Source organism: Leucoraja erinacea, chromosome 13 (assembly GCF_028641065.1).
Source record: "Leucoraja erinacea ecotype New England chromosome 13, Leri_hhj_1, whole genome shotgun sequence".
In the NCBI taxonomy this organism is placed as follows: domain Eukaryota; kingdom Metazoa; phylum Chordata; class Chondrichthyes; order Rajiformes; family Rajidae; genus Leucoraja; species Leucoraja erinaceus.
In genome coordinates, this window is record NC_073389.1 from 37,996,339 (window position 1) to 38,118,234 (window position 121,896).

The 121,896-nt window shown below is 43.4% G+C and overlaps 1 protein-coding gene across 1 annotated transcript; it reads right to left on the reverse strand.

Annotated features, from left to right (window-relative positions):
* Window positions 1-56,931: 56,931 nt before the first annotated feature.
* grpr (gastrin-releasing peptide receptor) lies at window positions 56,932-121,543 on the reverse strand. Its single transcript, XM_055644943.1, has 3 exons — window positions 120,708-121,543; window positions 94,028-94,379; window positions 56,932-60,063 (listed from the first exon to the last, which is right to left on the reverse strand). The coding sequence occupies exons 1-3, from the start codon at window positions 121,100-121,102 to the stop codon at window positions 59,665-59,667; spliced, it is 1,146 nt and encodes a 381-aa protein (XP_055500918.1). The 5' UTR covers window positions 121,103-121,543; the 3' UTR covers window positions 56,932-59,664.
* Between the last annotated feature and the right edge of the window lie 353 nt (window positions 121,544-121,896).

Consider the following 121,896-nt stretch of genomic DNA (forward strand, 5'->3'; position numbering starts at 1 on the left):
ACAGTTGTGAAAGAAGGTTCAATAATAGTTAAAAGGAAATTGAATAAATATTTAATGAGTCGAGTGAGTTTGATGGGCCAAACAGTCTTAAGCTGTATAATTCTATGAATCAATTATTCTCTTAAACACAGGAACATGTTGTCTTGTGAATCTTATCTGGCAGCTGAAGCTAGACCTTCAGACCAGAGACATTAGATTAGACGAACTAGGTACCAATATCTGACTATGGGAGTGTGTAGGGGGTCACCTGAAATGAACAGAATTGGGAGTCTGCCGGATACCACCCGCTGCGTGTAGACCTGGGGGACCCTCCAAGGGGCCAAAAAATGGGTGCTAAATAGATGAGTGATGTACCACTTAAATCCACTACCATGGCGTGCTCACTGCCATGCCTATATCAACAACACAAACGCCAGAAATTGTTCCTGCTGCAAAAGGCCTACCAGACCCCCCACAAAGGGCCTATAAAATGGGCTTGCATATAGACGAACAAGGTACTACTCAAAAATAATGCCAAATGAACAAGTTGAGCTCATAGAGTACAAAATGGGTTACGCCAGACAAATAATCCGCTGCACTACAGGTACCAGACACCCCAAAAACGGACACCCTAGACACTGCTGTCCAAATAGGTAAGCCAAGATATTGTGGGTACCAGTTGTAACCAAGTTTAAATGATCTACCACACCTTGGGGAATATAAAATGACCTATGACAGAACAATTATCTGCTGCCTTGGGTCTACCAGACCCCTTAAATGGGCCCTTGGGCCCATCCAGGTTACCCCAGCACTTTTTGTCCTTTTGTTCTAACTAGCATGTGCAGTTCCTTGTTTTTACTTCCTGATACTGGCATTTATCCAGCCTGTGACTCCAAGAGAACCTGAGCAGAGAAGGCTCTGTATCAATGGTGGAGTCTGACTCGTGAAGGTATCCTTAAAGGTGGAACTCTGGCAGCTCTGTTTTGGGCCCCAATCCTGATAACTTCACAGACTGCGGCACCTCTTCCCCTCTCCTCACTGCTGGTGATTCTTGGCCAATTCTTTCCCCTAGTCGCAATCCTACTGATTCTGCTGACGTGATCCCAAGGACCAGTATGGAAAAGAAGACCTGCCTCGTGGTGTATGACCACTTGAGCATTGCTTGCTATGGAGATTCCCTTAAATATCCTTCAAACAAAAGATTTTAACTGGTCCACTGCAAACCAATGGACCAGTGAAAAGTAATGGAACACAAAAGTAATGGAACACACAAAACACATTTTAACATAAACATCCATTACAGCGACTCCTCCACATTCCTCACTGTGATGGAAGGCGATAAAAAGTTCCATCTCTTCCCTTTGCTCACTCGCTGTCGAGGGCCATGAGCCCTCCGTTGACGGGATGATCTTGACTCCCGTAGCCAGCGGCAGGCCCGCCGCATCGAGGTGATCGGTTCCTACATCGGGAGGATGTCAGCTCCCCCGTGCCGGCGATTGGACCACGCGTCGGGGCTGGTCGAACCTTGCGCGATGTTGGAGCGCCCGACATCCACGGCCTCTGCCGGGACTGCGATCTCCCAATGTAAAGTCCGCAGGCTGCAGTTGGAGCGATCCCAGGCAAGGGGTTGACACCGATGTAAGTCCACGTCCCACGGTGGGGCCCAAGGTCAGTCCGAGGAGGCCTCCAGCTCCCGCGATAGTAGCCCGTAGAGCGACCGGAGAATGCGATCCGAAAATTAATCGCATATCTGGCAAGGTAAGAAATTGAAAAAAAAGTTTCCCCTGACCTCTCCCCCTCCCCCCACATAAAACAAACCAGAGAACATTTACACAAACTTTTAACACACACTAAAAATGATTTAAAAAAAGATGAAAAAACAGACTGTTGGCGGGGCTGCCAATTGTGCTGCGCCCTTGGTGGTCTTAATCTCTGAAAGATTAAAGTCTTGAGTCTGAAGAAGGGTCTCAACCTGTAACATTTCCGACCCATGTTGTCCAGAGATGCTGCCTGACAAGCCTGAGTTACTTAGCACTTTGTGTCCTTTTCTGGATAATTAAAATTTGTGGGGAACAGTTTCTTGTTCATCTCTACCTGATGACATTGTGGGGATTACCGAGACATGGCTGCAGGAGGATCGGGTCTGGAAACTTAATATTCTGGATTATACATCCTATAGAAAGGACAGGCAGGAGGGCAGGGGGGGGGGGGGGGTATCTCTTTTGGTGAGGAATGGTGAGGCCAACATGCCATTAGCTTTCTTCACTGCCTGCTGTACCTGCATGTTTACTTTCAGTGACTGGTGTACAAGGACACCTAGGTCTTGTTGCACTTCCTTTTTTCCTAATCTGACACAATTGAGATAATAATCTGCCTCCTTGTTCTTGCTGACAAAGTGGATAACATCACTTTTATCTACATTATACAGCATCTGCACACTCACTCAACCTGTCCAAGTCACCCTGCAACCTCATAGCATCCTCTTTGCAGTTCACACTGACACCCAGCTTTGTGTCATCGGCAAATTTGCTAATGTTACTTTTAATTCCATCATCTAAATCATTAATATATATTGTAAATAGTTGCGGGCCCAGCACCGAGCCATGCAGCATTCCACTTGCCGCTGTCTGCCATTCTGACAGGAAGTAATTTATTCATACTCTTCGTTTTCTGTCTGCCAACCAATTCTCTATCCATGTCAACACCCTACCCCCAATACCATTTGCTCTAATTTTGCCTACTAATCTCCTGTGTGGGACCTTTATTAAAGGCTTTCTGAAAGTCCAGATACACTACATCCACTGGCTCTCCTTCATCCCTTTTACTCTTCACACCCTCAAACAATTCACGAAGATTAATCCAGGATTTCCCCTTCATAAATCCATGCTGACTTGGACCAATTATTTTACTGCTATCCAAATGCGTTGTTATTATTTCTTTAATGATTGCCTCCAACATCTCCCCACCGCTGATGTCAGGCTACTGCTTGGTTAACATCGAGGGATAATTAATATCTGCCATATAAAATTAGGCTATTTGAATCAAATGGGGAAAATGATAATATCTACAGTACTAAGATGATCTATATTTCTTATGCCTCACTCCTTGATAAAGCACTCGCACCTCTTGCTAGGTTTCAATTAAAGCTAATATTTTGTGTAATTAGCATTCAACACAGAACAGCATTAAATATTCTGTTTCTGAAGCAGTCTTACACATGGAATACAAATGTCATCATTAATAATTGGTGTGGATAATGCAAATCAAAATAAATTGTATTCAGCAAGATCAAAATCTTGTCTTCATTGTTAACTAAGACAAGACAATATAAGATAAGTAAAATTCAAACACAGTAGGTCAGGCAGCATCTGTGGCAGGAATGGACAGGCAACATTTCTGGTCAGGTCGTTTCTTCAAACTGATAGGCTTTGCCGGGAGAAAGCTGGAAAAGAGAGGTGAAGGTGGCAAAGCCTAGCAAGTGATATGTAGAACGTACACAAAAATGCTGGAGAAACTCAGCGGGTGATATGTAGATGCAGGTTAGTGGAGTTTGACAGGCAGATGAGTGGAAGAAATGACAGATTAGAGGTGAAAAGGAGACAAAAGGGTGTCAGATAAGGAGAGGAGAGGAGGAGTGAAATGTAAAGCTGGAGAGAGGTGTTTGGGTGGGAGGGGACGGGGAAAGGGGTAAGGGGGAGGTTGAAAGGAAAATGGGGTCTTGGGGATGGGAGATGAGTGTACAAAAGCAGGAAAGGAGCAGGATGATGGGATGGAGTTTGAAAGACTGTGGGAGAAATGGGAGTGACCAGGGTGGGGATGGGGTCATGGGAAGGAAAATGGGGATGGGGGGTGTTACCTGAAGTTAGAGAATTCAACCTTCATACCACTGGGTTGCAATGTATCAAGCAGACAATTAGATGCCGTTCCTCCTGTTTGCATGTGGCCTCACTCTGACAATGGATACACTGAGTAAACCGACATAAGTTGAATAGGGCAAGTTTAAATATCATGCTGGGAAGGGTGAAATAAAGGCACAGGTGTTCAATTCCATGAAGATGGCATGAAAGTTGAGAAGCAAATTAATACTATTTTATCCTTAACTTGTGAACTGCGGGTGGAGCGGTGGAGGAGCGCTGCTGCTGCTGCTGCTGCGGCCCGACCGGAGAGTCGGAGGCTCCAACGGCAGGTCTGTGGACGGCGGCACCGGGAGCCCGCGGGTCCCTGGAGGGAGACCGCTTTTCAGGGCTCTCGCAACGGCGACTTCCCCCGCCCGAGTTGCGGGGTTGAAGAGCTCCTGGAGCGGGGCCTACATCACTGCCCCGCGCGGCTTGGAATGGCCGCGGGACTCTGCGAGCGCACGCCGGGGGCTCTAACAACGCGACCTAAACCACCCGGCGTGGAATTAATGGCCGCGGGAAATATCGCCATCGCCAGCCGGGGGCTTTGACTTTGGCTCTGACATGGGGGGGGGGGGGGGGGGAGTGCAGTGGAGAGATAAGTTCATTTGGCCTTCCATCACAGCAATGTGATGGATGTTTATGTAAATTATGTTGTGTCTTGGGTCTATTTGTTTGTAATGTATGGCTGCAGAAACGGCATTTCGTTTGGACCTCAAGGGGTCCAAATGACAATTAAATGTATCTTGTATCTTGTATCTTGAAGCATGGAGCACAAAGCAAGGAAATTATGATGAACCGTTATTGGTTTGTTTTTAACCAAACCGTTACAAGAGATACAGGGCTCTGGGTTACGTGGAATTCAGTGAAGCTGGAGTTGTTTCACCAGTGCAGAATACATTAAACATGTAGAGATTAGGAAAATGGTGACAGATTTTGATAAGGTATGGGAACAGAATGACCAATAGTTGGAAGATGCAGGTCCAAAGAGTAACATGCAGAGATTTATTTGAAAGTAGGGATTAGTTGTGAACTGGATTGCACCTGGAAGGAGGGAGGGTGTTTCCGTAATGTGCTTCAAAGGAGAAGAATTTACTGAGCAATGAGGAAAGGACAGGTGGAAAGATTATTTGGATACCTTGTCTGGCACAGGTGCAATGGGTCAGATGATCCCCTTCTATCTGGCTCATTCTAAAATCTTACCACAGTGAAGGAGGGGGGGAGGGAGGGGGGGGGGGGGGGGGGGGGGGGGGGGGGGAGTTTCTGGGAAATACCTGGAGGAAAGCAGGAAACCTGATTAAACAGCAGACTCCATGGGGAATTGCTTCTCAAAGTGGTAATGTTGGCGCTGGAGGAAACATTTAACACGGGGAGAAGGATGGCAGGCAGATTGAAGAAACCTGGGTGATAAACTTCTGCGACCTAACATCCATGTTCTCATTAATAGGTTTAGCATCAGGATAAATGGTTTGTTTGGGATTAGAAGCAAGTGTCATCCATGACCCATTTGGTAGCCTTGAGTGAACCTCAGCTTCAAGCTATCTCCGGCGACCTGAGCACTAACTCTACCTAGAGATTCAGTATTGAAACAGTTCCTTTGGCCCACCGGGTCCACGTCAACCATCAATCACCTGTATACTAGTTCTATGTTATGCCACTTTCCCATCCTACACATTGGGGAGAATTTACAGAAGGTAATTAACCTAGAAATGTAAACTTTTATGGAATGTGGGAGGAAACTTGAGCTCCCGGAGAAAAAAACCCCACTGGTCACAGGGAGAACGTACAAACTCTGCACAGACAGAACCTGTAGTCAGGATCTAACCTGGCTCTACCACTGCATCACTGTGCCACCCAACTGCATGGTTAAATGCACAATCTTTGGAATGAACTATTTAACTGAGAATCTGCCTGATCTTTCAGGAGGCTGTCAAAGCTCCTACAATGGGAATAGTTATCTTTCTGCCAATGTATTTAAATGAAGGAAGAGACCATAAGATCCTTGTTTCTTGGAGCTTTTTAATATGCACAATAGTGGCTTTTTTTCCCAGCACTACAGCAATTCTCCAAAACACTTTGATACTGGAAAACACTTTGTGATATTGTGCAAGATAAAGGCAGGTCTTCGCATCTGAACATAAGAACACAAGTGGGAACAGGAGTAGGCCATTCAGCCCCTCATGTCTACTAGACCATTCATTGTGATCATTTACCTGTGTGCTATTCTTGAGCAAGGTCTCGTGGTTGTGGGCACCTCAGTGAGGCTCCATGTCCAAGTATTCGAGCCCCATTAAAGGTTTGGAAGTTACAGTGAGATCTCATTGTCCTGTCATTCTCTTAAACTCAAAGAAGGGAGACCAGTCTAGATAATCTACCCTCAAGCATGCCATTGCCATTATCCCTCTGTCCTTCCTGAGATAGAGAGATCAGACCTGCACACAATATTCCAGTCTCACCAGAACCTCACATAATTGGAACAAGATCTAACTGTTCTTGCACTCACATCATATCATACTACGTGCTTTCATAATTGGTTGTTGAACAGGCTCATTAACCTTCAGTGACTGGTGTTCAGGGGCAAACTGGTCCCTCTGGAAGAGAACGTTTCAATCTCTCACCATTTAAAAAACACAATGCTTTGATATGTTTCTACCAAAGTGGATGACCTGTCATTATTCCTCTATATCTCAGTGGGCGATACAAAGATACACTTGTGACATGGTGATTTAATTTTTAGTTTTAGAGTTACAGCATGGAAATGAGTTATGTAGTCCATCGAGACCACACTGACCATCAATCACCCATCTACACAAGTTCTATGTTATCCCACATTCTCATCCACTCCATGCGCATTAGGGGCAATGATACAGAGTCCAATTAGTGCACAAACCTGCACAACGTTGAAATATGGGAGGAAATGAAAGGACCCAGAGGAAACCCATGTGGTCACAGGGAGAGCGTACAAACTCCATACAAACAGCACTTGAGGTCAGGATTGTACTCCGGTCTCTGTCGCTGGAAGGCAAGAGGATGGGGTTGAGAGGGAAAGATCGATCAACCATGATTGAATGGCAGTGTTGACTCAATGGCCTAACAGGTTTGTAGGTTAATTGGCTTCTGTAAATTGTAAATCTCCCTTTCTCATCAGAGGTCCCAAGGTTCAGCACTGGCATAGACCAGAGCCAGTTGCATGATTCTCTGCAATGCCACCTGCATTGTGTGTGGCAGTGGTAAGTTCCTCAGCTGGCGGACTAGGAAGTCCTACTACGGGATTGGACCTACAGATGTACAGTCGTGGTCCCAGAAAGAAATCCGCTGCAGAGATAGACAGGTTGCGCACTTTTGTATCCCTATCAAGAAAAAAAAAATGTTGTTCTTTTTAACATTTCTACTTTTAATATATCTCAAATGATTCAGAATGTTAATGAATTTCAAAGCTATTTGCGAATGTTACATAACAGTGATTATTTTAGCAATCAGTAAACATGGGAGCTCGGCCTCACTAATCGGTAAAGCCATTCTCTGGGTGCAGATACTGCCTGAGCAGAAACAGCCCCTAGGTGGCTCACAGCCAAACTCCCATTGGAAGACTGTGATCAGGGCTATCTACAAAGACAGGGACAAGCTGCCAGCACTTGCAGGGCAACAGATGATCTGCCTAAAAAAGTCACTGTCCCATCATTTCACAATACAGCAACTTTTTTCAGAACATAAGGTAAACTTTATCCCAAAATTTGCGATGTTCATAAAGAAAGACATTGTTTTTATGTGAATATGGTTGCTTGGATTTAAGAAGGGTCTCGACCCAAAATGTCACCCACTCCTTCTATCCAGAGATACTGCCTGTCTTGCTGAGTTACTCCGGAATTTTGTGTCTATCTTTAGAGAACATTCAATCTGATTTCAGTTTTGAGGAATGCCAGAATTTACAGTGTATATTTTGGATGGAAATGTGCTTTTGTGGAAATTTATGTTACAGCGTTATTACATTTCTTCAGTTTTCAAATATACATATTTTCTCCAGCGTACAAAAGATTGTCAGACATTCTTTTAATCTTTGGGAAATGTAATGGCAAGACATTATTTCTTTTTTTCTTCTCAAAATGAAAACGAACTTTCAGCTCAGTTGATTTGTTCTTGAACAAGATTATTTCATGAATCTCAGAGATATAGTAACTGATGCAAAGCATTGTTATCTACAAGTTTCTTTTAACATCGATTTGGCTCTATTTTTTCTTCTTTTTTTTTGTCTACATCATAATTTTATTGCTGCTTTAACATGGTCAAGCTGTTTTTCTTATGAGGTAAATTGGTAAAATTAGGTATTATGAATTCTGAGGTAAATCCAACATAAGAACTGGTCATGGAATCCCGCTGACTGGAACCAATATTTTTGAATCAATCTAAAGGGCCCTGACCCGAAGCATCCGTCCATTCCCTCCACATATGCTGGCTGATGTACTGAGTTCTTTCAGTACTTTGTGTTTAGCTCAGGATCCTAGCATCTGCATGGTCTCATATCACTATTTTGGAATCTCCTCCTCTGTAGAGGAAATATGTGTCTCCTGCAACACTTCCTCATATGGCATTCGATCTAAAACATCTAAAACTTAGATCATGCCTTTCCCCCCCTGACGTGCTGAGATCATCCAGCAGATCGCGTCCTGCTCGAGAATCCAGCTTATGCAATCACTTGTGCCTTCATATTGTAATGAATTTGACTTAAATTTGAAGTTCACCATAAGGTGCAGTGAAATGTAATTTACCATGCAGTGTTACAATTAAAAAAGGACACAAGAAGGAAGGTCTGGGCCCGCGATGTTAAAAGTCCCCCCTGCACCGCTGCTGAAGCTCTGGGCCCATGATGTTAAAGTCCCCGCTGCACCGCCGCTGAAGCTCTGGGCCCGACTCCGGGAAAGGCCGCACCAAACCAGTTGTAAGGCCGCGAGGAGGGGGGGGCGAAGAAGCGACAAGGAAGAAAGTCGCATCTCCATTAAGGTAGGTGCCTGAAAGCGGTTTCCCCCTATTCCCCCATCCACCACCCCCCACACAAGACATACAGAGAAACACTAAAACATACTTTTAGACAGACCAAAAAAAAACAAAAAAGTCGAAACAACGAACCCGCTGCATTTGAGGCAGCCGACTCGCAGCGCCACCGGAACAAGATGTTCTAAGAAAGAAGTTGGTTTACAAATAAATCCATGATTAACGCTAGAATGTATATTGACTGTGGAGAAACGTGCTTCCACTTACGAAATAGTTTTAAGCATAATTATGGAGCAAAAAAGCACCAAAAGCCCCTCATATACCTCACTATTTAAACATCACAGAGAACTCACAGTTTGGTTCCTCTAATTTTGTGGTTAACTTGTGCCCCTTTTAATGAATCTGCAAACCGTTTCAACAATAGCTCTATCATGCATTAAATAACCGGATTATTTTTATCAGCTATTGTTTTGTTTCTTCAGAAATATTGTATCAAAGGCATTGCAGTTATCAGGGGTAATTGTTCAAACTCTGAACATTCGGCAAGCTGTGTATTATGTTTGAAGAATGATTGAGTGGGATGAGTCAGCTATTTCATCAAGGCCTTTATTTGGAGGCACTTGATTCATGCTCATGTCACCATGTATTTCATCTTAACAGAACTGCAGTGATAAGTATTTACAGTATATGTAAATATTGTGCTAGCTCCTCTGTACTTTGCATTTTCGTGACCTATACCAACAACATGTTTAGTTTACACAAAAAAGCTGGAGAAACTCAGCGGGTACAGCAGCATCTATGGAGCGAAGGAAATAGGCAACGTTTCGGGCCGAAACCCTTCTGGTTTCCCCGAAACGTTGCCTATTTCCTTCGCTCCATAGAAGCTGCTGCACCCGCTGAGTTTCTCCAGCTTTTTTGTGTAACCTTCGATTCTCCAGCATCTGCAGTTCCTTCTTAAACACATGTTTAGTTTAGTTGAGAGATACAGCGCAGAATCAGGCCCTTCGGCCGACCAGGTCTGCGCCGACCAGCAATCATCCCGCACACTAACATGATTCTTCACACACTAGCAACAATTTACAAATTTACAGAAGCCAATTAGCGTACAAACCTGTATGTCTTTTGGAGAGTAGGAGGAAACCCATGCAGGTCATAGGGAGAACATACAAACTCCGTACAGACTGCATCCGAGGTCAGGATCGAACACGAGTCTCTGGCGCTGTAAGGCAGCAACTCCACCACTGCGCCACCATGCTGTCCCGAATGTGTGTAAGTATGACTAACATTGATGAAAGCTGATCAGTAACTTCAAGAATGCTGATAAAGAATTGTAGAATCATAGATTAGAAGCAAGAGTAGGCCACTTAGCTTTTCAAACTGGCTCCACTGATGATTAGCCAAATTGAATACCTTATTCAGGTTTTCTTGCATTATCCCGTGTTCCTTCAGCTTAGTATCTAATTTCTTCTTGAATACATTTAATAATTCTGTAATTCTATTCTAAAGCCTTTAACATGTTGAACAATACAATAAGAACAATAGAATACTACCTTGTAACATAGCATAGATGGATGGGCCTCGATAGAGTGGATGTGGTAAGGTTGTTTTCAGTACAGGACCAGAGGGCACAGCCACAGAATAAAAGAATGTTCCTTTTGAATGGAGATGAGGAGGAATTTCTTTAGCAAGAGGGTGGTGAGTCTTTGGAATCCATTACCATAGATGGTTGTTGAGGCCAAGTCACTGGGTATTTTTAAAGCAGAGATCGATAGGTCCTTATTTAACGAGGGCCTCAAAGGTTATGTGGAGAAGGCAGGAAACTGGGGTTGAAAGGGGAAAAATAGATGAGCTATGATCGAATGGCAGATCAGACTCACTGGGCCAATGTCTGGTATCTTTTCATGTGAATATTCAACTATATTTTTAAAATGTGGTAATGTTGTCTGTTGCATTGCCCTTCCAAGGAGTGAGTTCCATACCATAGCATCCATTGAGTAAAAATAAAATCTCCACAAAATCTTTATCAATTATGAAAAACCTAGTCCTTTGGCTATTGACATCTTGTTCCTATCCAGACACTTCATCATGTTGTACATTTCATTAAATCAGCATTCGACTTCACTTCTTTAACGGAAAACTAAAATTCACCTTAACCTACCCTCAATTCTCTCTTGTGAAATAATGTGGTTGCTGTGATATGGGGCAAGGACTGCACTCTGTATCCCAACAGGGGCCCTGTTGTGTTTTCTATAACCTTCCTACTCTGATAATTTATACCTCACTAATAAATGAATGCATACTTTGAGGCTCATTAAATGCATCGGCTTCCTGCTTATTTGTGAACAGGCTGACTAAGGGCTTTCCATTCCCATTTCTCAATATCCCACCATTTGTTTGTCAACCTTTCTCCTTCCAGGTTCATTCTTAGTTCTCTAGGTTCACTTCCTCTTGCCTTTTTCTGCTTATTCCTTCGATCCCTTCAGAGGTCAGGTCAAGAGCTTCAAATTCCTGGCCGTGCTCATCTCTGAAGATCTTTCCTGGTCCGAAAACACTGATGCAATTATAAAAAAAGCACATCAGCGCTTATACTTCCTTTAGAAGATTACGGAGAGTCGGTATGTCAAGGAGGACTCTCTCTAACTTCTACAGGTGCACAGTAGAGAGCATGCTGACCGGTTGCATCTTGGCTTGGTTTGGCAACTTGAGCGCCCATGAGCGGAAAAGACTACAAAAAGTAGTAAACACTGCCCAGTCCATCATCGGCTCTGACCTCCCTTCCCTCGAGGAGATTTATCGCAGTCGCCGCGTCAAAAAGGCTGGCTGGATCATCAAGGACCCACACCATTCTGGCCACTCACTCATCTCCCCGCTTCCTTCAGGTGGAAGGTACAGGAGCCTGAAGACTGCAACGACCAGGTTCAGGAATAGCTACTTCCCCACAGCCATCAGGCTATTAAACTCGGCTCGGACAAAACTCTGAACATTAATAGCCCATTATCTGTTTATTTGCACTTTATCAGTTTATTTATTCATGTGTGTATATATTTATATAATGGTATATGGACACACTGATCTGTTCTGTATTCATGCCTACTATGTTCTGTTGTGCTGAAGCAAAGCAAGAATTTCATTGTCCTATCAGGGACACATGACAATAAACTCTCTTGACTCTTGACGTGACGACTTGACTTGAGCTTCGTGAAGTGCAAAACCTTTTCTCAAAACCTTATGCAAGACCATAAGACATAGGAACAGAATTAGCCCATTCGGCTCATCGAGTCTGCTCCGCCATTCGATCATGGCTGATCTAGTTTTTCCCCTTTCAACCCCATACTCCTGCCTTCTCACCGTAACTTTAGACAACCTTAATAATCAAGAACCTGTCAATCTTCACCTTAAAAATACCCAATGAGCAAAAAGAAGACTCTTAATTTTACTATCTATAAATTTCTTATTCATGGGTCTGGTATTTAAGTCTCAATCATTTATGGCTTTTGCAGCAAAAAAACAGAGTACTGAGGCCAGTCCAACCCCAGCCTGGAAACAGCCTTGCAGTCACATCACCATTTGCTTTTCCCACCCACTCAATATTGGATCTATTTTTATAACGCATGGGATCCTTCCAGTGTAACATACATGTTATCGTCTTCCAAGCCATCTGGACTGTCTTCACATTATATGGGGCTAATGGGAGAAGGTAGGAGAATGGGGTTAAAAGGGAAAGATACATCGATAATGATTGAATAGTGGAGTTGACTGGATGGGCTGAATGGCCGAATTCTGCTCATGTAGCTCATGAAATTATGAACTTATTCCCTCACTAGCTATTGTCAGCATAGAAGGGATTTAGTCAGTGAGATTTAGTGGCTCATTGATTGTTCTGCACAGAGAGACCCATTTTTTACCCCATTCCTCAAGATGCTGAAAAATGTTCCCATTCAATTACTTATCCAATGCCCCATGACTGAGTACAGTTCATTAAAGATTGTAGAAATCTAAAAACACTAAAAGCATAAATAATAAAATCTCCCCTTCATTTCAGTAAATTATCTTAAACCTGCAGCTTCTGGTAGGCCTCCTTAAGTGGAGGTGGAAATTATTTATCCTAGTCTATTTTTCACCTCAAGAGGATGAATCAGATCTTAAAACTCCTTTAACCTTTCTATACACCAGTGGAACAATACTAGTTCTGAAGAAAAATTCTTCAAAGCACAAATTAGTTACAAGTGTTGAAAGTACTCTGTGAGAAAATCGAGAAACCCAACACTTCAGTGGCTGTTTTAACTTTCCCTGCTCAGTGGAAACTGGAATAATGAGAAGTCAGTGCAGTCTATTCACTCTGCTGCTCCTTAACCATACTACCCGATGGTAATTTTAATTGGAGTTGTTTGAGTCATTAGCACATGTTTGCCTGGTCCCGTCTGTCACAGAGTATCCCAAGGCTATACGAGCAACCTACTTTCTGGGTTATGTGTCCGAGTCGCTCCAAACATCAAAACCAACAATCATCTCACATTGGGTCCCAAAAGGTTAAGCAAAAAGCTTTTATCTGCAAGGTCTGAGCAATCAAAATGGCTGGGCCTTATTCTTTGATGGAACAGTTTTTCCTTTGACCAACTGAATAACCTTTCAATACACAATAGGGTGGCGCAGTGGCACTGGTGTGGTGAAGCTGTTGCAGTTCTGCTGCAGTAGCTGGGTTCAAGTCAAAGATGGAATAGAGATGGGTAAAGCTTTTGATTGTCAATGGGCCATATGTTAAACGTACAAAATGTTGAGTATACCGCACCTGGAGTATTACGTGTCATTTTGTTGCCACTTTAACAGGAAGTATGTGATTAAACGAGAGGGTGCAGATAAGTTTCACAAGCGGGTTGTCTGTACAGGAGGGCTTGAGTTATAAATAGAGATTAGATATGCTGGGTGGTAGGTACACAAAATTGCTGGAGAAACTCAGCGGGTGCAGCAGCATCTATGGAGCGAAGGAAATAGGTGACGTTTCGGGCCGAAACCCTTCTTCAGACTGATGGGGGGTGGGGGGGAGAAGGAAGGAAAAAGGGAGGAGGAGGAGCCCGAGGGAGGGGGGATGGGAGGAGACAGCTCGAGGGTTAGGGAAGGGGAGGAGACAGCAAGGGCTAGCAAAATTGGGAGAATTCAACGTTCATGCCATCAGGACGCAAGCTGCCCAGGCGGTATGTGAGGTGCTGTTCCTCCAATTTTCGGTGTTGCTCACTCTGGCAATGGAGGAGACCCAGGACAGAGGGGTCGGATTGAGAATGGGAGGGGGAGTTGAAGTGCTGAGCCACCGGGAGTTCAGGTATGTTATTGCAGACTGAGCGGAGGTGTTCGGCGAAACGATCGCCCAACCTCCGCATAGTCTCCCCGATGTAAATCAGCTGACATCTAGAGCAGCGGATGCAGTAAATGAGGTTGGAGGAGATACAGGTGAACCTTTGTCGCACCTGGAACGACTGCTTGGGACCTTGAACGGAGTCGAGAGGGGAGGTGAAGGGACAGGTGTTGCATTTCTTGCGGTTGCAACGGAAAGTGCCCGGGGAGGGGGTGGTACGGGAGGGAAAATGCTGGGATTGTTTTCCCTTGAGTGAAGGAGGTTGATGGGTGACCATATGATACAATATGATAGAATGTTATTCATCCCAGGAGGGAAATTGGTATGCCAACAATCATAAAACTCAAGACACATGAAACATGAAATTAAAGTAACGAGTGGAAAGGATTGAGGTTGTGTAAAGTTTGGGGAAGTAGTGGGGGTGGGGAAGGGGAGTTAGTCAACCCCACAACAGAAGGGGGAGGAGTTGTATAGTTTAATAGAGGTTGTAGACCTTATATAGACCTAATTAGAGGTTTATAAATTATGAGGAACATCGATAGAACATCGCAGTCTTTTTCCCAGGATTTCCTAGGCAAGTCTAAATCTAGAGGGCATAGGATTAAGGTGAGCACAGAGAGATTTGTGGATCTGAAGAGTAAGATTTTCACAGATATGTGTACAGCTAGGAATAGGAAGATTTAGAGAGATAGGGGCCAAACACGGGCCAATTGGATTAGCTCAGATGGATACTTGATCAGCCTGGACAAGGTGGGTAGAAGGGCTTGTTTCTGTGTTCTTTCACTATATGATTCCATGAAGTGACAAGGAACAGTATAAATCTATGAAGCTACAAGAAACATTATGGAAATACTTAGCAGGTCGGACAGCATCCATGGAAAGAAAAAGAGAATGAATGTTAAAGATCCAAGACCCTTTAACAGAAAAGAAGAAATATGGTCCTAAAGCCATGCAGCAGGGAAACAGGTCCTTAGACCCATCGTGCTTACATTGGGCACTCCTTATAACACGAGTCTTAAACCGACATAATAGACAATAGACAATAGATGCAGGAGTAGGCCATTCGGTCCTTCGAGCCAGCACCGCCATTCAATGTGATCATGGCTGATCATCCCCAATCAGTACCTGTCTTCTCGCCATATCCCCTGACTCCGCTATCTTTAAGAGCCCTATCTAGCTCTCTCTTGAAAGCATCCAGAGAACCTGCCTCCACCACCCTCTGAGGTAGAGAATTCCACAGACTCACACGTCTCTGTGAGAAAAAGTGATTCCTCATCTCCGTTCTAAATGGCTTACCCCTTATTCTCACACTGTGGCCCCTGGTTCTGGACTCCCCCAACATCGGGAACATGTTTCCTGCCTCTAGCGTTTCCAAACCCTTAACAATCTTATATGTTTCAATAAGATCATTGTATTGTATCACATTGTATTGGCTTCATATTCCCATCAACTCCCTTCAGTTTCCATCAGGCACCTACACACTGCGGGAAATTTACAGTGGCTAATTAACGTCCCAACCTGTACAACTTTGCGGATATAAGAGGAAACATACAAAATCCACACAGACAATACTGTAAGTCTGGATTGAATCTGGGTCTGTGAGGCAGTGGTTCTACTGGCTACGCTGCAGTGCTGCCTTAACATTAGTTTTGCTTCTCTTGCCAAGATGCTGCCTGACCTGGGTGTTTCCTGCATTATTTGATTCTATTTCAAATTTCTGGCATCTGTGCATGGGCTGGTTCATAGATAATCGGGTAGTTTTCTAATGGCTTTCTGGTAACCATGGATGGGTTATTTCACGGCATTCTCAAAGCATCCTGTACACTTGAATGATGTCCTGGCCATGGAAAGCTATAGAGATGAACTCTTTTGGAATCTGGAAGAAGTAGTTAGGAGAATGGAAAAGGCAGACACAAGTTGATAGAGAAGCGTGTGAACCTTCTTGATGAATGAAGTACAGTACGCAGGACATCATGTGGACTATAAAGCATTGCTGCCAGTTAACGTGACGAGGACAATCATTGCCAGTCAACGTGTCCAACTCATGTAACTGAACTGAAACCACAGTTGGGATTGTTAATGAATTTAGTTCCACTTCTAGCTCCATTGCACTAAATTATGTGAAAAAATGTGGTGCAGAAGTATAAGAAAGGCCTTTTGTTCACTCCAAAGAACTGCTATCATCTGCTGACATGTTGGTCGACTACACGATAGGTGTATTGTACAGTGTTGAATCTGTTTTTTCCCATTGAGTGGAGGATGATTCTGTGCTGTTCAGAACACTGATTGTTGCAGAGGAAAGGCGCTCTCAGCTGGATAAAGAATGTGTAGCTGTCATATTTGGAGTGCAGTGGTTCCAAAAGTACATTTATGAACATTTCACAGATTGCTAACATCTGAGTTCGCTGTTCCATCTGATTAAGCTCGTGCCTTAAGTGGTTTCCCCATGAGTTCAAGGATGGGTTCTGACCTTGAGAGCAAATGAGTTTACTGTTGTTTACAAAGCTGGGAATTATATTGGAAAGGCTCACAAAGTTACTGATGCTGGAGATGACTACACTTGAAGGTATATAGACCTAGGTGCAGTCAATCGAACATCTAAAAGTACAAATCAGACAGTGGAATGTAAAAGTTCCATGAGGATCAGGTGTAATATGATTATGTTTACATGTCAGACACACCAGGAAGAAAAGATCTCCAGCATATTAGAAAAAATTATATTATATAATGTTGAATAAAGCTTGGCAGGAAGGGAAGAAATATCACAATATATGTAAAGCTGAATGTATTTGGTTGTCAGTTGTTCTCCAAAACAGTAGGTCATTTTGGGGGCTTATTGTGTGTCTATTTTGTTCTTCAATAGAGAACAAAATATTTGGTTAGGCTTTGCAAGGACTGCTTCATCATAATCATAATAATCATCAGAATCAGAATCAGATTTTATTCGCCAAGTATGTTTTACAACATACGAGGAATTTCAGTCGTACAATTAAAAGCAACAGATCACTCAAAACACATTTTAACATGAACTTCCAACACACTGACTCCTCACTGTGATGGAAGGCAAAATAAAGTTAAAGTCCTTTCCCTTAGTTCTACCTCGGTCGTGCGCCTCGAGCCCCCGTTGACGGGACGGTCTTGACTCCCGTAGCCGGCATCGAGGGGATGTCAGCTTCCCCGTGCCGGCTGATCGAACCTCGCGTCGGGGCTGGACGAACCTTCTGCGGCATTGGAGCTCCCGATTAGCCTCACCCGAGACTGCGAGCCCTTGGCGTTGATTCCGCAGTGGTCGCGGTGTGAGCGATCCCAGGCAAGGGATCAGCTCCGATGGTAAGTCCATGCTCTGTGGTGGGGCTCATGTCAGTCCGAGGAGGCCTCCAGCTCCATCGATCGAAGGCCGCAGAGCCCGGAGAATGTGATCTGATAAATTATCACACCTCCGGGAAGGTAAGAACCAGAAAAAAAGTTTCCCCCTATCCCCTCTCCCCTCCCCCCACACAAAACAAACCGAGCAACATTAAAACACACTTTCAACAATGAAAGATGAAAAAACGAACATTGCCGGCAGGGTGGCCATCTCCCCCGGCAGTAATCATAATCATAATCATAATTTATTAGTCAAGTATGTTTTGCAACATACAAGGAATTTGGTTTGCCATACAACCATACCAAAAAAGCAACAAGACACAAACTACATAAAAACTTGACATAAACATCCACCACAGTGACTGTAATGGAAGGCAATACAGTCTTCTTTCCTCCATTCCTCCTGTGGTCAGGGGAGTCGAACCATCCACAGCAGGTGATCGAGCTCGCACATCGGGGTGCTCTAAGCTCTTGCATTGGGATGGTCGAAACTCCTGCAGCTTGGAGTACCCAAAATCGGTACAGAACCAGGAACCATTAGCTTCACGATGTTAAAGTCCACAGATCCTGCAGGTTGGAGCACCAAAGGCCGACCCCTGGCAAAGGGATCACCTGCTCCAAGATGGTTAAGTCCGCAGGCTCCCGCGGTTGTAACTCTAGAAGTCCCAGCAAGAGACCGTCAACTCCACGATGTTGAGGAAGGACATTCTTGCCATAGAGGGAGTACATAGAAGGTTCACCAGACTGATTCCTGGGATGTCAGGACTTTCATATGAAGAAAGACTGGATAGACTCGGTTTGTACTCGTTAGAATTTAGAAGATTGAGGGGGGATCTTATAGAAACTTACAAAATTCTTAAGGGGTTGGACAGGCTAGATGCAGGAAGATTGTTCCCGATGTTGGGGAAGTCCAGAACAAGGGGTCACAGTTTAAGGATATGGGGGAAATCTTTTAAGACCGAGATGAGGAAAACATTTTTCACACAGAGAGTGGTGAATCTCTGGAATTCTCTGCCACAGAAGGTAGTTGAGGCCAGTTCATTGGCTATATTTAAGAGGGAGTTAGATGTGGCCCTTGCGGCTAAAGGGATCAGGGGGTATGGAGAGAGCATTCATAGCAAAAGGATTTGAGTTAAGGAGCAGGGAGGTTCTACTGCAGTTGTACAGGGCCTTGGTGAGACCACACCTGGAATATTGCATACAGTTTTGGTCTCCTAATCTGAGGAAAGACATTCTTGCCATAGAGGGAGTACAGAGAAGGTTCACCAGACTGATTCCTGGGATGGCAGGACTTTCATATGAAGAAAGACTGGATAGACTCGGCTTGTACTCGCTAGAATTTAGAAGATTGAGGGGGGATCTTATAAAAACTTACAAAAATCTTAAGGGGTTGGACAGGCTAGATGCAGGAAGATTGTTCCCGATATTGGGGAAGCCCAGAACAAAGGGTCACAGTTTAAGGATAAGGGAGAAGTCTTTTAGCACCGAGATGAGAAAAAAAAAATCACACAGAGAGTGGTGAACCTGTGAAATTCTGTGCCACAGAAAGTAGTTGAGGCCAGTTCATTGGCTATATTTAAGAGGGAGTTAGATATAGCCCTTGCGGCTAAAGGGATCAAGGGTAGGTAAGGAGAGAAGGCAGGTACAGGATACTGAGTTGGATGATCAGTCATGATCATATTGATTGGCGGTGCAGGCTCAAAGGGCCGAATGGCCTACTCCTGCACCTATTTTCTATGTTTCTATGTTTCTATGTTTCTACGTTAGGCCGCAGTGCGGACAGAGATACGACATGGAAAAAGTTGCATCTCCGTCGAGGAAAGAGATAAAAAAAGTTTCCCCCACCCGCCCACCACCCCCTACAAATACATGTATTCAAAAAGCTGAAGAAAATAAATAACCTAGCTCAAGGACAGACTCAGTCTCTGCTGTTTTTTATGTTAAAGATATCCAAAACACTAAGAAACTAAGCTGGATAATATATGATAATTGTTTCGAGAATAATAAATGGAATAAAATATAAACATGTTAAAAAATAGAAACTCTTCTCCTGGGAAAATCAATCTTCAGAAGGTACAATTTTCAGCTCAGAATATAATTTTTTAATATTAAACAGTCTTTTTTTCTATTTGTACAGCTTGGCACAACTAGTAGAGCCGCTGCCTCATAGCTCCAGTGGCTCAGGTCCAATCCTGACCTCAGGTATTGGTTGTGTGGAGATGGCACGTTCTCCCTGTGATGGTGTTGGTTCCATTGAGGTACTCTGGCTTCCTCCCACAATGTGAAGATGTGCGGATTGGTAGGTTAATTGGCCACTTAAATGACTTCTAACTAGAAGGTGAGTGGTAGAATCTGCGGGGAGTCAATGGAAGTGTGGGAAGAATAAAACAGGATTTGTGCAGGATTAATGTGGACTGGTGCTCTATGGTGACTTTAATGAAGACTCAGTCACAGAAGGGATTGTTTCCATGCTGTATTACTCTAAGACTCTTTAGAAGAAATTGTCATCTATTTGGAGAAATCAAGAGACATCAAGGGATTGAGAAACTATATCAAGGTTAATACTAAATAATTATCTACAGTTGCAAATGAATAGAATGCTGCAGTCTGAATGGAATATATTTGGGGTTTATAGGGAGTGGACTCATGAGTGTGATTCAATGTACAATAGACATAGACAATAGGTGCAGGAGTAGGCCATTCGGCCCTTCGAGCCAGCACCACCATTCAATGTGATCATGGCTGATCATCCCCAATCAGTACCCCATTCCTGCCTTAACTCCATATCCCTTGACTCTGCTATTTTTAAGAGCCCTATCTAGCTCTCTCTTGAAAGCATCCAGAGAACCTGCCTCCACTGCTCTTCGTTAAGATCATAGCTGTTTTTTAGTACCAATTTCCCTAAAGCTCCTTAATCCTTTAAACAATTGGGTCCATGACCAGATACACCATCAGGTCCAGGTGCTTTCCGAGTGTTCACCATCCTGAAGGATCTTCTGACATTGGCCTTTGTGACTGAGATTGCAACACCATCTATAGTGGCCCAAGAAGGCACATCAGTGTCCCTCTTATTGAAGCGTGCATAAATACATTGAGCTTATTTGGGAGTGATGGTTCGCTGTCGTTTGATTTTGCCTTGTAGGAAGTGATGGCATGCAAGCCATTCTACAGCTGCCTGCCGTCTGTCTCTTCCTCCAGTTTAGAGCAGAAGTCCCTTTTAGCATTGTGATGGCCTTATTGAGGTTGTATCTGGACTTCTTATATGACTCTGCATCACCAGACCGGAATGCGCGAGATCTGGTTCTCAGAACATTACGGGCCTCCTGGTTCATCCAAGGTTTCTGGTTGGGGACAACTTAAAACACTCCCTCCTTTCTTAAATGTCGAGTTATGCTTGTAATAAGGCTCGTACCACGACGTAAACAGAGTATACCTTTAATCTGTACAATAACAGCAGCAACTGCAACAGCCTCGTGTAAGCCCAGGCCTCTCTCTCCAACTGCCCACACCCTGGGTTCCAGACACAACCGGTTACTGGAGCCTGGCTTCTGGCAGGGTCCTAGTGCCCCTCTGCTCAGCCTTACTCTATTATTGCATAATACCACATCTCCCTTTCTTTGAGAACAAAGGGTGGACTACCTTTGTCTCTGCAGGTCTTAAGGGGTTTATTCTGCCCTTTTGCTGGAAGACCTGTCCCTGATCTAAGCATGCAAAATAGAAATAAAATAACTTATACGTTACCATACTGTGAACTATTCTTTCAGGTTTCAGGTAAATGTAACAGGTTTACAGAACATTTTCACATCACAATTCACTCTCTCTCTTTCTTTATTGTAGAAAACAGATCAATCAATCACAAATCAAGTCTCTTCGGCTTTCTAACCTCTCTCCCACACCTTGTCCGCACAGTCTCTGTGGTGGGGCCCTCTCCGCTGGGTGATGCTGTCACTGGTGGAGCTGGGTCTGGTGGAGCTGGCTCTGGTGGAGCTGGCTCTTCTCCCACCGGTGGCTCATCCGCGTCGACTACCTCACTGTTGGTCTGCAGCGGCACCAAGTGCTGCCGGTTCCTCCTCAGTGTGCCCTGAGGCACCTGGACAATATAAGAGCGAGGTGCATTGTGTGTAGATAGCACTTTGCCCTGGACTCGTGCATCGGTGATCCACACATCCTCCCCAGGTATTAGTGGCTCCAGATTTCTCGCTCCGTGCCTCTTGTCAAAGGATCTTGCGTCGTTCCACCTCTTCTCCCTTTCTTTGGCCTCCAGCGCGTTGTAGTCAGGCAAAACTGGATTCAGCAGGGTTGGAAGGGCAGGAACTGTAGTGCGGAGGCGGCGCCCCATCAACAGCTCGGCCGGGCTATAGCCATTCCGTAGAGGGGTTGCTCTGTAGGCCAGCAATGCAAGATATGGGTCTGACGCCTTTGTTAGCAGGTTTTTCACGGTTTGTACAGCGCGTTCCGCCTCCCCATTGCTCTGAGGAAACCTGGGGCTGCTCGTGATGTGCATAAAGCCATACTCTGCTGCAAAGGATTTAAAGTGGCTACCTGAGAACTGGGGCCCATTGTCACTTTTAAGAAATTCACAAATTCCATGACGAGCAAATATGGATTTCAGGTGCACCACCACATCTGTGGACCTTGTGGGTGATAGTAGCGCAACTTCCACATATCTTGAGAAATAATCTACGACTAATAGATAAGTCTTGTTTTTCAGCGTGAATAGGTCAGCTCCCAAGGTTTGCCAAGGCCTGTCTGGCAGCTCCGTGGGCATCAGCGGCTCTTTGACGTTCCTTCGCTCTTGGATGCAGGTTCTACATTTCAGCACCATGTCATTCAGCTGGCTGCTGAGTCCTGGCCACCATACCGTCTGTTTGGCCCGGCCCCTGCACTTTGTCACCCCCAGGTGTCCTTCGTGTAGTCTCTGCAGCACATCACCTTGTAAGGCTGATGGGATGACGAGCCTCGTGCCCCGCAGCAGCAGCCCATCGTGCACAGTCAGCACTGCTCTATCAGCCCAGTAATGTCTCAGCACTCCCTGCAGTTGGCTTTTGTCGGGCCAGCCGTCGGTGCAGTACTCCATCAGTGCAGAGCATGTGCTGTCTGCCTGTAGGTGCTCCCGTAGGCTGCTCAGATAATCTCCACTGACAGAAATGTTGCTGATGACACAGTCTACATAGATGTTGGTGTCCTCTGATCCCAAGGTGATGCCGTCAACCCTGCACACAAGCTGAAGCCTTTCTATGGCAGGTCTTCCCAACAGTGCAGTGTGCAGGTCTTTGACTACATAAATGTTCTCTATGGCTGTCTTGTTGCCTCTGCGCAGTGTTTCTCTGGCTACGCCCAGGACAGAGAGTGCATTGCCCCCTGGCCCAAACAATGGGCGTGTCGACACTGCCAGGCACTTCACATCATGCCCCCCTGTAATGTCATGGTACACCTCCGCTGGCATGGCGGTCACATCAGCACCAGTATCTATTTTAAAGCACACCTTTTTTTGTCTCACTTGTAGCTGCACCGTCCACGGGTCTTTTCCAGCATCCACGGATCCCAGGAAAAAGCTCTCTTCTTCCTCTGTAGTGACAGCATTGAGAGATTTTGCACTGTTTCTGCACACTTTGCCATAATGTCCCTTTTTGCCACAGTTGTGACACGCAGCATCTTTAGCAGGGCATTCCAATTTTCCATGCGAGGGCATTTTTCCACATCTATAGCAGGCCTTTGAACCTGGCTGTGGCTGTGTATTAAATTTATTTTTGCCTGGTGTTTGTGCTTGTGGCTGAGGCTTTGAGGGAAATTTGGGTTTTCTGTAGCTTTTAGCATGCACAGCATCAACATTTGAGCACTTGCTAGCACCGCTATTTTCTCCTCTTAAGTCAAACCGCTGTCGTCTAACTTCTTCAGACTGCCTTGTCTTTGTTATAGCAGTTTCAATGGTTAGGTCTCTGTCTAGCTGTAGCTTTTCGGACAATGAGACGTTTCTCAGCCCAACCACTAACCTGTCGCGGATCAGCTCATTCTGTAACTGTCCATAGTTGCAGTGTTCGGCTAATCCGTATAGAGCAGTGATGAAGGAATCCACCATTTCTCCTGGCAGTTGCACACGCTGATTGAACTTGGCTCTTTCATAGATAACATTCTTTTTAGGCACAAAAAATGCATCAAAGCCTGCCTTGACATCCGTGTACACCCTCCTCTCATCTGCAGTTAGCGTTAGCCCCTTTAGCACATCTTCTGCTTCATCGCCCATGCAATACACTAACGTGTTCACCTGGTTTTCTGCCGACGTCGCGTTTAAATTGCTTGCAAGCCTGAAGCGGTCGAATCTCCTGATCCAACGCTCCCATTCTTGAGGCTTGGTAAAATCGAATGGCTCTGGAGGTTGTATTGTGAACGTAGCAGTTGGTGTGGGTTGCGCCATATCTGCCAGCTCGTCTCCTATTTCCCGCCAAAACGATACACCGTCCTCTTCTTCTTTATTTATTTTCTTGCTTACAAGTCTCCCAGTTCTGGCACCATGTCGAGTTATGCTTGTAATAAGGCTCGTACCACGACGTAAACAGAGTATACCTTTAATCTGTACAATAACAGCAGCAACTGCAACAGCCTCGTGTAAGCCCAGGCCTCTCTCTCCAACTGCCCACACCCTGCTTTCCAGACACAACCGGTTACTGGAGCCTGGCTTCTGGCAGGGTCCTAGTGCCCCTCTGCTCAGCCTTACTCTATTATTGCATAATACCACATTAAACTATGCAGTTATGTTTCGGAACTTCTAGTCTGTAGGAACAGCTCTAGAATTTTTGGAGTTTGGCAAGATGTTAACCAGCCATTCCTAATCTCCATAACCATATGTTTTAAAAACTCTAGGGTGCTCCTCATCCACTCCTTGGAACATCACTTTATTGGTTCAAAAACCTTGTAATTAATGTTAATTTCTATGAGCTCTTCAATAACTCCGTTACTTGCAATTCTTGACCATTTTTGAGAAGTCTTCTTTTGTAAAGGCGGACAACTAATAACTGTTCAATTTCTCCGTCCTGTCTTATTCCCCAATATCATTTCTGTTGTCTCAGTCTGTAAGCGTCTTGTGTTAATCTTTTCCCTTTTGCATATCTGTAGAAGTGACTTCCAATCTTTATAATATGTCTTTCTAGCCAACTCTTGTATTCTCCTCTCCCTTTGCCAATCAATGCTTTGGTCCTTTGCTGAACTCAGAAATGTCTCCAATCTTTGAATTGTTGCTTTGTTTGTATTTTTCTTTGATCTAACACCACCTTTAAATGATCTTGATAGCAAAGGCCATTCGGCTTGTAGGGCCGAATGGCCTATTCCTGTACCTATTGTTTATTGGCTTGATCTGTATTCCTGATCAATATGTAAACAATGCAATAATTCTTTACAAGTCAGCCACTAAATGTCAAAACTTTTAATGTATTTTCACAATCTACCATCAGCTCACAGCACATTTTGCTTTATTCAGTTTAAAAAATTCAGGTTTGGGATTAAATGTTCTGTGATTTTGGATATACATTTGAATAGTCTATTCAGTCAGAAGTAAATATTTGTAGCCATTCCTAGAAATGTATTTCGTAGTTGTTATGACAACCAGATAAGATTCAATTAAGTGTATTGAATGAGCAAGCTTCTCCTTCATCCCCGTTAAGAACCTAATGTACAGTTTCTATCTCCTTTATTAATTAATATGTGATATCTTATGATCAAGGGATTAAGCTTTGGCTGGATAAACGTTAGGATGTAGAATTACTTCTCAACATTATCAAATGTGGATTTGGTATGAAACTAAAAGTAATTTATAAAAGGAATGGAGCAACAGACTTAAATTAATTCAAAATGATAATAACAAGAATGATCGAACCACTACGCTGAAGAAAATAACAAAGTCCACACGGTAAAATAAAACCACACCACAGAGGAAAGCGTAAGCAATTAGTTTTTGCTAAAATAAAAGATAAACTATGAACAAAAAAATAACTTGCTCCGTAATACATGTATGAGATCCTTTGCATCTTTTTAAGAAGGCAGCTGAATTTTGTTTTGACATTTGATTCCGAAGAGGCACACCTAGCAGAGGAGCATGTCCTCTCATTGTGCCAATGTATCAACTTAAATTACTTTCTGAGTCCATGTAGGGTTCTAAATCCATGTGCTTTGTGACTCAAAGATGGGTGAGCTACATATGGAGACCCAGCTGACAGCTCAGCATTGTACTGATTACTTTTATTAACACAGGAGGAATATTATAGCTTAGAAATTGAATTGTGGAAAGAGAAAACAAAGTGAATGTTTCAGATCAAAGACTCTTCATTCAAACTTTTCTTGGTAACCTGGTCAATATTTGTCCATCAATTACCATCCCTCTGGATCAGGTGGTAGAAACAAAGAACTATAGATGCTGGTTAATACACAAACGGACACAAGGTGCTTGAGTAACTCAGTAGGTCAGGTTTCATCTCTCAAGAACAAGATAGGTGAGGTTTTGGGTCGACACTCTTCTTTAAACTGTAGAAGGACCACGATCCCAAACGTCACCATGTTCTCCAGAGATACTGCCTGACCTATTGAGTTGCTCCTGCAGTACCTGGATGGGACGTCGAAGGATGAGAAGCCAAAGCCAAGATACCAAAAGTACGTCACGCCGAAAAGCCAAGACACCAAAAGTACATCACGCCGAAAGGATATGAACCCAAAAGGACACCACACCGAAAGGACAAGACGCAGAACGGACTTGACGTCAAAAAGCCACTGAAAGGACATGAAGTCTCCGGGGACGGGATTGGTCCGAAACCTTGTCAGTCATCGACAAAGGTCAGTGATTGGTCCAGGCCCCCTGCGTTCATCACACCACTGGCCCGGGGGGGAGACGGGAAGGTGAAAGGGGGGGGGGGGGGGGGGGGGGGGGGGGGGTCCGAGGGAGGGGGCTTGAATTTGCATTTGTAAAATGGTGGCAGTGACCCCAAGCTGCTGCGATTGCCACAGAGGCTTTTCGACATCATGTTCGGTCCACGTCAGATTTTAAGCCGAAAAACTGAACGCACATGAAGCCGAAATGATAAATAGATATGAAATATTGAAACACTTTAAAAAATCTATATTTTCTGCAAGAATTGTTGTAACTTGTTACATTTTTAAATAGTTAAATTGTACCTTGTACGTCTCCAGGGGCGGGATTGGTCCGACACCTTGTCAGTCATCGACAAAGGTCAGCGATTGGACCAGACCCCCGCGGCGTACATCACATCACCGCCTCTGTGGCAATCGCAGCAGTTTGGAGTCACTGCCACCATTTTACAAATGCAAATTCAAGCTCCCCCACCCATCTCCCCCCCGGCCAGTGATGTGATGGTCGCGGGGTTCTGGACCAATCTCGGTCTCGGACAATTCCCGTCCCCGGAGATGTCATGTCCGTTTTGCGGCTTTTCGACGTCATGTCCGTTCTGTGTTTTGTCTTTGCGGCATGGTGTCCATTCGAGTTCGTATCCTTTCGACGTTGTGTGCGTTCGCTATCCTGGCTTCCACTTCTTGGATTCGGCTTCTTGCCCTTCGACCTCCATCCGCACACGTCTCCTGCACTTTGTGTCCCTGGACCAGGTTACAGTTTACTATCTCCCTAGGAGCTTGCTCTCTAATGAAAGGCAATGTTTAATTGCAAATCCTTCGTGCAAAAACTCCTCATGTAACGTTTAAAGTTTAGTTCAAATAATCTGTTAGATGGTCAAATTATTAACAATATAATGCAGTAAAACAGATTTTGTAAAATGATGTGCAAGAGGATTGTGATAATATTCAATTCCAAAAACATTGTTCAAGTAAAAGTGAAGCAAGTGATAGAATATATTTTCAGCGATAAAGCTTATTTTTCCACGCCAGCCTCACCTCCTCAGCATGTACAGCCCTCCACTCACTCTGCAGCAAACCTGACATCATAATCAAACCTGCTGACAAGGGAGGTGCCCTGGTAGTCTGCCGCGCTGATCTCTACCGGACTGAGGCCAGGTAACAACTCTCAGACACCTCCTCCTACTACTTATCCTTGGACCATGATTCCACAGATGAGCACCAGGCCTTAATCTCAAACACCATTACTGATTTCATCACTTCTGGTTGTCTGTCTTCCACAGCCTCCAACCTTATCGTTTCCCAGCCCTGCACAGCCATTTTTACCTTCTCCCCAAAATCCTCAAACACAACTGCCCTGACAGACCCATTGTTTCTGCCTGCTCCTGTCCCAAGGAAATGATCTCCTCATATCGACTCCATCTTATCCCTCCTGGTCCACTCTCTCCCGACCAATGTCACATGCCCTTCGTCAATGTCACATGTCAAAGTCACAAGCCCTTTGTCTCTTTAATGACCGGCTTTCCGAGCCCTCACTCCCTCATCTTTACTATGGACGTTCAGTCACATAACACCTCCATCCCCCACCAGGAAGGCCTTAAAGACCTCTGTTTTTTCCTCGACCGCAGAACCTAATTTTCCTCTACTAACACTTTCGCCTAACGGAGGTGGTCCTCACCCTCAACAACTTCTCCTTTGACTCCTCCAACTTCCTCCAAACCCAAGATGTAGCTATGGGCACCCGCATGGGCCCCAGCATGCCTGCCTCTTGTAGGGTACATTGAACAATCCCTGTTGCAGGCGTAGACTGGCCCCATCTCTGAACTCTATCTCCGTTACATTGATGACTGTATCGGCGCTCCCTCCGATACAGAACTCATGGACTTCATCAACTTCACCACCAATTTTCATCCTGCATTCAAATTTACTTGGACCATCTCCGATACCTCCCTCTCCTATCTTGATCTCACACTGGAAAAAGACTATTGACTGACGTCTATCACAAACCTACTGACTCCCACAACTAACTCAACTACACTTCCCACCCTGCTTCCTGCAAAGTCTGAAGAAGGGTTTTGAACAGAAACGTCACCCATTCCTTCCCTCCAGAGATGCTGCCCATCCCGCTGAGTTACTCTAGCCTTTTTTGCCTATCTCCTGCAAAGACTCTATTCCCTACTCCCTATTCCTCTGTCTATGCAGCATCTGCGCCCAAGATGAGTTGTTCCATGCTAGAACACCCGCGATGTCCTCGTTCTTTAGGGAACGAGGGTTCCCCTCTCCCATCATAGATGAAGCCCTCACTCATGTCTCATCAGTACCCTGCAGCTCCGCCCTTGCTCCCCCTCCCCCTAGTCGCAACAGAGACAGAGTCTCCCTAATCCTTACCTTTCACCTCATCAGCCGTCGCCTACAACACATAATCCTCTGAAATTTTTGCCGCTCCCGACGGAATTTAGGGAAATTTAGTTGCTATTGCGACTTCATACTGACATATTAAACCCCTCTAAGCACAGATAATAGATCAGAAGGAGATTGAAATCTCTGCTTTATATATATGAGGTGTGACCTCGTGGCATCACCAATTGATGGTTGAAATCCAATTTATTCATGAAGGTACTTTAAAGAAAGAAACTCATCTAAGCATGACTTTTGTGCGACACCAATTCTATTGACTTTAATCTGTGTTCTGAAATGGATATAGGGGATTGAATAGGAAATCCTAACCTCCCCACTGTTCCTTGATCTTAATTCAGCCACTATAATTTCTTCATAATGGCCATCTGCATTTGCCTCAGGCTAAACCACTTTTAAAAGACTATAGGGAAAAGCTAAGATTTAAATGTGTTTTTTTAAATTTAAAAGCATTAGTTTTTGCAGTTGGTACACAAAATTGCTGGAGAAACTCCGCGGGTGCAGCAGCATCTATGGAGCGAAGGAAATAGGTGACGTTTCGGGCCGAAACCCTTCTTCTTAAAATTGGTTTTCGGCCCGAAACGTCGCCTATTTCCTTAGCTCCATAGATGCTGCTGCACCCGCTGAGTTTCTCCAGCAATTTTGTGTACCTTCGATCTTCCAACATCTGCAGTTCCCTCTTGAACAGTTTCTGCAGTTGAGTGGCAGAGGGGTGCCTTATAAATGCGTTAACATGTTTTTGCTATTAGCATTATCTCTTAATTCCATAAATTGTTAGACGTAGATTATCCGTAACAGGTTGATTGACATGTGAAATGTTTGGTTCTCTCTCTTCGGCATAACAGCAAGCTAACACTTTTGTCATGCGGATGTTAACTTACCATTACCTCTTCTGAGGTAGACAAAAATGCTGGAGAAACTTAGCGGGTGAGCAAGCATCTATGGAGCAAAGGAAATAAGCGACATTTCAGATTGAGACCCTTCTTCAGACTCTTCTGAGGCAACTTCAAAGTAAATGTTGCAGAAATAGTGAAATCAGCACAGCGGGTGGCACAGTGGTAGAGTTGCTGCGTAAATTGCCAGAGACCCGGGTTCGAGCCCGACTCCAGGTGCTGTCTGCATGGAGTTTGTACGTTCGTCCTGTGACTGCGTGGGTTTTTTCCAGGTGCTACAGTTGCCTCTAACACTCCAAAGATGTACAGGTTTGTAGGTTAATTGGCTTTGGTAAAGATTGTAAATTGTCCCTGGTGTATTAGTGTACAGGGATCGCTGGTCGGTGCGGACTCTGTGGGCTGAAGGCCCTGTTTACGTGCTGTATCTCTATAGTCTAAAGTCATCTTCATTCTACTCCTGTGTTCCCATAGGGTTTGGGAAGGGATGGACATGAGTGTTATCTTATCCAATTGGTGCTTTTATTGTTGCACTTACACTGTCCTGCTTATAAAACAATGGTGACTGCATGTTAAAGGAACTCATTGGCTGTGAAGCATTTGTTTAGAGTTTATTTTACAGATACAGCATTGAAAGAGGTGCTTCAAGCCCATCAAGTCCGTGGCGACCATCAATCACCCATTCACACTAGTTCTATGTTATTCCACCCGCATGTCTTTCTGACGTGGGTGGAAATCGAAGGAAACCCATGCAGTCACAGAAAAGACGTGCAAACTCCACACTGATGCACTCAAGGTCAGGATTAAACCTGGGTCTCTGGCACTGTGAGGCAGCAGCTCAACTAGCTGTGCCACTGTGCCACCATATGGAGACATCTTGAAACAAATAAATCAATTGAATTGATCTATCAAAGCAAAGGACTATTGGTAGCCAACATACTCACATGTATTTAGTGTTAGCTAGCAAAGGTGAATTTCTCCTCACTAGTTTTCGTGCCTTTCCAAATACTTCAGGGTCAGCATTAAGAATCAACCTCATAACTCCTGTGTTGTCATTGGATTTATGCAGGGCAGGATGTTGCAGTTTGTTCCCTGACTAGACCTTCATACTGGGTTACTTTTCACCTCTCTCTTGTGTCAGTCTTAATCATGTCTCTCACCACCCCGTGTACCTTCCTGAAGTTCCTTTGCATTTCCTGAGACTCGGCAGGGACACGGATCTAACTTTGATCGATGGTGCAAAGCAGGCAAATTTGCTCGGCAACCCTTTGAACAGTTTGTATGGTATTCACCACTTATGAAGTCCTTTGAAATGGGTAATGAGTAATCAAACTGATATAATATCTTCCAAAATGAAGATGTTTCTCTGAGGTTTCCTCCAACCAAATTCGTAATCACTTTATTGTTGATATAATTACATTTTCTTTCTTATGTGCTATACTAAATATCAAACAAAGGGTGTAGATTGCAGTAGCCCAGTCAGCCTGTGGTGAGATGAGTGTGAAATGCAATGCCAACCTCTGTGGTCAATATTGCTATCTCCAGCAGTGTTGGTAATGTTGATGGTACTGTACTCTTACTCAATACTTGATCAATTATTTTTCACGCTGGGCTCAAGACTGAACAGTGATTCAATTTCCCACCTTCCTAACTTTTAGTCTCTACTGCTTGCTTGCTCCCTCCAAGGATATCAATAAACTAACCACTACCAAAATCAGAATTAAAGCTGTGAAAACTACTTTCAGTTGCATCCAAACTCAACCATCTTGTGAAGCAAAAAGGTGGATTGAAATTTCCAAAATCCTCTTTGTGCTACGAACATCACCCACTGGGACAAAATGTCAGAAGTTCAGATGGAAATCTTTAAGCTCTATTAGCGATACGAATCCATGCATGAAAAGCAATCTTCAATTGTAGATTAATGACTTCTACTTGTTGGTGCAACTCTTTTAATTAATTGAAGGTCAATGAGCTCAAGACTGGTCACGACGCAAACCGTCACCTATCCATGTTCTCCAGAGATGCTGCCTGGCCCACTGAATTACTCCAGCTCGTTGTGTCATTTAATGAACTGAAGCTTTAGATTTCCACTCTTTTGTGGTTTGGTTTCACACCTTGAGTATTTGCCATTTTAAAGAAACTGATCGATTGGCCAGGTGAGTGGAGGAATAGTTGACAGAATTTAATGCAGAGAAGTGTGAGGTATTGCATTTTGGGATGTCAAACAAGGGCAGGACCTACACAGTAAATGGTAGGTCTCTGGGTGGTATCGTAGAGCAGAGGGATCGAGGAGTACAGGTGTATGGTTCTTTGAAGGTCGAGTCGCAGGTAGATAAGGTGGTCAAAAAGGCTTTTGGCACTTTGGCCTTCATCAGTCAGAGTATTGAGTATAGAAGTCGGGAGGTCATGTTGCAGTTGTACAGTATAAGACGTTGGTGAGACCGCATTTAGAATATTGTGTTCAGTTCTGGGCAGCATGTTATTGGAAAGATTTACAAGGATGTAACTTTTAACACAAAGAGTGGTGGGTGTATGGAACAAGCTGCCAGAGGAGGTAGTTGAAGCTGGGACTATCCCATCGTATAAGAAACAGTTAGACAGATACATGGATAGGACAGGTTTGGAGCGATATGAACCAAGCATAGGCAAGTGGGACTAGTGTAACTGGGACATTGTCGGCCTTTGTGGGCGAGTTGGGGCAAAAGGCATGTTTCCACACTGTATCACTCTATGACTATGACTCTATGAGTGGACGAATGAATAAAAATGCTGACAAATCATTTAAAACTAAATTACAGGAAATGTAAACTGTGCAGAATCAGAAACACTTTACATTTCCCTCTTTTATTACTAATGTGATTACCTGTTATTCCTATGGCTCAACAGTTGATTTAAATATGTTTTTAGATATATTGTGGCATTCAAAGGCCACCTTGTTTACATAATATTTAAAACAATATAGTTTCCTTAAGTATCATAATTTTCTGGCTTTATCTCATGGAATGGCATATTTTTATTATAATTTTGCTTTTAAATCAAAATGTCCTGCTGCTAACAGATTAGATCGCAATAAAACCAAACCTGCTGTTACTCCTCAGGGCCAAATAGACAGCAGTGGCAATGGTATCTCTACAGGGACCTTCACAGTGTGTGAATCCAATAAACGCCCACAGTGAAATACTTTTTCTGCTTGAAAATATCTTGAGACCATGGTTATTGTGTCAGTCAGGATTAGCACCATAGAGCAATGAATGATATTGAGCTAAGTTTACTTATAAACAGGAGCAGGCCAGAAGAAAGTTATTTAGCGAGAGCGGTAATTGGAGACGTGATGGTACAGCTTGAAAACATGAAAGAGTCTGTTCACTGATCAACTGCATACATAGCCAGCAGAGAAAAAAATATCAACGACCAATAACCAAATACATCAATAAAATAAAATCAATAACAATAAAATTCAAAGACTGGGAGGGCATAATTGGAAGGTGAGGGGCAAAGTTGGAAGGAGCAAGATTTGACAGAGGGTGGTGGGTACTTGGAACATGCTGCCAGATGTGGTGGAAGCAGGTATGATAGAGGCTTTTAGAAACGCACATATGTAGGGAATAGGGGGATATGGATCATGCATGCAAGTGTGATTATTTTATCTTGGCTTCATGTTCAGCACAGATACTGTTTGCTGAAGGGCCTATGTCGTTCTATATGCTATGTAACCCATGTATGCTTTTGCCTCACTTTTTGAGCATTTGTGATTTTTGCTTATTTTGGGGCTTACTACCTGAAGTATGTTTTTTGAGTGCATTGTATTGAAATTCTTAAAGTGTAACTTGGACATGAAGGCTTAGGCCTTCTTCTCTGGGATCAGGGAAAGGATGTATTTTGGTTGCCTTTCCACATCTGCACTTCTGAGGTTGGTAGTGGTCATTACCTATGCACAACAGGCTCAATGACATTAAGACAAATCCCACCCACGCAGGGAAAGAAATGCTGGAGTCACACTGATAACTAGTGGGCAAACTTGACTGCTCTGAAGACTGGAATGAGGCCCCCACGTCCTCAAATGAAGCCAAGGTCTAAGTCTGGGCCATCCACATAAGAATGAGCTTGATATAGTAGGTGTGGCAGGAAGGTTATCCAGGAGGCTGCCTTTTCCCCTTCCGAGGCATGAAGGATTGTGTAGCTGTGGTCAGGTGCAGGGTAATGGCGAGGGAAACCTTGGTCATAGTGATGAGACAACAATAAGCTTACTTCACAAACTATCTGCAAATCGCCACACTTCCTTCCCTGATACATAATAGGTTTGAAGAAGGTTACTCTCCACAACATGTTTTAATTAAACAAAGTAATTGATATATTGGTATTAGGTTTTATTAAATTGAGCTTTGTAACTGTTTATAGCTACTACACTCTAAGGCTCACATGCGGTCTCACACTGCCCCTGCTTAATCTTGGCAGTCGTTTGTGATTGAGAATACATACAACCTTCATAAAAGGAGAAAGAGAAATCTCCACCATGCAATGGAATGTGAGGCCATTGATCACCAGAGGACTGGCAATGATATTAGGCTCAACACAAAGTTCTGGAGTAACTCAGCGGGTAAGGCAGCATCCCTGTAGAAAAGGGATCGGTAACGTTTCGGGTCAGGGTTATTCTTCAGACATATTGGGTTCAAAATGTGTTTGTGCAAAAATAACAGGATTATAAAATGGAAAATTGTGTTAAGTAGAAACGCTGTCATTTTGTTTCCAGGTGTGATCATTTGCTCATTGAAGAAGGAATCTCCAGGAATTATCAGAAAATATGAGAGATGTGTAGTATCTTGAAGACAAGAGCCTTACATACTGGAAAAGGATGAAGGGAAATTGGGCTAATTTAGAAAAGGTATCTTAAAGGTCACATTAGAAAAATCCAGTGCAGTAATCAGAGAAGAAAAAATGCTTAGTCTGCAAGGCAGAGTTAATTAAAACAAAGATACCTATGCATGGGTGTTAAAATGAAGAGCTATTTACAGCATAAGCAAGATAGGATAAGGGCAGGGAAGAAAACCCACAATTTCTTCTGTCACAGATGGTCAGAGGAGGGGTCGTTGTTCCCTCAAGAGGCATGGGGAACTGTTGTCAAGCAAGTCCTGCGTTAATCAATAATTAATGATCACGCCTAATTAACAACAGGATCGTGATGATTTATGGTGAAATGGTGGAAGTTGCATGTTCAAGTTCAAGTTCAAGTGAGTTTATAAAAGCCGCAACTTGCAGGTAAGAGTTTACTGCGTTCTTTTTTGTTTCCATTTCCAACTACAGGTGGGAACATGGACAAAACAAAGAAGACAAGGGCTGCGACAAAGCTGGTGAGGGAGGACCGCGGAGCAGCGGGCAGCCAGTAGCAGCCAGCGGCACTTGGATCACCGATAGTGGGATCAGCTGTGCCCGATGTCGCCTCCGCACCTGCCAGACCCACGCGGCCGGGCGGTAAGGCTAGACAAAAAACGAACAAAGTCATGGACTCAGAGGAGTCCGACTTTGAACAACCGCGGGCGGCCAGCGACCGTGAGCGCTGCAGCCGGATGGAGCGGTGTGTGGAGCATTTGCTCCAACGTGACAGACTCCGGGAGATGGAGTCGGGTCACAGTGGGCCCTATGATAAACCCACAGCAGTACCTCTTGAAGGGCTGCACAGTGCTTCTACCTCATCAGAGGGGAGCACTGCGGGTCAGTTCTGGGCTGACCTGGAAGAGGGGTCCGCAGAAGGAAAGGCAAGTGTGCAAGGGGTGCAGGAACGAGAGAACATACTGGACATGGTGTCCAATTTCATACAGCCCGACCAGACTGGTCAAAATCTGGAGCCAAAGCTAGCTGCCAGTATAGACTACATGTCTCTAAACCAGTTACAAGAACAGGCTGTACTGGACACCACATCAAGACACCTGGCACCGGGCAACTGCATATCCCCGAATGTTCCAATAGTAAACACCTGTATATGGAAACACATTGGAATAGGAGTCAGAAGTATGGACGTCAAATTACAAACAGTATTGAAACTCCTAACAGCAGGGATAACAGCATTTGCCCGCGCAGTGGATGACAAGGACATGTCCCAGGAACAACAAGATGCACTGGCACTACTCTGCAACACTCAACATGAGATAAACAACATCAGGAAGAGTGCCATTCAACCCACACTAAACCCAAAATTTGCGGGACTGTGCAAACCTGGGACCATAAAACCACCAATACAGGTGCACAACCTTTTATCCGAAAGCCTTGGGACCGGACACTTTTCGTAATTGAGAATTTTTCGGCTTTCGGAATGGAAGATTTTTAGCGTAGATTTTAACGGCTGGCGGAGTGGCAGAGTGCTCGGCTCATATCCGCAAGGTCGCGAGTTTGCGCCTCGATCCCGGCAGTTACTCGATCGCGAGTTTGAGTCTTCAATGTAGTTTTTTCTTGCAGAATAGGAGAGAATAGGGAGGGTTAGGCTGGGATCATTCTCTGCGAGATGATCTTAGTGCGGGAGACAAGTGTAGGAGAGGTGTGCTGACTGTGTGGGCAGAACTTTGGCAGTGATTGCCCACCATTCTCAAAAGCCGCTGTGTCTCCCTGTCCCTCCAACTCCAGAGGAAGCCGCTCCCCGATGGGCCGCTACGGCGACAAGTGGCAGTTCGCCCCCAGCCCGAGCTGCGCCCCCTCATCCGCAACCCGAGTTGGAGCGGGGCTGGGCTAGAGTTGTTGCTGGCTGTGAGTCTCTGGGATCTCCGTGCTTGCAGTGGGCCTGGGGGTCGGTGTCCCGATGAGGGGGCGCAGCTCGGGCTGTGGGCGAACTGCCACTTGTCGCTGTAGCGGCGCATCGGGGAGCGGCTTCGGGTGGTCCTGACGTCTCTCAGCTCCTGTCCAGGGGGATGGCCGGAGACGTCAGGACCAACAAGAACCCGCTCCCCGATGCGCCGCTACAGCGACAAGTGGTAGTTCGCCCACAGCCCGAGCTGCGCCCCCTCATCCGCAACCCGGGTTCCTCTGGAGTTGGAACGGGGCTGGGCTAGAGTTGCTGCTGGCTGTGAGTCTCCGTGCTTGCAATTGGTGTCCCGGTGTCCCGACGTTTCCGGCCACCCCCCTATAATGGAGCTGAGACTGGGAACTGTACCGCCCTTGCCCCCTCCCTCTGCAACTGCAAACAATCCCACAGTTCCCAGTCTCAGCTCCTGTACAGGGGGGTGGCCGGAGACGTCACAGCCCGAGCTGCGCCCCCTCATCCGCAACCTCAAGACCAAGACGTAGTTTGCACACCATCAGCTTCTGTCCCTACGGGGAGCATGTTCCTCTGGAAATGGAACGGGGCTGGGCTGCTGCTGGCTGTGGGTCTCTGGGATCTCCGTGTTTGCAGTGGGCCTGGGGGTCGGTGTCCCGTTGGTCCTGACGTCTCCGGTGACTGGCACTGGCTCCGACGTGAAGGCAGTGCAAAGCCCCCGCGCCGGTGCAATGGGCGGGGAGCTGGAGAGGGGAGGGAAGGGGTCACACATATGGCCGGGAAGCAGAGGGGTGTAGGTGGGGTGAAACTGAAGGGAGTGACAATTTGCTGCTGCCTGCCCGCTGAGTTAAAAAATTCCCACGCAAGACTCACGATACACTGTGTATCGTGAGTCTACCGTGGGAACTTTTTAACCCAGCGGGCAGGCAGCAGCAGATTGTAAAAGCTTATTAACCCTCCCGCGCAATATACCCTCACCTTCTCTTTTATGAATGGGGATTTAGTTCCCCTACTTTCTTCGAGGACCGACCGGAGGTTACGCTGTCACCTCTGCGGGCCGCCCTCGGTGAACGTCTTCAAGGACCTTTCTTCAAGGACCGAAAAAATGTCCGCTATTCGGAGCTTTTCGTTATTTGGATCGTCGGATAAAAGGTTGTGCACCTGTACTATTATTTGGAGGCAACCTATCGAAGCAAGTCAAGGAGCTCGATGAGGAAGCAAAAACACTGGGACTAATAAAAGGGACTCCATCAAAAACCCACTACAGCTAAAGACAGCACCCCTACGCACCCACCAGCAGAACAAGAATGACTGGTGAAAGCTCGAAGGCCCGGTACTCAAAACATGAGTCGTTCTTAGGCCATGGCCCAGGCCGGCCTTCTTGGAAGATGCGCGGACCTCCAACGCCAACCAAACCACAAATCCAGACACCAGCGCAACAACAGCAGTGAAGAACCTACAAAAAAAAGTAAACCTGCCACTGGTAACTATGGAGGTAGGTGGGTCTGGTTCCCTACAAAATACAGAGAGCATGGAGGTTGTTGGGAGATTACACTCTTTTCTGAATGCATGGAGTATGTTAACAACCGATACTTACATCTTAAGCAGTATCCAGGGATATACAATAGAGTTTATACACAAGTACAGCCCTCCAGTTCAACATATACCGAACCGAATGTTCGTGCTTTCTGATAAAGAAAAATTAGAAGCGCAAGCTGAACTGGAGCAGCTTTACGTAAAAGGTGTAATTGAGAAAACTCAACACAAACCATTAGAATTTGTGTCCAATATATTTACCAAAAACAAAAAAGATGGTGGTTGTCGCACCAAACAGTGAACATGATCTCGGCGGCCCAAAGACAGTCAACCAAAAAACAGTATCTGGTCTACATCAGGAAGTGGGAGATGCATTGTCACAAAAACAACATCACCCACAGAGACATGAACATCCCGTCTGTTCTGGAATATCTGGCAGGCCTCCACTATGATGAGGGGCTCAGTTACAGTGCCATCAACTGCGCCAGAAGTGCCCTATTGACTTACCTATGGCAGGGGACAGAGCGTTACTCTGTTGGGACTCACCCACTGGTAACAAAACTTATGAGGGGAATTTTTAATACTAATCCCCCAAGAACCAGGTACTCCCAAATATGGGATGTAAGTATTGTCCTGAAGATGCTCAGGAATTGGTCTCCAGCAACAGCTCTGTCCCTACACAGACTGACATTAAAAACAGTCATGCTAATGGCATTGGTCACGGCACAGAGGGTACAGTCACTGCATAAACTAAAACTGGACAACATGACTTCCTCAACTGAAAATATTACGTTTCATATCTATGAATTAGTAAAGCAGAACAGACAGTGATCAGCAGACCTCAATATACAATTTAGGTCATACCCAACAGATGACCGTCTCTGTATAGTAAGACATTTGTCGTTATACATGGAGAAAACGAAAATCATAAGAGGCAATGAGAAGGCACTTTTGGTCAGCCACAAGCAACCACACAAAAGAGTGACGGTCCAGACCATCTCAAGATGGCTGAAACAGGTGCTAACACAGGCTGGGGTGGATACTAATATTTTTAAATCTCATTCCACCAGGGCTGCAGCTACATCGGCAGCGATACAGTTGGATGTGCCAATGGACCAAACTCTCAAGGCAGCAGGATGGTCAGGGGAAAAAACATTCCAACTATTTTACAACAAACCAGTAATGAAACCTGGAACGTTTGCAGAAACAATTTTAAGTTCTGTAAATTAATTTAAACCCATAAAAAGGGGTTATAATTTTGTGTTAATAAATTTTATGATTTCAATGTCGAATTCATGTCCAAATTATGTTAACACAATTCCTCCTACAGTCATCAAGGCAGACGTGATGCATGGACTCGTTTCCACGGCATGAAATCACAAAGCTTTAAAATCTTCACATAGTCGCTCACGTGACTCCGAAGTAAAATAGTAAGATCAAACTTCAAACTGGTAAGTTCTCATTTAATCTTACTATTTTGTTCTCCAGTTTTCACACCATACACTTCCTTATCTATACACTTTCTTATCTATGCACCATCCACTCTCTTACTATGTTTAGAGTCATTACAGTTATCTGTGATTTCACACCGCTGCTTTGAAGAATGACACGCATGCGTCCTGGCGGGCTTCTTCACGTAATCCCTCATCGTAACTCCTCATAAAATACAGATCAAACTTCAAACTGGTAAGTTCTCATTTAATCTTACTATTTTGTTCTCCAGTTTTCACACCATACACTTCCAACACTCATTTTTGGCTGAGAACTTTGTACACTTTCTTATCTATGCACCATCCACTCTCCTGACATCAGTCATGGGGGATCATGACAGAAGGCTTCCCGTGGTGATCCCTGGAATAATGGTGCAGGACAGTTGCCCGGTTGTTTGGTGATTGGCCGAAGTGTGAAGCCCTGGCTGAATTGTTTGTACTGCCAGGGTAAATGTTGCATTATTCAGTTAGCTGACTTCCTTCCCGAAGCTTCTGGAGAAACATTGTATTGGGACTCTTTGTAATTGGGTTGGGGGACTGTCAATAATACTTTAATGTAATCAATATGTGTGATTGGCTTGTGAGGGGAGCCACCCCTATATAGTTCGGCCCCTCATGGTTCGTTGACCTATAAAAGGTAGCCCCCACTTGGATCATAGTCGATCTTCTGGAAGGGCGCTTGGGACTGCGTGTCCTTTTGGTAGTGTCTGCTTGCACAAGGCTGAAGGGCTTGGCCAGGCAGAGACAAGGATTGAACCCGTGGTGGTTTAGGTTTCATATAGGGGAATTTGTTTTTTGTTCAAAAATAAAATTTAGTTGGTCCAGTGCTTGACTCAGTCTTTTTACTGAACTAGACTAAGGACGGTAAGCTTTAGGAGCATATTTACACTTTGATCAACCTAGTGAGTTCATTATATTTTTTTAACATTATTGATTCTATCAGTGACCTCTGTGTAACCAGTAGCAACCCTTTGATAGTCTCAATGCCTCACTTGAACAGAGAATCTATCTCCCACAGGTGAAGTATTCAACTAACCATTCCAGGACTCTTTTGCTGAATCTGGGCCATGCCCTTAAGAATCACTGGTGCAGTCATCTACAAATAAGCTTCAGTCTCCAGTGGCTGCGAGAGTGCTAAATATGATGTAACTTTGAACCTTTAAGAGCTGACTGATCAGGTGGCAGCGGTGTGGCTAAGTACTAAGAAAGATTGAACTGGGGATTTGTATGAAATTCCATGTTTTGTAAAAAAACTGTAAATGGTATGTGATGAAGCAAAGCAGTTCTTTAAGTGTTACAATTATCTATCACAATGTCTTTTTTAAAGTTTTACAACCTTGGGCGGCACGGTGTCCCAGCGGTAGAGTTGCTGCCTTACAGTACCTGCAGCACCAGAGACCTGGGTTCAATCCTGATTATAGGAGCTGTTTGTACAGAGTTTGTACGTTCTCACTGAGACCTGCGTGGGATTTCTTCGAGATCTTTGGTTTCCTCCCACACTACAAAGACGTACAGGTGTGTAGGTTAATTGGCTTGGTATAAATGTAAAAATTATCCCTAGTGTGTCTAGGATTGTGTTAAGGGCCTATCCCACTGTACGAGGTAATTCAAGAGTTCTCCCGAGTTCTCCTCTGATTCGAGCTTGTGTAATGTACGTAGCGAGTACGTAGGAGCTCGTGGATGTCACATAGCGGCTCGTACGAGTAACGGTAGGTTCTTGGGAAATCCGGTAAACTCGTGATGTTTTTTCAACACTGCGAAAAATTTCCACGAGTAAAAAAATACTTATGATGAAAAAAATTGTTACCTTTTACTCGTACGAGCCCCTCCATACCCGTTACATACATTACACAAGCTCGAATCAGGAGAGATCTCGGGAGAACTCTTAAATTATCTCATACAGTGGGACAGGCCCTTTAGGTGTGCGGGGATCGCTGGTCGGCAGGGACCTGGTGGGCCGAAGGGCCTGTTTCTGCACTGTAAAGGGGCTGTCCCACTGCGGCGACCTAATCCGCAAATTCAGAAAAGTGTCTTCGATCTTCAAGCTCGAGGGCACTCGCCGGGAAAGCCTCGAGCTGGATCGACCGTCAGCGATGAAACCGACCACACATATGCAAACACATCGCAAAGGCGAGGGCCAGGGAAAGTGGGGGAGCGCTGTCTGAAATTCACACCCGCGATGAAGAGGAAGGAAAAGGTAAAAGAGAGCTGCACACGTAACAGTAAGTTCTTTAGAGAGCACGGAGGGGGGGGGGGGGGGGGGGGGGGGGGGGGGGGGGGGGGGGGGGGGGGGGGGGGGGGGGGGGGGGAGGGGGGGGAGAAGGAGGAGACACTTTTAAGAGGCCAGGAGATACTTTTAAGAAGTATAATAACGTTTAGCGGGCATTTTACCTACCGGTCGGTTTTCCTTGGTCCTGAAAACTCCAATGATCCAATTAAAATGCCCGGTCAGTGAAGGAGATTGCCTACGGCTGCCCTCGACTGCCTGTAACTAAATAGCGACCCCTCTCCACTGCGAGTTAAAAACAACCATGCTGACCAATTTTTACTCGCGGAAAATTTTTCTACATGCTGAAAAATCTTCCGCGACCTAGATGAGGCCGCGAGTATGCGTGAACTTCCCTTGAGCATGAAGGAGAGTTCCAGTGAACTCATTGGACCTCCTAGGACCACATGTCAACCATGCTGCGAGTTTGAGTCAAGAGCAAACTCTTCTAAACTTGCAGATTAGGTCGCCGCAGTGGGACAGCCCCTTATCAAAATGAAACAAAACCATTTTATGGTGATTCGCAACATTTTCACACCAGGTAAATGGGAAGCAAAATGGTGTAGCTGGATCTGCTGCCTCACAGTCCTAGTGATCCTTGAGTATCTTGGGTGGAGTTTGCGTGTCCTCCCTGTAACCATGTGTATTTCCTCCAGATTCTACATTTTCCACCTGCATCCCAAAGACATGCAGGTTGATGGGGCAATTGGCCAGTGTAAATTTCCCCTTGTGTGTAGCTGAATAATAGAGTCCAAGTGCAGTTGATGGGTATGCAACGAGAATAAATGAGGTTAGTGTAAATTGATTTAGTTTAGTTTAGCTTAGTTTAGAAATACAGTGCAGAAACAAGCCCTTTGACCCACCAAATCCGCGCCGACTAACGATCCCCATACACTAGCACTATCCTACACACTAGGGACAATTTATAATCTTTACTGAAGTCAATTAGCCTACAAACCTGTACATCTTTGGAGCGTGGGGGGAAACCGGAGCATCCGGGGAAAATCTACACGGTCACTGGAACAATGTACAAACTCTGTTCAGATAGCACACAGTCAGGATCAAACCCGGGTCTCTGGCACTGTGATGCAGCAACTCGACCGTTGTGCCACCATGCCGCACCGAATCCTTCATGGCCAGTACAGACTCAGTGGGTCGAAGTGTCTATTTCTGTGTTATATGACTTTATGGCTCCAAATGGCACATAGAAATTTCTAAGCCATTATGTTCTACTTGTCAGCCCTATTTTCCACACAAGTATTCAGCAGCCTTCTGTCACTTTCTGACAAATAACATTTCTTTACCATATCGTACATTTGATAAATAGAATTGTTCCCAATATTCTACTAAACTTCTACAATTAATGTCCATAAAGTAGGCAATGGGAGTGGAAAATCTAACAATGCAAAGGAAAATGTATATATTGTCATCTCCTGTAGCTTTGTCCTTTTAGTTTGCAATTTAAATCATTAATGCTTGATGCTGGATCATCACCATTGTGCTCAGCTTTACTCCTACATTCAGTGTTGGAGTGCTTGTGCAGTGGAGATCAACAAGAAGCATAACTAAACAGCTCATTTGTCTATTTACTGGGAACAAATAGTTATTCAATGTAGTAAAATGCAAGCTAGATTGAGAGAGTGAAGGACAAATGATTGAGGTTTTCAAGATTACAAGTACTTTGGATTTAGTAAATTTGCATTTAGAAATGCAAAAGCAATTATTGTAAAGGACTGAATGTCACATCTGTGATGAATAGGAAGTTTAAATGCATTCAAGAATATTCAAAAGTCGACAATTTTTCATAGGCCATTTATCAGATCAGAGCAACCCGCTTAAATTTATCCTACATTAAGCAACAGTATAGCAGAATTACATAATAAGTTCCTGGCTTTCTTAAATGATATTGCAAAGACAAACTTAATAAGAGGGGATTGGATGTAACTTAGATTAATTACCACTTAAAATAAATGTGATACAATTAAATTCATTCTGCTTATAACATCAGAAGATGTCAGCAAGCACCTTCAGTGGGTTAAATTCTGGTTCAGTTGAAATACTAGAAGCAAATGGGAAACATTTGTGATTGATTCTCTTTGTTCTTGGAATAGGTGGAATTCTGCATCTCAGCTGAAGAAAGAAACTGCAAGCATGCATTCATATACAACCTTAGTCTGAAAGTACTTCACTGTTGACACAGTTATTTTGAAGTTCCTTGCAGCTGAGACTCCGATGAAGAGATCGTGGACATGAAACAATATGCTTCCCTTTTTTTTAATCTCAGATGCTGCCTGACATGATGAGCGTTTCCAGCATTTCTCGTTTTCATTACATGAACAGCCGTGTCTTCACCTAAGCCAATATCACTGACAGATGTAATGATCACAAGGATCAATATTGTCAGTCGAAGATAAGTTTAATGCTGCCTGTTCGAACGAGTCTATTGATCACAAGCTGATTAAACTGAATACTACAAAGGCACATCGAAGACATAGTGAAAAATCAGATACTGTTCTCACAAGCTGAGAAGAACAGGCCACCTATCACCCGATACCAAAGGTTGAAAGCATGCACCACCGTACTCAGTAACAGATTCTTTCCCTCTTATATCAGGCTTCTGAACGGTCCTTCCATACGCAAGGGTACTGACTGATTTACCTCTACCCCATTGAGGACATTGGATTTTATCTTTGGAACTGGTGTGCTATGATGCTGAGAACTATATTTTACATACAGTGTCTTTGCTCTATCTATTTCACTTGAATTTGTTTGATTATATCTATGTATGTTATTATCTGATCCGATAGGATTGCATGCAAAACAAAACTTTTCACTGTACCTCAGTACACCTAACAATAATAAACATAAACCCAATCTTAACCTAAACCAATGGCAGCAGAAACCTTCATCTGGCAGGAACCTGCTTCAAAGAGAAACCATGTACCCTTGGACCTGGAGCTAATGGTTCTCAGGGCCCTTTCTTTGTTTACTTTCTTCACAATGGTAGCAGTGAGATAAGACCGTGACTAGGACGATGTGCATCTTTGATGATATTAGCTGCCTACTTGCTCTAGATCCCTAAAGTGGACTGGGAGATATGTATCACTTTCTGCAATGGGTGGGGAATCTTTGGAATTCTCTACCTTTGTGGACACTAGTTTACTGGAGGGTTTTAAAGAGATGGGAGTAATTGTTTGAAAGATCGGGGAATTAATGGTTACTTGGAACTGGCACAGAAGAAAGCTGAAGCATGGGGCAGATCAAACACAATCATATTTAATGGCAGGGCAGGCTTGCAGCCTCAGCTTCCCTCATGTGTAAAGGCTGTATGGTCTACTTCTGAACCTATTTCTTATCTTTATATTGAGGAGGGGAATATTTTTAGCATTAGTAAGCAGTCATGATCCACAGAGAAAGAATGTATTGCCTTTCCGCTACTGGTTAGCACATAACAGAAGCTTGTCACTGTACCTCGGCACACTTAACAACAAACTAAACTCAAACTCAAAGACAGCAAGTCATAAAGGAACAGGAAAGTGAAAAAAAAACTATCATCGTGAAGAAGGAAAAGAGATCAACAAGCCTGACGTACTGAAAAAGACTGAGAGCATCCTGATGACCTCATAAATATCAGTGTCTGGACACTGAGCAAGACAAATAAAAATACTGAGAAATTATTTGGATTTAAGAAGGGAAAAGGAAGGACAGTAGATTCTTGAATGCAGTATATGTAACTGAGGCAAAAAATTATCATGAGGGGAATAAGGATAGATGGTCGAAGGGAATGAAAGAGTGGATACTTTAGAGTACAGAAGAAATTCTAGCAGAAGTTCCCCCAAAATGGGAAATGTTCACATTTTTGGAAGTGCCCGGGACTTGCAGAGATTCAAGAGTTGACGAGGCAATAAAATATCTGGTACTTCAGAGGACATTTGCCAAGGCCATCTTCTCTACTAAAGGTGAAGGTTGTGAAACAGTGAAGTCAAAGCTACCAACTGGTTAATTTCCTGGCTGTTTGAAAGGAACAAAACAACTGGAACTAATGGGACAAAGTGCACGTGTCAAGAAGGGAGACTTTTATTGCTCATTGGGTTCTCGACAAGAATAAAATTTCATTAGAATGCAAGAAATGCCACCAGTTACTCCATTCGTGCTCCATCATTCAATTAAATCACATCCAATCTTATGCCTTGGCACAACTTTCCTTCTCTCACTCCATTCCTTCATTCCCTCATTATCTCTTGGTCTCTATCTTGAACATACTCATGGGCTGAGACTAAACTGCCCTCTTGGATAGAGTATTCCAAAGATTGTTTACCCTTTGAGTGAAGAAATGTCTTCCTATTTCTGTCCTTATTTTTAAGTCTGTAATACCTGGTTTTACACACCCATATCCTTGTTTTCCTATCCCTGTATCAAGGAAACCATCATTCTGTATCTGTCCTAGCAAACCCATAAGAATATTGTCCATTCCAATGTATCAGCTTTCATTCTATTCAACTCGAGAAAGAGCAGGTCATAGAGTCACACAGCACAGAGACAGACTCTTCGGTCTAACCCATTCATGCTGACAAAGATGCCCCGTCCAATCTAGTCTCATTTGCCTGCACTTTGCAAATATCCCTTTGAAACTTTGCTACCCCTGGTACTGTCCTCCACTGTTAGGCTTGCACTTGTACAACAAACCTTCCATCCCAATATCAATTTGGTGATCCTTTGCTGCACTTATTCTATTGCTATTATATTCTTCATTAAGCAGAGATACCAGTTATGTGCACATTTTTATAAGTAAGGTCACGCAAAGGTCTGAGATTGGTCCCCTGGACCAAATGTCTCTATAACACTGAATCCATGCCAACCATGGTGGTAAAAAAAAACACACATTTTTACTTATACCAATCCCATTTTATTTCCTAACGTTAAATAAACTTCCCTCAGATTCTATCACTCACCTGTTTACTCGGGGCAATTTATTGAAGCCAATTCACCTATCAATCTTCATGTCTGTGGGATGTGGGAGAAAGCAAAGCACTGGGCAGACAGTCACACAGTCAAAGGGACAAGGTGCACACACAAACAGCACCCAAAGTCAGAACTGAATCTGCATCACTAAAGCTGTGGGAGAACAGGTCTTCTAGCAGTGCAGCTCTGCCACCCATTGCAGTTAAACTCATGCGCTCTTGTAATAATGGCCAACTTACTTCCTAATTGTTTGCAGTATTTGAATATTATTTTTAAATAATTCTTGTATAAGGATACCCAGGTCCAAAACCTTGTAAACTCACCAAAAGGCTTAATGTTTAAGAAAGAACTGCAGATGCTGGTAAAATCAAAGGTAGACTAAAATGCTGGAGAAACTCAGTGGGTGAGGCAGCATCTATGGAGAGAAGGAAATGGCAATGTTTCGGGTCGAGACCCTTCTTCAGAAAGGCCCTGCCTTTCTGGCTATTATGTTGCAGCAGATAATCTCAACATTGTCTTGTGGGAAGATTATGAGTCTGTAGCAAAGGTAATGAGATGAGAAATTAATCCCAATGTCTTCAGACTGTTAGAGATAACAGATGAAGGACTGGAAAATAATCTCTAGAAATGAATCAAAGTATACTAAGCTTGTCATTACATCACAGTGCATTTGATGAACTTTTCCTTTTAATCATCAGAGCTAGGCTGAAAACTGAGGTATTGTTGAAAAGTTGGGTTGGAGTTTCTGAATTGTAGGAATGTTCAATTTTTGCTGCAGGTTATGTTAGTTTATCACTCATTTTCCACTGACTGCCCAAACTAACCCGCATTATGGTGCTGAAAGAACTATTCAATTTCACACATCCATTTTCATTCAGTTTGATAAGATTTGATGTACTCCTGAGAATATTGACTACACCTTATCATTACTGTTAGATGCTGCTTTAAACAATATTGAACCAGAACTGTCTGCCTGCAGGTATCTAAACAATTTGCACATCAGTCAGACTTGGAAAATCGTTGTGAGTCCATCATCATTGCTGGGTCTAAATCCTGGAACTCTCAACCCATCAGCATCGTGAGAGTATTTCAAAGTCATAGAGTCATAGCGTCATAGAGCATGGGAAAAGGCCATTCAACCCACCACTTTCACCCAAGTAATGGGGACCCATCCGTTATTAACTCCATCTTCCAGCATTGCCCCATAGCCTTCTACAGTATGTTTCAAGTGTTCATCTACACATTTCTTAAATGCTCGCTTAGTTTAGTTTAGTTTAGATACAGTGTGGAAACAGGCCTTTCGGCCCACCGAATCAGCGGCAACCATCAATCAGTCCGTCAGTAACTCTGCTTCTACCACCACTCTCTGGATAAAAAAGATCCTCCTCATGTTACCACTAAATCTGCTGCCAATTATTCTGAATATCTATTTCCTCCAGTTTTATTCTCACCAGGACTGTACCAGTTCAAGACGATGACCCACCATCATCTTCTCAAGCGTAATTAGGATGCCAGCAATGACATGCTCCAGAGAAACAAATTTTAAACAATTGAAAACGTGAGATTAATTTAATCTCCAAGTATGGGTGAAAAGATTAAATGTTTTGATTTTTTTGATCGGTGCAAACTACTTTCAACACTCCCACCTCTTGGTTAAATTTGCATGTTAGCAAGAAATCCTGTAGCCATTGAACTACTGTAGGCAGACAATCAAGTACAAACTGGTTATTTAACACCCTCAAATGACATTGTTGAGACTTTTGTGTTTTAATTTTAGTTGCATTCCAGTTTAACTTTTATCAGAGTCTCTCAGTTTAACTTTGTCTGGTCACAAAACTGACAAAGAATTAGAAGCAAGTGTTCAGATGGATATGTAAGCATCACTGTATCCTCTCAGAAATAGCTCAGGTACTTGAAATAATACCCTAAACGTTTGTCAGTAAGCTCATATGTGTGCACACAGATTTCTATCAACATCAGGAGAGAATAAATGATGGGAGCAATTTAAATTGCAGAATGCTTTTATAATTGGTACTAATATTCACTTTTCCCAAGCCAGTTAAATCACTAAACCATTTCTCTGTAGGAATCCAAGTACTGAACACTATCTTCCTACTTCTTTTCCACTTTCTCCCCTTCCAATAATCAAGCCCCCTTGCCAAGGTCAGCTCCTTTCCTGCAACCCTTGCTGGGGAAAGCAACCTAACTGCATGAACAGTCTTTAAACAATTCCCCCACACCACCAAATGGTCGTCAATGATAGTTGTGAAATATCTCCTATTTCTATTTGCCAGTCATTCCACAGCTGCCACTATGCCATCACACCTCCGTCTACAGCTCAGAGATGTGAAACACAAAGGCCAAAATTAATTGTTGCAATTGAACAAATTATAAAACTGCTCATTTAACATCTGAGCTGTACGTACACAATTCTATCCTTCCCACACATAAGCTGCCTTAATCTTAATACTTGTCAAGGTAGCGAGTGCATCAACAAAGCAAACAGTGCACTCACAGGGACTGGCAGGAATAATCCAAGGTAGCTCGAATCGTACAGACATTCAGAGCAATGGGTTAACTTGGTGACAACCCCTCCTCCAACCTGGACGTTTAGAAGTTCATCTATCATCCAAATCTTGGCCTTAAAAAGTAAAATGGTCCGATTTTCCTGTGATTTTACACTGGGTCCAATAAGGGATAATGCAATCATGTAAAACTCTCTACCTCCACCCACCCCAATCTTTATTAATCTACAGCAAAGTCATTCTTATTGAATGTACTTCCCCCATCTATTGAATGCCAGCTTCATCAGTTACTGACTGCCAAGCTGACAAGCCAATAGTTAAGAGTGTTTTATTGTCATATGTTCCAGATATGAAACAATGAAATTCTTACTTGCAGCAGCACAACAAAATATGTACACCAAATGCACTCTCCACAATAGTGTAGAGAATGGTGGAGAGTTGAGGCCAGTTGTGTGCCCTTAGGGGCAACCTGCTGGCAGATGCTGGACATGTCCCCAAAGACCCTTGGATGGATCCAGAGGCAAGAGGGTTAAGGGACCTTGGTCAGCAGGAAGAGCAAGGAGTCGCCATCTGATCTGATGTGATCTGAGGGCCTATTTATAAACCCAGCTCTACATTTGGATTTGCTTTCAGAATGAAAGTGGTGCATTTTAAAATTAGAACCAATGTGCCTAACAGTAAAGGTAAGTTTAATTTTATTTCAGAGTGCTTAGCTGTCAGCAGAGTAGGAGGACTTCAGATAGAAGATAAGTAAACTGAAATTGTTTTCATTGGATCAGACTTGGTGAAGAAGGGAAAGTTTTAAAACTGTGTATCGCCCAATACAGGAAGAATATGAAGGCTTTGGAAAGGGTGCAGAGGATGTTTACCAGTGTGATTCCTGGATTCGAGAGTATTAACTACAGGGAGAGAATGGTCACACAAATTGCTTTTCCTGGGATGCCAGAGGTTGCAGGGTGACCTGATAGAACCATGTAAAATGATGAGAGTCATTAATAGGGTAGACAGTCAAAACATTTTTCCCGGGGTGGATATATCAAATATTAGAGGGCATAGCTTTAAGGGGAGAGGGGCGACATTTAAAGGAGATGTGCAGGGCAAATGTTTTACACAGCGGGCGGTGAATACAGATTGAAGGCTGATTTTCCGGCATCCTCGGTTCCAGAGCCTTTCTCGATGATCTGTTTTTTCAGCCCAACAGAGGTCACATGATAATGAAATAATAATACACCCTGGCCCGCTAATGGCACCCTTCCCATGTCTCTAAAGCACCATGGAGTGCCAGAAACGTAAATATATATATATATATGTACAAAATAGATAGACACAAAATGCTGGTGTAACTCAGTGGGGCAGGCAGCGTCTATGGAGAGAAGGAATGGGTGACATTTCGGGTTGAGACCATTCTTCCGGCTCGACCCGAAAAGTTACCCATTCCTTTTCTCCAGAGATGCTGCCTGTTCCACTGAGTTACTCCAGCTTTTTGCGCCTAGATTCGGTTTAAATCAGCCTCTGCAGTTCCTTCCTACAAATATAAAATGTAAACTGAATGTGAGTGGAATGACCTGCTGAGCCATCCCCATCTCCCCAGCTGTTTAGAGCTCCGACTTCCGATCCCACCCCCAAATCGCAAGGTGCGCCAGCGAGCCCCTCTCACCTGCTGCTGTTTTCTGGTGTCTGCGGTGGCTTTATCCGCTCCGCACTTCACCATCGCCACCTGCATCTCCCGTCGCACGGTCCAGTTGGTATCTCCCTCCCGCCCTTTCCCCCCTCCCCCTCTCCATCCCCACACCCACCCCCCCTAATATCCACCCAATAACGGACACCACTATGGTCCATTCGTGAACCTTCGTTATAACGGACCATAGCGGAGCGAGTGGTGTCCGTTGACTGCAGATGATGGACAAAAGTATCATGCAGGCTTCAGGACTTCCTTGAGTTGGCTTTAACAGAGGAGATAGGGAGAAACTATTCATATTGTCAGAGGGCAACATAATCAGGTGACGCTGCTTTACAATAATTGGTAGAAGAACTAGAAGATGAGGAATTATTTTAGACAGCGAATTATTAAATGAAATGAATTCTCTGAAAGATTGATACAAGCAAATTTGCAAGAATATGTATTTGTGGGACAATGAAGGGAGTGGGACAGTGGGGCCCATTTTTAAGTCCCTTTAATGAACTGGCATGCTCTCTTCATATTAACAAGAGTAAGATTAGACATTTTGCAATGGGATAAGAAACCATGGATAGACACAAAATGCTGGAGTAACTCAAGAGTGACAAGCACAATCCCTGGAGAGAAGGAGTGGGTGATGTTTCGGGTCACCTATTCCTTCTATCCAGAGATGCCGCCTGTCCCACTGAGTTACTCCAGCATTTTGTGTCAATCTTAGGTTTAAACCTGCCAAGAGGATAACAGAGAATCAATGTCAGCTTGGACAATGTCAGAGGGCCATGATTATGTAATATGTGCTCCCATTGGTGAATTCAGAAGAATGACTCACCGTCGCCGTCGCGGGGCTGGCCGAGTCCGGAGCGGGTGGAGCGGTGGTGGAGGAGCGCTGCTGCTGCTGCTGCTGCGGCCCGACCGGAGAGTCGGAGGCTTCAACGGCAGGTCTGTGGACGGCGGCACCGGGAGCCCGCGGGTCCCTGGAGGGAGATCGCTTTTCAGGGCTCTCGCAACGGCGACTTCTCCCGCCCGAGTTGCGGGGTCGAAGAGCTCCTGGAGCGGGGCCTACAGCACCGCCCCGCGCGGCTTGGAATGGCCGCGGGACTCGGCGAGCGCACGCCGGGGGCTCTAACACCAAGACCCGGTGTGCGACCTCGCACCACCCGGCGTGGCTTTAATGGCCGCGGGACAATCGCCATCGCCAGCCGGGGGCTTTGACTATGACTCTGACATCGGGGAGGGGGGGGGGAGAGTGCAGTGGAGAGATAAGTTTATTTGGCCTTCCATCACAGCAATGTGATGGATGTTTATGTTAATTATGTTGTGTCTTGTGTCTATTTGTTTGTAATGTATGGCTGCAGAAACGGCATTTTGTTTGGACCTCAAGGGGTCCAAATGACAATTAAATGTATCTTGTATCTTATCTTGTATCTTGTAGAATGTATAATGAGAAGAAAAGCCTAGAAACACAGTAGGATTATTGTACTGGCATTTTCTGTATTGGGGAAGGAACCAAGTTTCAACAGAAAAGATAAGAACAGTAGGAGAGGACGGAAATGACTCACAAGTGCTATTTCACGTCACTTTTGTTTTATTGTAAAAGCTGAGCAGCAGGCACAATATAAACAAGAAAGCACACAAAGCATTCTGCATTTGTTCAGTGCAAACACTTCTAAAATAATAAGCGCACATCAAATGCAGTGCCTCTGATTCATTGTTGTGTGCGACAATAATCACCTTTCTTCTTACAAGACGTACATGAAAGTACAAAACAATTAAAGCTTCTGTCATTATTTTCCCAATAATAAAATTGGTTGATACTAATCGCTCTCTCTCTCTCTCTCTTTCTCTCTCTCTCTCTCTCTCAATATATTTTGGAAAAAAATATATCTCTAGCATTTTACAAGCTCAATTCATTGGAAGGAAAATGCATGAAAAGGACATGGCTAGTGATTGTAGCTTTTGCTTTCCAAAGCTACTGCACTTGACAATTGGACAGCCACAGATTCTTACGTATTGATCTCTGTGTTAAACCACAAAGAAGAAGAGGTAAAGCAGACACAAAAGCAGGTCATAAATCACAGACGATGAGTCTCTTTGTGTTGCATGTATACAGACAGGTCAGGAGCAATGCCTCACCACAAGCTTGATTTCCACATTTAATGTTGCTTTAATTTACCACTTTAAATCCTGATGGCCTTGTTACAAAATACAACCCAATTATTTGGCCATGATTTTCAATCTTTTTCAGTGGTATGATAGACAAAAGGTGGTTTGTGTTACACAAAAAAGCTGGAGAAACTCAGCGGGTGCAGCAGCATATCTATGGAGCGAAGGAAATAGGCAACGTTTCGGGCCGAAACCCTTCTTCACAAAAATGCTGGAGAAATTCAGCACGTGAGGCAGCATCCATGGAGCGAAGGAAATAGGCAACGTTTCTGGTCAAAACCCTTCTTCAGACTGACGTGTGAGGGTGTGTGTGTGTAGGCAACGTTTCTGGGGGGGGGGGGGGGGGGGGGGGGGGGGGGGGGGGGGAGGTGGAAAGGAAGAGGGGGGGTCTGAGGGCTGAGGGAGAGCTGAGAAGGGGAGGAGAAAGTAAGGACTACCTGAAATTAGAGGTCAATGTTCATACAGCTGGGGTGCAAACTGCCCAAGCGAAATATGAGGTGCTGCTCCTCCAATTTACGGTGGTCTCTGGCCATGGAGGAGGTGCTGGACAGAAAGTTCGGATTCGGAATGGGAAGGGGAGTTGAAGTGCTGAGCCACAGGTAGATCAGATTAGTTATTGCGAACCAAGTGGAGGTGTTCGGCGAAGCGATCGCCAAGCCTGCGCTTGGTCCCACCGATGTAGAGCAACTGACATCTAGAGCAGTGGATCCGCTGCTCTAGATGTCAGTTGCTCTACATCGGTGATTTTTGAGTACCTTTTGGAGAACGTGGGTAGGTAATGTTTCCTGAAACATCACCCATCCATGTTCTCCAGAGATGCTGCCTGATCCGGTGAGTTACTCCAGCATTGTGCCTATCTTTGGTTTAAACCAGAATCAGCAGTTCCTTGTTATTACTAATAAAGCTTAGGATAGGTTTGCAAGCAGAGGATTTGAGAATGCCTGATTCAACAGAAATATGCGGATGTTAAATCAAGAGTCCTGTGGTGACACTGTTGGCCGGCAAGTCGGATGGAATTGGAAAATGCCTGGAGGACAAATGAATGTAACAGCTGGGCGGAGCCACCAGGGACTAATATTGACAAGCCATTTCATTAAAGACCCATGGAAATAAAAGGAACATTTCATCTCAGTATACAGAGAGAGGACTGCACAATATTTTGTGTCATCAAAAACCTCCTGCTTTAATTCTGAAAAAAGATTTGCCCAGTTTGCATTTTCTACATCATGAAATGTGCAGATTATGCACATCAGACCTATGGAGAATGATGGGGGTCACTGTTACCTTCACTATTGCACCTTCCTATCATGACAGCATTTGTTTTTGGTTGCTAGCGGTTGCTAGGTCCAACAAAACCAAACGTACAAACATTGACATCACAATCTCCTTGAATGCATCATTTCCTAAACGTATTTCAGTCAAGTGCACACACAATTTATTTACAGTTACCACATTAGTCAGATGCAACAAACATATAGATTGTCATTACTTCAAGAAGCATATTGTTGAGAACTGAATGTGCTAATCATTGTTCTTGCACACAGCTGAGCGTTTCATACAGGGAATCATACACTTAATCAGGCTCAGATTTGAAAATTAAAATTAAAATGATATCATATTGTATTCTATCAATAACAAAGTATTGTCAAAACACAAAGTGTCAGAATAATCAATAATTAATTTGCTCAATACTGAAATCATGTACTAACCAATATTGGACTTTTTTTGCCAATGCAGTATCATCCAAACATTAAATTGGAGGAATAGAGGAATAATGGCCTAAATGTAAGTAAATGGAGAAAAATGTAAAAGATCTTTGAATTGCCTCTATTACCCATTTTCAGATGATAATCCATTGTTGAGCCTTCAAGTGTTATTGAACCACTAGCCCAATAACAAGGCTGAATGCCTTGAAAATGCTGGGGTCAGCACTAGAATGGAATCTACATGTTTGGTTCTCATGTTATCACTCAAGCATAGCATGCTTGCATTGTGCATTTATAACACCAAGGTATTAAAAAACAGACATGGTGCGCCGTGTGTTTGGCAGGCTTGGTTTTGGAGCTTATAAATTTATGACAATGTAAAGTTTACAAGGAGTGACGCAATGACTATATTTATATCTTCCAAACCTTCCAGCGATAAACCCTTGGGAAAAATCTTTCATTTCTGATATCTGTAGTGATTTCAATAACTGCCTGGTTCTATTCTACTTTGGGTTATGTATCTGGCATCTGTCAGAGTTACCTGCACTCCTTACCAAGAAGAAAAGCTTTGAATGTGCCTTTGAATTCCAGATCTATCGATATCTAAGAAGGGAGCTTACAATTGGTTTGACATACACAGATGTGCTTTCAGTTAGGTTTATCTTGGCTTTTTAAAAGGACATAGGATGCTCAGTAATATTGGGAAAAATCCAACAAATGCCAGAGAATGGGGACAACTTCCTCAGTGTAAATCTACTAATTTGATGGGGAGAAAAAACATGTCTATATTGACAACTTGATAACTTGTAAACGTAATCAATTAACAAATTAACAAATTAAATGTGACGATAGACACAAAATGCTGGAATAACTCAACGGGACACAAAGCAAAGAATGGGTGACATTTCGGGTTTAGACCCTTCTTCAGTCTGAAGAAGGATCTCGACCCGAACTGTCACCCGTTCCTTCTCTTATGAGATGCTGCTTGTCCCGTTGAGTTACTCCAGCATTTTGTGTCTATCTTCGGTGTAAACCAGCAGTTTCCTCCTACACAAATTAATTGTGAAGTTAATTCTGGGTTATATTAATTTATGCTGATAATATTACCATCTATTTATTTTAAGTCTAGTTTACTTAATTCAGATTACTGGTTATACAAACATTAAATTCAGATCATTTCAATTGAACCGTGGGAAAATCAAATATTTGCAAGTAACGTTAAAATAAGTGAACAAAAGGACACAAGGTGCTGGAGTAACTCAGCAGGTCAGGCAGCATCCCTGGAGAACATGGATAAGTGACATTTTGGGTTTAAAAAAAAGAGCAATATGAAGAACAGTTTACTAGTCCATCTCATAGTTACAGCAAGTCAGCTGTGGGAAAGTAATGTGTAGGAAGGAACTGCCATTGCTCGTTTAAACCAACGATAGACACAAAAAGCTAGAGTAACGTTTAAGAAAGAACTGCAGATGCTGGAAAAATCGAAGGTAGACAAAAATGCTGGAGTAACTCAACGGGTCAGACAGCATCTCTGGAGAAAAGAAATAGATGACGTTTCGGTCGAGACTGTTCTTCAGACTAATGAAGGAACACAGATGCAATTTCTTCTTCCTTGCAATTTTGTGGAGCCATTATTTGTTTAACGTAAGTGGAGATAACCTCTAGGTTGAAGACTTAATATTTCATTGACTATATCGAACAGCATAACCTAAGAGATAGAATTTCCTGAAAATAACATAGATTACACTGAAATGAATGGTTGATCTCTACAAGTCAAACCAAACTCTGGCATTATCCAATGGCAGTGAGAATCCAAACAGGTTCTTGCTTTTAATACCATGAGTTTTTGTTGACACTAACAGCATCTTCCGTAATAAAACATGGTTGTGTTTGTATCCAGGCGGATGGAGCAGGTTAAATTTGGATTTTGGATCTGGAAATGTCTTGCAGTTATCATCCACCGGGTGAAATGGCAGAAACAGCATTGTCTTTTGCTAAACTAACAAAGATATTCAATTAATAGCATTTCATCAAGAGGTATCTTTGAAATGGTATCCTCATTATATATATATATATGTGTGTGTGCGTGCGTGCGTGCGTGCGTGTGTGTGTGTGTGTGTGTGTACGTGCGTGCGTGCTTGTGTGTGTGTGTGTATATATATATCTTTTATTAAATTAGTGATTTAGTGATTTCATAGCCCCACTATGCCGAATATTTCTATCTTGTCACAGTCTGCCCTCTCCGCATTCTCATCCACTTCACCTCCCAGTACTTTTCCACCGATCCCTCCTTCTCCTCACCTGCCTGCCACTCCCCTCTCATCAGCCCAACTCTCCTCACCTGTTGCACTCAGTTGCCTCTGATCACCTATTAACCCGGTATATAGACTCTCCTCACCGTTCACACAGTGCCAGATTGTTCTCAGCATTCATGCAAGACTCTCCAGCGATTTCCCGACTGCCTACACGGATTCGAACCTGCCTGCCCCTGACCATTCCGTCCTGTCATCTTCCCGGATATCACCTCAGCCTTCTGTCCCCGACCACGGCCTTCGTCCCGTACCTCCTGGTTTCTGTCTGCCTCTCTCCTGGGCTGTTTGGTGTATACCTGCAACGGCTCCTCGACTTCCTGCCTGGTTTCGACTCTCCTTTCGTCTGTCCCTCGCTGGTTTGTTTGCATCGTGTGTTGGATCTCCTGGTTACCAGACCTTCCGCTACCCCGTCCATGTCTCCTGCCTGCCCCTCTTCGGAACCCTCGCTCAATCCTGAGCCTCTGTGTGAGTATGGTGTACCCATTCCTGTTACTACTCTGTGTTACAGTATCGTAATAAAGTTAATTACCAATTATACCTGCCTGATTATGTGCTGCTATTGGGTCCAAGCTATACCCGTTACATATCTGCCATCAGAAACTGTGTATTAACATTGATTAAATATTTGAATTATGTTTTCATATTGCAAGTGAAAAATACTTGTGGCGATAACTATTTACATTTTCTATTGACTGCCAGTAGTAAAGTTCAGCTGCTTTTCTTAAAATGTATGCTGCTAGCCTTCACAATCTAATGTGCCTTCTTATTCAAAAAACAATTCCTACTTGAATACCAAAACCATACCTGCTCATTCCTGGGAAGCAGTATCACAATTAAAATCCAGTTCACCTTCAATGCATCTTTGCCATTTTTGTTGTCACTCTGGAGATCCATTGCACAGACCACGTCCAAGTCCTTGACCCTCAGCACCAGACAGCTCCATAATTTACCACACCATTCAAGTAAAATAAAACAGCTTCCTGAATGACCATGACCCGTTCTACTACCTTCCAGTTTTATAACTGCTTCTCTCTTCAAATCGGAAAATGTTGTTTAATATTGTTGCATGTCTGCTCCCAAGTGATACCCTGACTGCTGCCCATCCTTCACAGGTGAACATAACTCTAGGACTCAGTGTGGACCTGACTCTGGGGCCCTCATGGTTGAGCCCTTTTCACATTGATTGATGGAAAGATACAGCATGGAAACAAGTCCACCAAGTCCACTCTGACCATCGATCAGCCATTCACACTTGTTCTATATTACCTCACTTTTTGAATCCACTCCCTACACACTCGGGGCAATTCTACAGAGGCCAATTACCCAACAAACCCACACGTCTTTGGGATGTAGGCGGAAAGGACAGGTTTGGAGGGTTATGGGCTAATCGCAGGCAAGTGGGACTAGGGTAGATGGGACATTGTTGGCCAGCATGGGCGAGTTGGGCCGAGAGGCCTGTTTCCACACTGTATTACTCCATGACTCTAAACCGGAGCACCCAGAGGTTTGCACGGTCACAAGGAGAATGTGCAAGCTCCACACAGACAGCACCCAAGGTCAGGTCGAACCCAGGCCTCTGGTGCTGTGAGGCACTTTCACAAATGTAAGTTGGTGGATGATGATCAGGTGTTGCAGCCATGTATTATAAAATGGTTCCTATTTAATCTGAGCACACAAAATCTCACTTGATGATGTTATTTTCACTTTTCTCTTCCACTTATCTTGGAAAAACAGCACTACAGTTCACCACGAACATAGCATGGGCTATGCCATGGGCTATAGCATGGGCTGGTCTGCCTTTCTCTAGTTTTTTTGGTGCAACATTTATGGATGGAGATCTGTCAGTAGTAACGGTATGTGCACCAAGAGCATGATATAAATCCATGAGTTAAATGTCATTCTACTGATGTGGATGGAACTGAATTTCTAGAAACAGAATATAAATACATAATCTACTACAATGCACATTCAATGAGATAAATTGGACCTGACTGCTACACAGTTCAGATAAGGAAGTCTGTGTGGGTGGCATCTCATCACTCAATGATGAGTGCCATTGTACCTTCCAATATAATACACGTGACTGATATACCACAGCATTACACATCATGTATCCATCTTTCATATTGACAAATACCGCACCTAGTCCTTGCTTTAACAGAGTACCAAAATAGTATTTCTGTAACAACGTAACAATGTTGCTTATTGCCTCCCACAACTTGCAGAGACCTGAGAGAGGGTCTGGCAAATGCCTACTTTTGTGGCATATCTTTGGTACACCATTAGCTTCCTGATTGCTTCCCTGCTTATAGGGAGGACCTGCCATATATCAAAACTACTCCCAACATTTCAAAATAAATTGTTTTAATCGGAATTATATCCTTTGATTTGGCAAAAACTCGACTGAAACCTATTGTACCAAGTCCTCACATTCTCCACCTGACCCGAAGATTCGTTAAACATTCACTTCACCGAGACTGGCAATCCCTGGGCATGACAATGATTGAAAGTACAGCACATACATCGTCTCTTGGTGCTGCCTCGCAGCCCTACACATAACCTTCTTGGTGAACAAAGTTCCCATTGATTAGACTGAAGCTTCCCACCGAGTGGTTGGTGCTCTTGAGGGAGGTCATCCGCGAAGCTGTGGTGCTCTTGCCCATGCTGGTTGATCGTATGAGCAGGTGGCTCCTGCAGCAAAACAAGTTGTTGTTGAACTGCTTTCGGAAGGTCTTGCTCAGCAGGTAGAGGGCAAAGGGGTTGACGCAGGAGTTGCTGAACGCCAAAATTCTGGCACAAATGCTGCCGATCAGGTGCGCCATGGAGGTGTCCACCTGTTTGTAGTGGTAGGAGCGGTGCAGGTAGATGATGTGACTGGGGAGCCAGCTTACAGCAAAGAAGCCCACAAATACCAGCACCGTCTTTGCAAGTCTTTTCCTGGATTCCATCTGTGAATAAAATGAAATGGAAAGATATTTCAGTTGAGTTTATTGTCACGTACAACGAGGTACAGTGGAAAACCTATTGTTGTGTGCTAACCAGTCAGTGGAAAGACAATACATGATTACAATCAAGCCATTCACAGTGTCTAGATACATGATAAGGGCAATGTAAAGCCTGATCAAAGATAGACTGAAAGTTTAAAGAAGTTTACCATATAACCATATAACAATTACAGCACGGAAACAGGCCATCTCGACCCTTCTAGTCCATGCCGAACACATAATCTCCCCTAGTCCCATATACCTGCGCTCAGACCATAACCCTCCATTCCCTTCCCATCCATATAACTATCCAATTTATTTTTAAATGATAAAAACGAACCTGCCTCCACCACCTTCACTGGAAGCTCATTCCACACAGCTACCACTCTCTGAGTAAAGAAGTTCCCCCTCATGTTACCCCTAAACTTCAGTCCCTTAATTCTCATGTCATGTCCCCTTGTTTGAATCTTCCCTACTCTCAGTGGGAAAAGCTTTTCCACGTCAACTCTGTCTATCCCTCTCATCATTTTAAAAACCTCTATCAAGTCCCCCCTTAACCTTCTGCGCTCCAAAGAATAAAGCCCTAACTTGTTCAACCTTTCTCTGTAACTAAAGTTTAAAGAAAGACTAAAAGTTTCTAAAGAATTAGCAATTTGTGCAAACCATAAGACTATAGGGAACATTCAACATGATTCTATCAATTAAAGTTGCAGAAGAAGACTACATAAGGAACAACAGTGCAGGGAGGAAACTAAAGAAATAAAACTGGATAGAGTGGATGTGGAGAGGATGTTTCCCTCTCGTGGGAGAGTCTAGGACCAGAGGCCCAAGCCTCAGAATAAAAGTATGTACCTCCAGAAAGGAGATGAGGAGGAATTTCTTTAGTCAGTGGGTGGTGAAACTGTGGAATTCATTGCCACAGGAGGCCAAATCAATTGCTATTTTGAAGGTGGAGATTGATAGATTCTTGATTAGTGCTGGTGCCCAGGATTACGGGTAGATTAATTGGCTGGTAAATTTTGCAGGTGACTGACCAAAGCTGACGGCAACTAATGCGAACATGGGGAGAGTAGAACAGAATTTGTGAAGGATCAGTGGGTGCTTAATGGTCAGCGTGTGCTGAAGGTCCTCTTTCTGTGCTGATGATTCCATGATTTGCCTATGAGCAGGGCACAGAACAGGGAGATGAAGTATCCGCTTTTGATTGCACACATTGACATTTAAAATGGCCCAACCTTTCCAACATAAGTTTGCTTTGAAAGATTATACAGTAAACCCTTGTTATTACGGACCTCTTAATAATGGAATTTGGTTATAGCGGAAAGATCTACCAACCTTCAGCATCAGTCTGTGCTGCCGACGCTACCCACAGCCCGCACCGCCTCCCTGGCCTCTTCCAGGCCAGACCTACTGTCGCCACCACCAGCCCACGCACCTTAATCGGTTGCTTCCCGCCCATGCCCACCATTGTGCCATCACTGACTCTTTACATGTACTCCGGCCGCCCATGTGCCACCACCAATAACTCCACCAATCCTCGCTCCTCCCCCAGCTGCCAGCAGGCCAGGGCCTTCAACTCACCTGGATTCCTGGCCCAGTTCCAGACCGAGAGTCTGAAGAAGGACCTCGACCCAAAATGTCACCTGTCCATGTAGGTATGTTACAAAACCTACCTGAATCGTGGCTGAGAATCTGTCCCAGCCCCATGTGCGCGATTTTGGCGCTGTTTAGAGGGGGCGGGTTTAAAACGCGATTTTTTACTAGGCTGTTGCAATCGAAAATGTTCAGCCTAGTAAATCATTAACGGAAAATCGCTGAAAGACCCCGTCGCAAAAGGTATTATTAGTTTTTATGGCCTTGTATAATAATTATAGTAGTTTAAAAATCACTCTCTAAACCTGCGACCTCTCGCAGCCCCAGGGTTTTATAAAGCAAACAATTAAAGGTATGTACCTTATTTTTACATTAAAAGGGGCTTCTTAAGAACTCTGTATATAAAATTTTCTATAGCGAATAGTTCATTTTGGGCTCTTTATATCCCGCAGTATTTTTCTGGGCATTTGGGGGCACAAATCCACTGCAATGTGAACGTTCTAAACCAGCGCGTTCACAGGAACCCACTAGAAAGCCGATTTAAATTGACTTTAATTTACAGCAATTGAACACTAAATTCCTTCCATTTGGCCTATAAATTGATGTAAATGAGATTTAAAAATCATGTTTTATTGTGAATTATTTGGACACTTAGGCTATTTAAAAATGTTAATCATTTATTAAGAAATGGATAGATGTTTAGATCTAGTAATTGAAGTTTGAAATTAGCTACAATTGCGTAACTAACTAATTATATGCTTTAATTTCAGGTCATCCAAGTAAGATTATTTTATATTTGTTTCAGAATGGTTCAATCTATGATAACTGAAAATTTCATTCAGTTCTCTTAATTTTTAAGAAGGTTATGGGCTTTTGACTGTTCTCGATCACAGCTTTTTTGTTATGTCCATAGAAAATCAATAGGGAACAAGATGCTAATTTCCGAGTATGAAAATGGCCATACCTTTTGTATTACTTGAGATATGAAAGTGAATTAGGTGTCAAATTAAACTTATTTTTATGCTTTATCTGATGGGATAAATTGCAGACTTGATTTTTTAAATCTCAAAATGTTGTAACATTGCTAGTCCATGTTCTCCAGAGATGCTGCCTGACCTGCTGAGTTACTCCACCACTTTGACTAGCATCTGCAATTCTTTGTTTATGCTACGCATACAATTTTACTCTGTTATTCGGTAATCTCTTTCTCGGTTATAGAGGACAATCGTCAATAATGGACACCATCCCCTCCCCTCATGATCTGTTATTAACAAGGGTTTACTGTATACTACTCGTTCCTCATCTCTGCTGGAACTATGTTCCCAATTTGAAAAACACATTTGAGACAAACTCTCTTTTAAATCCAGACCTTCAGGAATTGGTTCGGCAGGGAAAGAAATAAATTGGGTGGCTATACAACAATTTCCAGTGCAACAGACTATGGGCGGGTTACTATTATAGAGAGGTGAAGGTCAGTGGGAACCGAGGTGAGCTCTGAGGAGCCAAAATTCTGCTCACATTGTTTAAACTGAATTTTTAAACAGAGCCAAATAATAGAGTAAAGATGTGAATAAAAGAAAAAATGTGCAATTAAAACAACATTGGGAAGTTGCAAGACAAGCTGGGGGAAGGAGTATGGTTACACAGATGGAAATGAGAAGCTGGGGTTGATATACACTGCACAGGGAATGCATGGTAAGATTGGAATGAAATTAGATGAAGTAAAGAAAAGCTGCCTTCAGTGGCTGAAGTAGTTGATACACACTGGTGACTGGCAAAATGAAACAGATGCAAAGACAAGTAATTTTAGGATCTGTCTTTTAAGATTTGGAATGCACTACTTCATAGTATGGAGCGTACAGGATCCAATAAGAGCCTATAACGAGACGGATGAATGGTTGGCGAATAAAGCTTGGGAGAAGATGTGGGGAGATGAGGCGGATGGGAATAACTGGTTTGCTTTTTGATAAAAACCAGTGCAACCTCATTAAAGAGAATGGTCTCTGTTGTGCTGCAGTATCACATTAAATATAAAATAAATGCAAAATAGAACTCACTATATTCTGAAATGGATGTTCTAATCCCCACAAGTTTTTACATCTAATTAAGGCTAACTATGGAACACACAGTAATACGATCAGGGGTCTAACTGGTACTTTATAATCCATTGGGAATTTACATTTTGTCTCAAAGTGCTCAGCTTTAATTCATTTTAATTCACGGAGATAACTGCAGCATATAATTCAATGCTGTAATAACCTTTTTCTTTCTGAACACGTTTTCACTAGGAACATGAGATTTTCACAGCTTACAACTCCAAAGGGTAATGTCAGGTGCACCACAGCTAACCAGACAATTTATTTGCAATAAGTTTATACTTATGAAATGAATGGAGAATCTGTTCTTCAGAGTTAAATATGAATCAAACATCAAGGAGAATGTCACTGTAAATGTAACGATAACGCAAAGTAGCTACAAGCAATATGGCAAGAGTTTTATTTTTAGCTGCCGCATGTTAGTGATGGGCGTAGTAGAGTGCTTGTGACCAATTTGGGAAAGTGTTCCGTGAGGTATTGGTATTGGTTTATTAATCTCACGTATTCCGAGATACAATGACGAGCTTTGCATGCTATCCAGTAAAATCATAATCTACATGAGTACAATCAAACCATGCCCAGCACAACAGAGAGAGCAGAGATACAAATACCAAAGCTACAGATGTATGGCATTACAGTTACAGAGACAAAGTGAAAGGTCTGCAATGATGTAGGTTAGGGTCTACACCTAAGCGTGTGGAGGACCATTCAGTCATGTGATAACAGCAGGGAAGAAGCTGTCCTTGAATTTGGTGATATGTACTTTCAAGCTGTTGCATTTTCTGCCCAAAAAGAGAGGGAAAAATATAACCATATAACCATATAACAATTACAGCACGGAAACAGGCCATCTCGACCCTTCTAGTCCTTGCCGAACACGTATTCTCCCCTAGTCCCATATACCTGCGCTCAGACCATAACCCTCCATTCCTTTCCCGTCCATATAACTATCCAATTTATTTTTAAATTATAAAAACTAACCTGCCTCCACCACCTTCACTGGAAGCTCATTCCACACCAGGGTGAAAATGGCCCTTGATTATGTTGGCTGCTTTCCTAACGGTTTTAAGATCATAAGGAATAGTAGTAGAATTAGGCCATTCGCCCATCAAGTCTACTGCGCCATTCAATCATGGCTGATCTCTTACTCGCTCCTAACCCCGTTCTCTTGCATTCTCCCCATAACCTCTGACACGTGTACGAAACAAGAACCTATCTATCTCTGCCTTTAAAATATCCACTGACTTGGCCTCCACAGCCTTCTGTGGCAAAGAAATCCACAGATTCACCACCCTCTCACTAAAGACATTTCTCCTCATCTCCTTCCTAAAAGAACATCCTTTAATTCTGAGGCTATGACCTCTAGTCATAGACTCTCCCACTAGTGGAAACATCCTCTCCTTATCCACTCTATCCAAGCCATTCACTATTCTGGACTACTCACTCTTCTGACTACTTATAGCATGTTTTGACTAGTTTTGCATTTCTGGTTCAGCTGGTTAAGAAAAGGGCATGACTTTTTCTGTTGTTTGTGGAGACGGTTTATTGAGGTCTCTTGATATTAAGTTGGTGGAAGATCTGTCACCATGTAGGGCTCATCGGCAAATGAAGCGGGCGCATGTGCGGGGCTTTTCCAGAGTGGGCGCATGTGCGGAGTATTTTGGGCGGGAAAGGCCTGTGGAATCAGCCATGTGCGCCAGATGTTTCTGAGTTTATGTATTAAAGAAATAAGTTGCTTAAAGCTTAAATAAAGTTATGTAAATTACGAGTAGTGTAAAGATTCATTTGCCTCAAAAAAATTTAAGCAACTTATTCTTAGAAGTCAAGCAATGCGACATCGAGATGGAGAAACTATTGAGACCACAGCGCTAGGATCTGGATCCCAACTCACCTGCTGCTGCAAAGGATTGGAAGCACTGGCTCCGTATACTAAATAACTTATTTGGTGAGTGTGGCAATGATGCACCAGATAGACTCAAGACATTAATAAGCTCCATCTCTTCTGATGTATATGATTACATAGAGGAATGTACAACTTATGATTCTGCTATTGATGTACCAAGCAGACTCTTCGTTAAGACACCCAATGTGATATTTGCTCGACACCTCCTTGCTACTCGGAAACAAAAACCTGGTGAGTCACTTGATGATTTTTTACAAGAACTTCAAAGACTTAGTAAAGACTGTGCCTTCAAAGCAGTTACGGCTGATCAATGTCAACAGGAACTTATTCAAGACTCTTTTATCAATGGTTTGGCATCGCCTTTAATGAGGCAGAGACTATTAGAAAACAAAACCTTGGATTTACAGTCGGCTTACAATCAAGCTTACTCATTAGACTTGGCTCATAAAAATTCAGATGCTTATGGCTCATCTAATGTGTATTCTGCTGCAACTACTACAAAAGAATTTCACCCAGGTACCAATATGGGCCAAGCTGAAACAATTTCTACTGATAAAGGTGCCCTTTCTGCAGCATATAATTATTCAAAAAGGAAGTGTTACTTTTGCGGGGGTAATATTCATAAGAGAGAGAGATGCCCTGCTCAAGAGGCAACTTGTAATAGTTGTGGCAAGAAGGGACATTATTCTAGAATATGCAAGTCCAAAATAACTAGTAAAATTGTGACTGCTGCCATGTACACTCCTTCTTTACGTGCAATTCCAGCTGCATTTCCTCAGAGCTTGTCTCATGCAGCTACAACGGTATCCATCAATGGTCATACACTTGATTCTGGCAGTTCAGAAAGTTTTATAAGTGAACAAGTTGTGTCTCGACTAACTCAAACTATAATTTCTTCAAATAAAGAAATCTCGATGGCTCTGACAATTCTCAATACTCAAATTATTGGATCTTATTTTGTAGAATTTATTCTGAACAAAACTAGCTTTAAATCTGTATGTCTTGGTATTTTGAAAAATGTGTGTAGCGATATAATTCTAGGTCAGGATTTTCAGAAACTGCACAGAACACTTCAAATAATGTATGAAGGAACTATGCCTGATCTTGTATTGTCAAAACCACCAGTATTGTGTGATTTTTCTGCTGCATCTGTTGAATGTCCTTAATTATTCATTATTTGTTCCTCTAAGTGCAAGCCAATTGTTACAAAATCAAGACGTTTTAGTAAAGATAATAGGAACTCGTATGTCAGGCTGTTATTCATTGATTACAGCTCGGCATTGAATATAATCATCCTCTCCAAGCTGGTTACCAAACTCGCAGAACTGGGTCTCAACGCATCCCTCTGCAATTGGATCCTCGACTTCCTCATTCACAGACCACAGTCAGTTCTTATTGGTGGAAATGTTTCCGCCTCAATTACAATCAGCACGGGAGCACATCAAGGCTGCGTGCTAAGCCCCCTGATGTACTCGCTCTTTACTCATGACTGCGTAGCGATCATAGTGCGAACTCCATCATCAAGTTCGCTGACGATACCACTGTTGTGGGACGTATCACTGATGGGGACGAGTCAGAGTACAGAAGAGAGATCGACCGACTGACCAAATGGTGCCAGCACAATAACCTCGCCCTCAACACCAGCAAAACCAAGGAACTGATTGTGGACTTTGGAAGGGGGAGGATGGGGACCCACAGTCCCGTTTATATCAACGGGTCGATGGTGGAAAGGGTCAAGAGCTTCAAATTTCTGGGTGTGCACATCTCTGAAAATCTCTCCTGGTCCGAGAACACTGATGCAATCATAAAGAAAGCTCATCAGCGCTTCTACTTCCTAAGAAGATTATGGAGAGCTGGTATGTCAAGGAGGACTCTCTCTAACTTCTACAGGTGCACAGTAGAGAGCATGCTAACTGGTTGCATCGTGGCTTGGTTCGAAAACTTGAGCGCCCTGGAGCAGAAAAGACTACAAAAAGTGGTAAACACTGCCCAGTCCATCATTGGCTCTGACCTCCCATTCATCGAGGGGATCTATCACAGTCGCTGCCTCAAAAAGGCTGGCAGCATCATCAAGGACCCACCACCTCCAGTTTAAATTCGATTTGGAATATTTTGGAGGACCAAGAAACCAAAAACCAAGAACCATCCGGGCCATACACTCATCTCCCCACTACCTTCAGGTAGAAGGTACAGGGGCCTGAAGACTGCAATGACCAGGTTCAGGAATAGATCTTCCCCACAGCCATCAGGCTATTAAACTCGGCTCGGACAAAACTCTAAACATTAATAGCCAATAATCTGTTTATTTGAACTTTATCAGTTTGATTATTCATGCAATAGTATATGGACACAATGATCTGTTCAGTGTTCGTGCCTACTATGTTCTATTGTGCTGAAACAAAGCAAGAATTTCATTGTCCTTTAAGGGACGCATGACAATAAAACTCTCTCTTGAACTCTCTTTTAACTTGAACTCTCTAACTTTATCAACACAGAAGTAACTCATCTTTTACAAGAAGGTATCATAGAACCTAGCTCTTCCCCTTGGAGGGCACATTGTCATGGTTAAGGACCCCTTGGAGAGACATGGAAAGAGACTCTGCATTGATTACTCTCAAACTATAAACCAGTTCACGGAGCTTGATGCGTATCCATTACCTCGTATAGAAGAGATTATCAATACATTAGCTAAGTATAAGATCTTCTCTACTTTTGACTTTAAAAAGTGCTTACTACCAAATTCCTTTGAAGGAATCAGAGAAGAAATACACTGCGTTTGAAGCAAATGGGAAATTATACCACTACTGCAGAGTTCCTTTTGGTGTAACTAATGGTGTGGCTTTCTTTCAGAGAGAGAGATGGACAAACTTGTTGAACAGGAAAACCTTAAAGACACTTTCCCTTATCTTGATAATATAACTATTGCAGGAAAAGACCAAGCTGAACATGATGAAAATGTACAACGGTTTTTAGATGTTGTACATTCTAAAAATCTATCATTAAATGAGGCTGTCAGTAACATCAGTGTCACCAATTAATTGGTTATTGGGTTGGAAATGATATAATCAAGCCTGATCCAGAAAGATTCGGCCACTCTAAGAGATAACTGTTCCAGCTATATTAAACTCCCTACGAATGGTTCTTGGGATGTTTGCATGTTATGCTAAATGGATACCAAATTTTTCTGTCAAATTTCAACCTTTGACTAGAGCAAAATCTTTCCCCCTTGACTACAGCAATTGATGCCTTTACTTCTTTAAAGAAACAATTGGAATCTGCAACATTACACGCCATTGATGAGGATCTCCCCTTTGTTGTTGAATGTAATGCCTCTGATTTAGCAGTATCAGCAACATTAAATCAAGGAGGACGACCAGTGGCTTTCATGTCTCGTACTCTCCAAGTTAGTAAATTGCACTATCCACCCGTCGAAAAGGAAGCTAGAGCAATTATCAACGTAGTGAGAAAATTGAGTCATTTCCTTGCTCGCCAGCACTTCACTTTGATTACAGATCAGCGTTCAGTAGGTTTTATGCTGGATAATCGGAAATGAACGGATTAAAAACAGTAAAATTCATGAATGAAGGATTGAATTATCTGCATATAGTTATTCAACTGAGTACCGCCCTGGTAAGGATAATGTTGCATTAACACAAACATTTTATGCCTCTGTTCATTCTTCTGCACTCACTGATCTCCACAATGGGCTGTGTCATCCTGGAGTCACTCGTTTGTTACATTATGTTTCTTCCAAAAACGTACCTTTCTCTACAGAAGACGTGAAAATGACGTGTGCTTCATGTAGAATCTATGCTGAATTCAAACCAAGGTTCTTCCGTCCTGAAGAAGGAAGATTGATCAAGGCTACTGAACCTATGGAACGTTTGAGTATTGACTTCAAAGGGCCTTTACCAACTGCCTCGAAATGTTTATATACTTAACTTAGTTGATGAATATTCGAGGTTTCCATTTGCCTTTCATTATCCAAATATGTCATGCTACAGTTATCAAATGCTTAGATCAACTGTTTTCATTGTGGATTTCCAAGTTACATACATTCTGATAGGGGCACCTCATACATGTCAAAAGATTGAACAGACTATCTTTCTAATAGAGGAATTGCAACAAGTAAAACAACACCATATCATCCTATTGGAAATGGTCAGGTTGAGAGGAATAACGGAATCATTGGGAAAGCAGTGAAACTGGCTTTAAAGTCAAATGACATACCAGATCAGCAGTGGGAATGTGTTCTACCAGATGCATTACACTCCATCAGATCTATACTGTCAACAGCAACCAATACTACTCCACATGAGCGGTTCTTTAACTTCAAATGGCGTTCTTCTAGTGGTACTTCTCTGCCATCATGGTTGACTACCTCTGGGCCTGTGTTGCTTCATCATTATATCCGATCAAATAAGAATGAGCCTTTTGTTGATGAAGTGTAACTGACTGATGTCAACTCTTCTTATGCAACTATCAAGTTTCAGGATGGACTTCAGTCAACAGTCTCACTTCGTGACCTTGCACCTTGTCCGTCAGCTCCGTCACTTCTTGATAACATTAATCGAGAACTTCCTCCAACATTTCCATCACCCCCTATGGAAACTTCTATGAGAAATTCTAAAATTGTAAATCTAAATAACAATATGAGTGAATTTGATGACCAAGCAATATATGTACCACCAGCTATTGAAACACTATTATCTCCTGAAACTCCAGTGCTGCGACGGTCATCAAGATGTAATAAACCTCCTGACCGTCTCAACTTATAAATAGGAGGGGAGAATGAAGTGGACGCATGTGCGGGGCTCTTCTATTTCGGGCGGGAAAGGCCTGCGGAATCAGCCATGTTTGCTAGATGTTTCTCAGTTTACGTATTGAAGATATAATTGCTTAAAGCTTAAATAACGTTAAGTAAATTACGAGTAAAGTTTAATTTGCCTCACAACAGCAAGGATCCTGATTATTCCCTCGAGCAAGTTTCTGCACAAGATTGTAGGAACTTTTTTAGCATGTCAGTGGTAAGTGTAGACAGGGGAAGGAAGAGACTGCAAATGTTGGAAACCGCAGCAAAAAAGCAAACTGCTGGAAAAACTCAGCAGGTTGAGCATCACTTGTGGAGGCAAAGGAATGGTCAACATTTTGGGTTGAGATTTGGGGTGGCACGATGGCGCGGCGATAGAGCTACTGCCTCGCAGCGCTAGACACCCAGGTCCCATCCTGACTTCGGGTGCTGTCTGTATGTTACATTCTCCCCGTGACCGCATGGGTTTTCCTCGGGTACTCCGGTATCCTCCCACACTCCAAAGATCAACAGGTTTGTAGGTTAAATGGCTTTAGATAAAAACTGTAAATTGTCACGTGTGTAGGATAGTGCTAGTGTATGGGGATCACTGGTCAGTGCAGACTCAGGTGGGCTGAGGGGTCTGTTACTGCACTGCATCTCTAAACTAAAGTAAACTAAAGGACTGATTCAGGGACTGATTCAGGGACTTGATCCGAAACGATGATGTCTTTGCCTCCGCAGATGCTGCTTGTCCGGCTGAGTTTCTCCTGTCGTTTTTTTTTTTAATGGTGAGTGCTGCCGGTTAGTCACTGACACTGGCCAGGGGCTGAGAACTGCAGTTCAGCAGATGACTTTCAGCTTAAAGAAAATTCTCATAGTGAGTAATGAATTTTGTTTTGTTCATTGACAACTGGTTTATGCCATCTATCACTCCCAGCATGCGGAATGTTGGCAACTGGTGGCAGGACCAAAACATTGTCACAGTGAAATCCCATTACTTGTAATTTCTTGATTAATCGTATAATTAAGTTGCACTCCATTTTAATGAATAAATCTAAGTGACTTATACTGAACATTTAGCACAGGGTTTGATTTTCAGTGGAGAGCAAGAGACAGCAGCTTGCTGCTCTGGGCTGGCCCGTTGTCTTCTGATTAATACGATACATTTAATGGGAGATGGACCTGTCATCCCAGCCAGTGTTCCCAGCTGTTATGATATGGATTAGCGTTTGTAGAAAGTAATTTCAAAGTGAAAAGGAAAGTTTCCTTGCTGATACAATAGAGTGGTATCAATTTCCATGCATATAAGGCTGCACAGTGGTGCAGCGGTAGAATTGCCGCCTTAGAGTGCCAGAGACCCAGGTTAATTCCTGATTACGGTTGCTGTCCATACGGAGTTTGTACATTTTCCCTGTGACTGTGTTCTCCAGGTGCTCCCGTTACTTTGCACACTCCAAAGTTATACAGGTTTGTAGGTTAATTGGCTTTGGTAAAAATTGTAAATTGTCCCTTGTGTGTAGGATAGTGCAAGCATACAGGGATCGCTGGTCGACATGGACTCGGTGGACCGAAGGGCCTGTTTCTGCGCTGTATCTCTAAACTAAACTAAACTAATCCACAGATTGCCCGTAAAGTTCTTTACAAAATAAACACATTTTAAAAGTACTGCACTGGCTCCAAGTCAGTTTTGACATCCTGAGGACATGGTTAAAGTTCCATAAATCTAAGTCATTCTTTTGTAGAGCACAAAATGCTGGAATAGTGCATCAGACTGCATCTCTGGAGGACATGGTTAGGCGTCATTTCAGGTTGGGACCCTTCCACATAGTGACTGTAGTAGGGGGTGAAAGCTGGGAGCAGGACTCCTCTTTTTGAGGCTTTGCCAGGCTTCATCCTGTATTTACATCTTTTCCAGCTATCTACCACTCAACAATCAATATGAAGAACCGTTCCCTGACCCGAAATGTCACCTATCCATGTCCCCCACTGATGTTTCACACGCCAAGTTACTCCAGCACTTTGTGCTCTACACCAGATTCCAGAATTTGCATTTCCTTATGTCTTCATTCTTTCTTTTTATCTTTATTTACAATCTGGGACCTGTGTTAACATTCCCTGCTCGCTTCCAATCACCCACTGCCTCAATGCTCTGTCTTCATTTCTATTCTAATCTCAAATTAAATCATTCAAGTACAGTTTCCAGTATCAGAAAAAGCATCACGATCTCCCCCCCCCCCCCCCCCCCCCCCCCCCCCCCCCCCCCCCCCCCCCCCCCCCCCCCCCCCCCCCCCCCCACCTGTCACAGCTTCAATCCCCACATCACAGGTAATGTCACAATTCCCATTCCCACATTCCTGGGACCATATCACTGTTTTCCTGCCCACATCCTGGGCCTAGGACACAACTCCCATTCCTACAACCTGTAGGAACATATCAGTTTCCATTTCCACATCCACATTCTGATTGAGTGATCTTGTTCACGTTCCAGCATCTTGACTGGGTGTCAGAATTCCCATTCCGTGTTACATTTCAAATGCTCAAATCCCTTACAGTACTGTGGGATCTGTTTGTTCTGTAATGTACTAGCTGATAATAAATCACTAGAAAAATAAAATTGATTTGAATTTATGCTTCAATTTACTAGTCTATTGAAATTGTGTTTTTTATGCACTTGCCTGAACCATTGTTTTAATTGTGTTCTCACATGACATGAAACTATTGAACATTGGTGTTAGAAATCTAGTCATAATGTCACACAGCACAGAAACAGGCACTTCCGCCCAATTCATCCACGTTGACTAAGATTCCCCGTCTATGACGGTCTCATTAACTCACAATTGGCCCATATCCCACCAAACCTTTCTAACCCATGCACCTATCCAAGTGTCTTTTAAATGCTATTATAGTACCTGCCTTAGCTACTTCTTCTGGCAGCTTGTGCCATGCACCCACCACCCTCTGAGTAAACCATGCACCCACACCCTCTGAATAAGGATATACGCTTTTCCCCAGCTCAACACCTCTCTGGGAATATTTTGACAATAGCAGCTTCAATTCATCTTCAAAAGCAGAAGGAAGATACCCCTCGGATTCCTGTTAACTATTTTCCCCTTCACCTTAAACCTATGTCGTCTGGTCCTCGATTCCCATACTCTCGGCAAGAGACTTTGTGCATTTACCCAATCTATTTGTCATTATTTTGTACACCTCTGTAAGATCACCCCTCATCCTCCTGCGCTCCAAGTTCCATCCTACACATACTAATCACAGTGCACATCCTGTTCTCATTAAAAATGAATCGATAAAAAATAAAGTTGCACGTGAATTAGATATACTGATCTCTTTATTCAAATCCCCAAAAGATGCTGGTGTCATACAGAAATCTGTGACGGGAATACTAATTCTTAAAAATTGCAACCAAGACAAGGTTTACTCATAGCTCTTAACAGTGCAGCTGTGCACCTTTATCTCACATCAGTCAATTTTAGATTAGAGTGGATCCAAAATGACATCTGTGTTGCGAAGTAATGAACTCTAGAGAGCTTTGACAAATTAATTTTCTGGCTTTTGTTGGTGAACATATGGCCCAGAAGTGTAAGCCAGGGCAAAATGCCTACAAAGCATTCATCATAAGCTTCACCTTGACCGTACTTTGCCCACTTCATCTGCAGAGTATAAACTCTGAGGCGAAGATTGTTAATCCACAGGTCTGCGAGTCAGGCATGCGACCCAGCTTCAGTACAGATTAAAGGTGAAGTGTATTGTACTTTCTAACATGAGCTAACCTGAATTGGTGAACTAGAGCACAAGGCTGTCAGAGGGAAGGCTGCACTAATGGGAATTCAGGAAGAGGGGCTTTGGGGAGGGAGAGTGGTGGTGTTTTGTAAGCCAGGGTAAAATGCAGCCCAGAACAGAATGTTGAATGTTTCACTCTGTTGTGTGCTCCGTGAGTTAACCATAAGCAATCAGGGCACTACTCAGTGTGAACAGGACTTAAAAATTCTTACAATTTCATACTAATTTCTCCAATTCGTCTAATTGATTTGGGAACAGCTGTTTTCGGAAATGAAAATATGACCTAATGGAGCAGGTTCTTAACTCAGGATCAAGGACTGGCAGAGCAGGGCAGGAACAGCTTTACGCTGAATTTAACCCATTGAGTCAACGATGCCATTGCCAACATTTTTGGTCAACATAAATTCTTACTGTTTCAGACTGAAAGAGCTGGTTATGTAGATTATTTGATGTATCGCACATTCCAAGATGCTCTGCAGCAATAATTATCAATCATTATAAAGGTGTCTCTGTTCAGAGCATACTGTACACCACTTTATACTGCACACCTGTGGTCAAACTACGTCAAAGTAAGCTCACAGAGACTTAATGATGCCATGAGAAACTTATAATAATGCCTTGAGAATATTACTTAAGATACCTAGATGGTGCAGTGCAAGTGAAATGTTTGTGGCTGCAGGAATCAATACTTTACAAACTGTCTTAAGAAATCTTAAGTATAAATGTATTTGTCGGATTAATGACTGAAAATGAAATCATCTTGGTCTTATCAAACATAAGGTTTAGCATTACACGCTACCAATCCCAGCTGTGGAGACATTGGTTTAGTTGTCTCGTGGTGGGATACTAATTTTATTTCGAAGTCACGTGAGTAACTACGTGAAGAGCCCGCCAGCCGCATGCGCGTCAATACGTTGACGCTTTGCGCACGAGTCGGAGCAGTTCGAAACTGCTCTGGCAGGTAAGTTAATTTGTTTTCAGCGGGCTGCTGTGGTACAGCGGGCCCGGAGTAGCAGGGGCGGCCGGATTTAGGCTGCCATGAAGGCTCCCGCTCTTGCCTCTAAATTTGCTGTTCCCTCGGGGATGGGCAAGCCACTACAAGAGGAGTTGGCCAGCGACATCAGTGAGCTAACATCACACCAGCTGAAGGAGATGTGGTCAGACAGGGTCTGCAAATGGAACTTCGCTGAAGCTCCAACAAGCAGATCGACCCGGGTTCAGAGACGCTGGCAGGTAAGGTCTCTTTATTTACCGCCGTAAAATTCCAAAATAGAGCAGTCTGTTGGCCCAGGTTTGGGTTTACTGGAAGCATGGGCTGATTAGTATATTTTCACTGTCTCTGGGAAAGATTAGGTTGATGCAGAGACATTGGCAGGGTGCCTTGCATAGTAACCTCTGTAAGTTCAAAAGTAGGAACAGCTTGGTTACCCTGGTTCAGGGTACACCATCATGGAACTGACTGGCCATATGGGGCATATTGACCAGTGAAGCATTGCCTCAACATCTGTGATTGAGGTTATCAGGCTGCTCAGTAGAATGAAGTAGTTGAAATCTCCCTCAGCACATGTTTAAATTTCTGCTCAGTTAGTGGAGTTGCCAGTTCATTGGAAACATCATTGCAATCCTCTCTGGGATAGGTAGCTACCAGCAGGAAGCTGGTCTGGCATATAATATTTTTATCCGACCTGCAGGTTCATGGTGTGAATCAATAATGTATTTATAATATCCATAGGCTCTCAAAGCCAGTATTCCTGATTGAGTGGCTGGTCGAAGAGATTGTGTTGCGCACTCTGCCGACTCAGCCAAGTGGTTTCAGTCAGACAGTTTCAGACTGCGAAGCATTATGCTAAATTCCACTGAGGAAGAACGCTGAGAATTCGTGGTGACTCTTATAGTAAAGAGTTGACGGGGAACTCGTATTCCCACATCAAGGGGAGACTGTGTATTCAGCTCTAGTCGTAAGGTTCTGATTATATGTTATCAGCAAAATGTATGAATAACTAGATAATGCATCTTCCATGGCAAGAGAAGCCAAAATAAATTCCGTCCATATGGTCAATAGAGGAACGGTGGTTCCCAATGGAATCAGTGACATCTCACGGCGGCTGAGTGATCTGCCCAAGAACAAGAAGGGTATATTTCTGATGCTTCTCAAGATTACAGAAACATGGAGCATGCCGAATCAGGTTAGGATTTGGCTAATCTGATCATGTGTTTAGTTACCCAGTTTTAGATGGATGATTGGCTTTCAGCAATTTAACCGATTCAGAGAATCGATCTTGAAGATGAATACTTTGCCATTTCTATACACATAAGGCACCGATTATCTGGTGTTTTTGATAACAAAGCCAGTGGTGGAAGCTAATGCTGCCCTACTCAGATCAAAGGGCATTGTGTCATTGAGTTTTAGATAATATGCAAAATTTGCAGCTGATAAAACTTAGGGTTTATCAGTAAGATACCTTTTGCGATATTAAGAATGAGGCAACATGAAATTTAATAGTGCCAATGTTGCCTATTCATTCAGGCCATGGTAAGGCGGCTGAACCAACTCCTATTTCAGATTCAGATTCAACTTTAATTGTCATTGTCAGTGTACAGTACAGAGACAACGAAATGCAGTTAGCATCTCCCTGGAAGAGTGACATAGAATATGATTTCAATAAATAAATCTATTTACATGCATACAGTCATAGTGTTTTTCCTGTGGGAGTAGTGTCCGGGGGGGGCGGGGGGGTGGTGATTGGCAGTCACCGAGGTACAGTGTTGAGAGGTGTGACAGCTGCAGGGAAGAAGCTGTTCCTGGACCTGCTGGTCTGGCAACGGAGAGACCTGTAGCTCCTCCCGGATGGTAGGAGGGTAAACAGTCCATGGTTGGGGTGACAGCAGTCTTTGGCGATGCTGAGTGCCCTTCGCAGACAACACTTGCTTTGGACAGACTAAATGGAGGGGAGTGAGGAACCGGTGATGCATTGGCTCGGCCACAAGTGATGGCTGGGGCAGCCTGTCTTCTCGGGCAGCTAGCTCTGCATGGTTGTATGGGAAGTTTGTGAACGAAATATGTGTTACTTTTAAATGGAAGTAACAGAGATTTGTGTGGCTTTCAGTTTGAGCCTAGAGAAGCATTTATGTGATAGCACAATCACCACTGCTTGTGCTGCTTTGTCATACTCTATAGTACCATAAGGTGGACAATAAATGATTGGCTATTCACCTGCTGTTCACTAACGTTATGCAGGGTGTCTTTTATATGACCACTCTAAAAACCTACACTCATTGTAGTGTGCGATGTATATCAGTAAGTTATTATGCTAATATTCTTCTACTGTATTCCTAATGGGAGCAGTATTTTTAAGATGATTATGCTTTCAGCAACTGATCTCAGCACAAAGACCACAGTCTTTACTCAATCTCCGGCTCGGTCTCTGGGTCATAACTGACATTAGGGTAGCTTGTTATGGGAATGATCTCATAAGCAAAATGGGCATGATTGCGTACATTTGAAGTTGACAGCATACCCACCAGAGCAGAGATTGTCAAAAGTGCTGATCAGGGAATCTGCCCTTTCAATATTTTGTCAGATACCGCCCTTTGTTGATTCAATATTGGATGTTCCTGACAAATATCATTTGGGACTGCCAGAGCTTCCCTCTGTAAATGTCTGCAGTCTCAAGACTTCTGTGCACAAAATTAGGAGTCATGAATACTGTATTCTGGAAGATATTAATCTTCCAGTATTCCCTTGATCTATATCCCCCAATGGCAGACTCCCAGCTTCCTGCAATTCCTCACCAGTCACGCTGGGGAAACTGCTCAGTGAACCCATGCAACAGATTAAGCAACTCCACTCAAATCAATGGAAACATAGCTGCTCGGGGGAAGGATAACTCCCTGCATAATTAACAATTTATTGAATGAGTTGAGTCAACATTGATTTAAAATCATTTGAAGTGTTTTAATTTTTAAGGAAGTTTAATTGTTTTATTAATTTGATTAATTCTTAACAGGTTTTAATGTTTTTGAATCAATGACTTTCAGAAACAAGCAAAGCAGTTTGTTGTGCCTTCACGACACTTTACAGCTTTGACGCGGAAACAAGGAAGTGCAGATGCTGGCTTACACAAAAGGACACAAAGTGGTGAAGTAACTCGGAGGGTTGGACAGCATCTCTGGAGAATATGGAAAGATTATGTTTTGGACCGGTTCAGGTCTAAAGAAGAGTCCCGGCCCAAAACGTCGCCTATCTAAGTTTTCCAGAGATGCTGACTGACCTGCTGAGTTACTCCAGCACTTGATGTTTTTTCACTTCTGATGGCTGATTTAGCCAGTTTGTCAAAGCATTTATTTGGGCTTAACCTAGCTCCTCCATGTGATGGCATCTATACCTGGAAGGCTGTGTGCTGTGTAGAGTAGGCTGAAGCCATCTTCACTGAGGGAGCTGCAGTTTAAAGTCCTGCATGTTGAGTGCATAACAAGAGCGACTAAAGGTCAGAGCTGTCCCTTCCACACCTCATTATGCACACACCAAAGATGGGTAAAAATACCAGATTTAAACCAATTCAGACAGGACATTTTTTATCAATTAAACTTTCTCAAGTTGCTTCGGCTGTTTATTAACTGATAACATTTTATCATCAGTAGCTTTTGCTTTCAATTCTTTTAATTGATAATTTTTTATCATCCTGGCAGCACCAGAGACCCGGGTTCGATCCTGACCTCGGTGCAGAGTTTGAGCTTTGTCTTTCATTCAGAGGTTCGCGGGCGGTCTGGGGTGACTGTAAATAACGTTAATGTTCAATTTACCTAATCTTTTTGTTAGAAGTTTACCAACGTTTTGTTGAGAGATAAATGAAGGGAATAAAACAATCTTACTAGACACAAAAAGCTGGAGTAACTCGGCCAAGCCGGCAGCATCTCTGGACAGAAGCGTTTTTTCAGTCTGAAGAAGGGACTCGACCAGAAACTTCACCCATTCCTTCTCTCCAGAAATGCTGCATGTCCCGCTGAGTTACTCCAGCATTTTGGGTCTATCTTCGGTGTAAACCAGAATCTGCAGTTCCTCCCGACACAAAACAGCCTATGCATTTCAATGATTGATGCCAGACCTTGAACAAATGCAGTTCAAATGAACTTTTGAATGCAATTTTGGAAGGATTGTTTCTTGAACCAAACTGCTCTAAAAGTTTGAAGGAAGGAATTGCAGATACTAGTTTAAACCAAAGATAGACACAAAATGATGGACAAACTCAGCTGGTCAGGCAGCATCTCTGGAGAATAGAAATAGGTGATGTTTTGGGTCGAGATCGTTCTTCAGGCTGGGTCTTTTTATAGTTTAAAAAAAAAACTGAATTACATCTTTTTTACCATGTGATGATTTTTCCACATGTCGTTGTTGGCTCAAGAGTAACTTGGGAGAGGAACCTGGTACATCGCAGAAATGAGAAGTAAACGGCAAACTTAGACATACACGTGTGAACTAGTTTAAACACGTGAACATAAACTTGGAATCTCATAGACAACCACGAGTTTGATTTTTTCTTTCACTCGGGATCACTCGTGGGTTGACTCGCACCGTGAGACAGGGCCATTAGGTCTCTCACTACTCAAAGTGATTATTTTCTTATCCAAAGTGAATGGGTTCATAATTTTCCATATTTTACTCCATCTACCCACTCAATCTTTTCTTACTTTAGACTTTGGAGATAAAGCGCGGAAACAGGCCCTTCAGCCCACCTGGTCCGCACTGATCAGTACACAAACCCTATCCTGCACACGAGGGACAATTTACATTTTTTTCCCGAAGCCAATTAACCTACAAACCTGTATGTCTTTGAAGTGTGGGAGGAATAGAGCACCCGGAGAAAACGCATACGGTCACAGGGAGAACATCCAAATTCCATACAGACAGCAGCCATAGTCAGGATCGAACCAGGGTCTCTGGCGCTGTAAGGCAGCAGCTCTTCCACTGCGCCCATGTGCCGCCCCATTCTATAGTCCTTGAAACTTATTAATCCAACATTGCACCACTCAACTCATTTCTTTGTGCAGATTTCATAATCATAATCATAATTGTAATTTATTAGCCAAGTATGTTTTGCAACATACGAGGAATTTGGTTTGCCACACAGTCATAACAAAAAAAAAGCAACAAGACATACATCAACATAAAAATTGACAAAAACACCCACCACTGTGGCTCCTCCACATACCTCACTGTGATGGAAGGCAATAGAGTCTTACTGTATCTTATTTCCTCCTTTCCGAAGCCAATTAACCTACAAACCTATTTGGACATGGAACTCATCCATACACAACTTTTTTTTTTTAAGTGAAGGCACAAATGCAGGTACATGAGGAACATCACCCATCACACCCTGCCTTGCGGAGAAAGTTTCATTCAATGCTTCACTTGCTCCTCCTTCTTGGAAACCTATATTCCCTCATTACAAGGATACATTCAACTCAAGGCAATACAACTGAGCTGTGGGGCTGAACACAATGCACCATTGCTACTGTCGAGTGTAGTCCTTGCTACTGACTGGGCATAGGAGTCTCAGTTGTTAACAACTCTCTGATTCTCTTGGCACACTTAAAATTGATGAACAGGGTCCGTGGTGATAATGTGCTGATTTAAATCATAACTTGGCATTGGGGCAGCAAAGTAGGCTTAACTCAAGCAACTTTATATTATCCAAGACAAAACAATCCACGAATGCTATTTCAAGCAGCACCTAAAACATTCACTCCTTCCAATACCAGAATACCACTATAGTCGAGAGTGTTTTATCAATGTACGCCCTGAAATGGAACAATTAAATTCTTACTTGCTGTGGCAGCGCAGTAGGTTTGTAAATGCAGCACTCAATCGATAACACAACAGGTAAACAATAAAAGATGCTTAATAAATTAAAAAATACAATATAGTGCAAAAACAAAAGAAAGCCCAAAGTCCTTGGTGCTAATGCAGTTCGTAGTTTGGAGTTTAGTTGGAGTTTGTAGTGTATTGTATTGTAAGTGTATTGTATGGTACAGGATACTGAGTTGGATGATCAGCCATGATCATATTGAATGGCGGTGCAGGCTAGAAGGGCCGAATGGCCTACTCGTGCACCTATTTTCTATATTTCCCTGTTTCTATGTAAGACGTGTACAAAATTCACTGGAGTAATTTATTTGACAACACATGAGAAACCTGTAAAGCGTCTACCCAGAGAAATAAGTTGTGTTCCAAACACTGCATTAGTCTGACTTGGAAATATACCTCTGTTCTTCACTAGCACTAGGTTCTTAGTGTTTGTGGCATCCTCAACCTTCATTGGTTATCTCTAATTACCACTGAGAGGGTGTAGGTATTTTCCTTTTTGAAACAATGCACTGTTTAGAGCTATAGTCATACAGTGTGAAACGGGCCCTTCGGTTCAACTTGCCCCTACTGACCAACATGTCCTATCTACACTAGTCCTACCTGCCTGCGTTTGGTCCATATCCCTCTAAACCTGTCCTATCCATGTACCTGTCCAAATGTTTGTTAAACATTGCAAAACTACCTACCTCAACTAGCTCCTCCAGCAGTTGGTTCCATACACCCCCCCAGCCGTCTCTATGTATTATTAGGTACTGAGTTCCAGCAGACCATTTTAAGCAGCTTCAGCCATTTTTACAAAGAAAATAATGAAACAACATGTAGTAACTTCACACCAGGCCAAAAGCCTAGAACTGCAGTAATTGTCTGCAGTGTTTCAAGAAGGTAGCTCACCACCACCTTCTCAAAGTCAATTGGAGATGGGCAATAAATGTTGACGATGCTATCAATGCTCAGATGCCACAAGAAAAAGAAAACAAATCTTGCAGAGACTTCTGAAGCTGAGACTTCTCACCCTGGCACTCAACAATAAACCTTCCTAGTGGGACAGATGAAATGTGTAGGAAGGAACTGCAGATGCTGGTTTAAACAGAAGATACAAACAAATTTTTCACCCAGAGAGTCGTGAATCTGTGGAATTCTTTGCCACAGAAGACAGTGGAGGCCGATTCACTCAGATGTTTCCAAGAGAGAGTTAAATATAGCTCTTAGAGTTAACGGAATCAAGGGATAAGGGGAACAAAGAGGTCCTTCTGCAGTTGTATAAGACCCTAGGGAGACCACACCTGGAGTATTGTGTGCAGTTTTGGTCCCCTAATTTGAGGAAGGACGGCTTGCTATTGAGGGAGTGCAGCGTAGGTTTACAAGGTTGATTCCCGGGATGGCGAGACTGTCATATGCTGAGATAATGGATCGGCTGGGCTTGTATACTCTGGAATTTAGAAGGATGAGAGGGGTCTTATTGAAACATATAAGATTATTAAGGGTTTGGACACGCTAGAGGCAGGAAACATGTTCCCGATGTTGGGGGAGTCCAAAACCAGGGGCCACAGTTTAAGAATAAAGAGTAAGCCATTTAGAACGGAGACGAGGAATCACTTTTTCTCATAGAGAGTTGTGAGTCTGTGGAATTCTCTGCCTCAGAGGGCGGTGGAGGCCGGTTCTCTGGATACTTTCAAGAGAGAGTTAGATACGACTCTTAAAGATAGCGGATTCAGGGGATATGGGGAATAAGCAGGAACGGGGTACTGATTGGGGATGATCAACCATGATCACATTGAATGGTGGTGCTGGCTCGAAGGGCCGAATGGCCTACTCCCGCACCTATTGTCTATTGAACAGGGTACTGATTTTGGATGATCAGCCAAGATCATATTGAATAGCAGTGCTGGATCAAATGGCCTACTCCTGCACCCATTTTCTATGTTTCTAAAATGCTGGAGTAACTCATTTTCTGTATTCACAGCTATACTGACTCAGAAAATTTACATGAGCATGTCACAATGAGGGCTAAATCCAAAGGCTCTGCATAATAGGCTATGACAGCTATGGCTAAGATAATCATACACACAGCATATCATTCTGCACAGCTCCAATCATTTTTGTTATACTATGAAAGATTGTGAAGTTACTTAGCACATTTCATGACCAAGAACATCCCAAAAGCTGCAGTCCATGAAATGTTATTTAAATGTTAGATACGGTTGTACTGAAGGAAGCACAGCGGTCTATCTGCAGACTACGACAAGCCGCAAGAGATAACTCCTTGATAATCTTGTTCTTTTAACGTTGTTTGTTATTGCTTTTGTTTTTGTTCCTTTTCATGTGACCCCTGACCGTCTTGTGTGTTTTTTGAAACTTTATTGTCAGTGGCAGAGCTTCTCCAATCTCTACATATAGAGAAAGTTATGCCTCCATGATAACTTCCCAATGAATATCTAACTACATTCTCCTCAGGCACAGCATCCTGCTCAAAGTCTGGTGCCCAGTGGGGGCCTTGCCTCTGAGTTGTGGATTTGTACTGTCAGCTCCTTGTTTTGAATTACGATCCCCTCTTGAGAAAGCCAAAGCTCTGTAGACTTATTTCAGCTGTACTATCATCTGTTAAAATTTGTACATTTCTTTTCTGCAACCCTCAGATCTAACACTCTGTCCCATTACTGTGTCTCACCATCACCCCACCAAACAACAGTGGCAAAGGTTGGAAGAACCCAACAGGCCGGACGACCACTGTGAAGGGGGAAGCAAAGTTTCCATCCCAGGTTAATTCCAAGGATGGTGCGGACTGACATATGATGAAGAATGGATCGACTGGGCTTGTATTCACTGGAAGTTTAAAAGGATAAGAGGGGATCCAGAACCAGGAATCACAGTTTAAGAATAAGAGGCAATTTAACAGTCAAGAGTGTTTTATTGTCATGTCCCGCGTGGGAAAATTAAATTCTTACTTGCTGCAGCAGAACTGAGATGAGGAAAAACTTCTCAGCCAGAGTTGTGAATCTGTGAAATTCTCTGCCACAGAGGCAGTGGAGGCCAAAGGGATAATGGGAGAAAGCATCACGGGGTACTGATTTAGTATGATCACTCAGCCATGATCATATTGAATGACGGTGCTGGTTTGAAGAGCCGAATGGCCTATTCCTGCACTTATTTTCTATGTTTTCACATTTCTATGCTGTTTCATGCCAATGAACTTTCATCAGGATTAGAAATGTGAGAAGTCAAACATGCTTGATGAAGTTCCTTCACCTAAAACATTGACTCTGTTTCTCACCACACGGGTGCCCGATGACCTTCTTTTGGATTTCCAACACCTGGATTTTTTGATGCAATTAATAAAATAGTGCATTTGGTTCGTAATAGTTGTGCATGCTGTTCTCACAAAATCTTATCACAGCTGACTCATCTACAATAACTGCAATGAGCCATGTGAAGGAAAGAAAAGTCAATGGAGGGATAAATCAAAAGCAGCACAATCTGATGTACTTCCCAGTGTCCTTATTAAAAACTTTTCTCTTATTTTAATTTCTCCTATTTATACCGTGGGCATGAATTCCCTTGAAGGCCATGGTCCCTCATAGGTCATAGGTCGGCGAAAATTTTCAACATGTTAAAAATTCAGCGGCGACCAGAAAGACACTATGACTAGGAGACCTCTCACGGCCATACAGGTGACCCCTGGGGACATGTCGCGGGAGTCGCGGGGTGTTACCAGGTGGCATGTTGCCAGGGGGTCACCTGTATGGTCGTGAGAGGTCTCTTAGTCACCCAAAGAGTCGTAGCATCTTTCTGGTCGCCGCTGAATTTTCAACATGTTGAAAATTTTAGGCGACCTATGATGGGTGCCTGCAGTCGCCGAAACGGTCGTGTTAGTGGGACAGGCCCTTAACTCTGATTCTCTCTCTCTCTCCACACATGCTACCCGAACTGCTGTGTATTTCCAGCATTTTTTGTTATTTCAGATTTCCAGCATCTGCAGTATTTGGCTTTTCAAGATCTGTGAGCTGTCATTAAAGCGATGAATATTGTTAACGTTTTTAAGATTTCCTACATGGTAGATATTCCCAGCGAGCACCCTGACTGGGATATTCTTCCTGATTCCCACTCCCAATTATCTGTGGATGTTTTCCCTGGTTCTCAGCTCCCCAGCAGTGCATTCGAGTTGTGCTGATATTTTTTGGAATCACTTATCAACCTATTGGAGGACCTGGGCTCTTATTAAAACTTGCATCACTTTTAGCATCACTTGGGTGTAGAACTTGATTTATGGATTGATAATCTCTCCACCAGTTTTCAATTTCATTGATGTCATTAATTTTTATTCTTAGAACTGAAGTCACCCAATAGTCCTTCTTCTTTGTTCCCGAACTTTAGGTTCTTTCAATGAAATAGTTTAGAGATACAGAACAGAAACAGGCCCTTTGACCTACTGAGTCCGCACCGACCAGTGATCCCCACACATTAACATTATCCTACATACACTAGGGGCAATTTTACATTGATACAAAGCCAATTTACGTACAAACCTGTACGTCTTTGGAGTGTGGGAGGAAACAGAAGGTCTCAGAGGAAACACACACTGTCACGGGGAGAATGTAAAACATCCATACAGACAGCACCCGTGGTCGGGATCGAACCTGGATCGAACCTGTAAGCGCTGCAAGGCAGCAACTCTACCACTGTTCTACCATGCCGCCCAATTGCTTAAATGGTTCTTTATTGTCATGTATGCACTGTACATAAAAATTGTACACAAGTCACCATATTTTGGCAGCATTTATAATGGTCCAAGGTCCAGTCCACATGCTTGATGTACTGGAGAGGCTCCCAATCCAGGTGAGCCCCAGGCTGCTCTTCCATCACCCCCTAGAGGAGTCCCTACAGTGGACTGGGGCTTACCTGGATCAGGAGTTGCTCCAGTACATTGAGGACATGGACAGGACCTTGGACCTTTGTAAATGCCGCCAAAATATGACAACTTGTGCATTTGTGAGCTATGCTCAAAGATTAAAAACAGCTCAGTTCCTTTGGGCTATATTGTAGCCCATTCATGAATGCTCCACAATATTATTTTCTGTAAGTAGTTCATTTGCCCAGTAACATCATTAACTCGCTGTTAGATCAGTTGGAATCGATATTTCCTCGCTCAATTAACTAATATTCTTCTTAAGATATAATTAACTGATGGTTTGTTTCCTTTGTTGGAATATGTTGGTCCAGTTGATGTAGGCTCGGCCATTTTTATTTAACCTGCATTTACAGTTAAATTCAGAGCATTTTTTAAAATGTCTGGATTAGATGACAAACTGGCAAAGATAGGATTTATTGCCCAGGCTGGGTAGATTATGAGAAGATGCTACTCTATGTGTGGTTGGTGAGGCATTCTCACTGCATTGTTTGTCAAGGATCCCTGCGTTATTAATCCTATCATAATGAAGACACCGGGATACAGGTGAATGATAGAATCTGGGGGGGAGTTGATGGGAATGTGGGGAGAATAAATTGGGATCAATGTATTGCTGGAGCTGAGGTCAGCCATAGTGGTGGCAGGCACGGTCTTTCAAAAGGCCTCGGGATCACGAGGCAAGGAGTGGGAGAGAACTTTGGAACTTTTTCTACTTCAAATTGTCCTGCGTGTTTCAATGTAATGAATGCTCGTTGATTAGTATATACTCACTGGGCTGAAGGGCCTGCTTCCATGCAGTATTTTGAAATGATTCTCCGAGACTCAGTGACGTATGTCTAAATTAAAACGTGTCTGGTTTTGGTTTTATGAGTTTAAAAGCCAAAGCAAAGCCTTTTTCTTGTTCTAAAGTTGAATGCATGTGCGTAAGGATGGACGTCCAAGTTTGAATATGGTCTCTTACATGGTATTAGCTTAATTGTGAACATTTTAAGTCCCTAAGTCTGTAAATTGTGGAATTAAGTCTGACTCCGCAGTCTTGAGGACAATGGTGCAATGATGAGTGAATGTTATAGTTAAAAGAGAAAATGCCACAGACACTCAGCAGGTCATGCAGCATCTGTGGAGGGATTATGTTAATGTTTCAGGTAAGTGGCCTTTTGCCAGAACCGAAAAAGCGTAGGAACAAGCATAGTTTTAATTATTAATTTTCCTGGGTCTTCAAACCGAAATGTTAATTCGGTTTCACCTTCCACAGATGTTGTCTGACCTGCTGTGTTCCAGTGTTTTTTTGGTTTTTCAAATTTCAGGCATGTGCAGTTTTTTGCTTTTCAGTGACTGCGTGGAAGGCCATGTAGGCCATGTGCTCACATAAAGTAAATCCACTACATCATGTTACATCTGAAGGGTGAATATATTATCAGCAGCTGGCCCTGACTATTGCAGAATGGTAGAAATAGCTTGAAAAGGAGATGTTGTGAACACGCAGAAAATTTTATTTGTTTTCCATCTCTTTTTCTGACCATCTCTGGCATAGGCTGCTATGAAAACATGCTGCTTTTCAAATCATGTTCTTGAATTATAATTCTGGACGTTGGACTTTTATAACTCAATAAATCTGACAGATCTGGTGTAAATAATCAAAGCACCACAATGATTCACAAACTGCAGCCTCTTGGCATAAAATAACATAATCTGACCGTACACTTGGCAGAATTAAAAGGGAGCAGTTAGAACGTTGTAACAAGATAGTCTATTAAGTTCCTTAGGGTAAATAGTCTATTATGTTCCTTTGGGCAAATCCAAGGCATTTAAATCCAGCCGTTTGATGGAACATTAAAGAAAGGCCATAACTATTCTCTCAAGCAGATGTTAAAGAAGTTTCAGAATTATTTTAAAGAAGTCCAATATGTTTCTCTCAAGCTATGTCATTAAACAAGAAGTGATTATCTGGTCACATTTGCATTGCTTTTTGTGAGTGCCCGCTGCATTAAAATTAACTTTTATGTTTCCGGCGTTAGTGAGCAGCTACATTTTTTCAAAATGTTAAATTGGCTGTAGGCTCTGTGTTCATGAAAGGAACCGTGGAAATGAAAGCCTTGCTTTTAACATGGCACAGGGAAAATAGGGAAAGTGGGTAAATAATTATGAAGCTCTAATTTCTGAATGGATAAATTACACGCACTGAGATATCCATCTATATAAAGCAATGCATTCCTTGTCAGCTGAGTTCAGCCATAGTGGTAGCAGGGTCTTGCAAAAGGCCTCAGGATCACGAGGCAAGGAAACTTAGGAACTTTTTCTACTTCATATTGTCTTGCAGCGTTGTAGACGCGTAACAGAAGACATTTTCATACTTTATTCGGTAGAATTGTCATTTCAGCACAAACATGTACTACTGTGCAGATTGTGGGGGTATGGGGAACTGGATAATTGGCTAAAGAATGCTGAATTGGTGTAGTGCTGATTAGATGAACTTGGCCAGAGCTTCAAATATAGGCATCTGCAACTTTAGCATTCAAACTAGGATTCAACACAGTCTCTGTGTTTCACACATTCCCTTCACTGAAGGTGTAGAGTGTACTGGTTGCAGTGCTCATGGATCAAGTGAGAAAACATGGCATTGAGATTCTGTTGGATGAAGTGCAATAAAGAAGAGAAGATGTCTGAAGAAGAGTCTCAACCTGAAATGTCACATATTCCATCTCTCCAGAGATGCTGCCTGACCCGCTAAGTTACTCCAGCTTTATGTGTCTATCTTCAAAAAGAGAAGGAACCTATCTTGCTCTCCTGTCCTGCTATCGTGCTGCTGTGGTTCTGTCTGACTTTATTTGCTTCTCTGCTTCATTTCCTCCTCCCAATTCTTATCCAGTCTAAAGTGATTTACCTAGGAGGATGTCACTTGCTATGAAACATCCTTTCTCCTGGTGACTCCTATAATGAGTCCAGTATTATTTATTTCTATAGTCAGGCCCACGAGGCATATTTCACAACCTTTCCATTAATAATACGTTACACAGACACAGAAGCTTAATCCGACTTCAACTGCTTAATTACCTGGAGAAAACCCACACAGGTCACAGGGAGACTGTACAAACTCTTTACAGACAACACCCTTAAACAGGATCGAACCCACGCCTCTGTTGCTGTAAGACAGCAACTCTACCGCTGCACCAATGTGCTGTCTTGATGAGCCGAATGGTCTAATTTGCTCCTATGATTTATGATCTTATGGTCTTATATTGTGGTACTTTGGATCACTGTTAAAAACAGTGGGGATGGACTATGAAATCCCGGATGCCTGGACGTGAGTCAGTCACTCTGGAAGATCACGAGGGAGAGTCCACAACTGTGATTCTAAGCTGTGAATCAACTGAACTGTGAGTCTGCAATGTACTTGCAATAAATGATTTGTTAGCCCTTAATAACAATGCAATGAGTTGTTTGGCAATTTGGTGGCCTGCACTCTGCTTGAAATGCTGGGAAATAGAGTTTGGAGCCCTGAGTGACTGATCTGCCAGCCCACCAGCCCTGAGTGACTGATCTGCCAGCCCACCAGGCCTGAGTGACTGAGCTGCCAGCCCACCAGGCCTGAGTGACTGAGCTGCCAGCCCAAGAATCCATTCAGCCCACAATGTCCATACTAACCATCTGGAAACCAGTCCCTTCAGCCCACAACACCCATACTAGTGCTCCAGAAAGCCCCTCCCCACCCCCACTGGCCACCAATATTGGAATTGGTGGAGAGATAGAATATTGCGTTGGTCCCACTTAGCCTAGTACCATATTTCAAAAAGGTCAGTTTTACAGTTTAATAACCTTTTTTCTTTGCATTGCCTTTTGCAGTCATCTCGGAAAAACGAAGTGCTCCATCTATTTGTTCACTGCATGCCCCAGACTTTATTTAATTATCCGCTATTGGTTTAAGCTTAGGTAGTTAATGACTCTTCTAATCTTGAAATTCCTCCTTCTAAACTTGCTCCTATTACTGGGCTATTGGGGTGGTGGTTGAGATTGGGGAGCAGATCTCTGTGCATTAGATCGTTGCTCTGTGAACTCTGGCTTGGGGATTATTGTATTTCTCACTGCACAGAGCTTTCTCGCACAGCAAATATGCTCATTAAACTGAGGTATTCAGCCTAAACAGTATGCTGATCATGTGATACAATAATGTCAGAATTTTTTTAACAGCCATTATAATTCTTCGTGTTGAAAATGAGGGTAATTGCTGCTTTATGACATTTTAGTATATAGCTCAAGTATTATATTCTCAACTCAGAGCAGAGATGTAAGAATATTTGGTTTGTTTTATTGCAAACAAGTTTTATTTATAAACAAGTCTTCCTGTCACCATTAGCTGCATTAAGTACTGTCATACTACCCCAGCTTAATCCATATGGTTGTACATAACTCCTGTCAGTTCTAGCGAGCTGGGCATGAAGGTTGTGGCATCATAATAAGAATCCTCTTAAAGTTGAATGCTGAACTCTTTACTTTCAATTAGTCTGAAGAAGGGTTTCGGCCCGAAACGTTGCCTATTTCCTTCGCTCCATAGATGCTGCTGCACCCGCTGAGTTTCTCCAGCTTTTTTGTGTACCATATATCTCAGATACAGGCTTGAAACAAGAAATACTCTGAAAGTATTTCAGCTTTTTTTTCAGTATGATTTATACAGAAGAAGAAAGATTAATTGAAACCTGGCTACATTTTAATATCATGTCTCGTAAGTGTTTTTGTTAAAGAAATTAGTGCATGAGAGTACATTGGGTGTTACTCAGAAAATATTAAAAAGCCTGCAGAAATTTTTTTGTGGGCTATTTTAACAGCACATGGTCCTACTTGTTATAAATAAAGCAAAGCTTTATCTACTACAACAACAAGTAAAAGACTTCCATATAAACACATTAAAGCGTCCGCATTTAACAACTTGGTTCCTACACCACATTGGTTATCTTTGGGATTTAGTTTAAACTTGACTGTTTATTTTGTGTTATGGTAACAAGCTAATAAATATTTCTACGTCAGTGAGCTTAGTACTCATCAATGCCAGGCGATTGCAGCAGTCTCCGTTTCAGAAATTCAGTTATTGAATTAACATCGTCTTTCCCACCTATGCAGAAGGGTGGAGGAACCAGGTGTGAGAGATGCCTATGGTTGGTGATACATGGACTGATAGTCAGAGATCACAAGGGGAGGGCAGCAGGGCACAATGGCGAGTATAATCTGTTCTGTCTCTGACTACATTTTATCTTTGTACCGCCCACATCCCTGATATAAGTCTGATGAAGAGTCATGACCCGAAACGTCACCCATTCCTTCTCTCCAGAGATGCTGCCTGTCCCGCTGAGTTACTCCAGCAGTTTGTGTCTACAATGGCGAGAATGATCATCAGGCCAGGATCGATAGCAGAGTCATTGGAACTGATGTCAGAAGAGATTTGATAAAGGGGTTGAATTTTGGAGACAGTTGGAGTCAGCTAGTTTGATAGGGAAGTTAGTTGGGGATAGCAAGTGGGAGTGGAAGGATATTGGGTGATTGGTTGTCAGTCGGCTCGCTGAGAACAAGGTGGTGAATGAGGAGGCTGGTGATTATGCAGAGATGTTGCAAGTGGAGACGATCCTTTGGGAGAGCCAGGTAGTTAGATCACTTTCAGAGGAACACCCAAGGAGTGGGGTCTCAGAGCCAGGCATTTTGACTAGCTGCCCTATGCAACGGGTCTCATAAATGACATGAAGATCTGCTTCTGCAGGAATGTTCCCATGACCATTGCAGCAGTCTCTGTTTCATACATATTTCTTCACTCAGTCTCGTTGCTTTGTCAGTTGACCAGGATGCTCCATGCATTAACATATCCCATGCATGGAGGAACTGGAAGGAAAGCCATGGACAGTGCAACTTGCAATAGGTTCTCAATTGCCTTTGCGACTGAGTTTACATAGTTAAAAATAACAATCAACATTGCTAACATTTAGCTCAGCTCTCCATTTAAAACAACCTCTTTGTGCAAGGTGTTTCCTTGCTGTAACATCCTGGTCCTATACTGAACTCCAGGACCGGAATTTATAACTCAAGTTCAAGTGAGTATATTGTCATGTGTCCCTGTATAGGACAATGAAATTCTTGCTTTGCTTAAGCACACAGAAAATAGTAGGCATTTACTACAAAACAGATAAATGTGTCCATATACCATGATATAAATATATACACACATAACTTCCTCAGTTACATCAGGTGCACAAGAAACAATACCCAATATTTATCTGCAAACTATGATAACTACAGCAAAGGTTTACCCGATTGAATCTAGTGGGTGTATTACAAGATGAGCTTGAGCAGACTAGGCCTGTACTCTTCTGAAGTTGGAAGGTAAGAAGTGATTTAATTGCCTTATTCGTATAGGGCTCAAAAGGATAAAGGAAGATTTCTGTGGCTGAGACATCCAAAAACAGAAGATCTAGTGTCAAAATTAGAGGCTGGCTTTTCAGGAATGAGATGAAAAGACATTTCTTCAGTCAGAAAGTAGTGAATGGTTGAAATTCCTCCTCCTTGAAGATAGTGGAGGCTCAGTTGCTGCTTGTATTCAACACAGAGCTTGATGGATTTTTAGATACAAAGTGAATATGGGGTTAGTGCAGGACAGTGATGCTGAAGTAAAAGATCAATCATGATCACACAGGATCAAATGGCCTACTCCCACTTCTGCTTCTTGTGTCAAATCAAGGCTATTACTACCTAGTTGAACAAAACCAGTTTCAAAAGCTTGCAGACCAGTTGGATTAAGGTACCTGATGAGCAAATCCATTGTCAAAAGCCTTCACAGACTCACTTCAATTATAAGAGATCTTGCCTATTACCCCCACCTATTAGACAACAATCACTTGTTTGCTGTTAAACAAGAGATGATGTGAGCTTTTCCAGGTTTACGTAGAGTGCAAGGAACTCCCCAGGAACTCTTGAGCACATGTGCCATTTTTCATGCGCACGTTTACAAGAATGATCCCAGAAATGCATGGGTTAGCTGATGATGAGCATTTGATGGCACAGAGCCTGTACTCGCTGGAGTTTTGAAGAATGAGGGGGGACCTCATTGAAATGTACCGAATAGTGAATGGCTTGGATAGAGTGGATGTGGAGAGGATGTTGCCATTAGTGGGAGGGCTAGGACTAGAGGTTATAGCCTCTGAATTAAAGGACTTCCTTTACGAAGGAGATGAGAAATAATTTATTTAGTCAGAGGGTGGTGAATCTGTGGAATTCTTTGCCAAGAAAGCTGTGGTGGCCAAGTCAATGGATATTTTTAAAGCAGAGATTGATAGATTATTGTTTAGTCCAGGTGTCGGGGGTTATGGGGAGAAGGCAGGAGAATGGGGTTTGCAGGGAGGGATAGATCAGCCATGATTGAATAGCACAGTAGACTTGATGGGCTGAATGGCCTAATTCTGCTCCTATCACTTACGACCTGAAATGAAATGAAATGATTCAATTTATTGTCATTGTCAGTGTACAGTACAGAGACAACGAAATGCATTTTTAGCATCTCCCTTGAAAGGGAGACACAGGGCGTCGCGGTGTGCCCGCGCCTGCCGCCGTAATTACGACCTTATGATTACTAGACCTCTCCGACAGCTGTGTGCAGTGGAGTTCTGCTATCAGGCGTCAGTGAGATAAGATGCTGACGATCATATCATGCTGCATCATACTGAATGAATATCAGGTAATATTAGACAAGAGTACCAGGAGAAGAAGAGCTTTTAAAGGTCACGCAAATAATCAAGGCCCACAAGTACAGGCCAAAATGTTAATTGTATGCAGGCTTTGTACTTACTGCGATCTTTAGAGTGAATGGAAACTGATTTCTCCAAGTAAACTGATTGATTTCAAGCAGATTTCTGTGCTGTCAGTCTCGACTGAAAATGGCCTTCATTTTGTACTGATGCAGTGGCATCACCTCTGAAGCTGAGCAGCCTGAAATCTGTGGGCTTACCTGTCTCAATATGTGCTGATTGCCCTCTGCTGGAATGTTGTAAGCACTCCTGATCAAGTTCTTGGCAATGTGGAAATAATACACGGAGATAATGAAGAGTGGGATGACGTAGAGGATCAGGAAGGATGCCGTGGAGTGGATTTTAGGATGCAACTCATTGCCGTGCGGGTATGGGGCACAAGCCTTAAAAGTTTTATTGATATGTGGGTCATCGAAAGGATGCAGGTCGGAATACACAGCATCGGGAACAGCCAGCAGCATTGAAAACACCCAGATGAGAGCCGCCTTCACACAAATCTTCATCAGAGCATTGGTGGTTTGGATATCCATCGGTCTGACTATAGCTTTGTACCTGTAAAAGGAATAAATGGACAGTATGTAACTATTCTAAATGGTGCCATTTAGATCAAATGATTACAAAGAAATAGATTACAATGCACTCATTGCGGGGCTCAAAGAAGAGGGAACCTATCCAGCTTCTCAGCACTTGGGTAATAATTAGATCATGTACCCACATTCCTAATATGAATTAAACATAGATACATAGAAAATAGGCAGGAGTAGGCCATTCGGCCCTTCGAGCCAGCATCACCATTCAATTTGATTATGGCTGCTCATCCAAAATCAGTACCCCTTTCCCACTTTTTTCACATGTCCCTTGATTCCGTTAGCCCTAAGAGATATATCTAACTCTTTCTTGAAAACATCCAGTGAATTGACCTCCACTGCCTTCTGTGGCAGAGAATTAAAAGCTACTTATGTGTAGGAAGCAAATGCTGCTATAAACCAAAGATAGATGCAAAAAGCCTGGAGTAACTCAGCCGGTCAAACAGCATCTCTGGAGAAAAGGAATAGGTGATGTTTCAGGCCGAGACCCTTCTTCAGACTGAGAGTCAGGGAAAGGGGAAACAAGAGATATAGACGGTGATTATAGAGAGATACTAGACTAAGTTGGGTCCCAGCATCGCAATGATGGCTGCTCCCCAATGCAATATTCCACCTCTCCACCAATTCCAATATTGGTGGCCAGTGGGGGGTTGGGATTGGGGGGGGGGTTGTGGTGGGGGTTGGGGGGGGGGGGGGGGGGGCTTTCTGGAGCGCTAGTATGGGTGTTGTGGGCTGAAAGGACTGGTTTCCAGAGGGCTCGTATGAACATTGTGGGCCGAATGGATTCTTGGTCTGGCGGCTAAGTCACTCAAGCCTGTTGTGTTGGCAGCTCACTCACTCACGGCTGGTGGGCTGGCAGTTGACCCACGGCTATTCCTTGAAATTCCATTTCAAGCAGGGTGCAAGGCCACCAAATTCAAGTGCAGTTTCTTACCACTTCAAGCAGGGTGCAAGGCCACCAAATTCAATTGCAGTTTCATACCATTTCAAGAGGGTGCAAGGACATGAAAGACAGTGAGTCATGACTTCTCCCTCCTCCATTTTGCAAAGACTGAGCTACGCCCACAGTTCTGGGTTTTATAGTCCATCCCCCTCCCACCAGAAGGGGCGTGGCCTTCATGGCGTGATTGGCAGGAGAGCGAATCTCAACATTTTTTAAACACTAATAACTCTTATTTTTCATCGATGGGAAAAATCTTCGGCACTTGATGAGTGGAGGGGGTCTCTGTGTAAGATGGCCAAAAATCGCAGCCGTACGTGATAGCGTTTTTTCCTAAAATCAATATAAAGCACAAACAGGGAGTGGTCAAGATTAGACTTTTAATTATATAGAAGGCAAGGCAAACTTAGGCAAGGCAACTTTAATTAGGCAAGGCAACTTTAATTAGGCAAGGCAACTTTAATTAGGCATTTCAACTTTAAAGGCAACACAGCTTTAGCATTTCCAAACCAAAGGCAACACAGCTTTAGCTTTTCCAAACCAAAGGCAACACAGCTTTAGCATTCCCAAACCAAAGGCAACACAGCTTTAGCATTTCCAAACCAAAGGCAACACAGTAGCATTTCCAAACTATATTTTCAAACCACATTAAAGGCATTGACAGGTCAGTAAAACCACTCACAGTTTAGTAGACATGTGTTCAGTGTTATTCACAGCTAAGACTGAGAAAAGTGACCCTCTCGCTTCCCACATCCTGCAGAGATTGACTGAGGCACTCAACACTTCCGGGTTTTATAGTCCCTCCGGAAGGGGCGTGGCCTTCAGGAAAGAGAATCTCAACATTTATAAAACACTAATAACTGTTTTATTTTTCATCGATGGGAAAAATCCTCTTGTCCTGCGCAGCGGAGGGGGACTCTGAGTAAGATGGCCAAAAATCACAGCCGTAAGTGGCAGCGTTTTTTCTAAAATCAATATACAGAACAACAGGAAGTGGTCAAGATCAGACTTTTAGTAACATAGATAAAACAAATGAATGAAAGACATGCAAAAAAGTAACGATGATGAAGGAAATGGTTCATTGTTAGTTGCGGGCTGGATAAAAACGAGTTATGCAGACAATGAAACTCACCAGAACGACAGTGAAGCTAGCTACTTATAATGCATATTATTCTTGGGAAAAACCATGGAAAGATTCCGAAGTGATCGATTTACCTAACACCAATGCGATTTCTCCCAAATGTTTTTAGTACCTACAATGTTCTGCTGTCATTCCTTCAGCTGCCCCTTTAAATTATGAATATAACAATGTTACAAAATGTCAATAAAGAAGTGGGTGGTGGGTGCAATTCTCTGAAACAACATCATAAGCAGAAAAGTACACTCTCCACTGACCTGAAATGTACCCTTTAATGCTTAGCAAATCTAGCCACAAGATTATCTATGACTGTTATCTATGATTCACGATCCTACAACTCATATTTACGTAGTTAGGGTGAATCAAAAATTTGCAGCTTCACATTTTCTGCAACCTTCGAAGACAGCCTTATAAAAGGGCCTGCAGGGCTTTGGTATTGATGCGCTGCAATACCATTGTGATAAGCTGTTCTTTGCAGCATTATTAATGCTCTGGTGTTACAATTGAAAGATCAGTTAAATAACATTATCAGAACAATGTGATATTTGCACACAAAGTTTGCGTTAATGCAGAGTGGTTTTATCACACTTTTGCAAGAACATAATCTTTTAATCGCTGGAAGACTGATTAACCTATTGAAACATGGCGATAATTGGACTGACCCACTTGCAAATTGTTAACTAATTGGAATGAACAAGAATGGTGGTTAAATCTGGCTGCTCTGGAGCACAAAATGTTTGTTTCACAGCAGAGTTGCTGCAGGTAGTTTTAGCACAAACCACCAACTTGGGTAATGCTGAAGCATGAATAATTCTTTGTTTAAAAACCAACCATCCCTTTAATTCAGTGTTGTATCCTCATGCCTTCAGCCCTACTGCCCTGGAATTCCCCTCTCTCAATCCCAGTCACTCCATCCACCATGAAATCTTACCCCATATCTTCATTGGCACCATCCATCTGACAATTGATCAGAGATCCAGTACAAGTGTAAACAAAGCAGCTGCCCCCAAAGATGTCTCTTATCATTGCCTTTAAGAAAGGATATCCAGTGACAACTAATATTTTTGTAATTATTCCAGATTTATGGGGTTCACAGGCTGAGCAAACATTAAACATTTAATTGCGCTTGAAAAATTGGCAGTGAACTGATATTTTGAACCACTGAGTATAGAAGTTTGGAGGTCATGTTGCAGTTATATAAGATATTGGCGAGGCTGCATTTAGAGTATAGTGTTCAGTTCTATGTTACAGGAAATATGTTGTCAAATTGGAAAGGGTACAGAGAAGATTTACGAGGATGTTGCCAGGACTCGAGGGTCTGAGCTTAGAGGGAAAGGTTGAACAGGTTGGGACTCTATTCCTTGGGGTGCACGACGGTGAGGGGTGATCTTATAGATGTGTATAAAATCATGAGAGGCATAGGTCAATATCAAAATATCAAGATGCTTTCCCGTTCCTGCTCGCCAGTCCTGGAGCATCTGAAGATCTCATGCCATCCATTCTACCTTTCCCGGCAGTTCGGCTCGGTGATCGTCACAGCCGTCTACATTCCACCGCATGCGGACACCGACGTGGCACTATCGGCCCTTCATGTTGTGCTATGTCGACATCAAAACAAGAACCCGGATGCGGCTATGGTGGTGGCTGGCGATTTTAATAAATCAAATCTCAAGAAGGTCATGCCGAACTTCTACCAACACATCACGTGTGCCACCAGGGGGGAAAGAACATTGGACCACTGCTCTACGCCGTTCCGGAAGGGCTACAAAGCCGTTTCACTCCCTCACCTAGGAAAATCTGACCACGCTGCCATTTTCCTGCTTCCGGAGTATAAACAGAGGATAGTTCGGGAAGCAGCAGTGACGAGGGACGTAAAGCGGTGGTCTGACCAGTCAGAGGCCATGCTGCAAGATGCACTGACAGATGTCGACTGGAATATGTTCCAAGCAAGTTCCAGAGACATCAGTGAGTTCACAGAAGTAGTCACGGACTTCATTGCAACAATAGCCGATAACATCGTCCCCACAGTAAGGGTTAGCACCTTTCCAAATCAAAATGGGTGGACAGGTCCGTTCGTGTTGCCTTGAATGCTCGCACCGCTGCCTACAACTCGGGCCTGGCATCCGGAAATATGGACGTCTACAAGGTAGAGGCCTACCGACTGCGAAGGGCGGTGAATGTCGTAAAATTGAGGTACAGGGACAAGATGGAGTCACAGATGGAGCATCAGGACACCAGACACCTGTGGCAGGGGCTATGGACTGTAACCAACTACCGGAGCAGCCCCCCCCCCCCCCCCTCAACCGGAAGTGCCGGCACTTCCCTAGTTGATGACTTGAACATTTTCTACGCTCGTTTCCAGAGGGGCAACATCACCCCAGGTGGGTTTCGGCTCGAAACATCGCCTATTTCCGCTCCATAGATGCTGCTGCACCCGCTGAGTTTCTCTAGCATTTTTGTGTACCATCACCCCAGGTTTGCCGGCTAACAACAACACCACCAGCGCGCTGGCTAACGAAGCTGAAGGGAGGTCCATTGCTGGGGATGTGCACACATTCTCATTGTCCGAGCACAACGTGAGAAGGGCTCTGACACGTGTGAACACGAGGAAAGCTGTAGGCCCAGATGGCATCTCCGGGCGAGTACGTAAGTCTTGTGCTACGCAGCTAGCTCCGGTGCTCACTACAATATTCAACCTCTCCCTGGCCAAGTCCGTGGTCCCTGCCTGTTACAAAAGATCCATCATTGTACCTGTACCAAAAAATGCCTCCCCAGCTTGTCTGAATGACTACAGTCCGATGGCCAACACCTCGGTAGTCATGAAATGCTTTGAGAGGCTGGTCAAGAAACACATCTGTGCCTTCCTCCCTCGCAACATGGACCCGTTACAATTCACATATCGTCCGAACACATCCACAGACGATGTGGTCTCCCAGGTTCTGCACACTGCTCACTCTCACCTTGACAGCCAGAAGGGAGGCTATGTGAGGATGTTGTTCATAGACTTCAGTTCAGCCTTCAACACGATAGTCCCCACCAGACTTGCTGAGAAGCTACTGGAATTGGGGCTCAACACTCCCCTGTGTGCCTGGGTCCTGGACTTTCTCACAACCAGGCCCCAGATTGTCAAGATGGGAGGAAATACATCAAAGTCCCTCACCCTGAGCACAGGATCCCCCCAGGGTTGCATCCTCAGCCCCCTACTGTACTCCCTGTACACACATGACTGTGTGGCTAGGTTCAGCTCCAACTCTATAATCAAGTTTGCTGATGACACTATGGTGGTGGGCCTGATCTCCGATAACGATGAGAAGGCCTACCGGGAGGAGGTGGCTGATCTGGCACTCTGGTGTCAGGACAACAGCCTCCTCTTGAATGTCAAAAAAACTAAGGAGCTGATCGTGGACTTTAGGAGGGCACAACATCCGAGGACGTACACACCATTGAAGATAAATGGGGATACTGTGGATAGGGTGAGCTGTTTTAAATACCTGGGAGTCCACATCTCAGAGGATCGGACATGGACATCACACGCTGCCGTACTAGTGAGTAAGGCAAGGCAGCGCCTTTACCACCTCAGGCAATTGAGGAAATTCAGAGTGTCTCTGAGGATCCTCCAGCGCTTCTACTCAGCGGCTGTGGAAAGCATCTTGTCCGGTAACATCACAATTTGGTTTGGGAGCTGCTCTGCCCAGGACAAGAAGGCTGCAGTGGGGAGTGCGTTCGGCCGAATGCACTATGGGAACTACACTCGCCCCCCTGCAGGAACGATACATCAGAAGGTGTAACTCCAGAGCCAACAAGATCATGGGAGACCCTTTCCACCCCAGCAATAGACTGTTCCAGCTGCTACGGTCAGGCAAACGCCTCCGTTGCCATGCTGTGAAAATGGAGAGGATGAGCAGGAGTTTCTTCCAAGAAGCCATTAGGACTGTAAACTCCTATATCACCAGGGACTAACTTACTGTACCAATTTACTGTTGTGTGGTGTCTTTTTAAAATTGCACAAATATGTGATATGTGAATATGTAATTCTGTTCCATTCTGTTTTGTAGTTTTTCTGCACAATCCACAAGCATTGCCACTTTTCATTTTACTGCGCATCTCTTATGTGTATGTGACGAATAAACTTGACGAGTTCGGGTTGACACACAGTGTCTTTTGCCCAGAGTTGGGGAATTGAGAACTAGAGGACATAGGTTTAAGGTGAAGGGGGAAAGATTTATAGGATTCTGAGGGGTAAATTTTTCACAGAAAGCATGGTAGTTGTATGGAACGAGCTGCCATAGGAGGTAGTTGAGGTTGGGACTATTGCAATGTTTAAGAAACAATTAAATAGGTGCATGGATTGGATATTTTTATAGAGAAATGGGCCAAACACAGGCAGGGGGGACTAGTGTAGATTGGACATGTTGTTCCATGTGGGCAAGTTGGGCTGAAGGTCCTGTTTCCATGCTGCATCACTCTATAACTTTATGACATTTCTTGATGTGGCTCTCCCCACCATACTGTTAAGAAGAGATTTTGAGGATCTTGATCCAGGTTCAATAGTTATAGGAATAGAATTAGGCCGTTCGGCCCATTGCCCACCTCACCATTCAATCATGGTTGATCTCTGCCTCCTAATCCCATTTTCCTGCCTTCTCCCCATATCCCTTGACCCCACGTTCTAATCAAGAATTTGTCTACCTTAAAAATATCCACTGGCGCTGCCTCCACAGCCCTCTGAGGCAATGAGTTCCACAGATTAACTACCCTGTGACAAAAGAAGTTCCTACTCACCTCCTTTCTAAAAGAGTGCCCTTTAATTCTGAGGCTATGACCCATGGTCCTAGACTCTCCCACCAGTGGAAACATCCAGAGTGGAGACCCAGGTGCAGGAATGCTGATATATTTCCAAGTCATGATGGTGTGTGGCTAAGAGAGCAACTTCCAGGTGGTGCCTTCCCTTGATTTTGCTGCACTTGGCTTTCTGGCTGGTAGTCGTCATGGGTTGGAAGGTAATGTCTAAGGAGTCTTGAGTGAGTTGCTGGAGTGCATCATGCAGTTGGTTCAAAATGTTACCACCGTGTGTTGTTTTGAATCACAAGTAGGTAGCAGGCTGGGTTCTTTAGGTTGTGCAGGTAACTGACTCGATAACTGCCCTCCTGGTTTACTGATCCCACTTGAAACTCAGCCAGCTACACAAAGCATTACTCGAACAGCTTTCCATGCTGTGTAATCTCTGATTCGTGTCCAAGGTCTGAAGCCACCCATCACTGTCCCTTCCCCTCTAGGTCACCTGCTATTTTGGTTTTGGTTGTTGTCTTCATGCCGTTGTCTGCACAAAATATGAATGCACTGTTGCTGGCTCCAGGGCAGCTTGGCTCATCGTTACATAGCTTTTGCATCAATTGTTAGTATGCGTCACATCTGCACTTTAATTAGCAACCCATTTGTGGAAAGACTAGAGAGAACCTGGAATCATTCTCAGAGAAGAGATGATTAAGTTGAGATTAAAATTTATATGGGATTTTGATGAAATAAATAAGACAAATCTGTTTTCACTGGCAGGAGTCTCGGTAACCACCGAGTACAAGTCGCAGGTAATTGGTACCAGATGCAGAGAGACTCAGTTTTAGTGTTAGAAATACAGCGGGAAACAGGCCCTTCAGCCTACTGAGTCCATGCCGACCAGCAATCACCCATTCACTAGTTCTATCTTACACACTGGTGGCAATTTACAGAGGCCAATTAACGTATAAACCTGCACGTATTTTGAATGTGGGTGGAAACAGTACCACCCATAGAGAACCCACACAGACTGGGAGAACGTACAAACTCTGTACAGAAAGCACTCGAAGTCAGGATCAAACCCGGGTCTCTGGTGCTGTAAAGCACAATCTCGACCACTGCCCACTGTGCTACTCAAGGAAAGGAACAGAATTTCCTTTGCAAATTGAGTTGTTATAACCTGGAGTATACATAGAAACATAGAAAATAGGTGCAGGAGGAGGCCATTCGGCTCTTCGAGCCAGCACCGCCAATCATATACTGCCAGAAAGAATTGGTATTGGCATTAGTTTGGTTTGGGAATCAGCTTCATCCAAGCCTGCAAGAAATTACAGGGAATTGTGGTCCATCACACAATTCCCTTCTATTGACTCCATTTATACCACACTCTGGCTCAGCAAGACCACCGACATAATCAAGGATGAGTCGCTTCCTTTTCTCCCCTCTACAATCAGGCAAGAGGTATAGATGTGTGAAAATACAAACCTCCGGATTCAAGGACAGTTTCTTCCCAGCTGTAATCAGCCAACTGAACCATTCTACCAACAGCTAGAGAGCAGTCCTGAGCTACAATCTGCCTCATTGAAGACACTTGGACTATCTTGATCGGAGTTTATTGGACTTTATCTAGCACTAAACATTACTCACATTATTTGTTATTCCCTATATCATGTATCTGTACAGCATGGATAACTCGACTGTAATCATGTATTGCCTGTCTGCTAGATAGACACAAAAATCTGGAATAACTCAGTGGAACAGGCAGCATCTCTGGAGAGAAGGAATGTGTGACGTACGGTCTGAAGAAGGGTCTCGACCCAAAGGGTCACCCATTCCTTTGCTCCAGAGATGCTGCCTGTCCCGCTGAGTTACTCCAGCTTTTTATGTCTCTCTTTGGTTTAAACCAGCATCTGCAGTTCCTTCTTACACATTGTCTTTCTGCTGACTGGTTAGCACACAACAAAAGCTTTTCACAGTACCTTGGTACACGTGACAATAAACTAAACCAAACTAACATTGATACTGGTTTATTGTTTTAATGTGCAATGAAAAACTTGGGTTTGCATGTTATCTAGGAAGATCATATCATATATGAGCAGGTAGCGCAGAAATGATAAGAGAGCAGAGTGCATTCAGAGTATATTTAGTGTTACAGCTGCAGGGAAAGTGCAGATCTAAAATATAATAACAGCAGGGAAGAAGCTTTTCCTGAATCTGGTGGAACGTACTTTCAAACTGTTGTATCTTCTGCCTGACGGGTGAGGTGAGAAGAGGGAATAACAACGGAGTGAGAGGTCCTTAATTATGCAGCTACCCACGACAATGTGAAATATAGATGGAGTCAATAATGTGGCACGTTCACCATTCTCTGCATTTTCTTGAAGTCTTCAGCAGAGCAGTTACCATACCCAATGGGGTGCTTCCTCTGGTGCATTTATAGAAATTGGTAAGAGACATGCCAAATTTCCTTAGCCTTCTGAGGAAGTAAAGGAATGAGAGAAATGTACAGAATACTGACCATCAAAATGTCTGTTGATAAAGACCTGAAGGGGAAAACATTGCGGAGGTAGAAGAAGAGAGCTAGGTGATTGTATGGCTCTTTGTGGAAACTTTGGAAAGTAGGAGCATGACTAAGTGCTTTGAGCCTGCCTGCCAGAAACACATGTACCGAGGTACAGTGGAAAGCTTTTGTTGCATGATAACTAGTGGAAAGACGATACATGATTACAATCAAGCCATCCGCAGTGTACAGGTACATGATAAAGGGAAAAACATAAATAACATTTAGTGCAAGATAAAGTCCAGTCAAGTCCGATCATAGATATTCCGAAGGTCTCCAATGAAGTCCGAGTCCGTAAGACGACTAGTTTTTCTAAACACTGTATGACCCCTCTTTGATTTAACAATTATTCTGTTAGGTTATTTTTCAATGTATATTTTTGCATAAAAAACAAGTGTTTAACTGTTGTATTTGGTTCTTTAATGTTATCCATTGCATATCTACTGTCATGTGGTTCATTGCACAGCACCAACCTAGGATAACCAATTGATCAGCTGGCTCCTCAACATACTGGTCAAAACTCCATCCATTTATATTCCAAAAGTTCATGCTGCACAGTATTATTGCTAATTTGGTTTGACCAGTCTAAATGGAGATTAACATAACCCATCATTACATTAAATGAATCAGCACAGATGGATTGGTCTAAATAGCCTGAATAGGTGCTATGTGATTACATGACTGTCAGTCTAACAAATATTTCAAGAGATGTATCCTGGACCCGCAACAACTTTAAAAAAAGGGGGTATTAGAGAAACAATGGAACAAATGCATGAGTTACTGTGAACTACAACTACTTCTCATTAATATTTAAAGTGCACATCAGACAAGTATAACAATTCCTGTGATGCTTTGTGACGCATTTGAAAAAAGTAGAAATATTGAGTGCAACAAAATACTTTGCAAGAAAAAAAGGTTTGAGAAAGCATCGACTTTTGTCTCAAAACTGTTAGAAAGGATGTTGCATTTATTGAATCCTGGCTTCTAAGAGATGAAACAGGACAGCAACCCAAAAAAAAGGGGTCAAAATAGAAAATGGATCTGCATTGCATATCTTAAAATGTGAACTACAACTATGCAGATATTCTCATTAATATTTAAAGACTGGCACATCAGATAATATACAATTCACTGTGAAACTTTGTGACGCAAATGTTACAAAAGTAAGAAATATTGAGTGCAAGCCTGCGCTTGGTCAAGCCAAAAAGAGAAGTTTGACCTGGAACAGCATATAGTAGGTTTGTCTCAAAACATTAGCCTAGGATCTCTCCATAGATTGATTCCCACTGAGTTTCTAAAGCATTTTGAAACAGCTTCAAAGGTTACAAAATTAACTAGGAAATAAAATAATGAAAAACATCATCTGCATTCCTTAACTACATTTGTGTTGTATGTCACAACATTAAGCAGACAATCGATTCATTACTTTTTTATTTCAGGACTGGCCATTTGTATAATATACAGGCATTGTAGAAAATAAAGTATTCAAATGTTATAACAGTTTAAAATGCTGGAAGTACTGAGTGCGTCAGGCCTGCCAATGAGCCCTGCGTAGAGGGGACTGCATTGGTCTCGCCAATGGTGCAGAAGTGTTCACCTGGAACATATATCGTAGGTGCAGGTTGGGCCCAAAAACATCGAGCCTATTCCGCCATTCTCCATATGATCATGGCTGATCACCCAACTCAGTTCCCGTACCAAGCATTTTTGTCCCCTGATCCCCTTGGCAATATTAACAATGAAATAGAATTAATGTGAAACATTATTCTGCAATCCTTAACTACATTTGTGTTGTATGTCACAACATTAAGCAGACAATCGATTCATTACTTTCTCTTTATTAAGCTGTGACCTTTTGAGGGGGTTCCCCAGATTGTAGAACAATCTTCCTGCATTAAATTATCCAACCCCTTAAAAATTTGTAAGTTTCTATAAGATCCCCTCTCAATCTCCTAAATTCTAGAGAGTATAAACCAAGTCTATCCATGTTTTCTTTTTAAAACCCTCCTGACATCCAGGAATCATGTGGTGAGGGGACTGCACTTGGAAAATGGCAATAATGTCCTGAAGTGGATGTGGAGACCAAAACTGCACGCAATACCACAGGTGTGGAATGACCCTGAGCTTCCCGTTACCAGACATTTTAATTCCCCATCCCACTCTCACTTTGACCTATTGATCTTTTGCCTCCTATACTCTCACAGTAAGGCCCAATGCAACCTTGGGGCAACAACATCTCACTGTGCATTTGAGCTAAATGCAGCTTTCTAGACTCAATATGGAATTGTACAGCTTCAGGTAACTTGGTTGCTTGGCCTCTATCTGTTGTCCGTTTATGATATCAACTCAGCTTGTTTTTCTCCTTCCTTTTTTTCTCACTCTCTTGGAGTGGAGTTCGGCCCATTACAACTTGTTGGCTTTGTCCTCCTGTTCTGCATTTCATAACTACCACATGAATCTGCAGGGTCCCGACTTGAAACATCGCCTGTCTATTCCCTCTAAAGATGCTGCCTGACCCACTGAGTTACTCAAGCATGTTGTGTTTTGCTCAAGATTCCAGCAACTGCAGTTACTTGTGTCACTGTCTTCTTTTGTCCATGTTCTCAACCTCTAACTGTTCCCATTTACTTGTGGACCAGGATAATCTTCCCCGCTTATCCTGGTTTTAACCTAACACAGGCACCCATCACCATCATTCTCTCTGCAGCTTGACATGTCTCTCTAGTCTCCTGTTGTAGGAAGCAACTGCAGATGCTGGATTAAACCGAAGATAGATACAAAATGCTGGAGTAACTCAGCGGGACAGGCAGCATATCTGGATGGAAGGAATCGGTGACGTTTTGTGTCTCGACCCATGAAATGTCACCCATTCCTTCTACCCAGAGATGCTGCCTGTCCCACTGAGTTACTCCAGCATTTTGTGTGTCTCTCTAGTCTCCTTTTCAGTTCTGAAGAAGGGTCTCCAAACTGAAATATTGACTGTGTTTATCTTCCCACAGATGTAGCCTTGGTATTTCGAGTATTTTTTGTTGTGCCTTATGTTTCCAGCTGCTACAGTTTGGTTTTATGATTTTTAATAACAAAATGATGGAGCTAATTAAAAATAACCTCTGCCTTGAACATTTAACTGAATTCCATTGCAATGCTGAGGATTTGATGAGAATTATTTCTGCTAAATGAACTGAAGTAGACCATTATGAACCCAAACAATTAAGTATTTGAACAGTAAAAACAATTGTGACTAACAAGATTATATTGAAGTTAAAACTGGACTTTGTTCTCATACTTCTTTATACATATTCTTAAACGTTGAAATGTTTCCGCTTCAACTAGCAATTAATGTTTGTTTTAAATGGACAATTTCCTATTTTCAATCAGTAGCCAATTGATTTCTACATTCTCCCCTCACTTTTGTTCTCTTGCTAATTTCACCATTTGTATTCCTTCATTATCACCTCAACCAATAATGGACCATTGTGGGCTCCACCTTTTCTGAATCATTGATGCATGCTCTGCTTTGTTCTGTACCTTCCCATACCTCTAGTGTCCACCTCCCTGACTCTCAATCTGATGAAGGGTCTCGACCCAAAACATCACATTTCTTTTTTCTCAAAAGATGCTTTTTTCTCAAGAGACCCGTTGACTTACTCCAGCTTTTTGTGTCTATCTTCATTATAAGGAACTATCACCTCAGCCTTCATCCTCTCAACACCCTGTAGGGTCTTAAACACTGAACAGAGTTTTGCAAAGTTTAATGTACATCAATAGATATTCCACTTGCACCATATCCACCATCTCCATGGTGAACATCTGGGTTTATCAAGCAAATCAGCATCAATCAAAACATTGCAGATGATAGAAATAAAAACAGTAAACACTGGAAAATTTAGTGGCTCAGGCAGCATTCATGGAAAGAATAACAGTGTTAACATTTTTGGTTCAAATCCTTTCATCAGAACTGGAAAAGGAAAATAAAATAACTTTGTTTTAAGGTACAGAGAGAGTAATGGTTTGGATAAAGGGTATACAGTATATATCCTTGAATATGTGAGGCCATATTTGCAATGGTGACAAAGATGAAAGATAACTGAGGACAGTTACAGAGCGAGAAATCAAAGAAAGGCACATGTAGAAGCAGTTTAAAGTCTTTATTTTTTACCATTTTGATTACTCTGGAACATCAAGCAGCTTTGTGAGTAAAAACAAAAATGTTGTAATTAAAGATAATGTTTCACAATTCTGGATTTCCCCAAATCAGCTCACAGCTAATGAAGGATCACTAATGTATTTATAATATAGGCAAACGGGACAGCCAGTTTGAAGGGACAGGAAGAATTTGCATTGAGCAATTTTTATTGGGTGAAATCTCAAGGAGAAAATGTAAACTGAGGGATAACTTTCAAACAAACAGAAGAAGTAAGAGGAGAATGAAATAATGACATTGTGTCTGTATTTAATATTGTTAGCCAAAGATGTTAGGGAAGATTGGACAATGTCACAGGTCAGCCATGACGGTGCTTTTATTATCACATGTGCGAAGTGCAAATGCACAGATAAATTATTTCCTTACAAACAGGCCAGTAGAGTATTGTCATAACCAAGCACATCTCCAATTAGCATGGGTACAGAAATAGTCCACTGATCCCGCATGCAAGAGGTGCCGTGTTTTCGTGCCATTCTCAAAGTCCAGTAGGCGCTCTAGTTGTTATGAGCGTTGCCCATTCCAGGCAAGTCCCAGACTGCTGCGCGCCTCCATTGCTGTCCATGGACCTCACTAAACAACGGAACAGACTTAAGTGGTTAAACGCCCTCCTCTTACTTCTATATGTCTGTTTGTTTAATACGAGGAAGGTAAAATGGCCATCCATGCTTCCTTTCCTTCAAGGTGACGGATATTTTCCCCTCAGCAAATGTTTTGGGTCTTGGGATCACACTGTGCAATATTAGCACATACGTATATTAATTTGCTTTCCCTATTAACATGGTAAGCAATGTAAACATCTCCACTAACAGAGTTGGCAACGTGAACTGCATGCATCGTTCAAATGATAGTTAATTTGACAATCAATTTTCCTCCCACAGTATGCTGTGCAATGTTACAATGTCATGCAAAACAGGTAGATGATGGAGAATGAAAGCAAAGAGGTATTTTGCACTGTGCTGAGAAAGTTCAGACAGCTGATTGTCCCAGTCATCATTTTACAAACTTCAAAGTGAGTGTAATGATGTGCAGCCTTTGAATTATCATTCGACGACTATATTTAAGGCAAGCTTTCACTGCAAAGACCTATCAACTACTTGGACTGATTTAATGCATTATGTTTCAGTGAATGGATCATGTCATAGTGCATTAAAAAACCTAAACAATTTATCAACATTGTCTGAAACAAATGAATAAATTATCACCTTCAATGCACTCCTTTTTTGTAGGTTATAAATATTGTCTTGTTGCAATTATGCCAGAAACAAACTGTGCCAGCATTACAGACTAAGACAGGGTGATCTACTCTCTGAAATGTGTTCAACTGATTTTCCTCAAAGTACTTGTTGGAAACAATTTATCTAATTTATTGTCATGCTTACTCTTTGATCAAGGATTAGTCATGATAAAAGCTCCATTTGATGGAAAATATACTTAACATCCTGGTGCAAAATGTCAGCTAATCCCATTTGTCGTTCTTTATCCGTTCCTGGGATGCAAGGCTTAATTGATTGATTGGCTCCACTATGGCCCAACTACATAAAGAAGGGCTACATAATACGGTGATTAAGTTAGTAGTTGTATTTTTAAGGCAGAGTGAAGGAAGTTCAGTAATAAAATAACTGAAGATAGCTGGGAAGAGGCGTTACTCCAGCATTTTGTCGCCATTTGGGAAGAGACATCTCCCCTGTGGCTGTGCCCTGCCATTAAGATAAAGGTTATAGAGTTTTACAGTCAGGAAGCAGTCCGTCAGTTGAGTTCATTGTCACGTGTGCTGAGGTACAGTGAAAAGCTTTTGTTGTGTGCTAACCAGTCAGCAGAAAGACAATACATTATTACAATAGATCCATTTAGCTGTACGAAAAAGGAATAATGTTTAGTCCAAAGTAAAGCCAGCAAAGTCCGATCAAGGACAGTCTGAGGGCCACCAAATAGGTAGATAATAGTTCAGCGCTGCTCTCTGCTTCAGCCCACTAAATTCATGTCAACCATCAAGCACCAATTGTGTATGAAGGAACTGCAGATGCTTGTTTAAACCAAAGATAGACACAAAATGCTGGAGCAACTCAGCAGGTCAGACAGCATCACTGCAGAAAAGGAATAGATGATGCGTTGGGTCGAGACCCTTCTTCAGACTGAGAGTCAGGGGATAGGGAAACAAGAACATTTCCAGTCGAGCACCCATTTACACATCCTATTTTTATTCTGCTAACACCCCCATTAAATGCCCCCAAATTCTACTTTTTACACATGTAATAGGGGCTACTTGAAGTGGCCTATTAACCAACATATATTTTGGGTGCAGCAAGGAACCACAATAGAAACATAGAAACATAGAAAATAGGTGCAGGAGTAGGCCATTCGGCCCTTCGAGCCTGCACCGCCATTCAATATGATCATGGCTGATCATCCAACTCAGTATCCTGTACCTGCCTTCTTCCATACCCCCGGATCCCTTTAGCCACAAGGGCCACATCTAACCCTCTTAAATATAGCCAATGAACTGGCCTCAACTACCTTCTGCGGCAGAGAATTCCAGAGATTCACCACTCTCTGTGTGAAAAAAGCTTTCCTCATCTCAGTCCTAAAAGATTTCCCCCTTATCCTTAAACTGTGACCCCTTGTTCTGGACTTCCCCAACATCGGGATCAATCTTCCTGCATCTAGCCTGTCCAACCACTTAAGAATTTTGTAAGTTTCTATAAGATCCCCCCTCAATCTTCTAAATTCTAGCGAGTACAAACCGAGTCTATCCAGTCTTTCTTCATATGAAAGTCCTGGCATCCCAGGAATCAGTCTGGTGAACCTTCTCTGTACTCCCTCTATGGCAAGAATGGCTTTCCTCAGATTAGGAGACCAAAACTGTACGCAATACTCCTGGTGTGGTCTCACCAAGACCCTGTACAACTGCAGTAGAACCTCCCTGCTCCTATACTCAAATCCTTTTGCTATGAATGCTAACATACCATTCACCTTCTTCACTGCCTGCTGCACCTGCATGCCGACTTTTAATGACTGGTATACCATGACTCCCAGGTCTCGCTGCACCTCCGCCTTTCCTAATCGGCCACCATTCAGATAATAATCTACTTTCCTGTTTTTGCCACCAAAGTGGATAACCTCACATTTATCCACATTATACTCCATCTGCCATGCATTTTCCCACTCACCCAGCCTATCCAAGTCACCTTGCAGCCTCCTAGCATCCTCCTCACAGCTAACACTGCCCCCCAGCTTCGTGTCATCCGCAAACTTGGAGATGTTGCATTCAATTCCCTCGTCCAAATCATTAATATATATCGTAAATAGCTGGGGTCCCAGAACTGAGCCTTGCGGTACCCCACTAGTCACTGCCTGCCATTCTGAAAAGGACCTGTTTACTCCTACTCTTTGCTTTCTGTCTGCCAGCCAGTTCTCTATCCACATCAATACTGAACCCCCAATACCGTGTGCTTTAAGTTTGTATACTAATCTCTTATGTGGGACCTTGTCGAAAGCCTTCTGAAAGTCCAGATCTAACACATCCACTGGTTCTCCCTTATCCTCTACATCCTCGAAAAATTCTATAAGATTCGTCAGACATGATTTACCCTTCATAAATCCATGCTGACTTTGTCCAATGATTTCACCACTTTCCAAATGTGCTGCTATCCCATCTTTAATAACTGATTCTAGCAGTTTCCCCACTACCGACGTTAGACTAACTGGTCTGTAATTCCCCGTTTTCTCTCTCCCTCCCTTTTTAAAAAGTGGTGTAACATTAGCTACCCTCCAATCCTCAGGAACTACTCCAGAATCTAAAGAGTTTTGAAAAATTATCACTAATACATCCACTATTTCTGGGGCTACTTCCTTAAATACTCTGGGATGCAGCCTATTTGGCCCTGGAGATTTATCGGCCTTTAATCCATTCAATTTACCTAACATCACTTCCCGGCTAACCTGGATTTCACTCAGTTCCTCCATCTCATTTGACCCCCGGTCCCCTGCTATTTCCCGCAGATTATTTATGTCTTTCTTAGTGAAGACAGAACCAAAGTAGTTATTCAATTGGTCTGCCATGTCCTTGTACCCCATGATCAATTCACCCGTTTCTGACTGCAAGGGACCTACATTTGTTTTAACTAATCTTTTTCTCTTCACATATCTATAACAGCTTTTGCAGTCAGTTTTTATGTTCCCTGCCAGTTTTCTTTCATAATGTATTTTCCCTTTCCTAATTAAGCCCTTTGTCCTCCTCTGCTGGTCTCTGAATTTCTCCCAGTCCTCTGGTAGGCTGCTTTTTCTCGCTAATTTGTACGCTTCATCTTTTGTTTTGATACTATCCCTGATTTCCCTTGTTATCCACGGAAGCACCACCTTCCCTGATTTATTTTTTTGCCAAACTGGGATGAACAATTGTTGTAGTTCATACATGCAGTCTTTAAATGCCTTCCATTGCATATCCACCGTCAACCCATTAAGAATCAATCGCCAGTCTATCTTGGCCAATTCACGTCTCATACCCTCAAAGTTACCTTTCTTTAACTTCAGGGCCGTTGTTTGTGAATTAACGATGTCACTCTCCATCCTAATGAAGAACTCAACCATATTATGGTCACTCTTGCCCAAGAGGCCACGCACAACAAGACTGCTAACTAACCCTTCCTCATTACTCAATACCCAGTCTAGAATAGCCTGCTCTCTCGTTGGTTCCTCTATATGTTGGTTTAGAAAACTATCCCGCATACATTCCAAGAAATCTTCTTCCTCAGCACCCTTGCCAATTTGATTCACCCAATCTATATGTAGATTGAAGTCACCCATTATAACTGTTTTTACCTTTGTTGCACGCATTTCTAATTTGCTGTTTGATGCCATCCCCAACTCCACTACCACTGTTAGGTGGCCTGTACACAACTCCCACTGGCGTTTTCTGCCCCTTAGTGTTTCGCAGCTCTACCCATATCGATTCCACATCCTCAAAGCTAATGTCCTTCCTTTCTATTGCGTTAATCTGCTCTCTAACCAGCAACGCTACCCCACCTCCTTTCCCTTTCTGTCTATCCCTCCTGAATATTGAATATCCCTGGATGTTCAGCTCCCAGCCTTGGTCACCCTGGAGCCATGTCGCCGTGATCCCAACTATATCATAGTCATTAATAGCTATCTGCACATTCAACTCATCCAATGTCATAGGGAGAAGGTGCAAACACACATACAGCACTGGAGATCAGGACTGAACCCAGGTCACTGGTTGTGAGGCAGCAGCTCCACAAGCTGGACTATTGTGCCACCTAATAACCATAATGAACTGTCTGCTGGATAGACACAAAATGCTCGAGTAACTCAGCGAGACAGGCAGCATCTCTGGACAGAAGGAATGGGTGACGTTTTGGGTCGAGACCGGCATCTCTCCAGGGATGCTGCCTGTCCTGCTGAGATACTCCAGCATTTTGTGTCTCTCTTTGATTTAAGCCAGTATCTTCCTGCACATTTTGTCAGCTGCTGGAGACCCCCCCATCTAGATGCCAAGGGCAGTCACTCTCCCCTCCCCTCTGGAATACTTGATAGTATTCACACTCAGACCATGGCTGCAGCCCTTAATGACTCTGCCATCACTGACTCACCAATCAGTGACTCCCATAACCTGGTACCTCCAGCTTACTTCATGGCCTGCTCCTTCCTGTCTCTGTAACCTCCTGCAGTCCTGTAAGCTTCTGAGAGCGATGCATTCCTCTTTCAGCCTACATAGACAGAAACTCTGCTATTCCCTTCCTAAACCATTTCATCTCATTCCTGCCCTTTAGAATTCTCCTTTAAATCCATCTTTTTGAACGTCTGATTCACCCATCCTTGTATTTTATTTTGGCTTTTGATAGTGTGGAAATCTGTGCCTGTGCTGGACCTGGCTGTCTACCATCCACCACTACTTCTTGCGTTCATGTGTATTGGAATTGCCATACCAGGCCATGATGCAACCAGTCAGTTTACTTTCTACAGTGTGAGTCTAGAAGTTTATTAAGAGTACTTGGTGACAAGCCAAATCTCTTTAGCCTTCAAAAAAAGTAGAAACACTGGCATGCCTTCTTCCTGATTACATCTATGTGCTGGGCCCAGGACAAGTCATCCAAGATGTTAACTCCTCAAAATTTGAAGCTCTTAACTCTCTGTACTAATGATTCAGTGTAAAACTGTCGGCTGGCTGCACATGCAGATTGGTTTGAAATTAGTAGATGCTGTGTAAATCACAGAATATGGGGTCCTGGATCTGTACTTCACATGATGTACATTGCAGTAGGTTTTGGTTGATAAAGTTACTATGTAAAATCTACCATCACCCTGAAATAATTCTGTTCCTCTGGTCAGAGAAATCTTTTAGGATGCATTGCTGCGAACTACCAGATACATCTGGGAATTCTTACTGGAAGCAATAGTAGGCTTCCAATATACCTTCCCTTATATGGATACATGTATTGTCGTGGCATGCTAATAACTTGAATATTTCACTTAAAGCAAAGCCACTCAGCTTCAAGAGGGATGTTTGTATATCTCCAATGAAACATCACTGAAATAGGAAGTTTAGAAGTCAAAGAGTCCGAAGGTTTACATGATCAAATTCTACGGAGTGGTTCTTAAGTTACTGGAAGGCATTTGTATAGTGCCTTGCACAACCTCAATATGTCCCAAAGCACTTGACGGCTAATAGAAAACTCTGAATGTATAGCCACAATTGTAATTGAGTCAACTTTGCACAGCAAGATTCCACAAACTGCTCCAGATAATGGTCAGGTAAATTGTTTTTCAATTTTGGTTCAGGGATAAATGTCAACAAAGTCTGGGCTGAAAGTGAGTGTAGTGTAATGGCACAGTGGAGTCACTGCCCCATCGTGCCAGGGATCTGGGTTCAATCTTGACCTTGGAGTGCTGTCTGTGTGAAAATTGCATATTCTCTGTCTGACAGTGTGGGTTTTCTCTGGGTGTTCAGGATTTCTCCCACGTCAGAAACATGCAAGTTGGTGGGTTAATTGGTCACTATAAACTGCCCCCTAGTGCGGGTAAGTGGTGGTAGTGTGTGTGTGTGCGCGCGCGTCTTTTTCTTGCGTATGGCGTGTTTGATCTGTTGTTTGTGCACGCCAGGTTAATTGCATTCGTCAAAACAGGGTGGACCACGTGAAGGTTGCAATCTCCCACCCCGGTGTGTTGTGTTGTGGGGAAATGAAAACGTGAATAATGACAGTTTTGTGTAAATGGGTGGCTGGTGCTATTTGATGGGCCGAATGCTGTTTGCGTTCGTGGCTCACTGCCTTTCTACAAAACCGGTTGCTTTGGTGCAGGCAGGGTGCCAAGGAGCTTTTACTTTCAACTGAGAGGCATGTGTGCTCAATGTATTCTGACCGCCAAAAGACGTTACAGTGAAGCTGAAGAACCACAACTAACAATCTTCATTCCACCATAAAGGCTCTTGAATCAACAATAACAGATTCAACCAAGGGTGCATCTTCGTGGCACTGAACTCCATCTCTGTTAAAAGTGCTCCAGGATTCCCAAAACAAAGGAAAATTGCACTATCTTATATTTATCAGAGGTTAAATGTTCATATCTACAGCTCCACAAGGGATGTCTCTGTGTGCAGATGCCTCGCGATTGTACATATGGCGAGCAGCAGGAGTTAACTTCCTCTGCACATGTACATTGAAAAACGCTGCTTGGAATGGGTTTGCTCTGATTATGATGCATGAGGGAGCTGTGCGGGTTATTCAAGGCGTGAGCTAACACTCTTTAGAATGAATGATAAACTTTGGCCCCTAGTATCTCCACAATAAACTTAATAAATAAGATAACTGCCATATGGAAAATATCCCAGGATTCTGCAATGCGAGGCCATATGCAAATTAAGAGGGCAGCTGTCTGACGTGAAGTGCACATCAATGCAAAAAATCTGCCATCGTTTATTCTATCAACTGTATTCCACTCGCAAATAAAATTAAGAGGCCAGTTTTAAATCTCATAATTCGTGAAGTGACGCGTTGCTCAGTCAACATAATCAAAAATTGCCTGGTTAACTTGAGTCGCACGATGCCTTCCGGGGAACTGATTTTTACTGTTGAAGATAAACACAAAATGCTGGAGCAACTCTCTGGAGAGAAGCAATGGGTGATGCTTCGGTTCGAGACCTTGTTTAATGTTACCGGATAATGGTTAAAGCAATGAAGAAACCGTTTGCGAAATGTACTGCTGTTCGTTCATACTCCGGGTAGTATAAGATCATCCAGTGCAGGATAATTACACATCTGTTGCTTATGTTGAGCAACTGAGCGAGCACAAAGCAACAGCGTTTTGCATGAGATACAGTTTTCGCATGTTTCAGTTTTAAACATCCTGCATTCTTAATCAATGAAAACGTCATAGTCCCATTGTCGTACAGCGCTGACATTTGATGCAAACTGCTTGCTCCGATCAATGAAGATAAATTACAAACTCAACGATGCTTCAAACATTGGGAATCTGAAACTGTAGGCTGATTCCTTCCAGCGTGTTCTGTCCGTTCAGAGACAGACGATGGACATAATTTTCACTCGGTGTATCTCAAGCGGAGTACACAACAAAGAACTTGGTGCCAGCAAGTGAAGAGAGACAGTGAGTTATTTTCAGTGTTAATATAATAGACCACAGATGGCAGTGACCGCTTTACCAGCAGCAAGAAAGGAAATGTATTACTTAAAACTACATCAATTCTGAAAGGAAGTTTATTACTCCCATACCTGTTGGTTGACCTGGGATCTATAGTGCGATGAATATCTCCGAGGGCTATCAGACTATCAACCACAGTTGCATACGCTTCACACACACGTTTTGCCAGCGTACGACTATGTGCATTCTGTGCTTAAACCTAAAAGTATGTTTGAGCCAGCGAGGAAACATTTCTTCAGGTAATGATTTTATAATGTGAGGTGACATTATAAGCCATGGGAGATAGACACAAAATGCTGGAGTAACTCAGCGGGGCAGACAGCATCTCTGGAGAAAAGGAAGTGGTGACGTTTCGGGTCGAGACCATTCTTCAGACTGTGCTGTGCTGTTGCCGTATCTCTGGAGAGAAGTAATAGGGTCACGACCCGAAACGTCCCCACATTCCTTCTCTCCAGAGATGCTGCCTGTCCCGCTGAGTCACTCCAGCATTCCGTGTCCATCTTCGCTAGCGAGGAACCGTGCCTGCCCTTTGCAAGTTTTCGCTCTCGAACACAGATAGCAGAGGATTATTAGGGGACGAAGGCGAACACACTTAAATCGGCGCGTTATATCAATGTGCGTTTTCTTTTCTACATGAGACACTTGGGTGCAAATCTTGCCTTTGCGCAATGGTGCAAAAACAGACTGAGTTCCCCGCCTGCTCCATTTTAATTTCTACCGAGATCACCATCGGCACTTAATCATAGGGACACAAGGAACTGCAGATGCTGGAAACTTGAACACAACACAAAGTGCTGGAGAAACTCGGAGCGTCAGGCAGCATCTGCGGACGGAATAGATAGGCGATGTTTGGGGTTTGAAGACCGGTCGCTATCCGAAATGCCGCCTGTCCATTTCACTCCACAGGTGCTGCCTGACCCGCTGAGTTACACCAGTACTTTGTGTTCTTGATGGCAGAGAGTCCTTCACAAAAGTTGTCCCGCGGTAAAAAATAATCTTGCTTTTGTAATTCAGATCTGTGATTTCTTCCAACATTGCTAATGTCACCGTATTCTTTCTCAATCAGGTAGAGGTAAAGGGCGTTAAAAAAAAAGGGTAGCAACATGGGTACACAGAACATCGAATAGAGAACAGTATAGCAAAGGAACGGGCCCTTCGGCCCACAATGTTTGTGCCGAACACGATGCCGAGTCAAAGTGATCGCATCTACCTGTACACGGACCCATACATCTCCCCGCACTACCCTGTACCCATCTAAAAGTCTATTGAACGCAATTGTCGTCTCTGCCTTCATCGCCACCCCTGGCAGTAAATAGGATTTAGTGTGAGGTTTGGAGAAATATGGGTCAAACGCGGGCGAATGGGACCAGCTTGGCCATCTATATCGGCACGGACGAGATGGGCCGAATGACCTGTTAGCGTCCTGCATGACTATGATTCCACGGGTATTTCCACCACGTTTCCCACGTCGTTTTCAGCCGGGACGGGAGCTTACTATCTGGAGAAGATCCTAGTGAAGGCACCGATTCCAGCGGCACCTGTACGATCATACTGCAATACCAGAATTAATGTACGTCCACCATATTTCGATCCGGTTCTCACGGAGATCCCAACAGCAGCAGACGCCCCCACTAATTCCCCAGTGCCACAGCAGGAACCTCTGCAGGAGCCTTCACTTTACCAACCTGACCAAGGGCTCTTTCCCCATCTGTTGCTAGATGGCTAACAGATGGGAATCTTTGCTTATATAACAGTACACTGCGAGGTTCATTGACAGAATCAAAACACAAGTTTAAGCTGCATGAGCCTGTTTCGTGCGGCCACAAAGTAATCACTTAAACATGTTCCCGAAGCTCACCCAAAGATATCCAGCGTGCCATATGGTTGAAACATAGAAAATAGGTGCAGGAGTAGGCCATTCGGCCCTTCGAGCCTGCACCGCCATTCAATATGATCATGTCTGATCATCCAATTCAGTATCCTGTTCCTGCCTTCTCTCCATACCCCCTGATCCCTTTAGCCACAAAGGCCACATCTAACTCCCTCTTAAATATAGCCAATGAACTGGCCTCACTACCTTCTGCGGCAGAGAATTCCAGAGATTCGCCACTCTCTGTGTGAAAAAGGTTTTCCTCATCTCGGTCCTAAAAGATTTCCCCCTTATCCTAATACGGTGACCCCTTGTTCTGGACTTCCCCAACATCGGGAACAATCTTCCTGCATCTAGCCTGTCCAACCCCTTAAGATTTTTGTAAGTTTCTATAAGATCCCCCCTCAATCTTCTAAATTCTAGTGAGTACAAACCGAGTCTATCCAGTCTTTCTTCATATGAAAGTCCTGCCATTGACAGTTTTAATATATCCAGGTTGATAGAATTGAGACCGTAGATTCGCGCAGTTTTACAGTGAGACAGACCGGCAGACTATGGCTGTGTTTTTTTCTCTTGTTAGCTGACGGGGCGGTGTGTTCCCAGCACAAACAGTATGAAATAAAACGAGCCGGCTGGCGGACAGGCTGAGAAAGGTGGGCACCTTTCTTTGGTCACCGATCCGGCTCTGATTTGTTCTGTAGTTTAGTTTAGAGATACAACGCGGAAACGGGCCCTTCGGCCCACCCAGTCCGCACCGACCAGCGATCCTACACACACTTGGGACAACTTACAATTATACAGGCCAGTTAACCAACAAACCTGTCTGTCTTTGGAGTGCCCCTTTATACCTCTAGTTTCCATCTCCCCTGACTCTCAGTCTGAAGAAAGGTCACGACCCGAAACGTCACCTATTCCTTTTCTCCAGAGATGCTGCCTGGCCCGCTGAGTTACTCCAGCATTCTGTGTCTAGGCCGGGACTATTATGCCCCTGTCCCACTTAGGAAACCTGAACGGAAACCTCTGGAGACTTTGCGCCCCACCCAAGGTTTCCGTGCGGTTCCCGGAGGTTTTTGTCAGTCTCGCTACCTGCTTCCACTACCTGCAACCTCCGGCAACCTCCGGGAATCGCACGGAAACCTTGGGTGGGGCGCAAAGTCTCCAGAGGTTTCCGTTCAGATTTCCTGTGGGACAGGGGCATTACTTTTTCGCGCATCGATGCAACACACGGGGGGGGGGGGGGGGGGGGTCACAATACGTTTTACATCGGTTGCATTTCGCTCCTATTCGGGACTGCAGCGGGCGCGCACGACTCGTTAAAAAAGACATTCATTGCGGGAGTGGATGAAAAACGACTCTGGAGTTTTAGAGTGGAACACACGTACCAGGAGAGAGACGGCGTAACGCTAAAACTCTCGCGGCGCAGTTAAACTCTCCCATCTGACATGCGAAGATTCAGATTCAGATTCAATTTTAATTGTCATTGTCAGTGTACAGTACAGAGACAACGAAATTCATTGAAGATAACGCGCTGTGATATTGGGTTGTAATAATTTTTTTTAAAGAGTCGAAAGTATGATCTGAACGGCTGTCGCCGCTTCTGCCCTCGCCTCTGTCACCGAGGGCTATTAGTGGTCACAGTCCGAGTTTTGTACCATATTTACCACCCCCTTATATAACAGCACCTCCTTGCGCCGCACCGACTGGGCTCCTTACAAGATTTAATAAGACTTGGATAGTCACGGTGAGTTTGCCAACCACTTGTCTCTTATATTGTAACGCGCGAAGTCAGCAAAACAAATTTAAAGCCTGCACACATATCACACTCAACGAGAAGTACAATGCAGATGGGTTCATGTGCAACAGACATCCAGAACAAAGACGAGGGGAACGGCAGATGCTGGAGTCTTGAGTAGAAGGGTCCCGATCCGAAACGCTGCCCGTCCCTGTCCATTCCCTCCACAAATGCTGCCTGAACCGCTGAGTTACTACAGCACAGTGTGCTTGGATCTGGCGCTGAGCGCAGTCAGAGGAACCGGGACCGACGCGGGCAGATAACCCTTTGACTTGCCCCTGACTCAAACCACACCCGGAGTGGAAAGAGGAGGGGGAGGGAAGAGATAAGGTTCGCTGGCACTAACCTGTCCGCACTGAGCGCCGTCAGTGTAAAGACCGACACCCCGACCGAGGTCAGCTGGATGAAGGCGATGAGTTTGCAGCCCACCCGGCCGAACAGCCACTCGGCGCTGATGTACTTGCTGGCGTCTACGGGAGCACAGGTGAGCAAAAGCAGGAGGTCGCCCAGCGCCAGGCTGGTGATGAAGATGTTGGGCACGTTCCTCATGGACTTCACCGTGCAGAAGATCTTGATGAGGGTCACATTTCCGACTAGCCCCACCAGGATGATGAGCCCGTACACGGCCGGGATGGCGTAGAGGAACGGGAAGCCGGGCTCGGCCGCTGGCCAGCTCTCGTTGTACGACTGGTTGAACTCCAGCAACTCCCAGTCCGATGTGGACAGGTCGCCCGCGCTCATGCTGCCGCGGGCTGAGAGCTGGCTGCCGCTCCCTGCCACCCGCCCATGTGGGGTGTCCCCCTACTTTAAAGCGGGCTCCCCCGAGGGCCCGTTGGACTCGGTCCCATCGCCTCTCTGCTGCGCTGCCATCCAGCTGCGGCCGCGGCAACATTTAAAGTGCGAGCTCTCAGCGTGCGTCCCCGTACTGTCGTCACTCGCAGCGCGCACCCACACATAGGCTGCTCCAACAGCAGCCACTGCCGCTGGTAACACCCGGCCACACGGCCACCTGCTGGAGAAACCCGCCGCCCCTTCCACACACACCCATCCCTGCCAGCGGCCAGTGCTGGCAACACTCAGCGGAACGGGAAGGAAGGAAACGCAAATGCTGGCTTACACCGAAGATAGACACAATATGCTGGATTCTAGTCTGAAGAAGGGGTTCGACCCAAAACGTCACCCATTATCATTTTGCTTTGTTGTTACCTTCTCCTAGCTAACAACGATCTATTCTACATTTGCCATCTGCTTTGTCTCGTTTCCACACCTTACACGTCCTTATCTCTGGATCTCCCTCTCCCCTGATAGTCTGAAGAAGGGTCTCGACCCGAAACGTCGCCCATTCCTTCTCTCCAGAGATGCTGCCTGTTCCGCTGAGCTACTCCAGCATTTTGTGTCTATCTTCGGTTTGAACCAGCACCTGCAGTTCCTTCCTACCCATCCCTTCTACTGCCTGACCCGCTGAGTTACTCCAGCATTTTGTATCTAACACTTAGCGGAATCCGACAGCCCCTGTCGAAAAGGACGTCAAGTTC

Excerpts from the sequence above, each read along its gene's own strand:
- grpr (XM_055644943.1), bottom strand. The coding sequence starts at position 121,102 with ATGAGCGCGGGCGACCTGTCCACATCGGACTGGGAGTTGCTGGAGTTC. Across the intron at positions 94,380-120,707 it reads ACGGCGCTCAGTGCGGACAG|GTACAAAGCTATAGTCAGAC; the intron begins GTTAGTGCCAGC and ends TTCCTTTTACAG. Across the intron at positions 60,064-94,027 it reads ATCAGCACATATTGAGACAG|ATGGAATCCAGGAAAAGACT; the intron begins GTAAGCCCACAG and ends TTTTATTCACAG.